Source organism: Alligator mississippiensis, chromosome 2 (genome assembly GCF_030867095.1).
Source record: "Alligator mississippiensis isolate rAllMis1 chromosome 2, rAllMis1, whole genome shotgun sequence".
Lineage (NCBI taxonomy): Eukaryota > Metazoa > Chordata > Crocodylia > Alligatoridae > Alligator > Alligator mississippiensis.
Genome location: NC_081825.1, coordinates 214,437,554 through 214,581,732, shown reverse-complemented (window position 1 = coordinate 214,581,732; position 144,179 = coordinate 214,437,554). Strand labels below are relative to the sequence as shown.

General features: G+C 43.1%; 2 protein-coding genes and 2 non-coding genes across 7 annotated transcripts; all 4 read right to left on the bottom strand.

Moving 5' to 3' along the window:
- Positions 1 to 46,481: 46,481 nt before the first annotated feature.
- TPCN2 (two pore segment channel 2) lies at positions 46,482 to 112,148 on the bottom strand. 2 transcript variants are annotated; one of them, XM_019476747.2, is made up of 25 exons: positions 112,060 to 112,148; positions 86,854 to 86,918; positions 85,143 to 85,219; positions 84,354 to 84,531; positions 83,727 to 83,843; positions 82,867 to 82,973; positions 81,374 to 81,446; positions 78,445 to 78,544; positions 77,974 to 78,039; positions 77,292 to 77,356; positions 75,371 to 75,468; positions 74,881 to 74,962; positions 70,351 to 70,437; positions 67,893 to 68,012; positions 67,614 to 67,673; positions 67,397 to 67,525; positions 66,302 to 66,351; positions 62,595 to 62,694; positions 60,798 to 60,869; positions 56,334 to 56,407; positions 55,685 to 55,775; positions 55,510 to 55,592; positions 54,603 to 54,684; positions 50,038 to 50,123; positions 46,482 to 49,363 (listed from the first exon to the last, which is right to left on the bottom strand). In XM_019476747.2, exons 1-25 carry the CDS (start codon positions 112,073 to 112,075, stop codon positions 49,285 to 49,287), a joined length of 2,157 nt encoding a protein of 718 aa, XP_019332292.1. In that variant the 5' UTR covers positions 112,076 to 112,148; the 3' UTR covers positions 46,482 to 49,284. The 2 variants fall into 2 exon arrangements, with proteins under 2 accessions (XP_019332292.1, XP_059578716.1); XM_059722733.1 differs by lacking the exon at positions 112,060 to 112,148 and adding an exon at positions 93,702 to 93,837.
- On the bottom strand, positions 86,853 to 141,041 carry NADSYN1 (NAD synthetase 1). 3 transcript variants are annotated; one of them, XM_019476748.2, is made up of 21 exons: positions 140,852 to 141,041; positions 137,677 to 137,737; positions 137,086 to 137,202; positions 135,415 to 135,468; positions 134,999 to 135,088; positions 131,178 to 131,229; positions 130,492 to 130,580; positions 128,815 to 128,932; positions 126,911 to 127,042; positions 123,660 to 123,734; positions 123,331 to 123,455; positions 123,096 to 123,144; positions 121,520 to 121,622; positions 120,894 to 121,062; positions 120,373 to 120,508; positions 119,133 to 119,239; positions 116,147 to 116,278; positions 114,844 to 114,913; positions 113,394 to 113,522; positions 112,060 to 112,236; positions 86,853 to 86,918 (listed from the first exon to the last, which is right to left on the bottom strand). In XM_019476748.2, the coding sequence occupies exons 1-21, from the start codon at positions 140,934 to 140,936 to the stop codon at positions 86,889 to 86,891; spliced, it is 2,100 nt and encodes a 699-aa protein (XP_019332293.1). In that variant the 5' UTR covers positions 140,937 to 141,041; the 3' UTR covers positions 86,853 to 86,888. The 3 variants fall into 3 exon arrangements, with proteins under 3 accessions (XP_019332293.1, XP_006263510.2, XP_059578717.1); XM_006263448.4 differs by lacking the exon at positions 86,853 to 86,918 and adding an exon at positions 101,400 to 102,155 and having other exon boundaries at positions 140,852 to 141,039; XM_059722734.1 differs by lacking the exon at positions 86,853 to 86,918 and adding an exon at positions 109,972 to 110,051.
- On the bottom strand, positions 105,323 to 105,509 carry LOC132248974 (U2 spliceosomal RNA). Its single transcript, XR_009460439.1, has one exon. It is a non-coding gene; the product is annotated as a U2 spliceosomal RNA (small nuclear RNA).
- Positions 110,184 to 110,368, bottom strand: LOC132248973 (U2 spliceosomal RNA). The gene has a single exon (XR_009460438.1). It is a non-coding gene; the product is annotated as a U2 spliceosomal RNA (small nuclear RNA).
- Positions 141,042 to 144,179: the final 3,138 nt, after the last annotated feature.

Below are 144,179 nucleotides of genomic sequence, written 5' to 3'. Positions count from 1 at the left end.
GTATGTAACTTTGCTCTGGGTGATCAAACTGCTAATCAGGAATGCTGTCAGGAACAGAATGGAATTCCAAATAAATTAGCCATGTCCGAGAAGCCAATACAACACAGGATTAAGGCTCACAAAGAAAACAAATTTATTCAGCCTACTTTATCAGAATTCTTAATAATGTCTATTAGTTTTTCTCATCTCAGTCTGAGCTCTTCCACTGGAATAGTTTGGAGAGGGAAAAATGAGTCACACTTCATAAATCATCTTATATTTGTACAAGGGCTTTTAAAAATACTATATAGTGCTACACACTCATTACAGTTATATATGTGTGCATACAAACGTGTACTCACATGTGTTAGGCAGCTATTAGTGACCACAGTTGTAATGGAGCTTTGTGTATTTATTTTATTTCTTCAAATTTAAGGCTCAAATTTATGTCAAAAGCACCTGCCGAAGGACAAGGGCCTGGGCGCTTTTACAAAAATGTAAAAAGCTAAAGACAAACACTGAAATGATTTGCCCATCCACACCAACACCAAAACCAAATAGCAGAATGTAAATTACCCAGTTAAACAACCTATTCTAAAATAAATCTCCCCTGTATGTGTAACCCCCCCATATTCGCTAATATGTAGTGAAATAGAAGAGAAATCATCATGTTTCCAGACAGCTCTATATGCAAATTCAGCTATGAGCCTTGTAAGTGAAAAACTTATCTAGGACTCAGATCTGGGTTCTGTTTTCAGCTCTGACACAGTCTTCCAGACAGTCCTTGGGCAAATCACTTATGACAAAAATCACAGAAAAGTCTTGGACATATGCTTCTCTCATGGGATATAATTAATCCCACTGACTGGGACCTAAGCATCTCTCCAACTCTATTTGCATCTGCAAAATGGAGATGATAATACTCTTCTATGTAAATTGCAAACAGAAGATAACATTATTAACGTCTATAAAGGATTCAGAGATTATGTAACCAAGGTTATATTACTACATAGAGGGTCACTTGTAGAGACCTAGAGAATCATTTAAACCAAAACCTATCTGGGAGTATGGACTGATGAACGGTTATATTATTAGGGGTAAAGGGAAGTATAGGTTCAGAGAGTTAAGCTGAACACACTGTAGCCCTTGGTAAGGGAAAGATAAACTGGGGCAGTTTATTCCTGAATGAAATAGGGTTAAGTTGTCATGGTTTAGCTTCACTTCCTGCATTATAGCAATGGACAGAGAAAACAGTTACAACAGATCAGCTATTGTAGCCTCTCCAGCAGTAAGCTCTCTCCCCCTCTCTTTAACACAGTATACTTGTTCGTCTATCCACACCCTGTGTAAAGCAGAACTGTTATGGAAGGGGAAAGCATAAACTGATTTGACCACAGAAGAATTCACCAACATGCTGTAACTGTAGATCATTTGTTTGAATTAGTTGCTTTGGTGTGTTTTAAAAAGGTGACCATGAATAGCCCTAGGATCATGTACAAAATACATTATCTAAAGTACGCCGGAACGTAACAAGCCAGCAGCAATGTATTTCTGTTAAGTAGTGCCTGAAAGTCAAAATGCCAGAGAGGTCTCTGCACTAAAAAGAGGATATGGGTGAGTTTTCTCCCTGTGTGGTTCATCCACTTGATAGAAAGTATCAGGGGTGGTGGTGTCATGGCTGGTGTCATCATTCCTGGTGATTTAATATTACCTTTGGCCTGGCTAGCATATCAGGTGTTTTCAACATCAGCCTCCTCCTCAACAAAATCCCAGTGCTTCTCCCTACCCACTCCATTAGTAAAAAAACCAACAAATTAATTGGCGTGTCCTACTATTAACATACTTGGTAATTTTCTCAAGAAAATGATCAACATATCCACAAACTGCATCTTAATCTAAAACCCTCTGCCAAGTGACTTTTTTGTTTTCTTGGCAATAATTAAAGAAAAAAAAAAAGTTCCCTTCAGTCCAAAATAAAATGTTTCACTTTTTCTCTATAGGGATATTCTTATTATTAAGTGTAAGCCAGTTTTGAAATGAAAACTGAAACATTCCATTTAGCCTGAATTCATTAATAGCTGTAGTAGACCTGAAATTGTTTGTTTTTGTCCAGCAAACTGCAATTTTTTCCTACAAAATTCACCCAGCTCTAGCCTTGATCCTACAAACATACATACATATATGTTTTACTTCAATAGCAGCATTCATATGCTTCAAATGGCACGACTGAAATGTTGGATTTTTGGTTTTTCACAGTAGTTCTAAACCAAGGCAGATGCAATTAGGGGCACCACTCTACTAGGCTCTAAGAGTTGTGGGAAAGACTCCATATAGCCTGATGAGACACAAATCATATTCTAGATTAAAACAGGAAATATCTGGCCTTATGACATTATATAATAAATTACACATTGACCAGCAAGTATATTCTGTTGGGTCCTTGAAAGCCAGTATAGTTGAACTACTTTTAATTTTTTTCTTTTTTAAAGAAAGCACAAATTAAAACAAGTAGGTGAAAGGTAACTGTATCACTTTACAGACACAGTCTACCCTCTGATTACAACTAATTAAGATACTCAGCAGCCTTAAAACAATACCTTTTTTTAATCAATGAACCCAGACGGCATTCACAGCTTTCCACGATGACAAATGCCCTTTGAAAGAGTTAATAGGCAAAGGTTTGTACTGGCAATGAATAGGGCTACCTTTAATTGATCCAAGAGCCTTAGAGAGGCGTCTTATAGCATGATGATGTATTTGGGTTGCAAATAGGCCAAAATAAGCATAAAGAAAATCTGTAAGACCATAGGACCTTTTATTTTTCAGTGGGGGCATGCGGGAGAATTGCTGTGGTGGTGTGGGGAGCCACGATGGAGTTATCTTTGTGCTTAGGCATTTGAAATAGATAAAATGACAGAATTTTTTTTGAGAGGGAAAGGGAGGAAGTGATCAGGCCATAATTCTGAGACTAAATGTCAGGATGCTTGAGAAATATACAAAACAAGGATTCTTCAGCAAAAAAGGGAGAGAAAAAGAGATGACCTAATGGTATAAAGAAACATTGATTAAAGAAATACCCTGGGGGAGAAAGATATTCCATCAGCTTTAATAAGCACAGCATGGACTGCATTCCCTCTCAGCTGCTTAAGTGAGAAAAAAAGATTCCCGTCTGGAGAAGATGGAGAAGTCACATGGATCCATTTATATATTTTTGCATCATTCTTTGTTCATCTTATACATGTTTCTGTTCAAGACGAACAGGAAGTCTGCACAAGATAAATGAAAGAAATGGGTCTTAAAAACAGAAAAAGGGGAACTAGTACTCGGTTTGTCAAAAAAAATAAAATGAGTGGGGGTTTAGCAAAACAAAATCTACTTAAAGATTTTCTTTCTGGGACTGAATAAGTACATAGAAACTAAAGTCTCTCTATATTCAAACTAATCTTCCATTTTTATAAGCCTGATTTTGGCAGAATTCTACCTCATTTAGCTGAAATGATTTCCCTGGACATTCTCAGGTATGAACATACACCAATGAAAGATTTTTCTGGAGAGTCTGAGACAAATCAGACAAGGATATTCTAAAGTAAAGTCTAATAGAGGCTGAAGAACTTTATTTAGATTTAAATTATGGCTGTAAGTATCAGTAACTAGATTAAAGAAAAAAGACTTTAATAGGATATTGGGGGGGGTTTTAAAAGCACAACTGGGTGAAACTTGAAAAAATGTAATGCTGTGGTAACATTGAACATAATCAAACACAGAAGTAGAGGTGTGCTACTTCAATACAATATATCAACCATATTCACCATGCCAGCACTTCTCTTCAACCTTCTAGTCCAGGGGTAGGCAACCCCTGGCATGGGTGCCAGTGTGGCATGCAAAGGCATTTTGCTTGACACGTGCACCTTGGGGCAGACGGCAGGGAAGAGGCCAGGGCTACACTGCCACAGCAAGGATTGGACCCCTTGCAGCTCCCCTGCCATCTGCTCCTGGCACACCAACATCTTACAAGCAGAGTTTGCAGGTGTTTTTGGCACTCTTTCCAAAAATGTTGCCGACCCCTGGTCTATCTGAGTTCCATTCTACAGTCTGCTTTACCTTCTTATACCAGACTCATCACCTCTGAACACCTCCTAACAGCACATCAAGGATTATAGGTAATATGCATTGCATGCAATTCATTCTCTCTCTCAGGAGAAAAGAATGTGTGCAATGTTTTGTTATGATAAGATTTTTTTATTTCAGAAAGTGTACAAGCTGCTGTCTGTTTATGTTAGGGAAGGCAAGTCAAAGGGATTCACCTTGCACTTGGAAGAGAAAATGATAAAGGTTGTGGTAGTACTTCACATCTGAGGAATTCATTCCACCTTCTCCGGACAGTCCCTGTGAAGATAAACTTTTCCTTTGTGGACTGATGCCTCATAATGAGGAGCTGAACTGTTCACAGCCGTTCTCAGGCCGTAGCTTTGGTGACCTTTTGTCTATCCTGAGCCTTGAAGTATAGGATGGACATATTATGACAATGTAGAAATTGCAAGTCAAGTCTGACGTGCCTCCTGTTGTCTCTGTTAAACTATACTTGAGAATTTCCTGGTTTGATTTGCCTCAGACTTTCCAGAAAAAAATATTTCACTGACATAAGTTCCCATCTGTGAATATCCAGGGAAGTTGGTATAGCTAAAGGAGGCTGAAGAGATTCACTGGAACGTGCTGCAACTCCCTAACCCTGTTTTACAATGATTGAACAACTATATGCCCCACACACTTGTTACATGTATCCCACTTGCTCCACAAGCAAAAGTACACTATACAAAGACACTGATTCCTTAAAAGACATCTATTTCCTACTAAGGCCTTTGAAATCCTCAAATTTAGCATACAAAAAGCTGTCCTCCTTTTTTAGCATCATTACTCTAGAAAACAGGTCACACTCGCATTACAAAATATTTCTGTACAATAAACTATACTTTAACTGAAAAAATGAGCCAAAATCTGACCTCACATGCACAGCTGGCAGGGATCAGGGAAAACAGCCAACATGTCCTGCTGAGACCACCTGCCTCACCAGACCTGTGGTAGACCATGGGACCTCACAGACTGCTATGGGAGAATTTTACCAACAAAAGCCAACCTCCTCAAGGCTAGCCAACCTGGGCTGCTTTTTAGCTGCAACAGCCTTGAAGGGAAGGAGGTTGCTGACTAGGGAAAAGTAAATAATGTTAGATCAGATTAAGTGAAAAAGATGCATCTAAAATCTATGCATGGGAATTTGTCAGCATGGTGCTGTATCCAGTTTGCTTCATAATTCCACTGAAAAGATACCAATCATCACTGGCACCTATGCAATGATGTTCTCCATTGTGAACCATGAAGCCAACCAATTTATGGGAAACTTTTTTATTGGCTACACTCATTTATGCTATCGCCCTCCTGTTTCGTCTACACACAGCACTTGTGGTTAGCCTACAGCAAATAGAGGGCCAAATTCAAATCTTCCTTATGGAGGCACAAATCCATTGAAACCCACGCCTTAGATACCGCTACACAAAACATCTAGTTGCTTAAATCAGGCCCAGAGTTCATATTTAGATCAGATTACATAGAAAAAACACATCCCATCTGTGGTAGCCTTAAACAGCTGCTTAACAAAGCATGCCAATGCTACACATGACAATTATGTGCAGGAAGTGAAGACTACTGCATCTAATTGGAATTACACAGGGAATGTATGTAGGTATATTCCTAGATCTGCCAACCTCCTATCATAAGCTCAGTGAGTGAATATTGGCAGCATGGTATGTATGTTATTTCTGTATGGTACCTACTACTAGATCAAGAGCAGTGGACTGGAAGGGATGTCCTGGGTCACCAAGTCCAGTCAGAGCTGGCCTTAGGAAAAAAGGCACCCTGGGCAAACTTGTATTTTGGCACCTCTCTTTCCCCCACGCACACAAGTCAGTGGCACTGCTGCAGATAGAGGCAGGCAGGCAAGGGTATGGGGTGCAGTCCAGCAGGGAGATGGAGCAGCATGGTGTGCTAGGCAGGTGGGCAGGCAGACACCACTGCTGCTGCCTGCACTACCCAGCCCAGCTCCTCCTGAGCAGCAGCTGGAGGTGGGGGGCACGCTGGCCTGGGCACCATTCTTCCTGCCTCTGGCAGGGATCAGTCGGAGTGGGGCAGGGCAGAGGGAGAGCGGGCTGTTCATACGTGTGTGTGTGTGTGTGTGTGTGTGTGTGTGTGTGTGTGTGTGTGTGTGTGTGTGTGTGTGTACGCATGCATGCAGCATCCCCCCTAACCACAGTGCCCTGGACGGTTACCCATGTTGCCCACCCCTAAGGCCAGCTCCGAGTCCAGTTCCCTAGAACCCCTAACATTGTCACGTGAAACCCTCATGCATGACTACAAAGCATGATATACAAAATGCCCAGAACAATACCGTAAGAATCATTATCGTTCTTCTACGTTTCTGATCGACCAATGCCATCATTCAATTTGCTGCGTAGGTTGGTTTCTATCTTCGGGCTCATACGTAACTCTCACCACCATAACGTTTGATCAACTTGCATATGCTAATGAACTTATCTTCATAACAAGCAAGTCTAACCTCCACTTTACAGGAGAAGAACCAAATGGTTTAAGCGACTTGCCCAAAACGTCACAAGAATTAGTCTGAGCCAGCTTTGGAATCCAGACCCGAGTTCCAGACCAATGTCTTATTCCTGTGACCATTCTTCCTCACAGAACCCATGTCTGTGTTTTACAACTGTCTCTGAAAATGAACAGTTAGGACTAATCTTTAATAACAGCTATAATTTAATAATCAAAGCTCTATTAACTGCTTAATATTTGCAACTCCACTCATCTTGGGGATTATTATTCCTAATTTAAAGGTAGGGAAACAAAGACAGAAAAATGGCAGTGACTGAGGAGAGGTGGCAGGAGTAGCAGCCCCAGCCACTGCCTTTGGGAGCAGGCACAAAAATAGCTCCTGCTGCAGCTGGCCATGCCATGGCCACCAGCAGCTCTCACTTCCCTGTGTCACCACTGCTCAGAGTACAGAGCTGCCCTGTTATGCTTCTGCAAGAAATGGTGACTATTCCAGGGCCAGAAAGGGAATGGCCAGAGCCAGGCTGAGAAAGCTGTAGTATTCCTGGCTCCCAGTCCAGTGGTCAGACAATCTCTCTCTCCCTGTTACAAACTGAAGATACTCATCCATATCCCTTAATAGCTTGTTTCCAAAATTAATCCCAAGTGAGTTGTGCCCCCTAACTAGTATACCTATAGTGAGAAATTTGCTGCTTAATATGTTTCCTCTCCTAAGATATTCCATATCCTGAAACTGGACTTAGTTCCATGAACAGGGAAGGCAAAAAGACCACAAGAGGCAGCAAAGGAGTTTTCATTCTGCAGTGTCAAAAGCAACAGGCTTCACCTCAGTTATTTCACTGCAGCACTGCAAATCTGCAACTCTCATACTACTGGCTGCTGAGTATCCAGAGCTCCCATCTGATTCAGCTGGGCCTTTAAGCAAGCAGGATGGGATCCTTTTGCTAAAAACCTGTTTATACTTCAGCATTTTTTATATAAATCTTCTGAAACAGTAAGACAGCAGCAAATCAGGGAGAGAATGGAGGGAAATTTGTTTCCGACCATGGAGGAACTGTTAAGAGGTGTGTTAATCACTTTTGGCATGGAGTCAAATTAAAGTTTGTGCCAGTTTCCCCAGGGTTTCCCTTGCTGTCACAGTCGCCCTGAACTGGGTAGTTCAATCTCTTCTTCCTACCAAAGACAGCTACGAACAGAAATGTGACAGACTGTCTGGGAGAAATGAAAAGATAATCACATCATTAATTTATATGGGTAGAATATGAAAAAGGCCGAAGAAGTCTTTAAGTATCTTTGCCGTGGGAGAGATATCAACTCATTGTACGTGAAGCTCTAGGAGAGGAGGGAGTAGGAATTCGGACCTTCCCAACATGTGGATTGCAGTTCCGAGGCAGCGGCGAGTCTAAACAAGACTGGAGTTAGCATTCAGAGCACACCATGCAGCAGAGTATGGGAAAGGGATAGAGCAGCCCAAAGAGCTGGCGCCACTAACTGACGAGCAGAGCGCAAGTGATAAAGATTTACTGCGAGAGAGGAGGAAACAGTACACTGGCCCGATTAGAGCTGTGAATACCGAGTTGTTCAGGGAGGATTTTGCAGCTGACTGATCACAGGCTGTCGGAGCAGGCCCCGGACAACAGCTGCAAGGCTTGCTGGGCTGCAAAAACAAAGGGCGCCTAGCACGGTGCAAAGAAAGAGTTGACAGGTTGTTGTTAGCAGTGGCAAATGTGTGAGGTATGTCACTGTGTGCGAGACAGGGTGGGTTGGGTTGGTGGGGAGGAAGGAGGGCAAGAAGCACAGGCACTGCTCCGAAAAGGGGGGGCAGGGGGTAGAGGGAACAGAGACTTGGTCAAAGCATTTTCCTAAAATCAGGCCGGTGTTTGTAAGGAGGGCAATCACAAGGTCTGTTTACTGCTGCCAAGATGAATTAGCCTATCGTCTCATTTTTAGGACGAATCCGGTGGCACAGACTCTAAGGTGTTCGGCATTAAAGGGACTAATTAGATGATTCCGGCAAATCTGAATTAAGACTCTTTTCTTCCTTTGAAAGCTGGAAAGCATTTCTCAGGACTCCAGTCAGATGGTTCAGGGTTTGTTTGTTTTTTTATTCCATGCTGAGAAAAAAGAAGCCAGTGAAACTGCTTGCGACTCAGAAAAGTCTGGTCTCAATTCTACGCTAAGCCTGGAGAACAGTTGTTAGGGAGCTGCTGGCATTTGCATCATATTAAAAAATAGGCCCAAACCAAAACCCTGCATTCTGGGTGGGAAGGAAAAGGGAGCAGGGAGTCGGCTCCCAATCTAGATAAAACCTTTGCAACTGGTCCCTCCTGTTGTACTGGACTACGCCAAAAGCCCAGATGTGATCATCCCTGGACATTGAAAATGTTCTGAGCTGAGTTCTGTGTCACACAGGCAAAAGTGTCTACCAGCTAGCTATTCCAAGACAGGCCTTTAACTGCCCACTATAGAAATAAGGTCTGTTCACTAGGCAACCATTTTGCCCATACAATTCCTGCATCTCGAAGCAGTCCTCTGCGTAAGTCCGTAAGTGAAAGTTAGGCACCTATTTATAAAACCTTCCTCCTGTTGTCAGAATAAATTAAAATGCTGGAAATGATGAGCAACAGAAATCATGAGATGACAAAATGTTGTTTCCACCTTGTACTTGCCAAGCTTAGGGTTCAGTTTTATTCTGATCATTGGGAAGACAGCAAACTATGAATGCTTCTAAAGTGATGGTGGATACTTTATACACAACCACTGTTACAGTGATCACTATTAAAATGTTTTGCAAGCAGTTCAAGTTAGCATGGTATTCGCAGTATACCAAAAACAGGAAATATTGTGATTATCACAGCAATGCTGTATACTACAAGCAATAAATGCCAACTTTTCACTATGATTAATACACTTGCAAAATTATAGGATTCTTTACGTTTTGCATACACTACCTATTTATTTCATATACCAACAAATAAGACCCAATAAGAAGTTGGAACACCCTTTATAGTATCCAAATAAACTAAACATACAAGTCATATTTAAAATTTCCTTCTCTAAAATGTCTTAGGGAGCCAGTTATTCTAGCCCCAATAGGCAGTGCTTGGTATACAGAATGGGGAATTCAGAACAAGAGACATTTCAAGGTTTCTAACACACAGCTCCATTCTCCCAAAATGTCAAAAATACCAGTGTGCAGAATACTCCATCTAGGGGCAGAAATTTCATCCAAAGTTTCCTCAGCTTTTGATTTGACATGTGTTAACTTCATTCATACAGGACTGAGTATGTAAGGAAAAATCAGACATTTCAAAAAGGTTCCAAAAAGTTTTTTAAGCACACAATTCACAGCTTCAGCATGGTATTTCCTCTTAACAAGGATGAAGATGAAGGACACCATTTGTGTGCTGACTAGGAACTGGATTATATTTTAAACTACAAGTATTATCTTTAGGGAAGTTATAGCTAATTTTGTTCATATGCTCAGAAATTATAGCTGAATTAAGGTGGCTAGTAAAATAATCTACAAAAACTAAAGATAAATCTGAAAGCCAGTTTAGATAATTAGATTATTGGACTCAATCCTGATCCTAATGACATTGGTTTAATTTGACTGCAAAAAGAGCAGGGATAGATTTGTTGCACAAAGTTTTGAACATGAATGGCTTTATGAACCTGAATAGTTGCATGTAATGCAATGTTCCTCTATCTATAGTGCTGGCATACAGGATTTGTTCAATAAAAGCTAACAATATACAATCCATTAGAGTATAATATATACTGTACTGAGCCTAGAGAACAGAATTTGCAAGTGTGAAATATTAAGTAATATTGTTGATTTGTGACATTTTTCCTTTCTTTTTTTTGGAAAAAGTAAAATCCCTATACAAGTCTCAATCTTTTGACATTAAGGTTTATTTTCCATTCAAAAATTCATTTTCAGAGCACAACTTTGCACAAATTTCCTTTAGTGGGTTATGGTTTGCCCGTGACATTAAAGCTTTCTATTGAACTGTGTCATGGTCTTTGTCTCTCTCATCCTCCAGTGCAGGGAAGCTGCTTCTGAGGCCAGTGTAATATTCTTGAAAGTAATAAAATTACTTCCTAAATTCACTCTTCCAAAGGCTTATACAAACAGCCTACATTCTGCCTGCTTAACTGCACACTTCATACATAAATGCAAAGGTTAGAATTTTCTAGACTCCACTTTAATTTTTCAAATAGCAATCCAATTACTGAGCAAATTGGCACATGTGCCTAGTTACATAGTGACTTGGCACTGCCTCCACTCGCTGCTGGCAGTGATGAATGTGTTCCCCCTTAACCCTCCTCCTCTGTCTGCTCCAGCCTCAGAGCCAACACCAGTGACCACATAAGGAGAGTGCCTGGCAGCTGCAAAACCTAGGTGCCAAGAGGCAGACTGTGTTTTCTAGCAGCAGGATCTGGGTCTGCAACTGGCTTCCTGGCTAGTCTTTTGTAAGATCTTTTTCATAGCCTCTTGGTTGGCTGTAATAGAGCCTGTAGAAATGCCCGTAGGGAGCTGGTATGGAAGTGGATTAGTCAAAGGTTTAATCTGGTTTCCAAAGTGAGGCAAATATATATATCCCTGCATTTATGCTCCTGCTGCAGTTTCAAGGAATTACAATATTCAAACAGCAGTGGCAGGGGATTGTTGGCAATTTGCTGATCCTTCACAAGCTCATTATGTGTTGTAACAGTAGCAAGATTATGGGTAAGGCTGCAATGGACCTGATCTATTCCATTTAGATTCTTTTATTGTACCCCCTCCCTCATCACCATGGTATTTCAGCATCTTCAAGTTGTGTGTTAAACACTGTGACTAGTATGTCTTGCACACTACTTTTCATCTTTCTCCCTTCCTCTCAAGGGAAAAATTTTAGGCGGAAATTTTCAAAATGTCTCTTTAAATTTAAATTCTCTCTCACTTCATTTGAAAGGACTTTTAGCTCTGAACTTCTTGCACTAACAAATACATTTATTTGGATTATTTACTAAGCCATTTTTGAGTAAAATGTGGCAGATCAGAGCTTCTTCCCACTTGGATTGTTTTTCCCAGCAGCACCAGCCCGTTCTAGCTGCCACCGCCAGTGTTGCCACTGCTGCTGGACCCAGCCCTGCTGCATGGGGACCCTGGCCCCTCTGCCTTGTACCCACTGCACTTTTTGTGCTCTGATCAGGCAACAGCACAAGAAAGGATTTTTTTTTAAAGAAATTAAAATACCAAAGCCCAGGGATGCACTCTGATCCCAGGCACACAAACAGGCTTTTACCAAGAAAACAACATCTAGCAAACCCTTTTTTGGAACCCCACCCCAGGCATACCAAGAAACTATTGAAGAGAATCAGTCAGTTGACCAGCAGCTCTCTGATGTGCGTGGCAGTCTCGGAAATATCTGAGTGGACTCTGGACTGAGCACAGGCTAGAATAGTTTGCAGGGCTCATTTGGACTTTACCTGTGAATACAGTTGTTTGTTACTGATGGAATTTTTCCCATCCTTTTCAATTCTCCTTTTCCATATTATGTTGTTGACATAATCAAATTACTTAATATCATTTTTTATCTGCAACAAATAACTATGAGATCATTTTAATATTTTGTATAGATCTTCTATATCCACCATCAAAAGTGCTTGTACAAGTCCACTGGACATCCCTTAGTCATAGTGGTAACCACTTGCATAAGTACAGTTATTGGAGTCAGTAAGGCCGCTCATATGATGTTGTAACCTATTACACAATTGACCCCGAACTATCTAGGACAGGGGTGGGCAATTATTTGGGCTGGAGGGCTACTTATGGAGTTTTGATGAGCTGTCACAGGCCAAGACAGCAACCCTCACCCCAGTCCACCAAAACTACTGGGGCCTGGCCCTGCACTGTCACTGCCTGGTGCCGTCACCCTGCCTATGGAACCAGCACCCATTGGAAGGACATACGAGCAATGGATCATGGTTCTGCCCCAGGCCTGCACTGTCACCGCCCCATGATCCCAACCCTGGCCCCCAGCCCCACCAGCTTGCCCTGCTTCCAGACATTGCTCCCTGCCTACCCACAGACCCATCCTATCCACCTAGCGAAGCATGCCCTGCCCACACGGATCCCAGGTGCCTCCATGAAGCCCCCATTCACCTTCTCTGTCCAGCACCCCTGGCATTGGGTGTGGGATGGAAGGGGCAGAGTGCCCATGCAGCAGGGCCAGGGCCAGCAGGAGTGGTGACACTGACAGTGGCAGCTGGAAAGAGCTGTTGCTGCCATCAGAGCTGCCAGGAAGTAGAGTCCAGCTGCTGTGTTGTCCCAGCCCCACTGTGCACCTAGGGGCAGCAGGACTGGGCACACATGTCACAGCCTGGGCTGCCCCCTACACCTGGGCAGGCAGACCAGCCATGGGCCTGAGGGACCCACAGAAAGATAGATGAAATCACTTGGTGAGCTGGATCCAGCCCATGGGCCATAGTTTCCCACTCCTGATCTAGGAAGTATAGAATCTCTCTCAGTTGCCTTTTATGGTAAGAGGACTGGGTTAGAGTTTTGGGAACTGCACAAAGGCTTCTTTATTCTTCCCCCAAATACAAAACTGACTCTCCCCGATTTTCACGAATAAATCTATTTTCTTATACTTAGAGTTGGGATACAAAGATGTGACATATTTTGCTTCATTGCAACCTGCATTAATAGTGGTTCACAATTAATTATTGTTCATTGCAATTACAGTCCATCTAAATATGAATCAGAAATGTCCTTCAAAATTTAAGATGACCAGTCCTGGCTCTTGAGGAAACTTAAGGCAAAGAGGATCACCTTGATCTTCTCCTTGAACCATAAGCATAGGTGAAATTGGATTTGTAGCTCCCGATTTGAGCACAATCCAGCAAAGCTTGTAAACATGCACTTGACTTGAGGCATGTGAAAATTGCGTGACTGAGAGTTAAACACAGATCTAAATGCTTCAGTCCTTGTTTGGAATACCACTAACAGAGAGACTGTAGGCACAACTTTTCTATAATGAGTTTCTTTCTTGAAGGTTTTGTTGATGTTATTTTGTTTAACATAATTGCAGAAACAGAACAAATAATTTCCTATGATTCCACCTCATACCAACGTATGTATTACTTAACTTGGAGCCCTTTATTTACTACAGTTCTTAGAATTCAGAGCCAGCTGAGGAGGATTCATGATGAATATTCAAGAACTAGCAGCAATGCTCAACTCACCCTATTCCCATTACTCTTCTTGCCTTGTCCTTTCAATTGTTGACTTTGGAGATAATGGTCAATGCATGCTCACATATAACAATCACCATTAACAACATTTGATGAGTATAAGAAAAAGGGGAGAAAGTAGGAAGTCAGACAATGGACAATCACATTGTGCCACTATCCTTTCTACAGAGATGGGTGCAAGGCAGATACTCCCTTCATCAGGTACAGTTCATCACTAAATGCAGGGCAGATATGGACCTGATAGAATGAGTTTCAGTTCACAAAAGTTTATGCTGTATATATAATCTTATTGAGTTAGTATATGAGGTGCATATCTATCCTGACTTCTTTCTGATTTCAGCATAACATAGTTAACTACCTCTTTTGCTAACAGCATATCACTGCCATTGCCAAAGAACTGCAACAGGTGCCAAAAGGGTTTGTCATGAGCTTTCCACAACCTTCCATGGACTGAGAGCAGGCCCCTTATCCACCACCAGGAAGGCAGCACCGTGCTATAAATTACTTTTGGTACTTTAATGCTGTGGCCTTGCCACTGTAATACCATGTGCCAAGCACAGCAGCACACAGTTGTTACATACATAGTATTTTGGCACCTTATTCATAGATTTATAGATGTTAGGGGCTGGAAAGGACCTCACGAGATCATCAGGTCCAACCCGCCTGCACTTGAGCAGGAAAGACTCCTGGGGTCAGATGACCCTAGCAAGATGCATGTCAAGTCATTTTTCAAAGATCTCCAGGGTAGGTGATTGCACCACCCCTGGGGGGAGTCTGTTCCAGCCCCTAGGCACTTGAATTATAAAGAAGTTTCACCTTGTCCAATCTGAAGTGAAGCTTATGGCTCCATTCCCCTGAACATGTCATAAAGATAATTCTTTGCCAGAGAACAGTCACATGACTTAGAGGTGCCCAGCTGGCAAAGATATTGTTTCAGCATTTTCCATCTAGCCTTCTGGCAGCTTCCTTGGCAGTTGTGCTGGCAGCTTTTGGATCTATTGAAGTTAGGCTGCTGAGAGTACGTCAGGGTGCTGCATCCTCTAGGCAACATTTCACTTTAACACCTGCCTGATTCAGAGGAATGTGTGCACTTGGAAAGTAAGATCTCCACACAAATCCTTCCAGAGACTAAGACCACATACTCTATTTATTGCTGAAAGAGGTCATTTCCCTAGACCCACAAATGCTTTTCTTCACAGATCTGTATACAACCCTTAGAGGGTCCCATGCACTCCACATGTGTTGGACGTTTGTTTTGTGGACTAGCAATACAATCCATGGGCTTTTTGTGCATAATGAAATCTCATATTTTACTATACTCCCATAAAGCCATTTCTTTGTGAATCAGGCCTTTTTTATATGTGACATTTTAACTACCTACAAATGTTTGGTACAGATGAAAGGAAATAATTATTTCCAGGTCACCTTACAGTAATGGTTTTTGATGGGCACCATAATTCCAATTAAACTGAAGAACCAGGAGAGAGGGGAAGAGGGGAAGCAAAACATTTTAAGTGACATTAAACCAAAATGTATTTCAAAAGAAAAAATAAAAGCAAACATACACCATGTTTACTAACTGCCACAAAATATCACAGAAGGTAGATAAGGAAATTTAAAAGTCTTTCTCCACCGGAAGCAAATTTAATATCCAGCCATTACAAGGGCACATTATTTTGAGTATATAAGACCACTCCTGTACTCCCTCCAACCTCATTGGCCATATAGTTTCCCAATAGATGCACCAGTTCACATCATAGGTTCAGAGTTTTTCTGAATCACAAATGCAGTGAGGATACTTGTCCAGATCACAAATACTGCCACAAATTTGTCAAACACAAGACTCTGGTGTGGTTCTGAACTGCAGTAGCAGAGGTTTGACAGGTCTACATAAGTAGGGACATGCTGGGAAACTTGCACTGCATCTATCTGAAACTGTGCTGGTCTAACAGTACTATAATCAGTCCCTCATTTGTATAAACAACATGCAGTGATTCATCCGGTAACGACTGTCAAAGTGTCAAAAATTATCTTTGGATCAGATAATCTCTAAAGCCAGTGAAATGAATGCAGTTCTTGCCATTCAGTTAGCAAGCTCCTAATCACAAAACAACTGCTATTGTTTGCTCTAGTAGGAGAACAAAGCATAGCTGCTTGACCCTTAACAGAACCCATAAATGAGAGCCAGAACTCCTGAGTTTTATTCCTGTAAAAAAATTGTGCTGTTTCCTTGCCGTATTATTATTATTGTTACTATTATTGTCTTGGAGTTCCAGTCATGGACCAGGGCCCCTCTGTACAGGTTCTTTGCAAACATGTAGTGCTAACAATGTCTTTGTATGCAATCTTAAACAGATCTGTAATCCTCAGTTTACCCATCAGGGTTGGGGGAATTTATAATTAAGGATTGGTAAGTACTTCGAGATCTTTCTCAGGAAGGTAACAGGAGTAACAAACAAAATGTAGCCATCAGAGTCTAGTTGGGAAATCTGAGGCTATGTCTGCACTGTGTTCCCTGCATTCTTGGTGAAGAGTGACCACTCACTTTCTCTTGAGGAAATGATGAAGTGTTCCCTGTAGCAGCCATGAAGCACATCAGAGATCAAGTCTCAAGAGCAGCCACAGGAGAAGCTTTACTGCTGCATGCCTAGGGTTTGGCACATGTGAGTGGTTGAGCAGCGTATGCATTCTCGGGACTGTCTATCCCCAGAAGCTGTAGGGACACCGTATAGGCATATCCTAAGGGAGCAGAAAGGGATCTGAAGTCAGTTGTCCAGGGACTAAAGTGTACAGCAGGGCTCCCAACTGGGACTCTGCATGCTACATGCATCCCACAAATGGTTAATGTGCAGCTCCCAGACTCCTGACTGGCCACCACTGCTCCCATTGCTCAGGCTGCTGCAGTGGCAGCCACAGCAACTGGGATTTCTGTGGAAGGACAACAAGGCAGGGGGTCTGGTGCCCTTCCTACCCATGTGGCAGAACCAGAAGGGGTCTCGGGCAGCACAACTTACACTGCTTGGATGACAGCAACAGGAGGGGGAAGTTGCCCATATGGTGTCAGCGGGGGAGCTTGCATGACAGTGGGGGAGGTGGGATTGGACTCAGGAAGCAGCTATGGGGAGGGAGGATCACATACATGGTAGTAGCAGTTGGTGGAGGAAGGAAAGAGGGCTCACAATAGTCGCATGACATTGGAGGGAAGGGAAAATCACCCATGGAGTAGTGACAGCATGCAGTCCACGGCTGGGGCATGTGGCCCTCAGCCACTCTGAAGTTGGATATCCCTGTTGTATGGTTTAGGAAGTCCTGCCAGGTGTTCACTCCATCATAACAAAAGATCTTTTTCGTATTTTTAGACAACCACTTCCTACAGAGGGGCTTCTTCCCTCCAAAATGTGGAATTTCCTCCCAAAAAAAAGAGAGTATGAGGGTCAGGTGGACAACTGAACCACAACCATTCAAAGGCTCTCCATCTTACAACCCTTCCCAGCTAAGAACCGGAGCTTTCTGGAATGGGAAGGAACTTCCCAACTTTTCAACATGATACACAGGATCTAAGCAAAGTATTACACAAATTGTTACATACAGAAAAGTTAACTGAAGTCGTTTTACAAAGTCTCTGCAAATACTTTGCTTTTCATTTCTCTTTTCTCTGAAGCCTAGACACTTGAATTCATTGCAACTGAAGCACCTGGCTTTCAGACAGAGAGATGAAAAATAATACAAAGAAAATTTATAAACTCTCCAGCAACATTCCTGAAATAGTTTTTCAGAAGCACAGATGGTGTGTACAGAACATATGATGGCGTGGTGCAAAGATTTTGTTGACCCATAACTCAGTGTGTCTACTAATCAACATGATCATCTCAAATTCTCAGCAAAAATAAATACTATGACCCTGCATTACCATTAATTTTGCGCTCTCTCTCTCTCTCCAAACATACATGCACACACAGATAGTGACAGGCAAGTTCTTAATTATCCAGCAAAATGCATAAGCTGTATCTGTATTATATAATTTTTCATTGAACATGAGAACCCAGGAACTGGGCATTGGGTGGTACTCATGACAAATACATTGAGAACAATCCAGCATTGAATTTTAGACAAGCCAACAAAAATAAGTGATGGCACAAAGACCAGCTTCTGAAAGATTCATGGCATCTTCCCTCCTCATTGCCTAGGTCAGGGGTAGGCAACGTTTTTTGGCCAGAGTGCCGAAAGAACCACAATGTCTAGCTTCTAAGGTGCCGGAGTGCCGGCACGCCACAAAAGCAAAACTTAGGCGGAGGGGGTACATGGCAGGATGCACTGTATATTTAATACAATTAATAATCATTAATATTGCTTTTTTTTTTTAAACAGTACATAGAGAGCTGATGTCAGGCGGGGAGCTGGGGCTGCCCCAGGGCTCTGCTACTCGGGCCACAGTGGAGGGCCCAGCAGCACCGGAGATGGGGCCCAGCCGCCGCCGCCGATGCTTAGGGCTGAGTCAGCCAGGAGCCTGCAGTGCAGCAGCTCCGTGCAGTGCCTGCCCAGCCCTGGCCCCTCGAGGGAGCTGCAGATGGGCAAGGCCAGGACCCGGGCAGGCTGAAGCAGCCACAGTGGCTGTTCCCAGGCTCCAGGGGGGTCCTGCAGCCAGGCCCCTGCACTGGGGACGGCTCTGCCTTGCCTGCACTGTGCCCAGCGTGCAGGGAGACCAATCTCAGAGAGGGAAGCCCTGCGAGTCCCCGTGTCCTGCCCCAGCCAGGCAGCATCCCCATGTGCACAGGGTGGCTGCAGCCCATCCCTGCGGAGCTGCGTGGGCTGAGCCAGGCCCCACCACAGGTGCTGTTGGGCACCCCCGCCTGCCTGCCCACCACAGCTCGAGCCTGCAGAGCCCCGGGGCTGCCCCCACTTCCTGCCCAGTCCCCTCCTTCCTAAGGGCCTGACCGGGCTGGCTTGCCCACGGCACCCAGACCCTGTCCCAACCGCCCGGCCCCAGCAGTCAGCACTTCAGTGCTGCCCCGGGTGGGACAGGGCGTCTGCCTGCCTGGGCAGCTCCCTCCAGGCGCCAGCCGGGCTGGAGGGCACAGCCTGGGAGCACGGGGCGGGGGCAGTAGAGCACAGACAGCTGCCCTGCCTGTTCTCCCCCGGCTCCGCTCCAGGGCCTGCCGCAGCACTGGGACTTGTGGCTGCACAGGAGAGCCAGGAGCAGCAACTTAAAAAAAACAACCTATTTCTTTGCATGCCTCCCAGAATGCTGGGAAAAATGTCTCTGCATGCCGCTAATGGCACGCATGCCGGGGGTTGCCAACCCCTGGCCTAGATGTTCAGCATCTCTCAAGATCAAGGGAGGATCCAGAGGAGATACTACAGTGTACTCAGACCCTGCTTTGGCTGTGTCATACATGAGCTCTCACAACAGACCTCTGGCTGGAGTCCCTGCTTTCATGCTGCTCCAGAGCCCAGAAGGTGAGGGAGGTCACTGCAGCTCATCCCCTCCTTTCCTCTGCTGCTGAAATTGGGGGAAGGGGGTGGGAGCAAATGACAGCTGTTTTCACCCCCTGGGCTCTGTAGCCATGCAAAAGCAGGGACTCCAGCCAGACCCTGCACCAATCAGGTGGTAAACTCAGAGCTCACTGTCCATGAAGAGCCCCAGCAGGGGCTCATGCTGACCATGCAGTGAGCTGAGAGCTCACTATACATTTGCAGTACAGCCAAAGTAGTGGGGGCGGGGGTGGAAGGGGAGGCAGCACCCATCTTGCCCTGTTCCTGATTCTGATACTGGGCACAAGCTTCATAGGAGCCTTAATCAGGTTGGGTCCTTGAGTATAACAAAGAAAGTAACAGACACCTGCTTTATAGGAACTTCATACAAGATCAGAGAAAGAGAAAATTTTAGGTGTCAAAAAAACAGTAAAACTAACTCCTCACCCAACTCCAGTTCCTAAACTTCGCTGGGTTTATGGTGTTCTTTCAACATGCCTTCCCAACATTTACATGGTAAGAGACTGGGAAATTGTGAAAGTTTTTCATGATATTTTAGTTGGTTGGAGGGGGGTGGGTTGGGGTTTTTTTGTTTTGGTTTTTTTGTTTGGGGGGGGGGTTGTTTTTTAATAGAACTGGTTATTGTGCCATGACGCAAGGATAAGAGCCCTGTTTGAAAGGGCTGCTGACTCTGGCCAATTTAAATGCTAATTTCAGAAATGATTCTTCCTACATTAAATAAGAAGTGAAGGAATGTTCCAAAGGTCTAGACAGACCACACCATTAACAGATTGGGTAAATCAACGTTAATACTGCCTACAGGATATTACACCGTGTGAACTTTCTTCTCTGCACACACTTTACTAATTTTAGTTCCACGTGGTTCTTCAGCTGACTGGCCAAAATATAAACTACTCCAGCTTCTAAAACCCCCCTCTGCCCATCTTGACCTTGGACTTGTCTTTAATATTAACCTTGAAGGAAAAAGCTAAATAGTCACACTTTTTATTGAGTACATTTATAAATGGTTTATAAAGGGTTAATAAATGATTACTAGATGATGAAAACATGCTACAAACATGGAGTATGTATTCATTAAGAGCAATATATTGACATGTTGGTCTCTATAATAGATAGTTTAAAGCTTAATATAACCACAGGAAAATAAGGTAATAACATAAAGCAGGAGTAGCCCAGCATCTCCACAACCTGTAGTTAAAAGATTTGATAAGGCTGAGTTCGAAACCGCAAGTCTGAGTTGGTCTGAGACTGGCTAGCACATGATACTTAGTTTTGAAATGTAGAGCAAATAGTCTTTATGCTTAGTTAGAGACACTTGCACGAACAAGTTTTTTGGAACATTTTGGAGGTAAAAACTAGAAAAGTCAAAGACTTACATTTGCCTCAGTCATACCAAAAATTCATTGGTAATCAACGTGAAGCCAGGTCTACACAAGATGCTGACTGCACAGTTGTGTCACATGGCAAAAACCATGACGTAATCCTACTGTGCAGTAGTATTAGGTTACTGCACAGTCAGCATCACAAAAAAGGCCTTCGTCGGCACTACTGCGCAGTAACTCAGGTTATACAAGTACTAACCTAATTTTAGATCACCCTGACTGTGTCGTATAGATCTAAAATTAGAATTAGCCAGTGAAGCTTAACTGTATTTGGAGACTCATTAAAGTTGTCTTTATGGATATCAATATGCAATCTAAAAAACTTGCATACTTGTGGCCAGGACAGGACTAAGGCACCTTGATGCCATATGTTTGGGGGAAGACAAGAAAGAATACAGCTGTTAATGTGAGCTTCTTGTCAACCAACTTTAAGATTTCCTGTTCCTTAGAAGGGTGTGAGCAGCCTGGCATGAAAGCTACTAATACTGCCCATTTGGGAGTGGGGCCGGGATCTTAGCATTTTGTATACGGTGTGTCTGTCTTTACAGTCTCTCTGGGATCCTTCTGATGCTTATTCTACTGTAGCATCCTTGGGGGAATCTGTACAAAGAACAAGAGTGTAAACTGAAGTTTTACCTCTACAATTTGTGGGGCTCCAAATGTTTCAACAGCAATCTATTAAACTCCCTGTTATGTTAGATGCAGAGACTGAGCTTCTTGCAGAACAAAACCATGGGTATGAAGAACAAATATGATTAACAGCCTGCTTGACTGATATCTGACAACTCCTCTCGCCTTTCACTGTCAAACTCAATGTTGTTATTGATTTAAGGCACAGCTCAAATTTGATCCCAAATTTACGTTTTGTATAATGTTCTAAAACCTAACATTTCTATGATATTTTAAAATTCCAATTGCTTTAAAACAAATTCTCCAATAACATTTGTAACTCTAGCATTGCAGAACCAGGGATCAGAAAGTGAAATAGACATCATCTATTAGTTTCATCATCCAACCACAGAAAAATGTTAAAAAAAACAAAGGTCAATGGATTAAAATGGTTCCTATTTTTATTTCCAAGTGCTGCTGGTATCAAAGACAAGACAAAAGAGTTCTTACAAAAAGTGAAATCAAATTTGGGTGCTAAATTACCATGGAGTAGCTTATTGCTAGTGGAAAAATTGTAACATTGATCCAGCTCATGCTCCAGAGTTTTTTAATGCACCTGTTGCAGTAATACTCTGATAACTCCTTGCTCTGTCACTAACCAGCCAAGTGTATGAAATCCTCAATGCTCTGAGATACCATTATGTTACGAAGACTGGTTGTTCCCCAAATCGTATTGATCTTAAGGGATTCTGATTGGTGGTCTGTGCTTTCAAAGGTATCTTCCACTTAAGTATTTGAGAAGTTACAAGAAATTTGTGAAACCAAAATAACTTCACAATTAAAAATAAATGAACCAGAATTTTAAGGTCACATGAAGGCAGAAGTGTGCTCAGGTATGCTCCTGCTCTCATGGAAGCCAATTGCTAAACTTCAACTGAGCTGCAAGAAATGGGTCTTTTGTTTATCGTGTAGGAGCCAGAAACTTACCTCCTACCAATCACTACACTATGCTCTAATTACATTATGGGCAATCACTCTTAGCAAAAATATAATCAATTTATGAAATAAAGCCTTATGGAAATCTTTGTAAGCAAAGGCCCCAGAACTGTGCAATAGCATATACAGCCAAGAACATGCCTTGCTATATATCAGATACTCCAGTCAAATGAATACTGATAATGATCAATGATGGCAAATTGGCAGCTAGTCTACTGGAAAAATTCCAGACTTTACCTTCCAGCTACAGGAATGAGGAGGATATATGTGAATGTGATATTTGGCAAGGAAAGGTACATTGTTTCAGTGCTGTGGGAAAATGCTTAATGCTTGAACATTTCCTTAAAATAAGATTACAATGAAACATTAGAGGTAGCATTATTAACGATAATCAACTTTGCTGGCTAGATGAAAAAAATTATTCCAAGCCCATCTCCCATCCCAAATCTACAGAACAAATCTAGAGTTTCATGTCCTCGTGCTTTATCCGAGTGCCTGAGAAGAGATACTTATTGAGAGGAGAATAGGCCCTTGTCTGTTTTGGTTTTTGAAATTCAAGTAAGTTCCTGAATTACCTGGGTTTTCTTCCCAATGAACGAAGAAGTGATTCAAAAAATTGTGAAAGAGTCAGACTGTAACTGCTGAGATATGATAGCGTTAACCTCTTGCATCCTAAAATTGTTTGCAAATGGAGAAATATGCCTAGGAAACGATAACTACTTACAGGTGAACATAAGGAATGTATTGTGACAAAAATGGTAAAAGGATGTTGGGCCCAGGAAGCCTGAGCTGTTGCTAGAATCTATACCAGAACATCTGGGTGAACTTTAAAGTCTTGGGGTGAATTTTGCCTACCGGAAACACTCCCTGTAAATCTAAGATCTAACCCTAAGAATATGGGATATTCATAGATTCATAGATGTTAGGGTCGGAAGGGACCTCAATAGATCATTGAGTCCGACCCCCTGCATAAGCAGGAAAGAGTGCTGGGTCTAGATGACCCCAGCTAGATGCTCATCTAACCTCCTCTTGAAGACCCCCAGGGTAGGGGAGAGCACCACCTCCCTTGGGAGCCCGTTCCAGACCTTGGCCACTCGAACTGTGAAGAAGTTCTTCCTTGATATTTTGCCATCAATTACACTACAGATTTTCACTGATTTCAGTGATCTCATGTCAGTGCCCTCTCTGGGCCAAGAGGGGCTAGGAACGACAAAGAAAGTTCATGCTTTAGAAAACTCTGATTAAAAGTCTGATACAGCCCATTTTCCACATTTTACTAACAGTTGACTGACCCCCCACTCTGTCCCTGTACCACATAGCACAGAGGGCTGCACCCTCCTCGCTGCAGTTCTGTTTACTGTTATTACTAAATCAGCTGCTCCGAATTCTTGCTAGTCATGGCAGCACATTTTTCAGCAGAGGCTACATTAGGGGAGTGAGAGACCTCCACACAGAGGTGAAACAGCAGCATGGGATCAGTAGCTCGCAGTGCTGGGCAGGTTGCAAGCTGCAGCCCACCAAAGTAAGAGGTTTCCAACCCCTGTGTTGGATTATTCAGAAATTACTCAGCTTTCTGCAGTCTTACAAGGTGAAAAATGTAAACACTTAGTACACGTACCACAATGATAAGCACTTTATTAAATGCCCAGACCAACAAATGCACTCACACAGAAAAAGGAAAATAGTAACAGAAATGCATAGCAATTAGCACATGCACAAAGATATTTCTGTTTCTCAACAGGTGAAGAATGGATAAAATAAAAGCAGGAAACTTTCTAGGGCCTTGATTGTATTTTATATGCCTTATTTTCATTGGCTGTTTGCTCACTGCTCCTTCCCCCACAATCTCTTCACCAGTTTCACTCAACATCTGCCCCTCTGACTATCGTTTCCACTGTCTAGTCCTCTTCAAATCCCCTTTAGAAGAGGACTCAACTCACTCTAAAAAAAGGTCTACTGCCATCATGCAATTCACTTGATTTTTTCCCACGTACTCCTCCTTCCCCCATCCCGAGTCTAAATTGGCTATTTAGACTCTGTAGATTATCAGCTCTTTGAAACAGGGATTGTCTACTATTTTTGTTTATATTGTATCAAAAACAATGGGGTCTCACACCCAGTTGGTCCTCTAGCCACTGCCATTAAAATTTTAAAATAATAAATAACTGACTTTTGCTTTAATTAATCTCTGTAATGGGGATAATCCTGCTAACCCATTTCTGCAACTGGTCTTCAGAAGAAACACATTATCTACATACAGACATTAGATAAACTAGATCACCAATGTCTTAAAAAATTATTTCATTGATATGCATAAATGTTTTTCTATGGTATACTAGCCAATATTATTATATATTCATTGTCTACATAGTTTTACATTAACAAGTCTGTGTTGGGGTAGCACATGTGTTTTATTAAAGCCCTGCTCATTCTTATCAACTCAGAGTACTTATCAGTGCTTTACGCCTTTGTACATTCTTCACACAGAGCTGTCTGGACAAACTTCAAGGTGAAAAAGCACTTTAAATTGGGAAAGTGGTCCACTTCTCAAAACCAATGTGCAAATGTCAAATTTGGCAATAATAGTACTCCTAGAATCCAAAAGATTTAGCCAAAGGTAACCATTTAAAACAATAAAATATGCCATTTTAAAACATTTAAAATTTAAGATTTTAAATGCAAGTTAAAACACAACTTTTAAAATTTAAAATTAAGCATTTAATAAGTTTTTGCTCATGCAATTAATTTTCACTGCTGCAAAACTTTCTGAACACCTAAAAAGCTATTTTGCACGTGCACTGCCAATTTATTTTAGTATTAAAGAAAAAAATAAGGTAACTTATTTTTACGATGCAATAAGTGTCTCATTAAAAGATTACTGAAATCTGAAAGAATCTTTTAAATGACTCTAGATTAGGGACCAAATCTGTCCCTTATTGATATAATTAGCAAAAAAAATTCACAGGAACTGTGCCTTCTTTAAAGTAAAACAAGGTTCCTTGGGTGAATTTGATATCTTTTATTAGACCAACCTAAATGGTTGGAGAATAGTTATTAAGCAAGCTTTCAGGTTCAAAAACCCTTCGTCAGGCTAAGGAAGCTGCAGCAGTTGGTGTGTGCTCTTCCTGGATGGAATGAAAAGTAAAACCATTCTTTAAAGTAATGTGTATATTTTTATCATTATTCAGAAAGAAGATTTAGCAGAAATATAGAATCCCAACTGTCTAGCTGGGGAAGCTTGCTTGCACTGTTGCAAGCACTAACACCATTGAGAAGCCAAAATGATCTGTTTTCTTTCCCATGAAGCTCAAGTTTCTACCTTTGGCTATATACTCTGACTATAAGGACTTGCCTCGAAGCAATATGGCATTCAGCAAAGATAGCAGAAGAACTGGCTTGAGCATGCATAAAGAGACTAATAATAGCCATGGATTGAAGGCAAATTCATATGTTTTAATATCAGAGGCGCCTATTATTCTGATTATTTAATTTGATCATCTCCAGGACAGAGAACTCTACTTAACTGATGCCTGCATCAAATCCAGCAATTTATAATAGATTCCTTTAGAAAGTCATCCAATGACGAATTTATTAGTGATAAAACCTCTGAAGACAACACTCCATTTAGAAGTAGCACAAGAGGTCTCTTTTGAACCAGTCAGATTTAGAAAAAACACACCTCCAAACATAACATGGTAGGCAGTGCATCTCATACTATAGAGGGGTTTAGACATGGTCAAACTTTGGCACAAAAATCTCTTTGGGAGGTATAGCTTGAATGGTTTATTCATAGATACATGCTAGTAAGAAACTACTGGTATTTCTTTTACCCTCTACTTGTGAATTTAAAGACAGGAAAAAGAATGTTATGAATATAATTTTTTTAGTAATACATAAAAATTATGTATCTGGCTCTCCTAAGACAGCTGGATTTCCAAGGAATCCTGCCACACTTGAAAAAGGAATAAAAAATGGATTTGTAAAACATGTTTCTTTAACAGTGCAATTTGTCACTGGATGGGGTAGACAGTCAAGACCTGCACAAATAAAATGATTCAACAAGCTGAAGAATACAGTTAATAAAACTGTTAAGGTTTCTTCTTGCATTCACACCCATTCATTCTTGTATTCACGCTCTGAAGTTTTTCCAGTTTGCATTACAGCAAATTCCAGGAAGTTAAAACAATTGCTAATCAATAGGTATTGACAGCATGTAGCACTAAGTGTACCATTACCTCAAGTCATTAGAGCTCAAGCATAGTGCACATTCAGACAGAGCTACTATTTGTAATTTATGTATATTCCCATTTCCATGAGAAATTATTACCACTGTGAACACAGAACAGATACTAGAACACTCAGAAATCCAGAATAGTTAGATGTCACCAGCTGACATTAATTTTTATGTGCCTAAATACATTAAGTAAAATGAAGCCCAGTCTATGGGGAGATACAAAAATGATTTGAATTCAAAAAAACAAAAATTAAATACAATTTTAAAATATAAAAAATATTAAAGAAGAATATTGGCTAAAGTTTTAAGCGCAGTGGAATTAAGGGAAGGTCAATGCAATTCACGTCAAATGTGTCTCCTTCTCATCAGAGGTTGATTGTTGTGAGAAGGGATGCTTGAATGAAATAATGGTCCCAATATGGTGAGTGATATACATTTGGCTACTACTGCTGAAACACCTAGCATGAATAACCAGGTCTTGTACACCCTGGAAAGGTACCCCTTTATCCTTCCTGTTGAGAATATGTTTGATCTGGAGTGAGGGTCAGGGACAAAATATAGATGTTTTTATCCCATAAGCAGCTCCTAAACAATTTGCTTATGATGGCCACATAGTAACCCAGCCGAGGCAAGCTCTCACCTAGACTCATCTTGAAGTTCTGACATGACTTCCAGTTATCATTGTTCACTGCCCTATCCCACAAATCATTCCTAATTGAAAAACACAGAAGAACACAGTAAAACATCTCTAGATTAAGTGTTCTACAGAAGTACCTCCTCTTCCACCAACACAGCATCAAGATACCTGGGAAACTGCAGAGCGAAATCCATCCATCCACACAATTCCAAATGAATGTGCATCATCCTCTTCCTACAAATGATGGTCAAGAATACAGGCTGATGGCAGTTTGAAAATGGCACTAGCGATATTTAACATTTAGTGTAGTCTCTGAAAGGCATCACACCATGCACCACAAGAAAAATCAGACAGTATGGAGAGCCGAACAATAAAACACTGCACAATGGGACATCTGCCCAGAATACTAAGCAATTAGTTCAAATCAGTGCAGAGCCACGTGGATACAATTGAAGAAACAGGTATCTTAGCCAGCATATTAGTGGTGTGGATGCATTTAGCGTCATAGAAAATTAGAGTTGGAAGGGACCTCAGGAGGTTGTCTAAAGTGACCTCAGGAGGCCACTTCAGTTTGATGTAGTCAAATCACTGTACCTAAGGTAGCCAAAAAAAAATCCTAACATAACATTTCCACACAGATACCACAAAAGGAAGAGGTGGACCAGCCCAGCCCACAGAGCTGGGTCGGTCATCTGGCCAGCAGACTTTGCCCCAATCCCAGCTGCAATGGAGGACCGTGCCACTGTGGCAGCCAAACATCTGGGTGATAACTGCAGTGCTGGAGCCCCAGCACTACAGTGGGAACAAGCCCAGCTCTATGGCTTGTTCCTGCAGTGATAGGAAAACACCTGTGATACCAGGCTGCTTCTTGCAGAGCTGTTGAGGCTCCAGGACCACCACTCTCACCTGGGCACTTGCCTATCACCATAGGAACAAGACATGGTACTGCTAGGGCTCCAGCAGTAATGGCTCTCCCCACTTGGCTGCTAAACACCCGAGCAAAAGCAGAGGTGCTCTGGGAGGAAATCCAGCACCGCAGCTTGTTCTCATGGGAGTAGTCAGGTGCCCAGGATGCTGGGCTTTTTCCTGCCAGGTCCCTAACTGACCAGTGGGTGCCATGTGTGGCACATCCCAGATGGGTCCCACACAACTTCACGCACAGCACAGTCCTCGACCAGCCAGAGTGGATGCTGCACAACTCGATTCAGTATGTGGAGAACAAGAAAGAGGTCTGTAGGCCCAATCTGGCCTACAGAGCCAGGTCCATACCATTTATCCAGCCCACAGAGCCAGACCCATGCAATTCAACCAACCCATGGACTGATGCCACATTTATCTAGCACACAATGCTAAATGATTTTGACACCTCTGATCCAAGGCAAGTGACATGAAAACTTGCTGCTGCTTTAATTTTGTTTTGTGTGTCTTTTCCACTTTGTATTTTGTGTCATTTATCATGCGCCCTCTTCACTGGAACTTCCACCAAGCACCCCTTCAACTCCTACATTCCCTCTATGCAATGCAATAAACCCACAAGTCGCATGACCGCTATTTCTCCATGACCTGCACTGGCTTAGACCTCATGTAGCTTGATACTCTTCAAGGCAGTCATGATGGCATTTGCAATGGAACAAGATATCTAAAGGGTTGTGTAATTTCTGTTCATGGAAGTATTTAAGATCATGTTGGACAACCAATGGTCTGGAATGCTGTAGTCAGGGATGATCATACCCTGATCAGGGGTTGAACTAAATGACCTCCTGAGGTTCCTCCCAGCCCTATTTTCTGATTTTATACCTTAGAGATCGTATCTCCCTATATATTACCATGGCAGGTGAGATCTGAAACATTTAAAATAAGACCCTCCTACTCCTCCACACACACACACACACACACACACACACACACACACACACACACACACAGCTTAAATCACAAAAGAACAGGGGAGGGCATAATTGGTGGGAGCTCTGAAGGTGTCAAATTTGTTCCCTGCCTAGTTTTTCCAGTTACTTGACCTTCCATTACTTGACCTTCAGGTCACTGTGCAAGATCTATTTGTTACAAGTTTGCTCTCCGACTGGAAAGAAAGGTTAGGTTGTTGGGTGGGGTTCTGAGAAACTGTGGGATACAGAGAGCTTGGTATTGTTTGTAGAGTTCGGTTGAATGATTGTCTTAATTACATCATTTATACAGGATGAGTGTATACTTGTATGCACGCATCCCAAACATCTAATAAATAAAATCACCACACCCTCCCTCACTTGAATTTTTCTTCTGCGTCTCATCTTGTCTGACAGTTTGTAAGCTCTTCAGGGCAGAGGACATCAAACTGTTGTGTTTGTGAACTGCTGCTTTAATGTATAGTAGTAGAGAATGATTTCCAAAACTAAAATATAGAGTTGGTGTAATTAAATCGTGTTACAGACATCCTCTGTAAAGGATTCTCAGACAATACTACTTTTCTAATGTGTGAATATTAAGTTAGACCTCCCAACCACAGCAAAAGTTAGAATGCAATAGTCAACTGCATCACTTGAGCTTTTATGGCCCAGCCAGACAGCACAGAAAGAAGTTCAATTAATTCAGTTCAGTCACTGAGTTTCCAACCATTAACAAAACAGCTTCAACACCTGCAGTGGTGGTGCATATAAAGTAATCAGCTGATAACATTTCCACAGAGTGAAAACTGAGGATAGATGGCATCTTGGACAGTAATAAATTGAGATATTTACTTAAAAATGTAGCAGCTCACAAGCAGTTTAGTAAAAGCAGGCTGGTAGGCAGTCACAGTTTTGTGATGGAATGAGAAGGAACCACACTTCCGTTTTTCATGTACTGTAGAGCTATACACATGTTCTCCTTAACATTGTAATACATTTCCTTTGTTTGAGCTAGATGAATGAAGGGTACAGCAACTGTGTGCACTGGTATAAATGGAAAGATTAAACAAGGACACACAAAAACAGGCTCTTACTTGGTTCCCCCTCCTACCCCCCCCCCCCCCAATGTAACAAAAACTGACCCTGAATTTTCTGGTTTTTTTTTAAAAAAATGAACATTCAATTTAAAACATTTCAATTTAGTCTCCTAACTTCCAACTACAAGACGAAGGATTCACATGACAAGATCCCTTAAGCACTGATGTAGGACCCCAATAAGGTAAACCTGAATTTTAAACCACATAATACAATGTAGGGTTGTCTTTGTACTTCTAGCAGGAAACAACACGACAAACTTCCTTGCTTTTCAAAAAGTTCAGCTCTATAAAACAAAAGAAAAACTTTAGGGCCCCTATACACGTGCAGCAAGGCTGCTCCGACACACTATAATTACAGCATGTCAGAGCATGGTAATTATTATGCTCCAGCAGACTCCAGTGTCACATGTACCAGTCTCCTCCCACTGAAAAATGGCAACAGGAGCACTATAACTAAAGCTTGTTTGATGAGTTTTAGTTAAAGTGCCCCGTCGCCATTTTTCAGCATGGGGATGCTGATGCACATGATGCTTTCGGAGCTGCTTTAATTAAAGCCCTACCACCACCCCTGAAAAACATATATAAACACCCTTAGTTTCTTAATTTAGTTCTTTAGTTCCCAATTAAAAATAATAGCAGATGCTAGGAACTGAAACCAGACTATGCCAGTTGCAATCACACTAAAAAAATCCCACAACTTGACTCCCTTCAATGAAGAAACCCTTTAGACCTGCACCACCAACAAGGCCACAAACAGGATTGGATGCACAGGCAAGCTAGCTCAGGAGTTGGGGAAAATTTTGCGTCAATGGTGGGGAGAGCTTCACATAAGTTAATAAATCTTTTTAGTCTCTTACCTACTTTGATCTAAATTTTCCAAAGTGTACTGACCTTGAGCCAGGTTTTTCAGAAAGTGATAAGCATTTTCCTATGAAAACCAGGCCTCTTTAACGAGTTCCAGCAAGTCATCCAAAAATTGAGATATCAAAATTACTAGTCAATTCCAAGAAATTAGGCCCTTACAGGCAATACAGACCTGCAGTTAACTATTCTGTAAAAGCTCCTTAATGCAGACATTCTGGACTAGAAGTGAAATTTATTTTAAAATAATTGCACCACTCTATGAGCAGAGTATGTATTTCAGAATAAAATTGACTTCCAGAATACAGCATCCACATGAAGGGCTATTGCTCAGAAGGGGGATTCTAATGGGCATGCTACCTGGTTACCACTGTGTCCCTGGACAAAAACTCTAAGGAGGCCAGGCAGGGACACTTTGCACGTGTACTTCCCATTATACTTTTTTAAGAAACAGAAAGCGCATCTAGACATGCAGTTAATGTGCCTGAATAAACTCCGCCACAGCACTCACCAGAGTTTACTATTCTCAGATGCGTCATTTAAGTGTGCACCCAGGACCACAGCACATTTAGACAGGGCAGCACAGCCCCAGTTGGCAGGGGGTGCTGGGCATCAGCCTGCCAGTCCAGAGCTGCTCCACCCTGACTCAATGTGCTGCAGAGGAACTGGCTGGGACACGAGGGTGTTTCAGCATAGGACTACCTGGCAGGCAGCCCCACGCTGTAGCACCCTCATGCCCCAGCCAGTTTGCATTTGTGGCAAAGTAAATGACTCCGCCATAGGATAGTACTTGTTTCAGGCAATACTAACCCATAGTAGAGTTAGTTAGTTTACTCTGGCCTAACAGCACCGCACACGTAGAGAGTGACGCTTTCCTATGGAGCTAATTAGGCAACTTTGCAGTAAGGGTCTCATGTAGGTGTCCCTGGAGAGGAGGGTCTTACTCCCAAAGAAGCCTCTCTCAGCAAATAGGCCATGCTGAAATCTCTATTTCTAGAGTTGTCATTGTCCTTGCCTTGTGTCGCTACACCACATTTGACCATTTTCTTACACATGCTTATGCTCATTTACTATACTTTGCGAGGTCTTTCATTGTACATGTGCCTTCAGGCAGCAGGCACTACAGCAGGTGTTGCATAGTCTGAGGCTCTGTGCCTCAGTCACAGGTGGTTGAACCAATGGCATAGCCCCACTTCTTCATTAGTTCCATGGAGCATCTGACTCCAGTACATAGGCAGTTGAGACATTGCCACCTTTGCCATGGTTTGTCAGACCCTGGTGGTAAGGACTTCACTGCTAGAAAGTCTATTTTTCCACTCTCAGGTATTTTCTTCAGCTTCTCATTCCACAACCTAGTCATGTGTCCTTGGGTGTGGCATCAAGAGGTTGGGTGCTGGTGAGGAATCTCCTGCCTAACTTCAGATGTTTGCTATAGGATGGTCATACAGTGGTTGTCTCATATCTTCAGTTTGTCTCAATAGCTCTATCCATCTGGCCACTGCTCTTCTAATGTCAGGCGGAGCAATGCCAACCAGCAGCTAGACACTGTTTATGCTGGTAGGCTTCTGTGCCCAATCTGGCCATAGAAAGCGGCCTATAGCCATGACCAAACACAAGTGCATGACTGCAGACCACTTCAAAAATGGCTGATTGGGTAAAAATCTCATTGTATGAGGGTTCAGATGAAGACATTTCAAAACATAGCATCTTCTGCAACTTGCATCTGCCCGCCCCTGAGCTGTTTGCAGCAGGGACGACACATAGGGAATGCATACGGGTGCACCCACATCCCCTACAAAGAGACACCACCGACAATGTCGGCAACGCCTGCAGGAGGTCACTGCTTGCCACCCCGCCAGCGACACCACCAGCAGCGTCTGCAGGCAGTCCGCAATCCCTTCTAGCTGGTGGGAGCAGTGGGTGATTGCCAACCCTTGGTCTGCGCTCACCACCACCCCCACCCGCTGCTGACAGCGCCAGTGGCGTCTGCAGGAGCTCCCTGCTCACCGCTGCTGGGCTCCTGCTGCTCCCACCACTACCGCTGCACTCCCAATGCTGCCATGCCCCCCCAGCCGCTGGGGACATGAATCGTTCATGGTTTTCAGAATGGGAGGGGGGACAGAAAGTGAAGGGAGTTCAGTCTTGGGTGGGGGAGTTCCAACTCGTCCACCCCACCCCACCCCATCCTTCAGCACTAGCCGGGAACCCCTAGAATAACCTCCATCAGCAGAGGAGCTTTGAACCCCTAGAATAACCTCCATCTCCCCTCCCATTTTGAAAACAGCGACAGGTTGGGAGGGAAGAGGGGCCATTGCTAGGGGAAACAAGCTGCAGGCTTGCAGCCAGTAGCTAGATTCCCCTTCTCCCTGGAACAGTGAACTTCTGTTTGGTCTGGGGGATCATTGTAATTCAGAACACTTCCTGAAAAGTGTTCCAAGTTACAGCGTGGAGCTGCACTTCTGTCTGTGTCTGATAATTATGTACAGCTACACTCCTTCTGGCTGAACCTTATAGGAGTTCATTACCCATGGTGACAACTGATAAATGTTTTGCTGCCATCCAATGACTTTTTCTGGTATTATGATTCTCCTGGCATTGCTTCTCCCAGTTCCATAACTGATCAGGTAGAAGTCTCAAGTTAATTAAAAGATGGTACTCACAGCTGGAGGCACTTTACATACCTGCAGTGACTAGACTTCATAGAACACTGCAGCCTCTCCTCACCTATATGCAAATATTCTCTGTTCTTTTTATCATTCTGCCAACAGAAGCAAACCTTTATCTGAATTCCCGGTCACAAAAACATCATTGTACTCTGGCAGTTAATTTTTACTGGTTTACGATGTACTTTCCTTTACACAAGAGATAATGCCAGCTAACCACAGCAAACCTTTCACACAGCTGTTATGCTTTATACTTGATCAAAGCATTGATTTCGCAGTATTATGTCAATGCCAGACAAGCTGATTCCCTTGCTGTTTTCACTTAGACACTGTTCAGTTTCTGTCTTTGGTTTCTTTACAAAGAACAACTTGTTTGAGTCTTTATTACTACATCTAAATTAAGTTGGCAAATGTTATATAAATACAAGTGGTATCCCATCAGATCTGAGTGACAAAAGGATACCACCCCTGCTTGCATCTCAGGATTAACCTACCTCCAATCATTTTAAGGGCAATCTTCAAAAGAGTTTATGAAATAAACAAAACCAGAGTGCTAAATTATGATAAAAAACATATATAAGATTAGAATGCTGATGAAAAACATATTTTGAAGGAATCCTGGCAAAGAAATGTAAATCTTGCTGCATATATGTGCACATACAAAAAAAGCCCAACAAATTGTTAAGATCTAAATGTTTTTTTACTTGCTGCAGATGTTCTGGTATGTTTGTATAGAACATGTCTACCATTCCACTAATTTAAGGAGATAAAGACTTAAAAGGACAAGATTATACGTTGAATTGTTAGGAAAAACCATCTACAATTTAATGCTTTACAAGAAACACTTAAAAAGGGGTCTGATTTTCAGAATGTGAATGTTCAACAGGATGTCTAAGCATCCAAAAAAAGTCTGAGTTACACAAGACGTTTGATTACTTTCAAGTATTCAAGCCCTTAACTTTAAATATAGTCTAATCGTGTTTAAATAATCATTAGACAGACATATCATTATTATTGTTTTCATAAAGAACTTTGTCTGCTGACCATCACAGTGGGAGAAGTTAGATTATTAAACCCGAAAAGTTGCAAAATCATAAATTACTTGCCCCCCCCACCAAAAAAAAAAAAAAAAAAAAAAAATCAAATAATTGACCTAAAAGTCATGTGGGTTCTTTTTCAATGAGCTTGTGACAATTTCACTGTGAAGCTCACAAAGAAAATGTACACATCAAATCCAGTTCTTTGCCCACCTGTAAATCTGATCCCCACCCCCAGAGTAATGAGAAATCTCCTGGCTCCCTGCCCACAAATCCACACACCACCGTTTACTGCTATACAGGCTCCATTTCCAAGGTAGGAGGATCTCTATGGTTCTTATCTTTGCAAAGACCCATCCTATAAGAGAGCAGAGGAAAGGCTGAGGTCACTACTGTAGAGCTTATGAGGTGTGGGAGCAAAAACCTCCACTATTCTGCACCTGTTCCTGAACCTTACAGCATTCAGACAGCACGTGTGCGTGCTCGAGTCTGCCCACAGCAACTACTAACAACCTCTCTACCTACAACACTGCATCCTCTAGTGACTGAAAGAGGCAACAACAGGCAGCTAATTAAAATACCTGATCCTCCTAGATCTCAAGGGCCTTTCCGCAACTTCCCCCAAAAGATGTTGGCCTGAAATTGAGCATGACTAGAGATAAACCCACACTATCCCAACAGCAGCACTGATAGATCCCAAAGGGTACAACATCCATCTCTCTATGGTCAGGCATTTAGTCATGCTGGAAATGAGAGAATCTGGGAGAGAGGAGGATGAGAAATATCAACAACATATTCAACCAGCATAGAAGTGCCAGAAAATTAAGATATGCTCTAGTGGTGACCTCAAAATTACAAAACTTTTTTTCATTAATCTTTTGGCAAAGACACTGAACTGGAACTGAGACGATACCCAGCACTGTCATATGTGACCTATGATAAACCAATTGATTTCTCTATGCCTTGGCTCCCAAACTATAATCATTTCTCTACTCCCACTTTTGTCTATTTAGACTCTTCTTCCCCAAAGAGTTTCAAGTATGTTAGATATATACCCACCACAATAGCTCCCATTTTAGTTGCTGACTTAACATTTATTTCCAGGATCTTTATATTTGAGGTGTTGTACACAAATAGTAAGCATACTGAATGAATGTAAGGTTAACAAAGCTACTACAGTACTAGCCCTGAATGGCTCCTGTATTAGTTAATATTTTAAAGCCTCTTATGTAAGCAATGATTACATTTCACTTGTTTCCAAACTTCGGTTTCATACAGAAAAATGGAAACAAGAAACCTAAGAATGCATGATGATTGCTCACTGTAAACATTCATATGACTTCAGCTTAGTTGAGGTGAAGTACATGGATGTATGTAGTTTTCTTGTAATTTGGTTTGTTTGCATCTCAGTTTATCAAAAGTTACAACTGCATGCCTCTTACAGTCAGATGACCTCATAAAAGAAAAGGCAATGGAAGATAAATAAGGAAATTAGGAGAGAGATTAGGGACATGCAAGAAGGGTGCTGTTGCTGGAGCAAATTATTTATTTTGTTGCCAACGTGCACTCTTATCCTTATGGGATACCATCATACCTTTTATCACACTTATGTAATGGCACTCACTCTGAAGCCAACCTAAAACTGGTGAGGGAGACACCTGCTGCAGCTATAAAGGCAGGAAATAATTGGTATGGACTAGGTGATAGGGTATATCCATACAAGCATTATATCAACAATTTCTTCCATAAAATGGGCAGGATTTTGATAACTGTATTTGTACATTAACATTATGGCAGCCACGCAAAACAGAGCTGATAATAATGGCACGTAGCTGGGAATAAAGCATGCAAAAATTACTTTAAAAAAATCACAAGAACTCTTGCGGCCATAAGGGATTTTTTCAGAACCACACTGCAGTGGTTCTCTTAAAGACCTTTTCCTTGTCAAGGCAACCCCCTTCTTATGTAGCTGCAATTCAACTGGGACCTGCTTCCCAGTTAGTGGGTTGATTAGGAATTTCCCTAGCCACCTTTTCATGAGTTCCAGGTGAGAATTTGTCACACGATTTAGTACATAGAGCAGATATCACATGAGCAACATGCAGGGATGTAACTGAACAAAACCACAAATCGGATGACCAAAGCTTTGAAGAAGTTTAGAGCCAGAATTTCACAGCAGCCCCCTATCTGTGACATAAGCCAAAGCAAAACATACTCAAAACATTTGAAAACTTGATCCTGGATTCAAACTCTCAACCTACACTTCACTTTCCATTATCTGCACAATTAGGAAGTACAGAAGTCTGCTTTACAGATCCCAGGAGGACTATATAAAGATTGCTCAGGAGACTAGAAGAGAAGTAAGGATTTTGGAAAATGTCAGAGACAAAGGTTTAATAGGCACTGTGGAGGGTCTCAAACATGCAGATGTTTCAAATGTGTGCCTAATTTAACAGTGCTGGGCTTGATAGCAGTAGATATTACAGTGGGCACCAACCCAAGATGAAGTTAAGGAGGACAGGCTAGTGGACAAAAGGAGAGAAAAAACAGAGAAATGGAAAAGCATGGCTTTTTTTTTTTAAATGTTCTCTATTGGCCTATGTAATCTACCCTAGAGAGGCCCCAGCAAACAAGTTAACTTCAAACCTCAATTACAGCATGTGGGCAATTTTATTGCCCAACAAAAAGTACATTAGACATTTATGATCTCATTTTATTAAATTCTCCTGCTCATGACGATCACCATTGGGTGTGGGCGGGTGTTTGTAATAGAAAAAAGCTGTATTACATTTGGATATTAATGAGGTTAAAAAAACACTCACCTGGATGGCAGGTGTTACTGGGGCCACATGCCTGGGTTATGGATTAACCAACTGTTATCAGACAACTGAGGTCTGTCGTTCAAACTTAAAGCAAGCAAGGCAGGTGCTATTCCTGCTGATCGAGCCAGGGCCTCTGATAGAATTACATCAGGAAAGAATAGCTTTGCTTTTCCTGAAATTCAATTAGAGAAAGAGAGAGGTAGCACCTTGCACAACAAGGTGAAGTTTAAAGGACAATCTGCACTTCTTATGGCCCCTTCTGGTGGCTACTTTGATCTACGTTTTATTGTCTGGGTTTAACGCCTTCACCTTTAATTTTACAGAGAAGTTCTTTAGAGCCGTTTTTCTATAGCAAGCAATTGTTCAAGTCTTTTCATAGGAACCATCAATTATCCAGGATGCTGGAAACTAAATACATGTAGTTTTGGTGAAATATAAGATTATTCTCACCGGTATTAAAACAGGTAAGAGAGGCCACATTAAAGACTCAGGTTTTACTTTCTAAGACCATTACTTAATAAAATGAGCACTGGCAACAGCTCAGTACATTAGGTTTGGAACCAAATCAACCCCAAATGAAGAAAAAGATAAAACATAGCAAAATAATACAGGTTAAACTGGCTCTCCTGCTCACCTCAATAGAGTCCTTATTACAGAGAGCCACTGCCATGCTGACATGACCCAAAACTGAGGCAGTTCAATGCTATAGCATTACAGATTTGAATCACAAACAAATACAGCCGCCTCTTCTGCAAGTTAACAGGACCTGCTCTGTTAGCCAGAATCCTGGATTACAATTCTGATTTTAAAACTAGAAAGAACTATTACGATCATCTAACCTGACTGGTGAATTGCTTGCGCTGTTAGCAATATGCACCTTCTTTCCAACTTCTGACTTACGTCATGTCTTATGTCACATGTAGCAGATAACAAAATATCAACTAGATGAAGCCCAGGGGACACCAGGCCACATCATTCAAGTGTGGCTATATCACACAGCAGAGCTGAGTGATATAAAGAGATACTGTCTCAAGCCCCAAAACTAGTATAACCATGTTAGTATGACAACTGCTGGCAAGGCTAACTAGCCTAGGCAGAGCACATCATTGACAAGACTATACTTGCTAGCTAGAGCTCTGCAGGCTGTGAAGCCTACCCTGAATATTCCTAAAGTGCAGATCAACAAAGTGAAGAATGGAGTGAAGATATTTGCACACACTCTTTTGGGGGAAGAGGGTATTTTTAGCCACTTTGCAAACAACTCAAATTCTATGCTTTGTAAAATCAAAGTTAATTAAAGGTCTGATCTTTTGCTGCAGTCCCAGTTCATCTACAAATCAATCTCTTCAAGGTCGGTAAATTCCTCTGCCTGATGGAATGGTGGCAACAAGCACTTCCATATATTGAGGTTCCAAAACTTTTCTACCATCTTAAAACTGATCTTCATCTTGGGAAGGACAAGAAATAAAGAGCAGCTTGAGAGATTTGAAGTTGGAAACTGGCAAGACTATATGCCATTTAAGATGAAAATAACATCCTGTAACTTACAGCAATTGTAACAAAAGGAAGAAATACGGTTTTATTACAGTTAAGGCAATGAACAGACTGGGTTCAATGCCTAAGTCTTCCAATGTTTTCCAGCATGACTGGGGGACAAATGATCATCTAAGGTGGGGTTGTAATTCTTTACCATATAAAGGTTTTGAGAAACAAAATCCAAAGTAGTTGGCAGACTCAAATGCTAAAATGATAAGAGACCATATGCAGCCAAAAGAAAAAAAAAGAGATACCTGCATTGGTAGTTCAAAGGGGGAAAAGTGACCCAGCATTTTAATAATAATAATAATAATAATAATAGTAATATTTTTTTTTTAAGGAAAAGCACAGCCTATGGTTTGTCTTCGTGTACTTTCAGTTTTAAAGCTACATTTTTAAATTAGTGTCTTGAAAAGCAAACTAGTTTTGGATCAGAGCAGTGTGAAAATTTTGAAGTATAAAACTGAATATTAAAAATTAATGCAAATTCAATTCTGTGAACAGCTGAGATTCTGACAAGTCCAAAACCAGCAATAATCTTGACATCTTGCCGGTCATTTGCATTAATGTAATTTTAGAACTTGTATAGAGTCCATCTCACTGAAACCACAGAGCTGAAATGTGAAGGCTTTGGTGTTTCAGACCGTGTGCGTTTCATTTTTTTACATTCAAGTAAATATTTTCGTTGGTTGGACTTACAATTGTGAGCAATAGTGGGCATTTCAGTTCCCGCCATCCCCTTAATAAGAAACATGGGTAATTCAGGATGAAGCATCGCTCCTGCTATCTTTGGCAGCTAAATACATGGCCAATGGAGGCAAATACACATCATGAATTTTCTCAAGGAATGGAAGAGTTTCTTAGCCCACTAAGGCACTTAAAAAAACCCACACATACTTATTATACTTTGCAACTACATTTTATATATATTGTCTTGAAATTCTTCATATACTCAGCAGGGGAGATAATTATAGAAGACCCGTTAAGCAGTTTACTGCACGCATCAGTATATATTAAGAATTTTTTTTTTTAATCATCTCTGAGTCTTGTTTTTTTCTGAACACTTTCCTCAGTTTTATGTTGGGAAAGCAACAGTGCTGAAGACAGAATATTTCTCGCACAGAGAGAAAGACTAGGCTAGTGATTAAGGAGATCTTGGATATATTCCCAGCTCAGCCATAGACTTCCTGCATGATCTTGGACCAGCTTACTTAACCTCTGTGTTCCACATTGTCTGTAAAATGGTGCTAACAGCTTGCAGGGATGTTGTGAGGCTCAGTTAACCATTTCTTAAAATCTAGGCTAACCTACTTCATGACATCTAACAATATTACATGCCTTCATGTGGGATGCTCTACTTGAGACGACTTAAAACAAGATGCTTGGGTGGGGAAGCAGCACTTTCCAAAATCAGGTCCTTTTTATGGCCTCTCGGGCCATGAACTAAATAACTGAGGCACCCTAAATAGTTAGTCACTCTTGAAAAACTTGGCTGTTGATTCTGACAGATGGAAGGTGTTTTATTTAAGCCCTTATTAAAAATAATACAATATTCTACAGGAATGATCCAAAACACACTTTACAATACAGTTAACAATTTATGTACGTCCCGTCACAAGTATTGGGGCACTTAACAGGAAAATACAGAACAGTCACACGTAATAAAATCTGACTGAGGGAAAAAAATAAAAAAAACTTTGAGAAAAAGTGCATAAGGTTTCTAGGCACTTAGTTTTCATTGAAAGCCAGTTGGCCTTCAGTTCTTGACTTAACCTTGGAAAATTTGGTAACTTTGGTTACCACACTTTGGAGGGCAACAGCTGGGGTTTTTCTACATGTAGGAATACCCACAGCAACACCTTTGAGCTACATAAATTGGGGACCCAATGAACAAATGGGCAACTGGGAGAGAGAATGGTGGGGGGAAGGTGACTAGGAAGGGGGTGACAGACAAAGCACCTCATACCAACTCCCCCCAGAAAACAGTGCCCCCTAAAAACTGAGTGTTCAAGATGATCAAGTATATGAAAAAGTAACGTTTACTTTAAGGCATCCACCTTGCTAGTGTTAATTCCTGAAAAATGTTACATACCATAGTGATTTGTGACTTGTAAAACTTTAGACAGAAACAGAGCTAAATGACTTACCAGGAAATACTAAATTTGTAATTTGCTGTTCAGATTATTCAATACAAAGCCAAGAAAAGTATTAAAATGATCAAAATGTAGGGCTGGAAGGAACTTCAAGAGGTTACCTAATCCACTTGCCTGCAAAGAGGCAGAATTAAGTGTATCAAAACCAACCTTTATTTGATATTCATCTAAGATATACTTAAAAGCCTCCAATGAAGGGGATCCCACAGACTCCCTAGACAGTCTGGTCCTTATGCTACTAGGGTGTTTTTGTAAAATCTAAATCTAAACCACCTTTCCTTCAAATTAAACTGATTACTTTTCATCCTACTCTTAGTAGACAGAGAATAATTGATCACTCTTCCCTTAAATTTGTGAAGATTTAGTTTTCCCTCTCAGTCCACTCTTTTCTCTAAATTCCTAGTCATACTGTCCAACCCCCACCTCTTTTGTTATGTTTTGTTGTTTTTGCTTTCCACAGGTTCCTTTTCAGTTTGCCTACAAATTTCTTAAAATGCAATGACAAAAAAGGGACACTGAATTCCAGCTAAGCTTTCACCACCACCAAGTAAAAGGGAACAATCATTTCCTCAATCTGAAAGACAAACAACTCTGTTATTAAATTCCCAATCTTTTTTGTGCCATCACATTGTTAACTTATATTTAGTTTGTACTTCACTGTATAGCCAGTTACTCCCTAATTTGTAACTCCACTTTTGATTTTTCCTTTCTCAATGTAGTTCTTTGCACTTGTATCTATTAAATTTCATCTCAATTTTTACCATTTTTCTAATGCATTTGGAATATGAATCCTCTCCTCTAAAGTACTTAAGATGCTCAAAGATAAAGTATGTCCAAAACCCCTTCACTCCCCCACCTTCAATTCCCAAGACCTCTTCTTCCCACAGTTCACATGTGTACACTGAAAGTTTGCAAGTCAAAGCCCACTAATAATCAATGGGAAACTCCCATCAGCAAAATGGTTTATAAACTGGCTGACAGACAGTAAAATAGAAACTATGGGAAGAAGCAGATGAGTAAGTAGATGCAATATATTTTTATTATGTTTATTAAGAAAATGAAAATATAGATGGGGGAACAATAAAACTATAGCTATAGGGAAGTCAATATTATCATCTTCTAGGAGTGTAACAGTAGTGCACAGCTGCTACTATAGATGAGCTATCAATAGGTGGGAAGATAAACCCTCTAGTATATGTAGGATAAAAGATTGCACTCAGTTGTGTGAGTAAGCAAGCCTGACCTGGAAGTTATCCCCAAACTAGCCAGAAGCATAAGTCATTTTTGTTTAGCCCCTGGTAAAAAAAGGATGCCTGGGAAAAAGAAAAAAAAAGCAGCAATTGCCAGCTATTTGTCAGGCTCAAATGATTTACACTTATAGCATCGTATGGATGTTAAAAAAAAACCCCATGACATCTGCTTTCTCCACTTAAGTCATTTCATATCCTTTTACGCCAGTGGTCACCAACCAGTGGATCTCAATTCACCGGTACATCTCAGAGCCTCTTGCAGTAGATCTCAGAGCCTCTTGGACTTGATCCCAGGCTAGGGTGGGGGGCTGAGTACCTTTTTAGAAAATATTGTTAGAAAATTAATGCGACCTCTGTATGACCTTTGATCAATGCTGGCTGATGCAACCTTGCACTAAGATTGCCACTGGTCTGTCAATCTAAATGGACAAGCAAAGTGATTGGGCCCAACCATGTGGGGTGAGCAAAGTCATGCCATCTTAGTAATTTTCCGCTGAGTTTTGCGCATGCGTTATGGGAAAGACTTATGTAACCAAAGTGTATAAATATGTGTGTTGAGTTGCAGTCGGGGTCTCTCTGCCCTTACGAGGACAGGGGACCTTCAGCCGAATAAACTGAAAAGACCCACCCTTGTCTCCCGCTTATTGGAGTCTCAGCTGGGATACGAGCCCTGTTCGGGTCAGGAGAGTCCACAGGTGTTCCCTTACCAGATTGGGAGCCTGAACGGACAATTTCTCTCACAACCTGCATGCATGCACGTGTGCGCCCCAGCCCAGCAAGTCAGTCTGTGCTAGACTGAGGCCACCGTGGTGAGAGACCGTGCCCAGACACAGGAACAGGGGTAAGTTGAGTGGGGTCCCAGCCAGGTGGGACTTACCTGCTGGGGAGGTGCGTCCCCAAATAATTGTTTCTCCTTCTGCTTTGATCTTCTCTTCCCCCCACAGACTTACCTGATGGGGCGGGGGGCAGTGGCACATGGTAGATCTTGGGTTGCTTTTAAAGATGCTCTCCTACTTAAAAAGGTTGGAGACCATTCTTTTACACCAATAGTTTTGGTTTTTTTCTCTACATGTTGAGCATTGTTGGATTACACCACCACCTCCATTTGCATGTCTGAACATGTTCACCTGCATACATATTTCCATTGGCCAATCTGCTTGTTCATGTGCACATACAGATATATTTCTGCCCTCTGCTGAAAAAAATCAGACCCCTTACTTATAGCCTGAAAGATAGCCAAAGAAAGCACTTTCTACTTTATCTTAGGGAAAAACTGTGCTTTTGTGAAACAAAGATCGAGATTCCAATTCCTTTTGCTCCTAAAAGTCTAGGGGTGGTGATAGTGATCAGTATAGTGACACTAAAATCAGATGGATCATGAATTTATTGCAAAAGATTTAGTGATTTTTTTTTAGTTTTCTTACAGCTAACATCTGTAGTAACTAGAAAGCCAAAAGAAAAAAAAAATCTTCTGGTGTTATAATAAATTATGTTTTTCTTACTACCTAAATGAATTTTACTGCATTGATTAATCAACTTTAAGGTGTGCATATTTCCAAAGCCTCAGTAATTTCTTCCAGAGGGTTATGTACATCACCCACCTCTGAACAACTTAAAATAGCTAATGCAAAGCATCTACTGGTTAATTCCCTAGAGGTTTAATCCAAAGGAAATGTGAGCACTTGAGCTGTGATCCACAGGACTTTGGCACATGGCAAAAAAAGGAAGAAAATTAAGAAAATATTCTAGAAACAAATCAGGGTAAATTAGTTAAGTATGATAAGTAAAGAGCAGGAAACGTTTGGCAAAAATCAAACCGAGTTCAAATCAGCCTGGTCAAATCATTCCAGGGTGCCAAAGAAATTTTCAAGCCACTGGCAATATGCCAGGAGTCTGATGCTGTTACAAAAAGGGAATTCAATTTTTGGGTTGCATTAGGAGAAGCACTGTATTCAAGACATGAAAAGGGATAGCACTGTTCTACTTGACACCACATTAATAAAGAGGATATAGATTAGAGAAAGCTAGAGACAGCTCAGAGACAAGCTACGACGATGATAAAGAAGTGGGGGGGAGTGTTGGAAAGCAAACGGTAGGGGGAAAGCTTGAAGAAACTAGGTTGGAGAAAAGGAAATGAAGCGAAGACATGATAGTTTTTTCCATACTTGAAAAGCTTCCAGAAAAGAAGGCAGAAAACCATTGTTCTCTCTCAGCAAAGGGTGGGACATAGGGCAATGCTTTTAAACTACAGCAAAATCTCAGAAAAACCTTCCCAAATGCAAGAATTGTAAGACAGTAAAAGTGAAACATGTTACCTAAGGACATTGTGGAATCTTCTTTATTGGAAGTGTTCGAGAGGAGACTTGCATAGGGATGTGCCCAAGTTAATTTAAGAACAAATACTACATTTGTGCAAAGGTTGGGAAACACAAAGCTAAAAAAGCCTTCATGGTTTCTTCCCACATTATTTTTTATGTTTAGGCAACTGGCTCAGCAGATCAACGGAGACTGGCCGATAAGAGGAAAGGAAAGTGTCTTAGGTACTTCTCAGCACTACCAGATGCCTCTCTTTGCCGCTAAGAATTCACAGCCCAGAACCCGCTGCAGAAAGTAGGTGCCTAAATTATTTCTTTTAGAACTAGAGCACAAGTCATTTTTTTGCTCTAAATGCAAAAGGAGGCAGGAATGGCACATCCCTACTTTCACACACACTAAGTGGCTAGAGCACTCTGCCAGTGTGGGGAAACCTAGGTTTAATTCTTTTCTCAGGCTTAGGAGGTTCAAACCCCTCTCTCTTACCTCCCAAGACTGAGACTAAAAATATATGTCACTGAATGAAGATCAGCTGTGCTGGGATGCATCTTAGCATGGCTGATCCTCTTCACTGGGTGAAACAAGTCACCCGCTTGTCCCACAGCATCAGTGGGTGCGATAAAGGATGATATGTTCTCCCAGGGTTTGAGGAGCCTGATCCTGTACATCCTGGGAATTCCCATGCAAGACTGGAAGCACCTGTCCAGTTTTCCCTGCTCTCTGGACATCACGTAGGTGCATCTCGGCGAGTGAGGAAACCCAAGCAGGTGTTCTGGGGTACTTGCAGAGCACGGACAACTCCAGGCTAAATAGCAGCACAAATAGATACCACCATCATGGCTACAATTCATCTGTTTGTTTGGCCTTTTTGCCATCATAATTTAAAAAAAATAAACAAATGAAGTGCCATAACCCACAGGCCACTATCTTTTCTGGAGTACAGGGGCTCTCTCCATTGCTCCTCTTCAGCAATCTTTCATTGTGCATGGAATACTTAAAAGGCTGAACTGGGGCCAAAGAAGAGATAGGTGCAGGCATCAGCATAAGCATGAGCCTCTCTCCCCTCATCCCCTGCACTTACGGACAGTGAGCATTTTACATGAAAGCAGTCATACCCTGGTGGTTAGGACACACTCCAGAGAGGTAGATATGCCAGCAGAGGAGAGACTTACACTCTGAGATCCCATTTCCTGAGGGAGTTACCCAGCCACTAAAGTGAAGCTGGCATGATCACCTCCAGCAGTATTTTGAAGGAAAGGAATAGCCACCACTACACTGTATGGGGAATCCAAAAGGGTAGAGGTAGCCTACTCCACTGAGCCCCCGCAGGCAAAACAGCTGGAGTACCTAAGCCTAAACTAGTAACAAGTCTGAAGGAAAACTGCTCAGTACTGTCAATGTTCTGACATGTCTAGAAGCCAAATTTTAGATGCTCAGGGAATTTTAGTGTTGATAGATGCTTACTTACAAGGCAAGTAGTGCCTAAGCAGACATTTTAAGATACCTGAACTAGTTATCTTGTCCAAAATTTACCGCCCAAGTCCTGCTTTAAAGTACCAGAAAGTCTTTTTGCCTTCAAGTCACATGTTCATAAAAGCATGTGTTCAGCACATTACAGAAGTAGCTCAGCACTCAACCAGGAGGCACTTCAACCCATAGAGCGCATAAAAGAGACACCATTTGCATTGAGTAAGCCTCAGTTTTACTTGATTTTCTATACACTCTTATTTCCATGTTTGTGCATTTTATGCATAAAACTTACATCACGTGGCCAGTTACAATTTATATTGGACACCGCATTTTTGCACATAGTTCTAGATTACATTTGCAGTCAATTCTATGAACAATAAATATAGAAAATTAAAAATGGATTGTTCTCTTTAAAAAAAGTTTCTCTACATTTGCCCAGATGGAAGGTTTGTTGTTTACAAAAATGCCACACCAACTCACACTACTTTGGTAAACAGTGGACCACACTGGCCAAATAAAAGTTGTAGAGCCAAAAGAGAAAGACCAGAATTAGCAGCACCACTTGCCATGGTAAATTTATATAATTTACTAAGGATCTAGAATGCAAAAACAATCAAGGGAAAAGAAAGGAACTACTTTAAGCAATTGATGAACTCCAACCAGAAGCATTTCAGCTAATTTCTTACTGGTGTGATCCATTCACTTGTGGAACATGTGCTAAAAGTCTTGCCATGGAAGTGGTAAGAACCATATTGTGCAAGTCGTAAAACTGCACTGAAAGAGGGACTAGAAAACAGATCAGTAACAGTGTGTCGACATCCAACGGATGAGTTTCTCCAACATCCATGACATAAACGTGTAACCAGTACTGGGGAAATACCTGGTACAAAGAGGACATTACACATTAATTTGAAGAATGAAAATGTGGACAGAAGTGAGGTCAAGAGTGTAAAAACAGATGTTTTCTGAAAACATAGAGAATGAGGTAGCTGGCCTAAAAGAACACAAATGAGTGCAGGTAAGAATGGCATGGCATGTGAGAGTGCGCAGTAAAAAGCCATTGTCTGAATGGGTTAAAGTTCAAGTCATATTTGATCTATGTGTTATGTGGCATTTTCAAGACATACACAGCGGGTAAAACAAAAAAACAATACAGACCCCAAAACCTCAAAGCAACTTCTAGACAACATTAAAAAGCTGAAGGTGCAGAAATGTGCTATCAAGCTCTATGCTTTATTGAGCCTAGTATATTTCTACTTTAGCTGCCAGGACGAGAAAGAAAATGGGGAAGAAAGACAGACTACTGGGGAAAAGGGAATAACTGGCAAACAAAAAAAGGATGGCCACTAAGGGGCTATTTAAAATCCTTTGTGGACTAAATAAATCAGAGAAATTAAAAATCAAAACAATTTACAGTATCCAGTCACCTCATCCAAGCCCTTGTCAATGCAGGATTAGTCCCAGTATCTGTTTTAACCATACATTTCTCAACAAGTGGGAGTCCTATCACCACACAGAACTGTTAAATAATATATAGGATCAATCCCACATGCTTTAGCTTGCCTAAGGCAATTTGTTGGTTATATGCCTGGAAGATCCAAGATGAAATACCCCGTTAGGAGCAATAAGTGCAACCACTACTTAAAACTAATTCTGGAATTTATATTTGTTATATCAAATTATTAAGTGCATAGCCAAAGTTAATGGTATACCACAAGTCATCAGCAAACACGTATAAACTTGCACAATGCCAAGCATCCTCAAAAACCCATGGACTTCAGGAAGAATAGAAGGTGACAGGCACCTTTTTGCATTGACCCTAGCCAACTATGGAGGAGGAAGGAGAAAGGGTGGCCAAAGTGATTTTGGTGCTGCGTACTGGCCAAAATTCACTTTCCATCATGAATAATCAATTCCTTGTAAACAGTTCCAGTTCAAGGTAGAGCCTCAAAGCAATACCCATTGACCTCCTATTTCTAATCCACTCAGGACAGATATACATGCTATATGTAGCACAAGGTTTTGACTAATGTTGTTGCACAGGTAAACAAACTCTGGCTCAGTCTCAGCATAGAGGCCAAAGCTTCTACTGGTATCTACAACAGGAGTCCAGAAAAGAAGACCTTTGGAATGCAAAAAGGAGGAGCTCAATTTCCAATTAAGGCAAGGTGATTTACTGTGAAATGGAGTTTAAATTTTACTGGGTTGAAAAACACAAGAAAGCGATCATTCCAAAGATCCTGACCTTACCTATTTTATCAATAGGATACAGTCAACATGGACAAAATGCAAACAGTTGTCCAAGAAAAAGGATAGTGTGAAGTAGACCATTTCCATTGTTTCCAAGCTAAACTTCATGTGATTGTGTTCAAAAGTGGTTAATTCACAAAGGAGATTTAGTAAATAACATAATGCTGGCATATTTCAATAAAAATAGTGTTTCAACTTCCCTTATTACAAAATGGCTAAGAATCGACAGAAAGACCCTGCCCAATTCATTCATAAATTTCAAGGCACTGTCCTTGGCACATGCCAGATGCCAGAATAGGCAATTCCATTACTTATGGTGCAAAAAGCAGCAAGCATAGTGGTTACAAATTTTGCATTTTAAAGTGCACAGTCATTTTAACATTCTCCTTCTTAAAAAAAAAAAAAAAAAAAATTCTGTTCAGTCTCTCCCAATCCTGACAGTTTATAAAAATAACAGTTGCATATTCCAATAAAATGTCAATTTAAAATCAACTCAAATTAGCAAAATGTAAGTATTAAAAAAAAAAAAATAGAAAAGATACAAGCCTCTAATAAGAAGGGGAAAAAAAAGAAGAGAGAAACAGTCTCCCTGCAGAGTGGTATTAAAAGGTAAAAAGCAAATACCAACCAAAACATTAAACACTGTCCCATAAGTCTTTCAGATACTTCACTACAGAAAATTCATTCAGTTTCTCTTCAGTGACAGTCCTCTAGCTGACCACCTCATCAAAAGAACAGTCTGTGCAAGTTAGTCCTCCCACCAATCTGTCATCTACATAACTGCAGATGTGGATGCTGGTACAGTTTTTCCATCAGCTCTTCCTCTGTAGGTTCTTCCAAAACATCCCTACACAAGAAAAAACAAGTTGTTTGGGGCAGCAAAGGGGACTTTTAAACTTTTTTTTGCAATGCGCAGAGATGCAACACGTGCTCATTTGAAGGCCGAAGCAAAGAATTAAAGTTACAATAGGTTGATGCTCCCTAATGATGCATCCAGTTGCAAATGATCCATCCTTCTACAGATGTGTCATGGAAACCAGCAGCTGTTTTCCCATAAGAAACAGGGAAGCAATTTCCTGCACACAGTACAGCATAACTGAGGTCAATAGATTTATTTTCCTTAAAAAGTTTCTAAAATGAGAACATTCTCCCAAAGCTGCTATTGCATATTCAATATGCACCAGAAGTCCTACTTGTGCAAGATGATCTCAACTTGCCACCCACAGTTTCGTACAAAGCAAGAATATGAATTCGTTTTGCCATTCCCAATCAAAGTAATCCATCTCAAGCATCTCTCCTCCCAGCATCACACAAGCAGGAGGTGCCTAAAAGTCAGGTTATGCCAGGTGAAGGGAGGCATACCTACAGTAGTTTTAGAACTGTTTCAAACAAACAGCTGAAAGATCATAATTATGTTTGAAGCACCCCTTTCACCCTGTTTGCATCTGAAGCACTGCCTTTAAAAAATAAGTCACCATCTAGAAAGGCAGGCCCCTTGTTAATGGACCAAATACAACTCACCTGAACATTAACTCCATGGTCACCTGGTATTCAATTTCTGAGAGAGACTGCTGCTGACAGCGACGGTCCCACTTGTGAATAAAGTTCTGGAATTTGACCAAGCCAGACCAAGGGAAGTAAAAAGCAAAATTTAGTCACTTCAGAATTTTGAGGTTTATTATACCACAAACAATTCTGTATGTATAAAACAAAGTCAGTTCGAAACAAGAAATGTACTTGCTGTCAAATCTTCATCACGATTTCTCAGGCAGAAATCAAATGATGGAGGCAAATGCAGAGTTTACAAGTACAGAAAGGGTAGTGTAACACTGTATTTACGCAAATCCAAGAAAAGGTTGTTAACATGAGGAAAAAAGCCTCTTGTCTTGAATTCAAGCAAAAAGTGGCTGTGACTGAAGCACTGTCCTAAGGTAGGGGTCAGAGCCACAACTGCTGCCTGCTGCCCCATCGCCTCTTCCCAGTGTCATTTCCCCCTAGGTCCCCCACCTGCAACCCCTACCCAGTGCCTGGTCCCATCACATCACCCCACCACTTACCCTCCAGCAGGGCTCCCTTTCTGTTCCAGCTGGAGGCATGGAGTATGTGGTTGTTCTAGCCTCAGCCAGACCAGGTAGCAGCAGCAGTGGCAGCAGCTCCAGCCAGATTCTGGCTCTGGGGCCCAGCTGAAGCTGTGGCTGCCACAACAGAGGCTGCATGGCCAGGATGGGGCTGGAACAACCACATGCTCTGTGCCCTGGGCTGGAGAGGGGCAAGAGCTATGCCAGAGTAGGAGCTGGACAGGTAGGTGTTGGTAGAGTTGGGGACAGGGCAAGTAGCAGAGGCACAGACACCATAAAGCAGGGCAGATGCTACAGTGCACAGGCACTGGCAGGGGGAGGAAGGAAGGGGAGCAAGGGGCAAGAGTGAAGCTGCTAGACCTACTGCCTGCCCATCACCACTGCTTTCCCTGCTACAGCAGTCAGGGGAGGGAAGGAAACAACCAATTAGAGATGACCCCTCACCCTCACCCCCCCCTCCCCCCAGTAACTACATTCTATGCATGGATGATAACCAATTTAGTCTTCTACTGGTAGAATCTAATTACTGGGATGGGGGAGGGCAGGTGTCTTAAATTCAGAGTCACTTCTGCACTTTTATGACCATGTTAAATTTACATGGTGAATTTACTGTACCCTAGCTGCAACACCACATATTAAGAAGATCATGCTGCTCAAAGCAGACTTTCTTCTAAATTGGAAACAGCATAGCCAGAGATGTAGCATGGGGAAAACGCACCCTGGGCAGCCACCTCTCACCTTCTCCTCCACCCCTTTTTTTCCTACCACCTTGAGTGCAGGCACACTAACCAGAGGGAGCAGAGCCAGGCAGTCTAATGGAGGTGCAAGGCATTCTGGGAATCTAAATGGGCAATGGAGCTTGTAACTGCCAAAATACATTTTTACCCTACTTTCTCTTTTGTTGCCCTAAAGCCCACATCCAGAGGGCTGGATTAAAAAAACAGTGAATTCAACAGCAAAAAATTAGGGGTCGGCTTCTCCCCTAGCACTAGGAAACTACTGCTGCTCTATAAAACTACAATTCTTAGGGTGTCTCATGCTCTCTGACCATGTTCCCTGTGCCAGCAACAAGCAGAGGCAGCCAGCAGTGAGGCACTTAAGACAAGTAGCCTCAGGATGAAATGCCTTCCACCTCCACTTTCCTTCTGGTGCCCCCTTCCCCGAGGTGGTGCCTGATGCACATGTCCCACTTATCCCCCACCTCCATTATACAGCTAACAGTGCTGTGGGCAAGCTAACTGGCCCCTTGATCAGCCATATCCAGTGTCCTATATGGACATAACTCCAATTTCCACTTCAGCAAGCAATCCAAACAGAACATAGCATAGCTAACAAGCATAGCAAGTATACTGTGCACACCTGGTCTAAAGCAGGGATATTAAACTCATTGGTCCCTATGGACCAGAAGAGGAACCCAGAGACAAAGCCCAGGGCAGACCAGCCCCAGATCAGCCCTGTGCAGCATGTGCCAGACTTCCTTGCACACCACGAGCAAGGGTGTGCAACAGGGCTGGGGGCCAGTGCATGTGGTGGGCAAGTCCAAGACCTGTAGGAAGCACTGAGAGCTAGATGATAGGGCTCCACAGGCCACATGCTTGAAAACCCTCATCCAGAGCACCTTTGTCAGCTGACCTAAAAAGCAATTACCTGATTTAATTAAAACATCAAAAATCACTTCTGAAGGAGGTCATTAACATTTTTGCATGGCAGATGGGGATAAGTAACTTTATTATTACACAGTAAGAAAGTGTGGTGGAGCTGCGGGGGGCATCAAGGGAAGAGGAAATCAAAGCCAGGAACCCTGAAGTCCCTTTCAACTTAACCACTTCACAAACCTCTTCCTCAGGTTATAAATCATAGTCATGGAAACTTAGGCTTGGAAGAAACCTCACGAGGTCATCTAGTCCAACCCCCTTCTCAAAGCAGGACCATCCCCAACTAGATCATTCCAGCCAAGTCTTTGTCTAGCTGGGTCTTAAAACCCTCCAAGGATGGAGATTCCACAATCTCTCTGGGTAACCTGTTCCAGTGCTTTACTACCCTCCTAGTAAAAAAGTTCTTCCTAATATCTAACCTAAAATTCCCTTGCTGCAACTTTAGACTATTGCTACTTGTTCTGTCACCTACCACCACTGAGAACAATCTAGCTCCATCCACTGTGTAGCCACCCTTCAGGTAGTTGAAGGCTGCTATTAAATCTCCCCTCAGTCTTATTTTCTCCAGACTAAGTAGGATCAGTTCCCCCAACCTGCCCTCACAAGTCATGTGCTCCAGCCTCCTAACCATTTTCCCTGAACCTCTGCTGGACCCTCTCCAATCTGTCCACATCCTTTCTGTATGGGAGGGTCTAAAACTGGACACAGTACTCCAGACATGGCCTCACCAGTGCTGAAGAGGGGAATAATCACTTCCCTCGATCAGCTGGCAACACTTCTACTAATGCAGCCTGGTATGCTGTTAACCTTTTCTGCAACAAGAGCCCACTGTTGGCTCATAATCAGCTCACTGAAGAGTTCCCTGCTAAGCCAAACTGGTCTTCTACCATACTTGCTAGTCTTCCTGAGCATCAGGATGGTTCATTCCTTCACCCTCAGTAAGGTTTCTTTAAGGTACAACCCCTTCTCCTGGACTAATTGTTCCCGCCAGACTGGCATCCTAGGGGATCCTGTCCATCATTTCCCTGAGAAAGTCAAAAAGTCTGCTTTCCTGAAGTCCAGGGTCCTTACTCTGCTGCTCTCCTTCCTTCCTTTCTTTCCCCAAGATCCTGAACCCAATCAACCCAGGGTCACTGCTGCCCAAGCTGTTGTCCACTTCTACATTGCCCAACAATTCTTCCTGGTTTGTTAGCAGAAGATCAAAACGAGCACAGCCCCTAGTTGGCCTCTAACATTCATATAACTTCCTCATAACTATCACTCTCACCTAGACTGTTTTTCCTCCTAAAAAGCAATCCCTTTGACATACTTTAAGAAGTGAATATGTTACAATTGCCTTGGTTTGATTTTTGCTTGGATATACACTGACAACACAAGATCTGCAAAGGTAGACAGCTGAAACAAAAACAAAGAGCCCTCTGCCACAAAATCCCATGTCAAAGCCATAATACTAAACTAAAGCTCCAACCTTGAAGGAAAGCACTCAATAGATTTGTCTACAGGACTGGCTTCCAAGGTTAAGCCATCCTCCAGTGTGCCTACACATAAGGTCAGATGTGGTGCCTACCATCCAAAGTCTAATTTTGCAAATATTTAGGCTTCCAGAAAGGACACAGAAGCTAGTTGTTGGCAGAGATGCAGATTTGTCATGGCAATATGTATACGCATTTCTTTCAGCAACACCTTTTAAAGTTATTGGTCATATTCTGAGGGCAACCTATCCAAAAACCAGTCCAGCCAGCCTGGTGTGGACCTGAAAACATTTACAAGAATAATATCACAGTAAGTAGAAGAACTTTGAATTGAATAAACATCTTGCAAAGCTCTCTGCAAATTGAAAATATAAGCCACACTTGATTTGGGCAGGCAATTAAGATTAAACAGATGCAATAGTGCCCTCATCACCATGGTGAGGGCAGAGCAGGGTAAAACTCACCTACTTTCACCAAGAGTATGCTGGGGTCTCTAAGGCTCTAGACAAAACATCCAGAACCATGGCAAAGGAATCCACCCCATACAACAAATGCATACTCCAGCCTACAACAGTTGAATTGTGCCACGGGCCATTCGTGTACATGTATATGAACAGTTTGAACCCATTTGTGTTTCATGATAATAATTACCACTTTTCCTCCTTGGTGTTGTCCCTCAGCCTATAATAAGTTAGTGTAAATTTAATTATCATCTACAGACCCAACTAACTGCTAGATCCTCCTAAATCTGAATACATCTTGGATTTATTTATCAGTAGTGACTCAACTTCCCATAAGGTCTAAACTCCACTTCCAATAGATTTACAAAAGGATCCTCATATCCTTCATGAATGCGCAACTAAATAGAAATCTTTGCTTACCTCCAAAAGTAAGGCTACAAACAGATTGACCCAGATGACAGAAGAAATTAGCCACCAGGCTACAAAATACAGCTTTGACCAACTGGAAAAGAAGAATATTAAAAGAGAGAAAAGTAAAGAGCTGTTGTTAGTTTCATAACGTACTCCATCCGGGGCTGAGACTGAAAAATGAATCTGAGGAATGTAAATCATGTTTTTCACACAAAAAGGTAGGTAGTGTTTTCATAAATCAAAAAAAATAAAGTCTGCAACAAGTCAATTATCAGACTTTCATCTAGTCAGCAGAGTTAAATATACTGTTCCTCATCAGAACCCTTCCTCCCATGTTCAGGACACACATATGCAATTTTAGTGGCTGGCTTCTCAAAAAAGGGGTAAAATCTTGGGTCTTTCAACAATAGCAAGACCCCCCTGGTGCAGCTCATTGCATCTAAATCAAGAGAAAGACCAAAAGGACTTCAGACAAAAAATGCTTATCCACAGACTATGCAGAATTGACACAGTACAGTGATCTACCCCAATTTGTCATATTTGGCCCTGATGGACCCTAGGTAGGAGAGAGAAGCCTTTCCGAATCTATTGTGTAATCATTACCATCTTGGCGCATCAACTACTATTTCCAAATTGTTGTTAAGTGCGATGAAAAGTTTTGTACTATATACTGGGAACTGGACTGCAACTATCATTTTACACTTAGCTTGACAGCTTTTTGGCTTGTAAGTTTCAATTACAGATTTGAGGGGGAATGTCATATCATTAGGCAGGAGATTCACCTATCCCTATGGCCAGAAGGCAGGATGTGTGATACAAATTTCTGCCTGTTTACTTTGAATATACATACATACCAAGAAGGACATATGATAATACTGAATGGAAAAATTCTTTGGATGTTAATATTACTACTTACGGACTTGAGTATCTTGAAAATGCATCCAGAAAAACTTGCCAATTATTCACCACCATCACATCCCAGAGAGTCACCAGTGCAGCCTAAGGAGCAAAAGTTAAAACAAATGAGTGGCTATAGCACTTATTTGCCATTTTTAGAAAAGAAAGCCTGTTTCCCAAACATCTGGACTCACAGCAAAGTCATCAAAGTTGTTTGGCCAATATTCCAACTGCTCATAGGTCCCACACTGCAGAGTGTTGTTACCAGATGTTATATTGACGACACTACAAGGAAATTACAGAGCAATTTTAATGTAGCTTCCTGCACTTCGTTCCATAGTTACTATATTTTAATCAAGTAAAGTACCTTCAAACAGGCAAAAGAAAGCACTAGGAAGAAAGAACATAGGAGCTTGAAGTTTCAAAATTGAAATTTCCTGGAGTCTCAATGGAATGATAGGAAATTAGAAGAAGAACAACTGGCAGGAAAAATGTTTGCAGAATTTAAGAGACTACTTAGAATGGAGAGAAAGAATTTAAAAATAAGGAGGGAAAAATACAAGACGCTCAGAAGCATGTACTCTTCCACTACAAATGAAGTGTATCTGTTATTATCATAAGAAACAAAAAAAAAAAACAACCAAGAAAGGACACCAACGTAAGAGTGGGTGTAGGAGTGACGTTGAAGCTATGACTGTCCTGGAAATATGAGGAAATTATATTTTGGGGCGTATGTGTCTTTTGCTAGACCAACCATAAGGTTGGGAGGGAGATGCACAACGCAGTTTCAAAAAAAGACAAGGGGGCCTTTGCAAATAGAGCATGTTTAAAATAAAGCCTTACCTGATATTACCCATAGGAACAATAGCACCTTTAAACAGCGCTATTCCAATTAGAGCAAATGCATAGTAAACCACCTAGAAACCAATACACATTACAGTTAGTCAAAAACTAAAAAAAAAAGATAATAAAACATAATAAGATAGCATCCTCAGAAATCATTCAACATTAATAAGAGAGATACTGTCAACTTAAAATTTATGTCTGTATCAAAAGGTTAGGAAAAATAGTTTAAACAATGTGATAGGTTATTAAAAGAGTGGGACGAGAAGGGTGACTTTTATAAGCTCACTTACGTTACACTCTGTGCTGTTTAGATTTTTTAAGAGAGAGAGAGAGAGAGAGAGAGAGAGAGAGAGAGAGAGAGAGAGATTTTCAGCTGGGAACTGTTAACATTTTCCTTTATGATCAGTTTTACTTTTCTGTTTCTCAGTATTCTGGTATGTAAACTACAGAACACTGGACAAGAGCTTAAAAACTGGGTAAAAATTCTACTGGAATTCTTAAAAAGTTGTGGGAAGATTTCTATTAGCTTCAGACTTTGTAGAAGCTTTTTCTTCATAAAGCCTAAATTGTGGTCAAATCTGAGCCTATGTTTTGTATTTAAATCAACAACATTTGTAAAAGCCCAAATATAAATGAAGCTAAAGGTAAAATCTGTAAAAGCACGTTAAGGCAATGCCTGCACCACTAGTTAAGGTTAATCTTATAGTCATCCTCAAGCCTATGCCTGACTATAAATTTCATAGTAAACCACTAAGTTTAACTCCAGCAACAGTCTGCACCAAGAGAAGCTCCAAGCATGAGGGCAACTCAACTGTCTCTGACCTTTAAGGCATCCCTTTCCATAGTGTCTGTAACTCACCCACATGTTGCATGCCTTCAGGACAGGAAGTTTACCTGCAGTAATACCACATTTCTAACTTCAGGCTTCCCTGAATTTCCCCAGCCCCATTCTACTGCCCAGAAGAAAGAAAAACAGTCTAGACTGATTCTTAAAAGGACCCTGTTTTGCATATTGCAAAGGAACCTTAGACATTTTGTGAATGCAGCACTCAAGAAACAAGCAAGCATTGCAATGCAAATAGCTTTGACAAGAACTAAAATAAAATACATATGGAGAAATGGCAATTGGAATGGATTGGACTGGTTGTTGATGACCGAGGGCAACACTAAAATGTGAGCATAGCCATGGTCCAAAAAAGTCACCTGGGAGATGAGTCATAATCAAAAGGATTTAGGGATCTAAACCCTTCAAGTGCTTAGGGGCTTTTGCCAGTTTTAGTCCCCCCCAAAAAATCAGAGATTTGTTTTTAAAACAATCTCCACAGATCTGTCAATGCATAAAAAAAATCCTAATTCACACTAAAGAAAGCTTCACTTATTACCAGGAAGCACTGAAACAAAGCAACGGAGGTGTCAGGATTAGTTTCCATTCACATCTTTTTCTATTATTAACAAAGGGTGCCAAGAAAGAATATTATCATCTGTACTACAGGCTTTTATATTGGTTAAATCAAGTGATGCTGCTGTTCCACAGCCTGCCAGCAGATGGGGCATGTATCTTATTATTAACAAGAACCAACATTATTCCTATATGTAAACTAAGTCTAAAATACAAGACAGACACAGGAGAAACTGTCCTATCATTAATTAACATGACTTTAGTAGTGTGTGGCAGATACTGGGGAAAGAAGGCATTTCAAGTCAGCTGTTAAGACAAGGCCTCATCATGCTAAGAGCTCAAACTGAAATAATTTCAAATTAACAAGAGTAGAAGCTAGACCCCACCTCAAAAGGTCACATCCTTAAAACTAAGCTCCTTGGGGCAGACATTAATTTCACAACTGGTGCTACATTGGTATTTTTAATGCCAGGATGTGGATAAAGAATACCAAACCATACACCACAGCTGCAACATTTTAAATACAGACAGAATAAAGGATTCCTCTTCAGATCTCAGGTTGTGGGTCCCAATACTAATGCCGGGAGACAAAAAACATCCATTCCTAGAGCTAAGCTTAGGCTAGGTCTGCACTATGGACTTCTGCCAACTTACCTATGCTGGTCAGGGGTAAACTCCTTGACCAACAAAAACATACAAGCAGAAGTGTCCAGGGTAGATGACAGCACTTTTACCAACCTGGCTTATTTCCCCTCATGCAAGGGCACATTACTGGTGCAAACAAAGATTTGGTGGCACTGCAGAATCTGCACTAGGAATACTTAAGTATGACACGTAACAATACATACTCCTTGTGCTGACAAGGCCTTCGGGCAGGCCATATCACTGGAAACTTGCAAACAGAGGAGCATTTTCAGGGAAACCGCAGAGATAGGGCTTGAAAGTATAACTAGACAGCTTTCGTTATCTACCTTCCCATACGTTGGAGATCAACACATTTTATTGCTGTTGTTAGATATCCTAACAGTACAGTTGCATAACAGTTTGAAATGGTGTTTTATAGCAAATTAGCAATTATTTCACCCTCAGGATTTAATATATTCAGGTCTTTTCAGTCTAAAAGGCCTGCTTAATTAACAAGTGCACCCCTAAAGTACTTATGATTAAATTTCTCAGTTCTAATACAAGAAGATATTAAATTATACTGTACAATAATGGTACATATGTTAACTTCATCAAAAAATTTAAAAGCCTCCTTCAAGTAGGACTGACAATAACAGTATTGCCCAGTAACTAGGGGCATACATTTGAACGAGGATCAAGGTAAATACATTTGTACTTTGTACTACTACTTTTCTGACCAAACTTAATACAGCAGATTCCTGAACAGGATTTGTGGGCAATACCATAGCGTAAGTTACATTTAAGACAAACTAAAAGGTTTAAAAATCAGGAAGTGGTAAAATTAAGACTTCCTGTACAGACTTCAAGCCACCTTCTGCATACACACTATGAGTTTTTTAAATGCATCTCCATCCAGTATTTTTATTTGGGGATGTGCTTCCATCCATCAGGTGTATATCCTCAACAGGCTATCAAACTTCAAATCCTTATTCTGAACCATGGTGGGGAATGGTTGAAAGCAGCTGAACTGTTCAGCTAAAACTTTATGACGGAATAAAAAAAGACAGCATAAGGAAGGGAACGGAAAATCTCAGCTCCAGAAGGTTGAAGTCCTTGAGTCAACATTATGATCAAGTGAAACAGAATTTTGTAAGTGGAAAGCACCAGGCAAAACTAACTATAAGCATTGCTACTAATTCCAGCTCTAATGAACTAGCTCAGGGGCAGGCAAAATATGGCCCGCGGGCTGCATTCGGTCCGATAGGCCATTCTATCCAGCCCACAGGGTGCCTAAGAAGTTTCCAAAATGTATATTTATCTCCTCCCAGCTGCCTGTCAAGGATGACAGGAGGCAGGAGCAGAAGGACCCAGGGGGAGCCTGCAGGAGTCAGGAGAAAGGCCAGCCTGGCTCCGCACCCCCACCCAGAAGCCCGTCTATAGCAGCTTTTCCTGCACATGTCTGCTCCATCACCATGTGGCCTCCAGCTGCATTGCTGGATGGAGGAAGCACAGGGCCGCGCCAGTATCCCAGGGCCAGGAGTGGGAGGCAGAGACAGAGAGAGAGCATGGTGAGCAAAGCACAGTGTGCACGCAATGAGGGAGGGAGAGCATGAGTGTGTTCATAGGGTAAGTCCCACAAACATCCCGCACCATACACGTGCAACCACACCCACCTTGTACTGCCATGCACACAGACCCACCCCCACACCCACACAAACCCCATACCCATGCACACATCCACACACCCACATGCTCCCTCACCCCACACCCACACCTATCCAATCCCAACAACCCCCCCCAACACATCCACACCCTCATCCACATAACATCACACCCCCATCTCCTCCACAGGATACAAGAGTAAGACTTCATTTTAAGCTATTGTGTGATCACCTCTATGTATACTACACAAACAAATGTAAATCAGGACAAAAATACTTTTTGAAATCAAATTAACGAAATGCTGTAGACGTTTGATTTTTAGAATATAATTTGGTATTTTTCTGATTCCAACATGGCAAAACCCCTTGCTGAAAGGAGTACTTCCAGGGGCGAGGGGAGGGACTTCTGGTGGCAAAAGTCAGGCGTTAGGGGGTGGGGATTCCAGTCACAAGATGGTGGCCAGGGGGTGGGGCACCTGTCAAGGGGCAGGGCTACCCATGCGGCCCTTGACAGCTTGCCAAAACTCGGTAAGCAGCCCTCCACCCAAAATAATTGCCTGCCCCTGAACTAGCTGGTCAAGGCTGGGAAAGGCTTGTACTATGAGGGGACAGGGTGAACATTAATCATTTCAAAAGAGAAAAGAAACTGATCATGTTCCTTTTATAGTCGTGATGTGCAGGCTGTGGGTGCATTTTTTTTCCCGCACAATCAAACTTTGAAAATGTACCCCAAATCATGCTATAGAGTGAGACTACCAGTCTTGAACTGCAACATACCAACAGGATCCCTGCAAATGCTCTTAAGTTCTTCACCAGATCCAGCAACGTACTGATAACTAAAGCCATGAACTGAAACAAAACAGAATTCTCATTAACATATATCATATATTTAAGTCCCAGTAACTACTATAACCAACTGATATAAACATGATAGCAAGCTAAAAAAACAAAATAGTTAGATACCTTGAACCTCAATAGCACCTTTTCATGTCATGGATCTCATTGTGCTGTATATAATTAATGAATAAAGCCTTACCCACTCTCTAAAGTGGATGTCAAAATTACAAATGAGGAAACTGAGGAACTGACATGCCTTACTCAAAGTCAGATCACAACAGTAGATGAGCCAGGAATACAACCCAATTATTGACTCTTGATCCTGTGTTTGAACCTGACCACACTCCCTCAATTTCCCATTGGTACTTAACCCTGACCATGTGACCTCTGCATGACATCAAGACATCTATGTTTTATTAAACACAAAGTAGACTCCACAGCTGTTGTCATGCAAAGACCCCAGGGACCTCCAATATAGGCAGCCAGAGAGGCCTCACCTAAATCTGAATGGGGTTAAGTCTCTTAGAATTAACCACGCCTGCTTTCTTTCCAGGTGCAGTCTCCAGTCTGATGCTCACTGAGAACCCTATAGGAGCCAGACATGCAGAAAGCTAGGCTACATTGTTCCTTGGCTGACCTGTTAGTTAAGCAAACCCCTCACCACTATGCAGAGCTCCATACTCTCCAGGTGCAATTGCAGTGCTGGCTAATTTTGCTTGTGTGTTGCTTATCTGTTAGCTAGCCTCTGTTGCCCAGGACAAGACTTTCAACTGATCCACAATCTTAGACAATTAAAAGGACTTCACTTTCAGCAATGTTGTGTTAGTTTTAATGATTAATTCAGGAATCACTCAAGATAGACAAGCAATACTGGTGGATTTAAAGGAAATATTTCCAAGCACACAACCAATTCTTTGCATCTGTGTTAACACGTGGCTCATGGTTTAAATCAAAAGTAAGCCTGGGCATTAGAATTTAGAGTACTCAAGTAATTTGAGTTACAGAGTAATGTACCAGCATTTTCCTTGTGTTCATCCAGGTTCAGCCTGGATCTAGCCCACAAGTGAAAGCTGCTGACTCATTCAAAGTAGATGCACAACAAACTTTTGGCAATATTGGTTGAGGAAACCAGTAAAGCACCTTAAAACTATTAGAATTCCTCATTTGCAATGTAGTCCCATTCATCCATTTCAGTCAGGGGAAAAGTGTAAGGAAAAAATAAGATTTTAAGGGTTTTGAAGACTTTCTATTAACATAAGCATGTTATTGCAACTCTGCCTGTGTAAACCCTGCTACAGCTCATAACACAATTGGTTAGGGCAGCGCTAGATGCAAGAATCTAGAAGGGAGGGGAAAGGGGAAAACTTGGGTGGGATTATTTGCTTGCTGTAACCCAAAAATGTCCTCCCTTCTCTGTAAACTCTGGAAACACTATGAAATTGGCCCCGTGCATCTAGATGTGCATACAACACAATTTGAGAGCTGGGTCAACTGCAGTGACACTATCCAAGCTTCCATGCTGCATGGCCACAGCTGAAGGAAAAGAAAAAACCAAAAAAAGAGGTGTTACCTAAAACAGACAGAGCCAGGAATTTGTGGATTATAAATCCAATTCATATACACCTAGTTTGCAAACAACTACATACCACTTTGAGAAACCTATGATGATTTATAAGTTTGATTAGTTCAGAATTATGGAACTAGGAGGTGAGGAAGGGGAAAGCAAGACATAAGCACCTTCATATTAGGTATAATCCGCAGGAATCTGAACACAATTAACATATTCACCAGCCGCACCATATCCCACAGAGACAGCAAGCCCATCATTTCAGGTCTCCTGAGAAAGATGAATCATGTAAAAAGTTAGAGAGCTAGAAAGTTCTAACAGACACAGCTAATTACAAAGTTAGTCATATTTTTTCAGCCCTTTTGGATTAATCATTTTTAGGACAAGGAAATTTTATAGCCTCATATATACTTGCTATATAAACAATAAGTGCTGTTATGGATGAGACTCTACCTTTCAGGAATCTCAGCCACTGGAGATACTAATGACCAATGTGATAGAATATTTATTTATTAGTTGTAATCAAGAAGTGATGGCAAATCTAAAGTATGCAATCCAGGTGTTTATTTGTGAATCAACTGCCTGGTCAACTATGCTGTTTTCTGCAAAGCCAGCCAAATTCCAAGGAGTCCCTGTTCCTCAGCAGGAGAACAAATATTTTTTGGAATCCTCCAGCCAGAGCTGAAAGAGTTGCTGGTCTTTTGAGTCCTGAACTCAACTGCTGATGTGCAATCACCCATTGCCATAAGGAGCATGCAGCAACTGTGGTGGACCCAGATCCCAAGTCACAAGCAAAGAAACTAGCTTGAGTCATAGCAGTGCATATGATTGCCACTATACTTGCAGGATGCCCTACCCACCTGGACTTTAGAAAGGGATTTCATGAGAGAGCACACAGATTAGACTTTATGGCTGCTTGCAGACATGGGGGGGGGGGAGGTAAAGGGGGAGGGACCCAATGCTTTACTTTCAAGGTGGCACGCTCCCGCACCAAGCCCAGCGCATGCTCAGAAAAGGCAGCACATTAGTTGTACCCGGCTTTCCCAATGTCTGTAGAGATCAGGCACTTTAGTGGGGCTTTTTTGGCTCTTATCTAGTAGCTGATTGAATCAGCTTTAGGTAAAAATGTCAAAAAGCCCCAACTGAAGCATGCAGTCTATACAGATGCTGAGGAGCACTGCTGAAGGTTGACGTAATACACTACCGCTTCCAGTAGAGCACTTTCCCCACCCCCCACATCTGTCAGCACTGTATGATCCTACAAGGTTTTTAAGACTCAGCCCAAACAAAGAACAAATCCAATTATTTTCAAGCTTTCTTCCATTACTGCAGGGATCATCCTTTCTTACCTCATGTTAAAGGATGTCCATATCAGATTAATTACATTTGAAATACAAGCCAAAGTACTACACAGAAATTCCAGAAGCCCATTATATATGGGCCATGCATTGCTAGCTGTTAATACACTAATAATGTTATATTTTGCCACATTTAGTTTGCATAAATCTATGGCCTAGCATGAAGCCTATCATACACCCACCCATGCCTTACAACATGCAGAATTCTGTCTTATTTAAGCAATAAGGTCAGATCTGAACTCAGCACTAGTATAAGTTGGGTTTTAGAGTGGAATAGAGTGGTGTGTGTCTTGCTGAAAAAAGACAACATAAGTAGCAACTGGAAACTCCCTAGTAAATAAGTGAAAATTACTAGGGCTTGATTCATATGGCAAAAATACTCCATCCAAAAGTTTAAAATAAAGTTTTGTAGAAATTACTACCTGGGAAGCACATTGTAGAAAACACACCAAGTGCTCAATCTTGCCTTTGATTATGTCACACCTACAGACACAACAGCTGGCTAACAGAACACACACTGTCAATGCCAAGACATCCAACTGGTTAATTTGAGTATGGACGTACAGTTGACTCACTGTGGAAGCAGTTGGGAATTTCACCATGTATCAGGTGTTCCTGATGCAACAAACTGTTCATGTTCATGCTCTCTTACCCACACAGTAAGTGGAATCTAAACCCATCAGTGAAAGGGGAGTAAGCTACCATGGGTTAGCCTCCACTTATCATAGCATAAGAGAATGCTGCAAAGGATAAGGCCACAGCCTCTACCAGACAGTAACTTATTTGTATGTCTGCTTCTTAAGCTGCAAGCTGTTTTGTCCAATAAATTTTTTTTTTGGTCTCTGAAAAAAACAAACAGCATGCACACACAAGCATTCCTCTACAGTGGATCCCCCAGCTCTAGGCTAGTACCTCTCAATGCTACTCTTATAGAAATAAAAGGCAAAAACAATCACACATTTAAATAAAAGGCAAGAAACAATTGCTTGGCAATATAATTAATTTCAGGGAGGTAATATAAATTACCTTGCTTAAAATTATCTATACCCTGGCAAAAGAGTTTTTTCAACCACCACTTTAAACAGATATACAACCCAAAGGTGTACCAAACTAAACAGGTGTGGGAGGGAGGGTTGCTCATTTGTTTGAATGCACTAAGTTAAAAACCCACAAACAATTAATGTTTTATAAAGCACAAACTATCTTTCCCTTTAACCCAAGGAAGTATTATGGAATAGCTTCAATTCACATAAAGGGGTGAGATGCAAACCCACTCCTTGATTATTCCCCACTCCCCCGCATGCTTTTTTAAAGGAAAGGTAATTACAAAAAAAGGACAGATATTCTCCTCTACTTCAACTTATAGCTACAGCACAAAAGAAAACACATACTTCAAATCTACAGTGAAAAACATAATCAGACACTACAGTAAAGCTAACTGTATAGTCTGTTCTGAAACAGCATAGGATTAGCACCAGTTTACGTTGCGATACAATACATTGAGCTTCAGTTATTTTTTGGAAGTGGACCAAAGAGGAAGCAGCTGCTCTGCTCTGTCACTAGTCTAATTTAGATTTCACGTAACACATAGACACCTGTCTCTCAAACCAACACAATACCTCTTCAGAATTCTGCCATAGGACCTAACTAAACAGTTCTTTCAATTCCCTGCATTGCCTGACCCCTAGTGACTGCAAAAGTGAATTACTGTAGTGTTCTTAGGCAGACAAGGCTCTTTGGGTAAATGTGATACCTTTTATTAGACCAAATAAATAGTTGGAAAAATTGTTCTTTGCAAGCTTTTGGGCACAAATGCCCTTCTTCAGTCATAGGGAGAATCCGTTGGAGACTCTCCCTATGCCTGAAGAAGGGTGTTTGTGCCCAAAAGCTTGCAAAGAACAATTTTTCCAACTATTTAGTTGGTTTAATAAAAGATATCACATTTACCCAAAGAACCTTGTCTGCCTATGTGCTTCAACCAACATGGCTATAACACCCAACCCTGTAGAGTTCTTAGTAGCTTTGGCAAGTTAGGGCAGATAGCTAAGGTGTCAAATGCCCAATGCAGTGGTTCAATATTTTTAGACTTCTGAGGGATGCCTCAAAAATGCCAGGTAAGTTTTCACTTTTTATACCTACAGAAAAATAATACAGCATATTTCTGTTGCCAAGAACTCAGAAAGCCTACATACAGGTCAGCATGTTTTTGACACTATGGATTCCTATGTGAAATCGCTCGATTAATCTTGTGAACTCTGTCTGCACACTTAACAGCATTAACGTTGTGTGGCACCCTTGAAAGTCTCTCAAGCTACATACCCCAGGGTACAACAGCACCCTGGCTGAGAATCACTGGCCTAATGTCTATCCTACCTTAAAAATAAAAACAAATGAAGCTAGTTATACCCAGAGGTTGGGCCATTACCTTATTACCATGGAAATTTTCTATGGAATTCAAGTTCTACTTTGCATATTTACACCAGTTTTGGAGTACTTGTAACTACTCAAAGAACACATACCATCCAGGATGAGGAAATCCATATACAGCAAAAGTCGAGATCTCCAAAACCTTCAGTTGCAAAAGAAAAGAAACATAACTGTACTTTATTTTAATATCAATAATTTGTCTTCAAGCTCCTTGCAAAAGGTCACTATTGAGAGTTCTAAGCCACTAATTTGGCTCGCTACAAAACCATATAATTGTCATTTCTCTGCTATCAGACCTCAGAGTTAATCCTGTCTCACCACTCAAAACCAGCAGTGAAAGTTTCACCTTTTTTATACAGAGTGAAGCTAAGCTAAGCTGCATGCTGAATGTTGTTTGTGTAGGACTTAGTAGCACGCTACATACCAGCTTCAGGACTGTAACACATTTAAAAAAATCCCTAAATTGATGGCATGTGAAGGTCAGAAACAGCAAGTTTTACAAAGTGTAAGGATTTTGCAAATGAACTTTGAGGGTATCATTAAACTACTTTTAGAACATAAACAGAAGGCCCTTACTGTTACTGTAGTAAAAGATCCTTCAGGGCTCTCAGAGCTTTTCAGAGTATTTAAGGGAACTAGGGACCCAAACTATATGGTACTTAAAAATGGTATTTGAGCCCCTTAAAACAAACAAAACAAACCCAGAAAACAAAAACAATCCCACTACCTCATAATTATTTTTGTTCAATAAAGTCTCAGATTCAACACTATCATGTCTGGGCAAAAACTGACATTGCCTTCAATTCCAAAACGGTCTCCCTCCAAAACGAGAGGAAGAAATGCATCCACCTCAGAGCTGGATATTCTGGACTATCACTTGAGTATTAGTATATTAGCAAACTGTTCTAGCTATTGAGGACCGAGAATATTGCTCAAGTTAAGTTTACATGCCAATCAGTAACAACAACAAGCACTTCCACAGAGCTCCTATTTATGGTTCAGCCTTGGTTTAAAATACATATATGAAGAAAAAAAAAGTTTCAGTTTGTAGGTTAGTTTTTCCATACATCCACAGATTATATAAAAATGTCATGCCTTTTGTTTAACTAGATGACATTAACCATAGATCCAGAACACCCTAAAAATTCACATCCAAGAATGGGGTGGAAATTTCCCCATAGACTTACCAGCAGAATGCCAGTCAAAAGGCCATCAAATCTATTGCTTGGATATGATAAATATCTTCTTAATCCCATTGCCATGATTTTTAGTAGCATCTCCAGCAGATAATACAGGATGAAAAAAAAGTTTATAGCCTTGAAAGGGTAAAGAATGAAAAAAGTGTCATTACAATCAAGCTTTGAAGAGCAAAGGCAACCTTATAGAAACACTGATGCAGCTTACCCCCAAGAAGAAGTCATCTCGTTCAGAAGGCTGCTTATCTGCATCTATTACCAAGACCACCTGGAAAAAATAGCAACTTCTAATGAATCAGCAGCTGAACACTGTACCCTTATCAAATCAAGGCTGTTTTTCCCCTCGCACAATACAAAAGAAACAAGAAAGGGTTTTAAGTACCAAAACAGAATGATGTTGTGCAGACTCCCTTCTCAAAAACTGAGTTATTACTTAGCTTTAAATATTGCTTGTGAAATATAAGAGAAAAAGAAAATCCATACTTACACAGATAGAAATAATATTTGCAAGGGCTACAACATTCCCTGTATAGCTGAAGTAGGGATGGCCAAAAGCAAATTGCATTTTCTGCAGGAAGGGAGATTGATACTCTGGTTTAGCAGGATGCTGAGAAGAAGGAAAAAAAGCACAAACGATTTAAATGTAGTCTAAATCTTTTGTTAATGTAGTAAGGAAGAAGGCCCAATTTAAGCATAAGGGATGAACTTAATGTGAACATTAGCAGGCAGTAGAATTCCAATGAACTAAAATTTCAGGTTTCAGTTATATGGCTGACCAAGCCAGTAATTTTCTTCCTACAACCTGGTCTACATCCAAAGTTGTGTTAAAGACGCAATTTTAAACCCATGTAGTTAAATTGGTACAAAAAAGCTGGGTAGGTAATTATTTCAGTGTAGCTAAAATTGCAGAGCAATTGGTTTAACTTCTATGAATCAAAGAAAGAGGGGTCATACAAAGATCTGCACCAGTTTGAATAAATCAGGTTTTATAATCAGTTGAAGTTAAACCAAAATTAACTTTTATGTTTAAGATGGGGCTAATCAGGACATTTTGGATGAAAGGTTTTTTGGTAGAAAAATGCTGACTTGTCAAAATAAAGATGTTGCATGGAAGCATACTGGTTTCAACAAGACAGAGTTTTTGGGGCCTGGATGAATTTCTGGTCATAACCACAGACGTATATTCCTGAAAAAGACCCTCATAACTGGGGCACTCAGCTGGCATGGGACAGGATGACAGACTAGCCAGATTAACCTAGGCCATATAACAATATTACATACTACGTAAGTATCTCTTCCATCTTTCCCCTCTCTAAAATTGTTCAGTAATGTTCCTGTCCCACATCAAAATGAAACAGACTTCAAATTTTGAGAAGTCTCATGGGATGGGAAAAACATTTTAGCTACTCACAGCTGTGGGGGCAGGGGGGAACCAAAAAAAACTCACAATGCTTTATTATTTTAAGCTCGGTGTATTCTGCACCAAGTGCAGCACATGCCCAAAAGAGGAACCACATCAGTGTGACCTGGCTCACCCAGCATCTGTATAGATTGCGTGCTTCAGCAACTCTTTCTGGCACTTTTATCTGATATCTGAAGCTGAATAGGTGACTAGATTGAATCAGCTATTAGATAAAAGTGCTAAAAAGCCCCGCTGAAGCGTGCAATCTATAAAGGAAGCTGAACAAGCCAGGTCAAACTGACACAGTTCCTCTTCCGATAAAGTGTTGGGTTTTTTCCCCCACCATGTCCGTCAGTGCCCTTTATGCCCAACAAATGCAGCCATGCTTCAAGATCTTGTTTCACTGGTGCCAAAAAAGAAGTTCTGTGCTTTCTTTCAAGGGCTGGGAAGCAAGACTTCAAACAAATAGTCATCATCTTTGCCTCCAGAGGCAAACAGATGGAGACAATGAACTGCTCTAGAATGGGAGTGTCTCCTGTAAGAATACTTCTAAGTGCTTCACTTATTCACAAGTTCATTTGCCCTACTTTGCCTTTTCATTAATCTCATCCATGATACTTTGAAAGAAAGAAAAAAAAGGGTTTAAAAAGATTATATTCTACCTGCTCCTCCTCTAGTAATTCTGCATGGAAATCATAACTGCAATTTGCAGTACTGGTCCTCTGTAAAGAGCCAAAGCTGATCTGAGGGACTGGGATGTGACTGCATAAATGTTGTTCAACATAAAGCAAACTTTATCTTACTTTAAAAAAAAATCTAATTCTTATAACAGTCTAATAACTTGAAAAAAATATGTACAGCAGTTTGACTTTCCAGCACTTATAAAGATGAAATAATTAACTTACAGGTGAACTTTTGGGTAAATCCAGAGTGTCTATACAACTCATCTTCAAGTTTCCTTGTTACTAGCCATATCTTCTACTAAAAGAAAAATTACACCCACTCTGCTTAAGCAAATCGTTTAAAAATTCCTCACAATTGATACTCATGAATGTTTGTTTGTGTTTTTGGGATGGTTTTAGTCTTGTGGGCTAAGATCAAGTGTATTACCTTCCGAACTGAAATGCTGTAAAAGCTGCTCTCTCATCCCCTCTGATCTTCCTTGCCACACATTTGCACTTTCGCAGACCTGCATTTTGCATCTTAGCTTAAGTTTCTATTCCACCCAGAAAAGCACAAACACCAGCAGATTCTCCCTAGGCCTGAAGAAGGGTGTTTGTGCCAAAAAGCTTGTAAAGAATGTCCAACTATTTAGTTGGTCTAATAAAAAAATATCACATTTACCCAAAGAACCTTGTCTGGTATCTCAGAAAAGAAACTGTCCCAATGAGAACCATTTATGAATTAGACAATGAACAATCAGTGAAATCAATGACCCTTCCCAGGTCCCATAAATAATTTTTTTTCCCCAATTTCATGTCTGTATAGCTCAAGTAAATCAAGACATTTGTAGTGTTATATAAATAGTTGCTAAGTCACATACCTGTTTAACAGAGTCTTTGTCAAGTTCTTCGAAGAGTTTCTGAAACTGGACAGCTGACAGTAGTCCATGAGGGCACGTCCTGAGTGTCTTTACATGCAAAAGAAATATTCAGATCAGTATCTGGATCTACAGACATGGTAGACACCTCTTACTATATGGTCAGAGAGGCAGTATGAACAGCATACAAAACAAAATCAAGACTGAAGATGACACTCTGCTTTGATGTCCACTCTATCTTTGAGTAATGCATCTCAACGTCCTTCCATTAGACTCCATACTGTTCGGACAGCAACTCTCTTAGTATATGTTGGTTCTTGCTTAAACCTAATAGGGTCCCAATTAGAGCTAGTGACAGCTTGCATAATCTACACAGAAAAGGAACTAGTGGACACGTAGGAGCTCTGGGGTGCACCAATAAAGATATTCTTGGCCAATACCAATAGCCGATTATTAAAATCAGCCGTATCAGCTGATACTGATACAATAGCCGATTTACAGGAATGCAGTTGGGCAGCATGGAGAGCAGCGTCCTGGCAGTAACTTTGGGGGGGCAGCCACAAATCCAGGCCCCCACAGTGAGGGGAGGAGGGTGTGAGGTAGGGGCAGCAGCAAGCACTGCCCAGCCACGGTGGTGAATGGGACCCAGGGGTCAGGAGTAAGATGAAGCCCCAGGCAGCTCATCCAGGGGGCGCAAGAGGGCTGGGGGAGGGTGACTCCCCATTGCTGTGCACACCTCTGGGGGAGGCATGGGGGGCATGTGCCCCCCGGACTTGTGCGTTGGGTGGAGGCAGGCAGCTCACTGCAGGCTTGGGGCCAGGGGCCACACCACCCCCTTCCTGGTGGTGGGGTTGGGCCAGGGCTGGGCTCAGATCAGGAGGGCTCAGCTGCGTGGGGTGGGAAGCAGTGGCATTGGAAGGGGTGGCTACGGGAGGTTTAAGGTGAATTTTGGGGTGGCTATAGGCCCCCCAAGACCCTGGTGCGGGATGGACAGGGGACATGCAGCCAGCCAGCACAAGGCTTCCCAGGGAAAGGCAGCAGAGCAGAGTACCCCAAGCATAAGTGGCGCTGAGGGGGGCTATGGCTATCCCAAAATTCACCTTTATTCCCCCACAGACACCCCTCACAGCACCAACACTGTCACCACTGCCTGCCCCACTCCTTGCCCCGACCCAGCCCCACCACCAGGAAGAGGCTGGCGCAGCCCCTGGGCCCAAGCCCGCAGTGGACAGCCCACCTCTGCCTGCGCACAAATCCGGAGGGCACATGCGGCCCATACGTCCCCCAGGGGTGAGCACAGCAGCAGGGATCCGCCCTCACTTCCCCCACCACCTGGACGAGCCGCCTGCAGCTCTACCCTGCTCCCAGCCCCGCGGTCCCATTCACTGTCCTGGCTAGACAGCACCTGCCCCTGGCCCCTACTCCTGCCTCACTCCCTCCCCGCACCATGGGGGCCTCGATCTGTGCCTCCATGCCTCTTCCTCTTCACAGACTTACCAGCAGGATGCTGCTCTCTATGCTGCTCAGCTGCATTCCAGGCCATGTGTATGCACATGGCTTGCAGCATTTTATCCAGGGACGGGCAATTATTTCAGGCAGTGGGCCACTAACTGAGTTTTAGCAAGCCATTGAGGGCTGCATGGGTACCCCGCCCCTTGACAGGTGCCCCACCCCCTGATCCACTGTGGAACTGGAAGTCCTACCCCATCACCCCTGACCTTTGCCACTGTAAGTCCCTCCCCTCGCCCCCCAGAATTACTCCTTTCAGCAAGGGGTTTTGCCATCTCTGAACCAGAAAAATACCAAATTATATTATAAAAATCAAACTTGTGCTACAACTTTAATTAATTTCATTTAAAAAAATATTTTTGTCCTGATTTACGTATGTGTGTGTGTCATGTACACAGAGGCGATAGTATAAAAGCTTAAAATGAAGCTTACTCTTGTATATTGTCGATGGGTGCATAGGTGTATGTTTGTGGGTAAATGAGCTGTGGCGGGGGGGTGGATAGTTATGGGGTGTGGGTGGGTATCAGTTTTGTGGGAGGCTGTGTGGGTGGGGGAGGGTGGCTGGGGAAGGTTGTGACTTGAATGGAGGGGGAAGGTTTGCCCACAGCCTGCACCCCACCCCCTAGCCTGTGGCAGGCAGAACCCCTGCCAGCTGGGCTCCATGCTCCTGCTGCTCCTGGCCCCGGGGTACTGGCGTGGACCCCATGCTCCCACTCACTGCCACTTGCCCTTCTGCCTACCCTTCTCCTACCATTCCCCACCCAACTAGCTCCCACTCACTGCCACTTGCCCCCTGTCTGCTACCCTTCTCCTGTCACTCCCCACCCCACACTGCTCCAGCACCACATACCAGCTGCTCCTGTGGTCCCAGCGCTGCAACTGGAAACCACATGATGCCGGAGTGCAGCAGGCAGGGGTGGGGAAGACAGCTGGGAAATGGCTGTGACAGGCAGGGGAAAGAGGCAGCAAGCAAGCGTGCAGTGCGCGGCAACAGCCAGGCAGGAGTGCAGGGCCCACACTGGTGCACCAGGGCCAGCACCGGCAGAGCAGGATGGCAGAAGCATGGGGCCCAGGCTGCGCTGCTCAAATAAGGAGGAGGGAGAGAGTATGGCTCCATAGAGCCCCTGGCAGCCTGGCCCTGCGCTCCTGCTGGCCCGCTGGCGCTAGCCCTGTGGGCCCCGCACACTCACCTGACTCTATGCTCCATGCACCCACTCGCTGCCCCTTCCCTCCACCTGCTGCAGCCATTTCCCTATTCGCCCTCTCTCCCCTCCCCCTGCTGCGCTCCAGCATCACATGGTTCCCAGCTGCAGCGCTGGTACTGTAGGAGCCGGCCCAGCCGGGCCTGAGGACTAGGGCAATCGCCTGCAGTCCTTCCCTGCCTCCCCTAGCCCTTATCTGAATTTCCCCTCGGCATGGGGAGGCAGGAACAGTCCCAGGCCAGAAACCTCTAAAAGCCTCTGCTAGGCAGAGGCTTCCGGCTGGGCTCAGGGTATGGGAGGCTGAAGGGAGGGCAGGGCAGGGCAAGGTCGACCTGGACTTGCTGCTGTGCTGTTTAGTTTTATTGCCAGCTCCCCATAAGTCCTACTGACCCTGGCTCCTGTCATCTCTGACAGGCAGCCAGAGGCAGATAAATATTAGTTTTCTAAATTTTTTAGGAGCCCCACAGGCCAGATAAAATTGCCTGGTGGGCTGGATTTTGCCCACGGTGTTTGTGGGCCGTATTTTGCCTGCCCCTAATTTAATTGGCAATATTACACAGCCACATCAGGCAAGAAAAGCCGATAGTCAATAATGTTAATTCTCCTTCTATCAGTGTTGATCCGATATGCAACCAATATACTGGTACACCTCTATCATTTTCATCTATGGTTTTGGTTTGTGTTATGTGTCAGTACCACTAGGAGCACCAGCACACCCAAACCAATGTCCAAGGCTTCAGAGAAGAAAACAACTCTTGAAGGCAAATAATGCATTTGAGCAGGTAAAGGGGAAGGGGTAGGTATAGGGAGGAAATTTATCTTTGGTCCCAGTAAGAAAGAAAAAAAGAAGTCCTAAAGCCTGGGATTACCAGACACGTCCTACAAGTGCAAGCAACCTGAACAAAAATCAAGATCGCTAAACTAAAGCCTCCCGTAGGTGTTTGTTATGCAAATTAGTGGCACAGATAAATATAACCATGTTCCATGAGCACCTGATCTCTGGGTTTTCCTTCACTGGCATTTCCAAATACTAAAGGAAATACTGTAGAAAGCAGCATTCTAGTACATCTAGGTCTTAACCAATCCTAGAGCTAAAAGAGGTCAAATGAGATATCTGATCCTGGAAGAATCCCTTCATTTCCCTTCAGTGATCTTTGCTCTCTCCTGCCTCTGAACCCAATATAGTCAAAGAGATAACAACCCTAACATAAAACAAGAGGTTCACAATGAGAACCATTTACTTAGGTGGCAGAGCACCAGGTGCTGCAGATCGCTGCATTTTGAGAATGCTACTCTTTTTCCCCTCACTCATTTTAAAAACCTAAATATTTCAAATGAAGAGCTGCAGTTTTAAAAAGATTAAAGTGAATTTTTTCATTGCTCAATGACAGCAAGCTAGAATAAAACTGAGCATTGACTGAATGCTTAATGGCTTTGGTATTGAGAAAGAAAGCCTTTCATCCTCAGGTCTCTAGTGCAAAAGTCTTTGCTAGTAATGAACAAAAAAACTTTTCAATCTAGTAGCTGTTCATTAACCCTTAAGTAAAATAAGCCTGGTGTTCATGACAATTTTGATAGCAGATTGGGCAGTTTCCATGAGCATCCTGCATCTCAGCAACAAGCCCAAGAACTAAAATGGACACAGATCCTGACCTCGGCTCTTGCTCTCAGCAGGGATATTTGCACGATAGCGTAAGACTGTGCTGAAGCTACCACTCTCAGACTAGACGCATGTCTAAATAGAAGATGTCAGTTTCCAGGGACACCAAGCAAGAACTTCTGTTTATGTTCTTATCTATGCTTGTCAAGAACCAATTCCTACCCTCAAGATGACATGTTTACAGCCAAAATCCATGTCCACTTTCTTCAGCACCCGGAGCAAGGTCTCAGCATTGACGCACAATCTATTTTAAAGAAAAGAAAAAGGAAACTTGATATCTTTTATATCTTAAAGCTATGTCAGTCTCTTCTACTCTCACAAAGGCAGGCAACTAACTGCTGAGCCTAACTGCAGTCTCACTCTTATTTTAAAGCAGTACCAATTACAAATAGAAATTAGAAGTGAAAACAAAATCTAGGTCTCCCACCCTACTCCACCCCTAACCCTGTCACAAGTATAAGTGAGACCCTGAGAACGGTGTTCAAGTGACACAAATCTGAATATTATTAGGAGAGGCAAGGAAAAGCCCATAGAATATGAAGAGGTGGACAGTAATCTGCTTCTCCCCAAAAAGGGGGTTGAAGACACAGCTGAAAGACAAATGTTGCTCTGTGTTCCCAGAGTGGTACCTACTGTACCATCCTTTACTCACTCATGTGTATGGGCAGGAGTCTCTTTCAGGGAACAAAGCACTTCAAATGCAGCCCGGATTCCCAACCGCCTCCTGAGGAGTGAGGACTGGACAGATTTCTATAGTGAAGATACCACAGAGAGCAACAGTTATTCATATGCAACATTCAGAGGTATTGTGGTGGTCGTGAAGAGTCGAGAGAATTAAAAAGAAATTACTCACTGGTAATGATTAAGTCCAGTTCCCAGTATCTCTGGCTGCATTTTTTCTGCCTTTTTTATTTCCCCCAGCCTCCTCTACTGTTTCTCTCTGGAACTAAAGTGGAAGTCCCTACAAAGTATCTATATTGGGAAAGTGCCTCTTTATTAGATGTGGCTAAGACAGCCTTTCATTTAATTTAAATTTTCATTCCTAGGTATTGCTGCCTCCAATCATGACTGCTCTCATACGGTTCAATTCTGCCCCTTAAGCAGGAAATGAAATGTGATGCAGTTTTAGTTTCTATTAACTTTCTGTAGCTACCAGGTCATGATTCTTCATCTCCAATGCATTTCTCACAGCCCTTCTATGATAAACAGATCCCACCTTCTTCTCCAATTGAAGGCAAAACAAGCAACACACATAAGGCACTTTGGAATAAGATAAAGCTTACTCTAAGTTTAGTTGCTATGGATGTTGCTTTCATGTCTGGGACTAAGGGTTACCAATAATCTTTTCATTTACTGCTTCACATACAAGGTACACTTTAAATCAAGCTTCCCCAGTATGAACATTGAGGAACATATTCATTTTAAGGAACAAGTGTATATAAACTCTTCCTTAGACAAAGCCAGAGGGGAAACAACACACACATTGTTTAAAGCAGTGAACAGCACTATACAGTGATAAGAATAATAAAACATTGCACTGGACAGATTCTTCACATAGCATTTTATTTCAATCTAGATATCCATGGCTGTGCCTGCTTCTCATGAAGTAGCATGACTTAACCCCAAATGCACCAACGCTGAAGAAAATAATTCAGATTAAGCAATAAACCAAATTAATATCTCCTTGTAATTCACTAGCTAGTCATTTCCACAGGACTCAAGTTCTACAGTAAGTCAGCAGTTTGCACTTCAAGTTACATCAGCCCCACAGTAGGGTCAAGATCATCATCAAGACTAGCCTAGTTAAGGTACACTAATTTCTATAGCCAATGCCACAAAATGGAATGATATGGCTATCGTATTCAGTTACTTCACAGCTGGGTTGAAGTGACAGCCTTTGTTGAAAACCTGGATGGAGGCTCAGACTCAGGACCTAGTCTTGGAGCTAGACTTGGGCTCTGCAGTAAGAAACCTCAAATTTTCTTCCAAAGCTCCCCATGCCATAAGGTCAATGCAGAAAATATCAAGTGAGGAGAAAAAGGCTCTCTGTAAGCAGAGGATGTGGCAACATACATAGCAAGCAGTCACCATTTCTGCTTTATTGAAATTTTCATAGGCTCTACCATGTAGACAAAATCTGTAAACAATGTTTGTTAAATATCACAGTAATAACAACATGTGTGTGGCATCTAAATTCTAAAGGGCCACAGTTGAGATAAGGGTTCTTTGTTCTAGACAATATATATATATATATATATATAAAAACGCATTCCTGGTTCACACATGGCTTTTGTACAAATTTAACTATTTTGGGTCAAGGGTCAGAAATTCACTGCAGCAATTATAGTGAACACAAGTATAACAATATAGGGATTCTTTATACTAATATCTACCTTATTCCTCTTCTATTGTAGGAATAAGCTATAGCAATCTAAAGCAACTTTATATAGTATAACTGTATCTACAATAAAGAGAATCTTGCTGCTTCTCCTGTGTATGGGAAACTCAGATGTTGAGAAGCTGTAAATTTATGAGTGAGTGCATATCAGAAAACAAATGAAAGTTTTACTCACAAGAAGATATCCTCGAAACTGATTATATATTATTGCTGTCAGCAAGTTCATCAGAAACAAGTTTCCTTTAAAGAGAGAGAGATATTCAGGAATACCTACCGACTTATAGCTCAAGTTTCTTTGAACTATATCATGTTTCCAAGTCACATATTTAATTATTTGGACATACAGCACTGCTAATTATTTAACTTCTTTTTGATATTCTAGTAAAGCCTTAAAGCTTCCAAAAAAACCCATCAGTTTAAAAGATTTTTCCCCTGCACAAAAACTAATGAACATTTTCAATTTAATAGAACATTCCATCTTAAGATCTTAATAGATGGATTTTAAAGTAAACCAAGAGGTGCATATTGCTTCCACTGCATCTAAAAATTTAACATACAATTAATTTTTTTAACCACCAAAATCTAAACCCCCTATATTCAGGTTTAAAACCAAAAAAAAGGACAGACCTGAAGAATGCATTGCACCTGACAGCTTGACTACGCTTATCCCAACCATGCAGTTGGTCCTATAAAAGATAATATCCACAAAAATCCTTGCCTCTCGCAAAACAGAAAACAGGATATTTGTGGTTATAAATTCCCAGAGAAAGAAAAGCAAGCAGCTCCCCACTATACCACCTTGTTAGAGGAGACTTATAGCAAATTAGCCCTACAACTGAAGAAAAGAGGTAACTTACCTAACACGGTAAAGAGTACGAAGAAGATAGAGTAGGCTCGGTTCTTAGAATATGCGGGAATCATCACTGCACAAAAATTTGCAAGATAAAAGTAAGGTTAAGAGTGCTGTGCTTAAAAACAAAAATATATTTAAAATGCAGATCTGATTTTAATGAAGACAATGGGGGAGATCCTCAACTGGTGCACACTGATATGGCTCTGTAGAAATCAATGAATCTATTAGTTTGTCAGTCAAGGATCTGCTCCAAAAAATTGTTTCATTGTGGGAGAACACAGGGAGAAGCTTTTAATCGTATAAAAGTAATGTAATTTATGACCAGGTCCATGCAGAACTTGCCTCTAACTACTGGGGGTATTATTTTTTTCAGATAACAGTATTCAGGATAATCAAAAAAAGAGGCAGACCAAATTAAGGAGAGAAATCAAATCCATTTCATCAAAGTTTTATTCTGCTATTAAGAGATGCTCACCATCAGGGTTATTTGCAGTAGTCAGCAGCACCAGTAACGAAGTCAATGCATCTGGCAAATTCCGGAAATATCCAAGCCATTCCTTATCCTGCTGACCATCCTAGTCACAGAGATTACCACCAAATTATTGCCAAAGCAGTACTTTGGAAATACAAACAAACAAATCTGCATTGCCAAGGAAAAAAAATAAGTTTAAAATAATTTGTTATATCTAACTATCACATATCCTTGCCTGATTTATACACAAGACAAGGTGGAAGAGATCTGAGAGGCTAATTCAGGAGGTCTACGCAATCTATAAAACAAGGTTGCACAACAATCACTTACGCTGCTTTAGTGCCTTCAGAAATCCGACTGCTTAGCAATCAACAGAACATAAGAAAGAATACACCGTTAAAAAGGCAGCAAGGCAGAGAAGTCTCAATACAGGATTTAAGTCTGGCTACCATCTATAAGGTTTAAGAGGGAAGATAACACCTTGAAACAGGTAACGTAGCAATTTAAAGCAATTCTAAAAGGGACACTGGGAGGGGAAGAACATTCTATTCCAAGCACAGGTTGGTGCATCAGAACAGAACTTTATAAGTATGATAAAAGCAGAAGAGATCTGAAATGTACATAATAGCATTTTAGGCCTCCTCATATGCTGCCAAAAAAAAAATCATTCAATCAATCAAATCAAGCATGTGCAAGATACTAGTTATACTACTTTCCATGCAAGGGAAAATATAATTTAAAAAAATGCAAATATTTGACAAATATTTTAATTACTTAGAACTTTCTGGATACATTCACCCAAATTGGTTTTTGGCCTAGTTAAAAATATCAAGATGCCCAGCTTAAGCTTTAACTTGTTATTACAGACCTAATTACAGATCTTGGTAACTGGCACAATAGCATGACCTACACAAATAGGTCAGAACAACCAACAAAGCATGTACAGCACCACTGGAAAGGAAACAGACATGCTCTCCGGCAATAAGACTTGACATCTATAGACTACCTGAACTTGGTTGGAAGATGGGTTCTGTTCACAGTATTTCACTCAAACCACACTTTCAGTTCCCTCAATTGACAGAAAGGTTCCATCAAACAGGATATCTGCAAGCAGGGCTTGAGTATTCTCATGAATATTTTTTTCCCTCCACCTTACGATGTGGTGAATTGAGATGAGGTTGCAGGCTTTAACAGTATAAACCATGTCACTTCCTTCTCTGCCCCCCCCCATAAAAGACATACTACACTGGGAAAACATAGCTTATGCATAGGAAGCAACGGAATTAATTTTTATTTTTTTTAAACACACTATTAGTTAATCTTTTAAGCAACTTTAAAATCTATGGCTAATGAGTTATCCATTATTAACCTAGCTTACACATTTTAAGGTAGATAAATGCACTTAACTGCTTGCAGAGAATGCATAATCTCTATTTGACAAGGCAAACAAAGAAACAGCACAAGAGGAAATGGAAGGGAAGATGTGAGAAGATTACTAGTAGTAGAGGAAGGTAAAGAGTTCCTGGGAAAAGAAGCAGGGGATTTAGAGAAGGGAAGTTGTTTATCCATAGGGAAAGCTCAGGACTGTTCAGCAGATGCTGCAGTGTCACTGAAATCGGTCCTTCAATCCCTTAGACTGAGGTCAATGAGAAGAACATGCATCTAAGCATTTTCTTGATTCAGGATCATAGTTTTCTATTATTTAATACTATACCACCACAAGGACCCTTAAGACTATGACTATATCACCACAAGGACCCTTAAGGAATCTTTTGGACAGAAGATGGGTGTGTTTGCATAAGTCCTTGATTTTTAATTTAACTTACCAGTGCAAGTCAAAAAGGCCTCAGGTGAACCTAGCAAATTCACCTGAGGCTGTCCCATGTGTAGACTGGAGCAGGAATGAAGGTACAAGTCTCAAAAGCAGAGGAGAGGAACAGTGCTATTAGGAAAAACACGGAATAAATGAGGGTGAGCATGAGACGGCCTGCAAGATGAGGACAAAGAGTTGAGCGTAACACAGGAAGAAACAGAAAATGAATAAAGTGACGCAAGAGAAGGGTCTACAGTCACAGCAATAAGGAAAAAAACATGATTTTAACTGCAGCACTTCAAATAAGTTTGAGTAAACAGAGAAAGAATCAAGCTAGAATAAAGGAGAGAAAAACAAGGCCAGAAGCAAGAAGGTAAGAATGACTGCAGCTGAGAAATGGCTGAGGATATGAGCAAGAGTTAGTGAGGAATAGTGGATTTGAAGATACAAGCTGTAAAAGAAAGAATTGAGGAGGAGGAAATTAAAAATACAACAATAGTACATGCCTGAGAGAGAAAAATATTAGTTTTCAACAGCAATGCTGGAGAGAGAGGGATGTGATTAGGATCTTGTCTTAGCTAGTTTCTTCCTCACACATACACAGCAATGGTGACATCAGAAGCTGCAGCATAAATTAGGAAGGAGCCAATTTTTACCACCAAGTCAACCAAGTTTCAGAACTAGACAAAAAAAGGGTAAACAAATGCAGTAGGGACTAGTAACAGTGGAATACTCTAGACATAGTGTGGAGACATAAGTGCAGCCATAGCTCAGAAAGAACAATGAAATTTGATATTAGAAATATGAAGTTTCAAGATGGAGAAAGAAGAAATTATAAAACTGGTTTAGGAGTGGCCTCCCAATGTCCTCTTACACAAAGAATGTAACATACGTTCATGTTGTTGTTGGGTTTTTTTAAGTTTTCTAAAAACATCCTCCCCCATACAACACTTAAAAGTCATCCTGACATTTCTGACAAAGATGATAAAATGATCTTTTCTTGGAGAAATTGAGTTTTTCTGACTTAAACAACTATCACAAACAAACAGCCAACAGGGGGACACAGACAAGAAAAAACACACAGCAGTAGGATCAATCATAGCACAAATGTTTAGTTACCTTTGTTCGAGCAAACAGCAACATGCCAAACATGGTAAAGAGAGACAGGTGAACAGCTAGTAGCAGAACAACACTATCAAAAAGAAAATATATATGTTGACATAAATCCTTTGGCTTAAAATACAGCAGGATGCAGTCCTTTAAAAAAAGCAATAGGATTTTTTAAATGGTGTTATATCCACATAACAAAAACAAATCAGACAGGCCTCAATTCAGAAATGTGCACCACATCACAACTGTTCAGCACGTTTCAGTGTCACTGAAATCAGTCCTTGAATCCCTCTGACTGAGGACAATGAGAAAAATATGAATCCAAGCATTTTTCTGAATCAGGATCATAGTTTTCAATCAATTAATATTGAAGACTGTGACTATACCACCACAAGGAACTTTAAGGAATCTTTTGGACAGAAGATGAGTGTGGTTGTGTAAATCTTTGATTCTTAATGAAACTTACCAGTGCCAGTCAAAAAGGCCTCAGGTGAACCTATCAAATTCACCTGTATACACACAAGCAGTTTCTATTTCAAAAGGTATTGGGTTCCATGGTTGGGCTCGCTTCCCTTATTTTGAACTCAAGTTAAAGAAAATGTGATTTGATAACTGTACTGCTACTGTTCTCCAAGGATGAAAGTGATTACGATACCCTTCAAAAATGTCTATGGAGGCAAAAACAATCTATTAATTTGAGCTCAGGACTGGGAAGCATCACCATCTGTGTTCCACTTATGACTATGACATACTCCCTCCGGGTCTCTGGCAAATCTTTTAACGAGTTCCATCTCAGGCAGGATAATTCTGAGCGTTCGAGAACAGGGTGCTTTCCATATAAGAAAGCCTCGTGTGGGTGTATCCAGACGTATGTGGACATTTGGCTCCCTGGGGACAAAAAGCAGCAGTGCACCTTGTGCTGCAGCTATCCAGGGGTTAAAAAACCCCCAGAAAAATAAAAGGTGCAGCACACACTCGGGCAGCGCACCCTTGCGCGGAGAACACCAGACTGTGTGGTATGCTGCAAACGTGTTTGCAGCGCCACATAGCACACAACCGCGCTTTTCTAGACACACCCTATGAGTGCTAAGTACTGCACATGAGACAAAATACTGTCACGTCCACAAAATCAGTCACGTATCTCATTAAAATGACAGCACAGAACAATTTACAATACAGGTAGGCACTTCTTCATATCAGACCTCTTAAGTCTGAGTAAAAGATCCACGCCACTCTCGCAACACCTCAACTTCATGGAAGGGAAGTATTGGAAGCTGCATGGCTAATACAGCCAAAGCAGCTCAAATGATCATCAGATTAATGTTCAAAATACTACATGGCTAATTTTTCCAGCACCAAGTTCCACAAGGAATTTAATTTTCATCAGGTCAATAGCTAATCAGTTACACAGCCAAACTCTTTCAAAGCAGATGTCCTGGTTCATCATTTGCAGAATAATAAGACTCTCTAAAGACATTTCCAACTATTCAGCTGTTACCTACCTTGCCATTTCTGGCAGTGTGCTGTTGATGCTTTTTAGCGTTTTTTTCATCATGGAGGAATTCTGAAGGAGGAAGAAAGGTCGGAGAATTCGTCTTATTCTCACAGTCTGCAAAAGCAAAACAATGGACATTAACCCTCACAAAGTCACAGGGAGCAGGCCCTGAGCAGTCTAGTTTTTCCGCAGTTTCACACTAGTTTTTCCATATTTTTGCCAGGAAAAAAAAAATTAAGAAAAAACACAGATCAACGCAATCAAAGATGCATCATAAAAGGAATCTTTATAACCAGTGGCCAAAACCCCTGACCTAAAACATATTTCATGGTGTTTAAGGCCAGAAGGGATTATCTAGTCTGATCTTCTGCCTAACATAAGCAATGGCATTTCACCCAGTTACTCCCTCGTTAGATCCTGGAGCTGGTGTTTGGAGGAAAATGGAAAGATATTCTCCAGGCTTGATCTGTAGACACTGAGGGATGAAGAAACCACCATTTCAAGTGGTTAAATCAATGTTAAAATGTAGGAATTTGCCTGGCTTCAGCTACCATTCACTAATTTTTATTATGCCTTCCTCTGCGTTATTAAATAGCCTTTTGCACAAGTATTTTCTTTCTTTGAAGAGCGCATACTCTAATCAAGTTGTCTCAGTCTTCTTTCTGATAATCTAAAAAAAACATTGAGTTACTGAAGTCTCTCCAGTAGTCTCTAATACATTTTCTCTAGCCCTCAAGCCAGTGGACAGGCTCTTTTCTGTACCCTCTCCCAAATCATAACATCTTGTTCAAAACATGGAAGCGAGAACTTGATATAGTGTTCTAACTTAAGGCAATAAGGGGTGAAGGGAGGGGTGATAAATCTTACTTCTCTACAGGAAAAGCTCATTGATACAGTCCAGTCAGTCAGCGAGACTACCAGTGCCAGGATATAAGCCATCAGCCATTTAGTTTTCCGAAATTCTTCCCAACCAATTAAATAACTCTGCAAGAGACAAAATTGAATATCTGTTGAAACATCACAAGCTGAATGGTGGAAGGGGGGAGGTGGGGAGGAACAGACTGAAAAGGAAAACAACACCAATGCTCTTTTAAAGGGTATTGGATTTTACTACTTTGTTTGCAAGTATGGCCCATGATATAAAGGAGGGTGGGAGGGACAGAAGGCCAAAATTGTAAGAGTCCATAGATACTGCCTCACACCTTGGGAACAGCCCTTTATACAAAGGAAATATCTGGTACTACTGTGCAGTAGCATCGTGTGACAAAAAACGTGAGTGACACAACACTAGTGCACAGTAGCATTAGGCTACTGTGCAGTTGTGTCACAAAAAAAACATTCACTGGGACTATTGCACAGAAACTTGGGTACTCGCATAAACAAGTACTAAACAAATGCACACTACCACCTCATGTAGATGCAACCAGTGACTATGCCAAGCAGACTATACAAGTATGCATGCTTCTATATGACAGAGAACAAGACTTAGCTCACCTTCACAGATACATCAGCTATAAAGATAAGGAAACAAAGCAGCTCAATACTTTCTGTCAGGCCACATGGAGGCTCCCAAGCTGGGCTCCGGTATCGTATATCAGAGGTGACAGTAAGTGAAGAAGGGGTTTCAATGAAAGCCAGACCCAGGATTATAGTAATGGTTAAGCCCAAAATCCTGTAAGGAAACAAGAACAACATAGGAATAAGAGAAAGCAGACATTTATCATAAAGTCAAGCAGATTTATTAGAAAGATTAGAAAGTTTGCACTAATATGAAGTTTATCAAGTAAAGTGAGCAATATCTAAAAAGCACTATAATGTACAGCACCACTTGATTATAGCATCCTATTGTCTGCACTTCGAATAAAAAAAATGCTTGCATCAAATACCATATCTTGGGATATATGAGTGTGGAAGGCAGGAGGTATATTTTTCCTTCTTTAAATGCTGCCACTGGGATTAGACTAATAAGCTTTGGCACATAATGCACTGCTAATGAATTAAACAGTATTAAAGTAAGTTTAGAAATCTCCAGTGCATAATCCTATAAACCTTAAACTAACACAAATAGGCCTTAGTCATGCTAACAGATCCATGAAAACCAATGCAGCTTCCTCATAATTAGAGCTTGCAGTAGTTGTCACCTTCCATTCCTCTCATATTTCTTCATATATTTGCTTTCCAACAGAGAGTACATTTTAGGACGCAGCAGCACTTGTTAGCCATGCATACAAGAAAAATAAGAGTAACTGTAAAGACAAAAAGAACAAAATACCAAATTCTCACCACTGGCAAATTCTTGAATAATACCACCGATAAAGCCACAGGGATTTGGAATCCACACGATGATTTATGGAACGATACTGAAAGAAGCAAAAGACAAAGGAAATTCAAGCACTGCATGTGGTTCCTTAGAGATGATGATCCAGCCATTAAAAAAAAAAAAAAAAATTGACAACAAGTCCACTGATTAGATACTTTCAGCTTTACAGCTGGACACAGACGCCACTATAAAAAGACAAATTACTGTTGTGTAAAGCAAGTCTATCAAGGACTACACCTTAGCCAACTCATTCATGTGTGAAACCTCAAAATGCCCTGGGAAACAAAAAACAAAAGGAAAAAAAAATTTAGTAAAAATGAGCACTTCACCCAAGGATTCCAAAGGACAATATTCACAAAAAAATGTTTCATACCCATAGGAAAAGGGCATCATTGTTGCCATTTTGTAACGGGAGAAACAGGCACAAGAGTGGCAAAATAACTTAAGCCCATCTGAGCAAGAAAACTCAGAAGTCCCAACCTGCAGACCACTGTTTTACCCACCAACTGATTTTGTACCAATTTGGAAAGCACCCATGTATTTACTTCTCATATTTAGGGTTCATTCAATTACAGCGGCCAGCACAGCAGAGGCTGAGAGAGGTGCTTTTCAGAATCGGTGCTGTAAAAAAAATAAAATAAATGGTTCGTGGGATATATCGATTCTGAAAAGAAAAATTCAGCCCAAGTTTAAACAAGTACCAGCCCCTCTTCACAACAGGTCTCCTACTCTCCGATACTTCCCTTAGCGTGTCAGTACCTCTCACAGCCTCTCCTGTGCTGGCCGCTGATCTCATCATACGACAGCTAGTATGTTGTGGGATGAGTGCACTCTGAAGTACTTTTATTTTTGAAAGTGCCCCAGAATAAATAGTATTTGAATACTGCAAAAGTTCCAAATCTGAGATCCCTTACCCAGCTAATATCAGGGAGTAAACTAGGATTCAGAAATTTTATATGATAGCTGAAAAAAGGAACGAGAAAGAAAGGTAAAAGAAGGCTTCCAGAGGAAGTAGGATCAGATAAACCTCATGAGGCATAATGTTTTGTAATAAGTTTTAATATTTTACATTAAAATTTACTCATTTATAAGTTACAGACAGAAGGTAGGAGAGGGTGTCACCTAAGAGACTAATTCAGATCTGACGCCACAAGTTGTTGCCTATGAAAGCTCATGCCTCCCTGAACAAATCAGTCTCTAAGGTGCCACCCTGCCCTAGCTTCTGCCTGACTTAACACTAACATGGCTAACTACCTCTGTGATAGGAGCAGTTGCGTTAAGTTACAAGGTTTGCTCAGATAATCTCTTTGTAAAAGCTTCAGTTATTCAAAGCATTAGATTGCTGTGTCCTCAGACAAATGTGTCAACCATACCATCTGTTTTGCAAAAACAGACACGCCTTTCCTGTGGGGAATTAGCCAAAAAAGCCACTCTTTTTCTTAAGCATACGCACCCAAGAACTAAAACTACAACTTGTACACTGCAATGATTTGAAATTTCTACTTCACAAACAGGCTTTCGAAGTCAGAGCTAAAAAAGTGACACGATATATACAAGCGCTATAATTTATCATCTCATCACTCCATGTTAAAATGTAAAAAAAATAGGAATGTAACAAATAAAGCAGAGCAGACAAAATAAACAGGGGGTGGAGGGGAAGGGAAGCATATTTACCTGTATTGCATCTTCAATAAATACTACAGCCTGGTTTATGTACAGATCACAGTCAGCTCCAGCAGCTATAAAAAGTAAAAGAAATGAGTCATTTAGGTTACTTTGACAAAGTCTGAAGCTGCATTTATTTTTTGCAGTAGTACATAGGCATGGCACTCACAGACCAGCTCTTGTACAACCCATACTGAAGAGACAACCCCTGCCCGAAGGAGATAAATAATTTGTTACACACAGACAGGGAAGCACAATGGGAACAAATGAGAAAACAAGTATTCAGCATGACAGAAGTCTCATTACACTCACAACTTTACCACTGAAAACATTTAAGATTTTTCTTAATTAAAAACAACACTGCATCATTACTTACCAACCTCTGACACTACTGGCATTCACCGAGTGTGAATTTGAAAGAAAAAAATTGGATCTTCTTCTCACAATTTAAACCAAGTTTACTTTGCATAACTTCTACAATGAGGGTAGACGCTGAGAGGACCTGAAAGTGAGTTCAACTATAAAAAGCCTAGCCTGTTTCTAAATTTAAGTGTTTGAAAACTATAGGACAAAAATCATCTGATTAAACAAGACAAAAGAGAGAGAGGAAGAGATCTTTCTATCAGAAGGTGAAAATAAATACATCAATAAAAAAAAATCAGCTAAATTAAGTGCACCTAAAAATGCCTCAGAACCTCAACTGTTAACATAAGAAGGGTTAAACAAGGGATGCAATGCAAGACAAAAGACCAAAACAAGAGAGGAAGAGGGAAATCCCACAAACTCTCACTCGTCCAGAAAACATTAGATCCTTTGCCAGGATAACAGTTCTTTAGGGTAAAAATCTCTCTCAATAAGCGTAGCTTATTATCAACAAGAATGCATCCATCATCTTTGTACATAACACATTCAAGTAGTGCCAAAGTGAGCAACTCCATCAACATGAGGCCCAGCAAAGAGGCGATTTACAAAGAAGGTCATTGTTGCTTTGAAAGCAATTTGAGTTCTGTATACAAAACTACTCACCTACCCTTATTTGCAAACTCTGTGCAGAAATAATTTCAATTTCCCTCTTAATATTAAACACTTCCCTGCATCTAAGTAAAAGAATGAGGTTCTTAAATTCATGTAGCATCTATTCTATCAATGGATGACAGTCTAGCACAGCAGCTATATACACTGCTTTACTGAACTTTAGCCAACTCTCAGAATTGAAAGTCAGCAAATACTGGAAGCATCTGTCTCATCAGAGGAACAAAAGAGGTAATTTGGAAGAATAACACATGGAGAAGATCCTGCTCTTCCAAAAATAACTTTAATTAGATCTTTACAGGAAAGACAAAACTTCTATTTGCAAGGTTCATGTCAAAGACAAACAATGTGGCTGTACAGAGACTTTTCTACACATGGAAGTTTACCAGCGCTGCTATTGTTTGTATTATTGTAGCACACTGAAGCCCCAATCAAAAGCCAGGAGAGGCACATACTGGTATGTTGAACTGATATAGTTATAGTAGTATAACTCCCCATCTAGATTATTTTTCAGGGTAGCTGTGGCTTAAAAAAAAAAAAAAAATAGGACTAGAAAGGGCCTTTTGGGTCATCAAAATGATAATGCCATGTACTCCCTTTCATAAACTGATAATGACCTAGAAGTTAGCGCCAACTACTCCTCTTGAAAGGCTGTTCTAGAACCTTATTCCCCTGGAGGTTCAAAAACCTTCCTTGGATTTTCACACCAAAATGAATTCCTGGCCACTTATGTATGTGTCTTTTATAAACAAGCACTGTCCTGTCCCTGTCGTCTATCCCCAACCACCACATATTTATAGAATGCAAGCATATGATTTCTCAGCTTTCATTTTGCTAGGTGAAACAAGCCAAGCTTTTCATGTCTCCTGATCGTCCCCATAGTCCTTTTCTAGATCTATTCGAGTCTGAATTCATGTGTTTTGAAGATGGAAGGTATTTGTACGTTGTCTCCTCATGAGGAATCAGCAGGGCCTTGTACAACAGATGACATCAATACTCCCCCACTTCTACATGTCTCAGTAGATATTTCTCCTGATTCATACTAACCATCTGCCTTTTTCATGACATCACATTTGTGGCCCACAGTCATCCCATGATTTCCTAATATACCCAGGTCCTTTACTGACTCAGTTATTTCTACCAGGTAAGTTGACAGCAGAAATTCTTGTTCCAAATGCATGACATTGCACTTTGTACCATTGATTTTCTTAGTGTTTCTATTATTCTAGTCCTCCAGGATCTCTCTTTCTTCCCATATGACATTCTGATCCTCTTACAAATTGATGCTGCCTCCCAAATAGTCCATATCATGTTTCCAATTTAAGTTATATTGACTAAATTATGTTGACAGGCATCATAGTATAGTGAAGTGATACCCTTTCCAACATAGAGAAGCCCTAAGTAGCTACTACAGCACACCGCTTCCCTACTTTTGTGCCAGGATACATGTCTTTGGTTTCCAGAAGCCCACATTGCTCAGATGACAGAAACAGTTCTTATATAATGAAGTCTCAGAATAGTACTTTGGGATGGAGTTTATACTCAAATGCAATATTAGTCTACTGTTTTCTATAATTTTTTTTGAAAGAAGGTACTAAATGCTAGGTTTGATCTTCTTCCCACTTGAGTCAATGGGAGTGAGAGGCAGATTTAGACCCTTTGTATTCCACTAATATGCATATAGATTTCATAGCTATTAGGACTGGAAGGGACCTCATGAGATCATCAGGCCCAGCCCCCTGTCCAAGAGGCAGGAATTCAGCTGGGGTCAGATCACCCCAGTAAGATAAGCATCCAAGCATTTCTAAATCAGATAGGTGCATTATTTGCTTCACTATATAAACACAATACTGGTTCAAATTAGCTTTTGCTTACTTTTTAACAAACACTGTTTATCAGCACACGACTTACATGCATGAACTGCTTAAGTTTATAGGAAGTGTCACAACCTCACTGGACTTGGCAACTAAATTATTTAATTCCAGTTAACTGCATAACACAATTAGTCACAAAGCAGATACTTTAACAACCCAAGAAAGAAAGAAAGAAAGACTGACTTCTAAGAGGCATTTATTCCAGGGAGGGTGACAAATCGGGGCCAGTAAAGAGTATGTACAGGTTGGCCTGAACACCTGGGCCTCACGCACATGGTCCTGGGCTCACGGCCTGCAAGGCCTGCCCGTACACTCTAGACTAAAAGCCATAGCGAGCCAAAGGTCTATTTACATATTTACATTTCCGCAAGTGGGGACACCCATGGGGAGCCTCAGGGCTCGACCCACGTGAGGCAAAGTCCAAGGCCTCGGCCCGCTGGACGTGTGTCCGCAGCTTGAGCAGCGGGGGTGTTACAGGGCAAGGAGCAGGCGCCCCGCCTCGACTCGGCAGAGCGCCCCCTCGAGGGCCCAGCGTTCCTCGAAGGTGGGCACCATCCGCCGCAGGACCGCGTGCTCAAACTCGAGCAAGAGGCGGGCCCGCACCAGCAGGCGGAAGAGCTGCAGGGGAAAGCACCTGTCAAAAGGCTGCTATTAGAAAGTGAACTAATAAGGTTTGGGGATGTTAATACCATGACACTAGTGACAGGGCTCGAAGAACTCAGTGCCAGGTAATAAGACTTTCCTTACAGATCTTGAAGCTGAGGAGGAAGGTAGCAATTTCCTGGAAAATACTATGGGTAAAAAGTTCAGTACCAGTTCCTTCAAACTAAGCCTGAAATTCATGCTGGTCAAGGAGGATGAGAGAGAAAATTCATCTCTGAGCTGGTATAGTACTACCTTCAGCACTGGCTCAAAAGGCAGGAAAAGCACCGCTAAGTAATATGTAGCAGTGACTTCAATTCCAAGATGAGAACGCTCCGTGTGATTTAAACAGCATTCAGTTTCCTAAGAGGTCAACAAACTGCTTTACAATTTCACCAGACCTCTGCACCTTAACCACCACACATTTTTAAATAGGTTCTGACATCAACCATGAAGGGTAATGTAACAGGGATTCCACTGACTTAAAAATGTACAGAGGCTACTTGCAAACAAGAGATTGAACAAGTCCTTGCTTTTTAAGCATGAAATCTTAAAATTCCCCACTTGGGATCTTAAGGTTGCTTACAGGACTATTTTTGGCAATTAGGAGAACAAAACATTTTCGATGGGATTTTGTCGAGCACTATTACTGGCACGGAAATTAAAATAGTGAATTCAGCAAGAGCAAGATTAAATGTGTACATTATATCTGTACTGCCAAAAGCATACTACTGACCTTGGGCCAAATTCTGCCTGAAATTAGTAAGACTTTACCCATAAAAGTAGTCCCACAATAAAATGTACTCCCACTTCAAGAGATTAAGGCAGTGGTTCTCAAGCAGTTTAGACTCAGGGGATCCCCCTCAATAGACTGAAATAGGGTGCTCCTCAGTTCACCCAAGACTAATTTATTTATTATAATCCTTAACTCTTTGCAGAGGGGCCAACAGTGGGGGTGTGTGAACAGCTAGGCAGGGAAAGCTGTTCCTGCCCCTATTTGCTTATCTCCTCACACTTCATGCAGCATCCTTCAAAGGATCTGGTGGCACCCCAGGGTGCTCCAGAACACTGGTTGCGAATTTATTACAATTCTGAAATTAATTTTATTAAAATTAAGGGCTGCAGATTTAAGCCTAAAACAAGTAACAAGAAGAGCTGGTCCCTTTACAATGAAAGCTACTTGCTAGCTCCCTTGGCTTGCAGTCTATGTTGCACCTAAAAGTAGCTAAAGAAGCCCAAGGGTGTTAAAAGTGCCCATCCCTTTTGAAACTCAGTAAGAATCAAGATATCAAGATATCCAATTCTTGAGGAAGTTCATTGATAATATGGCCCCTAGCTCCTTTGAAAATCCCATCATAAGTAGAAAATACCATTTTTGCAATCTAGGGACAGCACTGGTAGAAAAATGCAGTGGTTTTCAATCTTTTTGGACTCACAGCATCCCTCCACAACTTTTGTGAATTGAGCAGCACTCAATTTCAAAAACGAATATGCATATTCCAGCACTTACCTCTTTGCAGAGGGGCCGGGTAGTGGGGGTAAGGGAATCAGCCAGGCAAGCCTGAGCCTCAGCAAGCTCCTTACACCTCATCACCCTTCAAAGGATGTGGCAGCACCCCAGATGGCAGATGGCCCAGTTGAGAATCACTGCTTAAAGGTATCACAACCAGGAAGTACAACTCTACAGAATGGCCTTGATGCTACAGTGAGCTCCAGTCACTTGGAATTAGTTGCAGAATTGAAGCTTTTAAAAAGCTACTGGAAACTATGAAAAGTAATCAGTCTCTCTTCATCCATTACACTGAGCAAAAAAGCCTAAGAGTAGATCAAGAGCATATGCAGTTAATAGTAAATCAGATTTTCTATCTACTTTTACCAGAAGCTTGCATTTATTATACAGCTTTCCAAATGACCCGTCCCTTTCATATACAAGGGTATTTAAGTGAGAGAGAAAGAAAGGCCCCTACCGCATGTTCTCTCTATTACACAGCTGACTGGGCAACCATGCAATAAGTTTAGACCAGCCACACATGCAAACTAATTGCAAAAAAAAAAAAATTATCACACCATAAGACTGACCATGCAGCTATAAAAAGAGCCAGCCAGCTACAAAGTTAGCACTTGAAGCTGAGTAAACAACTCCCTAGCTGGTTGCTATCCAGCTTTCATCTGAATGTGGAGCAGGACCCTCAGGAACAAATAGTAAGGGAGGAAACAAGAGCAGGACATGGAAATGAAAGATTGTCAATACGTTCACTCAAACTTTTCCCAAGCCAGCTGGCCCCATCCCAAACACCAGGTCATAAGAAGGCAGGGCAGGCTGACACCATATGAGACTTTGACACGAAAGCTGGATAGAAAGCCACTATAGAGTTGTTCCACGTTTTCAAGCACTAACTTCCTAGCGAGTTGGCTCTTTTTATAGTTGGATGGTCATTTTTAATCGTGTGATAAATCCTTCACAGGTGTGACTGGGCTAAATTTATTACACAGTTGACCAGTGAATTGTGTGATAATTCCTTTGCCTGTATAGCCAGGCTACACTTATGTCACACTTCAGTGACTCACAAGATAAATCCTAGACCCATATGCCCCCCATATTGGGGGTCGGACTCGATGATCTATTGAGGTCCCTTCTGACCCTAACATCTATGAATCTATGAATGCCCAGGCTGCATTTATGGCACACTTCATCAGTGAATCGCAAGATAAATCCTAGACCCGTATGTACGGCTGCGCTATGTTTATACTGCACTTCATCAGTGAATCATGAGACAAATCTTAGACTCATATGGCCAGGCTACATTTATGGCACATGGGGTCTAGGATTTATCCTGTGAGTCACAGAAGGGTGCCATAAATGTAGCCCGGCCATATGGATCTAGGATTTCTCTCATGATTCACTGATGAAGTGCAGTATAAATGTAGCGCAGCCACACATACGGGTCCAGGATTTATCTCGCGATTCACTGATGAAGTGTGCCATAAATGACGTCTGGCCATACTTCAGTGGCTCATGGGATAAATCGTAACCCATATGCCCAGGCTACATTAACGAATCCCAGGATAAACCCTAGACCTGTCTGGGCAGGATACATTTATGGAGCACTTCATCAGTGAATCGCAGGATCCTAGACCCTTATGTATGGCTGGGCTACATTTATGGCACACTTCAGTCTTGACTCACGGGCTCCTCGCCCCATACGGATGGCGCCCGTCACCCACACCCCCCCCCCGAACTGCGCGATACACGTAACGTGCGCCAGGACCCTGGGCACCGCAGCCCCCTGCCCCCCCGGCCGCACTCACCCCGCTCCGCGCTGCACGAGGCCCCCGAGCGCCTCCGGCCCCGCGGCGCCAGCAGAGGCTCCGTCTCGGCCCGCTCCATGGGCGCTCGCTGCCGCCGGGCGCGGGCCGCGCCGACACGGCAGCGCCAACCCCGGCCCCGGCCCCGGCCCCGCCTACCGCACGTCAGCCGGGCCCGCGGGGGAGGAGCCGGCCGCGGCCTGCGGCGCCCCCTGGGCGGGAGGAGCGGGAGGGGGCGGCAGCCGGCGCCGCAGTCTCGTCTGTTCGACCCTGTGCCTTGACTTCGGCGGCCGGGTCTCGAGCGGAGCGCACCGCCGCTGGAGATGTCAGACCACGGCCTTGTACCGCGCACAGCATTGATACGCCCCTGCCTCTACTGAAAATGCTGCTCCTGCTGCATCCTCATCCTCGGATGACAGGTGCCTTTCTCACCCCCGTGTCATATCGGTGGCTCATTGTTAGCCCGATTGCCTAACTCGTCCGCCAAGTATTTCCCCCCAGGTGAGGTGCCCCCAGCTCATAATGCAAAGTGATGCCCTTTGCACCATTCAGGCTCATCCCATTTACAGTCTCCGAGGTCATCCGATCCTTCCTCCGCACTGCTGATGCTTTCCAGGGTGCCTTGCATCACCTCGCTGAAAATTATTCATCTCCTGATGGCCTGGTTGGCATTCTTAGCAAATCGCCCCTGTTCGGCTACTGTTGGTTAATTCCAGGAACAGAGTCAGCCTCGCTCAGTCATGAGACAAAACACTGACCTCACCCTCAAAGCTCTCCTGTTGGCCTTGAATGTGATTTCTGTATTAAAAGTCAGAATCCAGCTTCTTTAAACAAGTCCACAAAGCTGGGGAATGTAAATAGGTTTCTGGTGACCCATAACTAGTTCTGGTGCAAAATGCTCTCTCCAAAACATCCACTCAGTCCTTTACTTACAGAAAGAGCATCCAGTGGATAGCCTTTGTTTCATGCTTGTTATAATAGCTGCTTCTTTAGAGCAGAATCCAGTTGTACACGTTTAAGGAGGTAAGCGAGCTTGCTAGGCTGTGAGTGATTATGGGTCAAATAAACTCATGTTGTAGCTGTCTTGTCATGCATTTTTTTCCAAAGGATTGTGGATGGAGTTAGCAAATCCCACCTCTGACACTGACAAAATGTGCAGCCTTGATCAAGTTACTTCATCTACTAAAGACGCAAACAGAAGAGTAACTTCCCATTGGAACTCATGGCACTTCACAGGAGCAGAGGCAGCTTGTTCTGGGGGTTGCCTAGCCGGTGCTAGATGGTGGGGTGGGTGAATGGGAGCCCTTCCACCCTGACGGGGCAGGGGGAGGCTCCATTCCACACAACCCACCCTCCAACACTGGCTGAAAAAATCCAAGACTGAACTCCTTCCCCCTTCCCAAATTGAGGATAGTGCCAGGAGCAGGGCTGAGCTGCATCAGCCCAGCCCAGCCCTGCTTCTGGTGCACGCAGACACAAGTTACTGAAGGCGTTCCATTTTGGAGCATCTTCATCACAAAGGTTCAGATTGTAATGGGATCAGGCCTTTTTAAAGCGCTCTGCAGCTATGCACTTATGTTTGGTCATGGCTGTAGAGCGTTTTCAGGGGCCAGATCGGGTGAAAATTGTCACTTCTGTCTGTACCCTCAGTCTTTTCTCTGTAAAATGAAGATAAATACTTAGGCACCCACTTTACAGCAGTGTTTCAAGGATTAGTTGCAGTTGATGTCTCTACTTCACTTAATCTTATAAAATGCGATATAAATTATTGATTGTATTACAGTACCATCCAATCAGGACTAGAGGATGCTATGCAAACAGATAACTTGATCAGATTCTGGTCATAATCCCTAAAGAATCATCCCTAAAGAATTTTTGCTCATTATGGTAAAAGACATGGAAGTGTGTGCTGTATATACATACCTCCAAAACTTGTTCTTTTGGGACTAGATCCTTTGTGGAAGCCAAGAATCTATACAACAATGCCCTTTCATCAGATTCAAACTTTTCTTTCAAGGAAGCAAGAATTTTTCTGTCAGATTGTGATTCAGAATGATTAGGCCTTCCATTCACAAATGTAATCTCACTACCTCAGCTACAGATCAAACCAGATACCCTTTTTGTTTGAATCCAGAGTTCTAGATGAGTTCTGTTGGTGACAGGATTTTTGTCTGATTGTTTACTACATAGTTGCAACTACAGGAGCAATTTTGAAAGCAAACAACATAAACATACTGAAATGACCTAGAGAGAGAATAATTCCTGCATAGGCCACTAATTTATCTTAACCTTGCCTATTGTTTTTAAAATGCATATGGCATTCTCTCTATGCTGATGGTCAAAACAATGTGATATATTTTGTCTGGTCACTTTATATTCAAGTATCTTCCAGAGTGAACAAAGTTGGCAGCAATAAAACAGCAAGGAATGCTTTAATGACAAATCTAGGGACAGATGTTGTACATTTTTCATAGATCAATACCCCCCAAACTCTGGAGATGATGTACATACATCATCCAAACTTGGTTGGATGATGTATTAAATACCTCGTTTAACTCAAGGTGAAGAACATTACACATATACCCAAAATATGCATTTATCCAAACATAATGTAAACAGTCAATGTCCATTAAGCGCACAGACATTAGTGTTGTGGTATTAGCAGCCCCCAAACTGACTAGCTCCCATAGTGTTCAAAGTTTCGACTAGCAACTACAACAGCTATTATAAGCCTTGAAAAACGAGGGGAGCTAGTCAGCTTCAGGTCTGCTAATATCACAGTACCAACAGCACTGTATGCAGTGCTCATTAAATAAACAGCTGGATTTTTGGAGATCACTTTGCAGATCACCAGATAGCTTGTGCAACATTATGGCTAATCACAAGCACGAGCATTTGCAGCATCAGAGCCTTCTTATGTTGAGTTTAGAAAAAGGTAATGTTAAAACATTCTTCAATTAAAATGAACTGGTGATCTTTATATCTAGGGAAGAGTACAACTATTATAGTTAGCATTCGGTTTGGCTCGCTTAGTTGTCTCTGTGGCCATGTAGTCCTTGCCGTTTCTCTACTCTTAGAATCAGTTCCATCAACACAACAGGCATATTTACTAAGTTGTAGGGCAGTGGTTCTCAGCCTTTTTAGACTGAAGGCTCCCTTGGGAAGTGCCAGCTCTTATAATATGGGAAAATAATATAGCAATTTTTCTGTTACAAAAAACTCAGGAAAACTGCAACAGGTCAGATTTTTTTTGACTCTGAGTTCCTATTGTATTTCCTAAAACTCTAGGTTTATCTTGTGAATCACGGGTAAGTGCGTAAACACCTAACAGTCCTAATATTGCATGACACCCCACAACACCCTTCAGAGAATCACATAGCACCTTGGTTGATAATCACTGTTGAAGGCAAAATTGTTGCAGTTTCATTTTTTGGACAGCCAGTGGAACACTTAGATTTCAGTATCTGCCACTGTTTTGCTCAGTCTCTTTCCCATTCTGAGACATTCACTGAACAAAATTCACAGTATGAATTAGTTTTCATCTATAAACCTGGTTTAACATGGAGTTGGTTTACTTCATAATTTCACTTTATGTGAATAAGTGTTTCTATTTCAGCTGCTATCAATATAGCTATTAATTTATAAACTAGGTGAATTATCAGTATTTTTTAGGAGTATTCGCTTGGTTGATCTCTTTAAAAAATGGTAAATTTCTACCTCATAGGAAAAAAAAGTAATTTTTCTAGAAACACAACTGAAATTGATGTAAAATCAGAGGCAATTTTTCTTTTTCCATTGAAGCAGATTATAACGAGATGTAATTCTAAGTAACAGTTCAACTATGAGACATGTTGGGCAATAAATAACTTCCTTTTTTGTGTAATGAGGCATCTAACAGTCAAACACATTTCAAAACACTGATTTTTCTGAGGAATGGGGTCAGATCTAAGACAAACCTTAGTATGCATCTAGGATCTGACCTCAGATACCATTTTTCTTCTATCTTTATAATGGGACACACCAAAATTATGGATTTATAAGACTTGTATTTTCCCACTCCAGGTTCTGTTGTAACACATCCTGTGGGTTTGACGTGGCAGTAATTACCCTGGACTATAGTCGTATTATCTTCAATAGATAATTACACCTCTGCTACACCTACATTTTACCCAAGTTTGTTCCATATATGCAGCATTGGGAATGATCACTTGACTTCAATAGGGAATGATACAGGTTTCCATATGACCCTGAAGGAAGGACTCAGCAAAGGAATAGATTTGGAAGACCAAATGAGCAAGACAGAAAAGACTGCAGACAAAATTAATTAATGTGGATGCTTAATTACTAAATCCCAGATAAGCATGATTACTTACTTACTCTATCACTGCCTTATGACCAGGTGATGGGATGGTGGCATCTGAGACCCATTACTACTATCTCCTTACTTTCCTACTCCCTTCTGTCTGCTATACTTGCTCAGAATAAATCTAAGCTATCCATTACTCAAACTCAGCTCTTAGAAATAACACTATGCTGACATTTACACTTTTTGAAATAATTCTCAACACAAAACCAAAGTGTTTAGTAGGGCTGTGCAAAACTTCGTTCCCCAATTTGATTTGGCAGAGATTTGGCCTGATTCGGTGGCTGAATCTCCAAATCCAAATCTAATCAGAGGACCCTTTAATCTCTCCAAATTGGATCAGAACCCTCCAAATCGATTCGGAGAGATTTGGCGATTCGGACATAGACACAGCTTAAAACGTTTTTTCTACATACCTCAAGGTAGCAGGTGGCTCACGAATGCTGCAATTCTGGGGCACATGTGGTGTCCCACAGGAGCATGGGGGGCTCCCCAGCACACTCAGCAGCACTCCCAGAAGTGGACTGGAAGCACTTCCAGTCCACTTTCAGGTCCGCAGGAAAGTGCGCCGGGGGGCCTCCCCACACCTCCTTGGCTCAGTGACTGGAGCCTCCTGGGTCTGGGGGGGCATCCGGGGTCCCCCTGCAGCCAATCACTGAGCCAGGGGGCATAGGGGGCCCCCCCAGTGGACCCCCAGTACTTTCGGTCCACTTCTGGGTTCACTGCCGAGCACGTGAGGGCAGCCCTCACGCTCCTGTGGGATGCTCCACGTGCCCCAGCATCACATCATTCATAAGTCACGCTGGTACCTAAGGTATGTAGAAAATACGTTTAACACTGTGTCTATGCCCGAATCTCTAATTCTCTGAATCAGCATCGAATCATCAGATTCAGATTGGCAGAATTTAATCAGGGACAGTGATCCAAATCAACAAACCGAATCAACAAATCGAATCACTGTCCCCGATTTGGGCCGAATCCAAATTGAATACGGCCCATTTCGCACACCCCTAGTGTTTAGCTCTACATTTTGGTTGAGAACAATGGCAATGGCACCTACATAACTATGTGGATCTGCCCCTACAAGGCTCCACCTACTCACTGAAACTATGAAAGACGTTTGTCACCGTTACTGTCTTTTTTGGTGTTGGATGGATCAAACTGGTATTTCCAAAAGGAAAATGGGTTGCCATGTTTTGCCATAACGTTTGGATTGCTGCCACTGATTATGGGCTACAACTAGCTCTCGTTACATTTTCCAATGACTTCAAACTGGAGCAGAAGTTTTAGGAAGAAGCTAGGAAAAATTATGTGCCTTTCTCTTTGGTAAAGTGACTGTGGTTAGAAAGTTAATGTGTCAACAGTTACTACAGTTATGTCCCATTCTCAGCAGAGGAGAAAATAGTGGCATAATTGATAATACTATGGGATAACTGTTGACAAATGATGAACTGATAGTACCCACTAAGAGCTACAATAAAAATAGAATTTCAGTAAGATGATAAAATGATACACCTGGGTTGATTTAAAATTGCTGTTGACAATGGTTCCAGGGAGATAATGTCCATTTGCATTACTGTATTCTTCCTATAATCAGGAAACAAGAATACCACAAGTGCCGTCTTAAAAATTGTTTAACATGCTTAGACAAGTAGAAGTAGCATCAACAATCTGTCTGCCAACATTAAATTGTCATTCTCTTTGCTGCTCTCTCTCCTCGAGTTGGAAATATACTAAAGACACCAAGAGATGCTGGTCCTTCCTTTTTGCTTCTCTCTCATGAATGTCAAGAGAGGTCAGAAGCAGTAGCTGTGACATTAGTGTGAAGATGAGCTCTTTCTTGAGATATTCCAGAGGATGCAAAGTTTAAATCAGAACCTTTGTCCATTTCACCTGCTACTTATGACTCAAAGGGCCGAGGAGAAAATAAAATGATACAACATAGAATATGTGGTAGTACCACAACTGGCACCTGTTAGGAGAAATCAACTTTTCACTCTAACCTGGACTACGTGAGATCCTGCTAAGAGGCTGCTAACACCCCCAATTACAACTCTCTCCTTGAACAGCTCTAATCTCTTTCTGAGCTGAAAGCGGAGTATGTAGAAATCTAGCCCCCTACCTCTTTTCACTGTGTTATGAAGCAGGTATTCCACGCTGGAATGCTACAACTCCATCATTTGACAAAAAGGTATAGATCATTGCCTTGAAAGGCCATTATTCGACAGAGTAAATAAAAGCAAGGCACTTTGTTTACTTTCATGTCAACAGTTGGAAAAAGCGACACACACACTAACAAATCTACCCTCATTTTCTTTCTTTCTGCAGTTCAGAGCACAAGTTGTGAAGCTTAAAATGAGATAGATGTAAATAGCAAGTGAAAAATCTGTCTCTAAGGTGCTGACATGGGGGCAAAAAAAATGTGCCCTACCAGAAGCCGTAACATGTTACTTCAACCCAGCTCCACAATGTCTGTATAGATCAGGCACTTCAGCAGGGCTTTTTGGCACTTTTAGCTAAAGCTGATTCAATCAGCTATTAGGTTAGAGCACCAAAAAAGCCCCACTTAAGCATCTGGTCTGTACAGACTTTGGAAAAGCTGGGTGCAACTAACACACTGCTTCTTCTGGGCACGTGCTGAGCTCAGTGTGGGAGCGCACCAAATTTAAAGTAAAGCGCCTTTTGGGGGTTTTTTTTCCCTATGTCTGCAAGCAGCCAAAATGTTCTGGAGTAATAAGCTCAGTTCCAAAAACCTGGTGAGCATGTAAGCAAATAAAGGAGCCATTGTAAGATCAGTGAAAACTGATCCAACTCAGACTTGGATGGTAGCACCCGGTAATGTGTGAAAGTCAGCCAGGATATTAGGCTTATCCTCTCCTGTGTGATTTTGCCATGCACTGAAGAGCCAAACACTTCCAGAAGGAAATGCCAATTTCTTTTAAAAATCCTTTGTAGCTAATTATTAAGTAATCCCTTATATTTATAATGCCTTTTACCTGAGGATCTAAGACAGCAGTGAGCATTAATTAATCCTTAAAACATCCCTTATGCAGTAGGTATCATTCCTATTTTATATGTGGAGAAACGAAGTCAGAGATTAAAGTGATTTGCCAAGGGTTACATAGCAGCCTTGATTCTGAACTCCAAAGCCCTGATACAGGCCATTCAAAGGGAATACTCATGTTGAAAAGTGAAGCAAACACCCATATATCTTGCTTAATGGTTTCTGATGCAAATCTAAAGCTAACAAGAAATGCTGACTTTTCTCTGCTGTTCCACCACTAGGGTAGGCAAGAGTAGATTGGTTAATTCTGGCATATCAAAAAATGTAAAAGAAGTCAAGTGGCATAATAAAACTGCAACTTTAATACATGGTTACATGTAAAAATTGTATTTCAGAGCAGCATATGCCAGAAACTGCGACATCCTATGCTTTCAAGTTCAGCATGTTAAAAAAATATACAGGCGAACTATTCATGATGTCCAGTCATATTTAATATGCACTTGTGCATACCTTTTCACAATTAAAAGCAGTGAGAGAACTTTTTTGAGCTTGATGGGAACACTTTAATTGTAATTTGCAAATTCTCAAACAGTATTCAAGTGTCCATGGAAGTATTAATGAATCATTAATGACTGCTCATCTAAAGACAAATCTAGGTCAAAATGCCTATCCTTATATATTTTCACATTTGAAAAGATTCAGCCAGCCAATTCAATAGCATGCATGTGAATTATACAACCAAACCCATGCCACGAAACAGTCAATGGCTGAAGCCAGGAACACCACACTGCCAGGAAGTTGCTTGTCCAGACTATCTTGTGAATATATTAGGTGTGAATCCAGATCCATTTATGAACAATTCACCAATCAAAGGAGGGGGGTGGTGGGTAGAGTCTTAAATTCTTTGCATATGTAATATGCTATAAACTGCTCAAGCACTGGAACTCTGCTGATATAAAGAACATACTGTAGCTTTGGCTATAACCTTTTCAAGGTTAGCCCACACTGTTCAGTCAGTAGCATGAGTAAAAAGCAGTCAGTCCACATCTTCACAAAGAGGCTTTGCTTCCTTACTTTCTAGCTTAGACACCTATAAAGAAACAAAGAATTTAGATAGAAATGAAAACAAGTTTGCATTTAATTTCTTGTTAACTTTAGATTCACATGAAGTGCCAGTGTTATGCCCAGTTTCAAAAGAATGAACCAATAAGCAACGAAGACAATGGGCCAGTCCCTTGCTCTGCCACCATGGTTAAGACACACCAGTTTCTGCAGCCAGTGGCACACAAGGAAGTGGTGGGATCATGTCTGGCCACCTTTGACTTCTCCAGTCTGAAGGACTAGGTGCTTGTTTTGCATCGAGTCAACTGACAACAGCCTCTGAGGCCAGATCTGTATTAGCTCCTTGGGCTTCCCAGGATTACTCTAAATCATGCCAGCTATTAAGACACCAGGCCATTTTGGTAGCTAGGAGGAGGCAGAAAGCAGAAGAGCTCTGGCTGAGTACCCTTCCTTCCAAATGTGAGCAAGAATCATAGAATATAGCACTGGAGCTGCTATGATGTTTCTCCAGCACCTGGGAATTCCCTCCCTCAGGTAACACTCAGGTAGCAAGATCTGCCAGGTTTGACAAAGACAAAATTAGAGTCACAATGGCAGGTCTGGAAACACTCACAAATATAACTATCCCAACCTCTCTCTAAAACCATCTAAAAACACAGAGCTTGCTTGTACTTCAAAGGCTTTGCTGGCCGCCACGCAGCCAGCAAGCTGGCCGCCACGCAGCCAGCAAGCTGGCCGCCACGCAGCCAGCAAGCTGGCCGCCACGCAGCCAGCAAGCTGGCCGCCACGCAGCCAGCAAGCTGGCCGCCACGCAGCCAGCAAGCTGGCCGCCACGCAGCCAGCAAGCTGGCCGCCACGCAGCCAGCAAGCTGGCCGCCACGCAGCCAGCAAGCTGGCCGCCACGCAGCCAGCAAGCTGGCCGCCACGCAGCCAGCAAGCTGGCCGCCACGCAGCCAGCAAGCTGGCCGCCACGCAGCCAGCAAGCTGGCCGCCACGCAGCCAGCAAGCTGGCCGCCACGCAGCCAGCAAGCTGGCCGCCACGCAGCCAGCAAGCTGGCCGCCACGCAGCCAGCAAGCTGGCCGCCACGCAGCCAGCAAGCTGGCCGCCACGCAGCCAGCAAGCTGGCCGCCACGCAGCCAGCAAGCTGGCCGCCACGCAGCCAGCAAGCTGGCCGCCACGCAGCCAGCAAGCTGGCCAAGTGCCCAAGTGGAGACAACTCATACGGGCAAAAGAGTTCTTTTGTGAATCATACCTTGAACCAGGGGTGGGTAAAATACGGACAGCAGAACAGGTCCAGCCCACCAATGGATTTTTTGTGGCCTGCAGTGGGTCCTTCAGCCGCACCTGGCTCAGGCATGGGGGGCAGCCCAGGCTGTGGCATGCGCAGCCAGTCCCACAGCCCCCAGGTGCACAGCAGGCGGAGGCAACACTGCCATTGGACTCTGTTTCTCAGCAGTTCTGGTGGCAGTACCTCCTTTCGGCTGCTGCCGCCGAACCCAGCCCCACTGCCCAGGCACCCCGGCTCATCCACACCACACCCGCTGCCAGGGACAGGACCCATGCGGACAGTGCATGTGGCTGGGTGGATGGGAAGGGGCTGCAGGCAGGTAAGGAACAGCAGCCTGGAGTGGGTCAGATGGGCAGGGCCAGATCACAGAGCAAGTGACAGCGTGGGGCTGGGGCACAGGGCAGAGCTACAATCTGCTGCCTGCACATCCCTGTGATGTGTGCCAATTCTGTGGACAGAGGCATACAAGGAGCAACATGGCTCGGCCCCAGGCCTGCACTTTCACTGCACCGTGATCCTGGCCCCAGCCCTACCCACTTGCTCTGCTCCCAAACACGGCTCCTTGCCCACCCGAAGCCCCATCCCATCTGCCCAGCCACATGCCCTACATGCACAGGTCCTGGTTAGTCTTCATGGAGACCCTGGGATTACAGTGTGGTGACAGCACAGGGCAGGGGCCCAGAGCATAGCTGCAATCTGCTCCCTGCATGCCCTTGCCCATAGAACCGGTGCCCATCACAGGGTCATGTGGATGGCGGATCATAGCTGTGCCCCAGGCCCCAGCCCCACACTATCACAGTCCTGTGCTCCCAGCCCAAGCCCTGCCCTTCCATCCTACTCCCAGATGCTGCTTCCCACCCACCCACAGCCCCATCTCAGCTGCCCAGCTCAGCGCAGAGCAGAGCCACTTAGGGAGTTTTGGTGAGCTGTTGCAAGGGGGGGGAGAGAGTGCTGACCCAGCATAGCAAGGGGTGCAGCATTGACCCAACCCACAACAGCTTACCAAAATTCCCTAAGTGGCCCTTGGGCCCAAATAATTGCCCACCCCGCCTTAAATCCATTCCCTAAATGGAAGAAATTATAGAGACACAAGGACTCTCTTCCCAGTATAACTACATCCACATCATGGTCTTTGCTGACTGCTTAGGAATTTTTTCCTCAAATTCCTGACCCACAAAGTTATGTCAGCAGATCATAAGTGTGTGTTCTGACGCCTGCACTACAAAAATCAATACATGTGACACTGTCCTGAATCTCATAGGAATTACAGCAGTGTGCGTGCAAACAAGAAGTTTCCAGGACAAGTGGAAACTCTTAAGAGTACTCACTTCCTAGAACAGAACAGCTTTGCTTTGCATTATTGCAAGAAGCTGTTATTTTTCTATCCTACTTAAAACTCTGTGAAACTATTAGCTACCTGCTTAGAACACTATTATAACATGCTGAATATTGCTAGAGAAGCAAAATGTGAGAAATATGTATTTTTCAAGACTAAGCATCTTCTTTGCACAAAAAATGTAGAGCTATTTACATGTAAATCATGTAATATCACATGGACGTCTAGTTCATTATGGTATGAATATGCTGGCCATTAAGTGATATTCACTATGCATAGAAAATAATTATAGGCACAAAATGAGAGCCCAGGTTTTAAGTCTAACACTACAAAAAATATCTAAATCAACCTCCCAGTGACATTCAAATAACCTTTGCCATACACTTCAGTGGGAGAAAGCCCCAAAATTATGGAACAAAATTAGAGGGGAAAGAAAGAAAGAAAGAAAGAAAGAAAGAAAGAAAGAAAGAAAGAAAGAAAGAAAGAAAGAAAGAAAGAAAGAAAGAAAGAAAGAAAGAATTTGGAACGCTTCACGAATTTGCGTGTCAAGAAAGAAAGAAAGAAAGAAAGAAAGAAAGAAAGAAAGAAAGAGGCACTGCAATACCGGGCCGATGCGTGGAGGGGCTGGAGCAAGCTCCGAGGCCCGCTCCCGGCACCAAAAATGCGTTTAATGCGTCGGTCCTCACATTGAGGACGTATCAGCGATTAAACTGATAAGAACAGATTGACTTTTATCAGTAAATGGTAAGGATGGTAAATCCAAAAAAAGATGACAAAGCCGATAGGGAAATACAGAACGCCCGGGCGAGGGACTAACAATAGAAGGATGGGGGTGAGGTTGGGAACGCACCTAGGTTACATGCGATACAAAGTTAGCCAACTAAGCCCGGGGGTAAGGGGAGAGGGGAGTGGGGAGGGGGAGGGAGGGGGGGGTTTCGCGACGCTGAGAGAGAAAGAGGATAGAAACACACATACCCGTGACAATGGTCCGCAACGGTGGAAGAAGTGGTCCGAAGATGAAGCGTCTCAGTCTAGATACAGTCTATCGCGGGGGTCCTCTTCGGGTGGCGCTGGGTCGTCGTCCGTCGTTGATGAGTCCTCTTGAAGCGAAGGTCCGTCTGTTGCGGAGGGGGGCGGTTCAGGCGGTCCCCTCCGGGTCCGGTCCGGCGGCTGTTCTCCTGCTGGGGTCCGTGTACTGGCGGTGGCCCGTGATGTGTTCCACGTAAATGTCGCGGGACCACCGGATGGTGTCGGACACCATGAGGCAGCGCATCAGCTTGGCGTAGCGGCGGGAGACGCGGCAGGCGCGCAGGACGCTCTCGTTACTGGGGTCCCAGGCTCCGAGCGTCCCCACGATGAGCGCGTCGACCGTCACGTCGTAGCCGCGGCCCCTCAAGGTGTCGGCCAGCGGGGCGTACTTCTCCCGCTTGCGAGCCCGGGCGTCGGCGAAGGCTTGGCGCCGGTTCTCGAACGGGATGGTGACGTCCACGATGGTGATCTTCTTGGCCTCCTCGTCGGTGATCACGATGTCGGGGCGCATCTGGCTCTCGCAGCCCGGGACGGTGCGGTTGACGGAGACCTGCCCCGCGGCGGCCGGGATGGCCCTCACCAGCCGGTCCTGGACGGCGTTGTGGCGGAGCTGCCAGGCCCTGGCGTGCGGCTTGCAGCTGCACAGCACGTGGGGGAGGGTCTCGGCCGCGTAGCCGCACCGTCGGCACCTCTTGTCCCGGTGGCCGAAGCGGACGGCCCCGTTGAGAGGCAGGCAGTTGAGGCGGGCGCGGTGGAGGAAGCGCCAGTCCGCGAAGCGCGTGAAGCTCCCGCTAGGCATGAAGTGGTTGCTGGCGTCCCACTTCGAGGTGACGTCGAAGACCTTGCCCTGGTCGGGTTTGGCCCTCAGGTCGCCGGCGTATTTGTTGCGGACGGCGTCCTTCAGGAACCTCTCCAGGAAGGTCCTCGTGCGGGGCGTCACGGTCACGGAGTCGGCGTGCGGGGCTGGCTGCAGGGAGACTGCCAGCTCCCGGCGCTCCTCGGTCCAAGTCCAGGCGCAGCCGATGCGCTTCCCGAGGCGGCGCGTGGCGTTGCGGGCTCGGCTCCACAGCGAGGCAAAGTCCCCGCCGTCTCGGCTGAACTCGCCCTCCAGCGAGCCGCTCAGGAAGGTGGCCAAGTCACGTCCGGTGGGTTGCCTGCCGATCCTCTTGCGGGCGGTCTCCTCCAGGGCGCTGGCGGCGATGATACTTACCGTCGCGTCCGGGCAGGTCAGGAGGCGGAAGGCGTGGGTGACCACGGCGATGTCGCCGAGGTCTCCCATGCGGGGCACGTTGGCACCCCCCTGCCGGTAGGGGATGTGCAGGACCTCGTTGCTGGCCCGCAGCGGCAGGTGCAGCCACTTCTTGAGCAGCCGTCGGATCTCGGCGTCCGCCTTCTTGAGGGGGGTCTTGGGGACCGCCGAGCCTCTCAGGACGAACGCGACGCGGGGGATGAGGAAAGTGTTCACCGCGTCGATCTTCTGCCACGGGGCCAGCAGGGACGAGTCCAGTTTGTGCGCGTCCTGCACGATGCCGTTGATGGTTTCCTCCGGCGTCTGCCTGGCCCGGTGGCCGGTGGGCGTCCCCAGGTGGCAGTAGGCCTCCCCGTCGCGCAGGTGCCGCATCGCCTGGCCCTGGATCGTGAGGGTGGAGTCCAGGACGCGGCTCTTCTGCTTCCCGTCGACGTGCAGGGAAGCGCACTTGGCGACGTTGAAACGCAGGCCCATCCACCTGGCCGCCTCCGACGTCACGTCCAGCATCTGCTGCAGCTGGGTGGCGTCGGGGGCGAGGAGCACGAGGTCGTCGGCGTAGGCCAGGACGCTCAGCTTCTCGCCGTAGAGGTCGAGCCCGCCGGGGCCGCCCGCCACGGCTCGAAGGAGCGGTTCCATGGCCAGGTTGAAGATGATGGGGCTGAGGGGGCAGCCCTGCCTCACTCCCGACCGGATGGGGATCTCCGCGGTCTCCCCGTCGGTGGCGCGGACGGTTGTGGTGCAGCCGTGGTAGAGCTCGCGCACCAGGTTGGTGACGCCGTCCGGCAGGCCCAGCTCGCGGAGGGTGTCGAAGATGTGGCGGTGGGGCACGGACCCGAAGGCGTTGGAAATGTCCAGCCACGCCACCGCGCACTGCTTCTTGGTCCTCCGGGCGTTGTCCAGGGCCATCTGGAGGGTGAAATTGTGCTCGTAGCAGCCCTCCGTGGACATGAAGCCCTTCTGGCTTCGGCTGACGGCTCCGCCGGTCACCGCCCAGTCGGCGATGCGGCCCGCCAGGCAGCCGGCGTAGAGTTTCGCGACGGTGGAGCACAGGGTGATGGGTCGCCAGTTGCCCGGGTCATTCGGGTCTCCCTTCTTGTGGATGAGGACCGTCATGGCCCTCTTCCAGGCGGCGGGCGTGCGCCAGAACTCTCTGCACCTGTTGAAGAGAACAGAAAGAACAAGGCAGCCCGGGTCACGTTTTTTAAGGAGACCGTACCTGATCCCGTCCTTGCCGGGGGCGGTGTCCCTGGTCCTCTTCAGGCGGGCTTCCACCTCCTGCGGCGTGAAGGCGTCCTCGAACCCCTCCGCCGGGGGCACGGGGGTCAGCGCTTCGACGGTCGCGGGGCGTGGGGTGGCGGCATCCGTTGGAGGGTTGAAGACCCTGCTGAAATATCTGAAGAGAGCCTCCCGGGGGACCTGGCAGAAGGCCGAGGGTCCCTCCAGGATTTCTCTCACCGCCTTGGGACGGTTGGCCCGGTACAGCTTCTGGATCCGGGAGGCTGCCGCCGGGTCGTAGCGCTGGCGCCTGGGTCGCCTCTGCGGTTGGGGCCTGTGGTCTCGTCGCGTCGCCGGTCTGTTGTTGTTTCCTCGGGGTTGGCCGGGCCGGGCGGCCGCCGAGAGCTCCTCTGTGAGCCGGGCCACCGAGGCCTCGAAAGCCTCGAAGGTGGTGGCCTGGGAGAGCTCCTCCAGCCAGAGGGTCTGCCATGGAGAGGGCATCCTCTGCTGCGGGGAGGGCTCCGCACCGGGAGATTCCGGCACGCTCGGGGGCCGGAGGGCGCCCGGCGGCTCGGTTCCTCCCGGCGGCTCTGGAATCCTCGGCGGGGCGGGGGCCTCGGGTGGCCCCGGGGGTCCCGGTGGAGGGCTGTCCGGTCGGGGCGTCGCGTTCGGTCGGGGGGCCCTGGGCGGAGGCCTGCACGGTGGCGTCGTCGGGGCAGGTCTCTCCGTAGGGCGGTCCTCGGAGGTCTGGTCCGGTGGGGTTGTCGGCGGGGTGGCCGGTCTGGCGGGTCTCCGCGCCGCGGCCTGGGTGCGCCGGGCCGGGGCGGCGGACCTCACCAGCGTGCCGGGTCTCCTCTCTGCTCCGTGGCCTTGGCATACCTTCTGGTGGTTCTTGAGGAGCTTCAAGGCCTCGTATTCGGTGCCGCAGAGGGAGCAGTAAAAAGCTAGGCGCAGCTGGTAGAAGCGCCGCAGGTGCTTGTTCATGTCGCCGTGCGACCTGTACTGTCTCGGCGGGTGGCAGGTCGGGCAGAACAGCTTGTCCGGAAGAGGGAAGGGGAGGAACGTGAGCGCCGTCACGTCTGCTCCTTCCCCTGGGTCGTCCGTGGGGGGGTCCGGCATCGGGGGGGTTCGGGGCTCCTCCACCAGCGTGGGGAGACCCTTGGGGGGGGCGTCCTCGGGGCCGCCGGGGTCCGGGGGCCGTCGCTGTTCGGGGCCCGTCGTCGTCACCGGGGCGCCGTGGGGGTCCGGAGGGCTCCGCTGTCGCACGGGACGCTCCGTCGTTGTCCGGGGGGCGTCCTCGGGCTCCGGGGTCCTCCGCCGGGAGGCGGCTCTCGTCAGCCGGGGTTCCGGGCTTTGAGAGTCTCTCTGCCTCCGGGGGTCGATCGATGGTCCGGGGTCCGCCGCCGCCTGTCGGGGTCCCGACATCGTGGGGGGGTGCGTCGGGGTTCTTCGCCGGCTCGGGTTCGCTGGTCTACCCTCCTGGGAGGGTCCTCCGGGATCCGCAGTCGACGTTCCGCCCTAGCTGGGGTCTCCGTGCCTCGAGCGTTCTCGACAGTGGATCAGGGCGTCCTTGAGACCTGGGGGTGTTGCTCCACGTTCCGTCCTCCGAACCCTGGCGTTCGCCTACCGACCGAGGTCTTCGGCTACTAGCCCGAGCTGGGGTTTTCGCTTTATCGGGGTCCGGCGAGCCAGAGCACCCTTTGGCTACTAACCTGGGAAGCACGGTCGCTTGCGCAACCGGATACCCTTTCGGACGTACTGGCGGCACCGCCTTCTCTAGCCCGTCATGACTGACGAGAACCCTCGCTGCAGCAGGAGAAAGAAAAGCAAGCTGCTAGTCAGCTCACTTTTTGTCTCTATAGTTCCGGCAGTCTGCCGGACTGGGTTGGCGCCGGTCCTGGAAGAAGTGCAATACCAGGCCGGGCGCGGGGCGAAAGTAAGTGTTTCTCTGTCTTTTTCAGCAATTAAACTGCAAAACCGGGCCGATGTGTGGAGTGGATGGAGCAAGCTCCGAGTTCCGCTCCCGGCACCAGAAAATGCGTTCAATGCGTCAGTCCTCGCATCGAGAACGTAAGAACAGATACTACACTTGATCTGAGCCTTCAAGAGGCCAAAGAAAGAAAGAAAGAAAGAAAGAAAGAAAGAAAGAAAGCTTCACGAATTTGTGCAGCATCTGGCACCTTTCATTCTAGGCTTCAAGGGAGTCAGATACTATTACAACATGTCTGGCATTTCACAGAAGAGGGAATTAATATTTCATTGCCTATGTAAACATATTCTTAGAATCAACTGAGGTGTAAAATCTCTGGCAATGAAAACTCCAGGGTGTTAAAAACTTCTCAGACAGGCATTTTTACAGTAAAAGAAAATGTATTAAAATAATGTCAAGGCTGCGACCGAAGCTCTGAGAAGGCTATGCCAGTCACAGTTAAACCTGCTATTTAATCCTTTATATACCTCAGTGCCCAATGTAAGCACACTACCATTACAGATTGCTATATTCAGGCATAAAAAGCCAAACACATTACTGATCCAACTCAACTAACTTCAAGGTTCAAAGACACGTTTGCTGTAAAGACAGATGGGCAGACACCTTCACCATGAATTTCCTGGCTCTTGTTGATTTTTTCCACATATTCTGGGCCCCAGTGCTGCAATCAAGTCCATAAGCCTCCATTCATATTAGTGGCACTCTGGACCACAGTTTAGGTCCAACTGCAATTTCTAGGCCCTAATGTTATTTTAATAAGGTTTTTTCCCCTCATTCTTTTTCTTTGTTTTAAAAACAGTAAAACAAACAGTTTAAAATGAAAAAAAACCTCTACCAACATTTAATCAATGTGTTCTTTGGAAACAATATGATGTGGAAGTAAAAGTGAGGGCATGAACATTCCTTCAATTGAATGGTTAAAAAGGGCCATAGGGAGGTGGGTGGGGGAAAGCTGCTGCCTTCAGTTTCTATTGCTACAGGCTTGTGTGCACATCGCAGTTAGATTACAACAGCTGATGCATACTCCCGAGCACCAGCTGTCCCTCCCTTTTGAAACAGCTCCAAGTGAAAGTTTGTTTGTGCCCTTAAATTAGGATTAGGGTACAAACAAACAAATTATGCCGAGCTAAAGAAGTGGGTGAAACTTAACGTACATTAGCTGCTCTGCAGTAACTATTTGATGCATCTGCTCCTATCCCACCATAAGTGGAAGCTAAACTGGAGCAGCTTTTCTGTAAATGAAACCTTAAGTTAACACATCTTAGCTTCCACCTGTGTCAAAGGATAAAAGCAGACACCAAAATAGATCCTACAGAACGGAGGATGAACAGTAAAAGTCCTTTTTCCCCCTCTAAGATGGATATATTTTCACCTATTCATGTTCTAGTACCCCCCAAAGGGATTAAATCAATGATTCTCAATCAGAGTGCTGCAGCAGCCTGGAAGTGCCTTGAGATCCTTTCAGGGTGCTGTGGGATACCATGCAATGTTAGCACTGTTAGATGTGCACAATTAATTCACAAGATAAATGCAATGATTTCAAATAAGAATCCAACCTTAAAAAAAATCTGACCTGTTCTGGTCTTTTTGAGTTCTTTGCAATAGAAAAATTGCCATATTATTTTTCCTTAATCAAAAAATAAATGAAAACTAAGAGCTGATATTTTCTGAGTGATGCCTTGACTCAAAGGAGGGGCTACCTTGAGCCTAAAAAGGTTGTTCAGATCATCAATAATCTCTCCCTATCTAGATGCATTCAACTTGGGTTTGTTCCATCACAAAAGCCTTAAAAATAAACCAAAGGAAGAAATGAACCATGCTTACCTGTTTGTCTATACATCTGAACTGCCAAGACCACGCAGAATTATAAAGAAAAGGTCTCAGATCAAACCGGTTGTCATCTGGACTGTAGTTTTCAGCATGATAGGCAGGGGTGAGGGTGGTCATTTTATGTCTATTAACTGAATACATCCTGAAAAAATGCTTAACCTTTGATGCCACCTGGTGTACAAAAGATACAGTTTCAAGTCAGTTGGAATTTCTCAGAAATAAAATCCAAATGAGCACTCTGTTCTGGAGACAGATGTGTTTTGGTGTCATAGACCCAAATTTTTATATATATACTAACACATATTACTGACAACAGATGCAGCTATGGTATATTTAACATAGCAGAATAGCAAAATAATGTCACAATGAAACAAAGATTTGTACTATTCTGATACTAATATAGTCAAGAGTATAGACATGTGACAGCTGCATCAAATGATACCAATAAACTGTTATTTCTGCATGATTCTGTAGTTAAAGGATGCTCAACACCAAGCTGCAGGCCAGACGTGGCCTGCAAAACAGTCATCCAGCTTGCAGGGCTCCCCAAAGGTCTAGAAATTTGGTGTCGTGGCACTGGTGGCAGTGTTAACTGCCACTCCCCTGCTGCTGCCAAATTTCTGGACCTGTGGGGATCCCCATGGGCCAAAAAACATGAGCCAGTGTGACAGGTCAGGTTAGCACATGGCTGAATCCAGGCATCAACCCTGCGGGATCCAGCCTGTGAACCAATCCCACACCACTAGTCTGGTCCACGAGGCCAGAAGATTAGATGCCACTATTGTAGTGATACAAGTGTAGCAAAAGCATTGCAATTTCAACCCAATTTCATTCTGGTTTAAAGTTACGGTAACTTTGCTTACTTGCATCACTATAGGATCATGCAGATATAAAAACTACATCTCAACGACTGAAATGCAGTCCTGAGCAGCAACTTCCCCCTCCACTTTTAAAGCAGTTAAAAAGGTAAATTTGCACAGCAAGAGTCCCTTTTACTGCTAAAATATAGAGCTGCCATGCCCACTGGCTTCAATGGGAACTGATACAAATATCCAAGTGATGAGTATGACCCTGAATGTGCAGATTTAAAAATAGGTCCTTTCAGAGCCCCTCGCTGTTGGTCTAACAAATTGCAACACAGCCAGATTCAATCTAAAGAAAGTCCACTATAGGGATACCAGCTTTTTTTTGGCAGTCTCTCTTGGTCTGACAGACAAAAGTTATTGAGGCAAAGAAATTCTAAACAATGATTAAGCTGCTCTTTGCAGGTCTATTGATGAAAGAATTTATTTTAAAAAAGGAGATACATATATATATATTAGTTTTACCTCTCTTGGACTACAGATCTCCTTCCACATATTAATCAGCTTGCAAAACATACTGTATGGTCCAGCCTTTGCTACCTTTCTTAATTTGCCATAGATTGAGAGTTCAGCATACGTCATCCCCATATCCATCTAAAAATCACACACATACAAGGTCACTGAAAATGCAGAAGATACAATTCAGAATGAATGATTTTATAGGAGACTACACTAATCCAGTTAATCAAAGAACTCTAAGTGGAATATCAGTCTCCATTTAACAGAAGGTCCCTGTAACAGAAATTCAGAAATTCTGAGAAAAAATGTGTTGTTAGCTTGGACAGTACATTTACATTTCACTGTGTAATAAAGAGAATGAAGAAATGAACCAATACTTCAAAAGCGACTGTTAACTTTAAAGCAACACCATTTTGGATGGTCCATCTTGCATGACTTTCCAGATATCATCTACCCCCCTAAAATATAGTACAGGCTCCTTTCAAGTGACTTGAGAGGAGTATCAAAAAAAAATAGTTATGTTGGAGATACCTCATGTTTACAGACCTGTTTTGTGAAGTGTCTTATGAACCTACAAAAATATTATTGACATGGTTTAGAGAGAGTGAAGACAACAGTGATACTATTGAACAAAAATTAAGGGTGCACGGATAAAGATTTTTTGGGCCGAAAGTGATGGCCGACAATTAACAAGCCATAATTGGCCAATATTGATCTGATTGTCAATTTGCAGCCTGGCAGCTTGGAGAGCAGCGTCCGGCTGTAAGTTTGTTGGGGGCAAAGAGGTGGGGGGCTGGACCAGAGCTGCGCTCAAGGCAAACAGAGGCAGCACTGGTGGTGGGTCTACAAGGGGGCTACAGCCTCCCCGAAATATACGCCATAACCCCCTCCCATAGCTCCCCCTCCCACCGCTGCCACCCGCTCCAACCACAGCCCCTCCCACCAGGAAGAAGGCAGCGTGGCCTCCAGCCCCGGGCCTATAACGGGCAGCCTGCCTTTGCCCTGCACACAGCCTGCCCCCCATGCCTCCCCCAGGGTGCACACAGCTGCAGGAGCCTCCCACCTCTCTCTGCTCCCCTGAACCTCCCAAACAAGCTGCCTGCAGCTCCATCCTGTGCCCCGCCCAAGCTGGGCAGCACCTGCCCCTGCCCCACTCCCTCCCTCACTGTGGGGGCCTCAATCTGCACCCCTACACCTCTTCCCTCCCCCACGCCCCTTCCACCCCCAACACAGACTTACCAGCCATACGCTGCTCTACACACTGCCGGGCTGCATTCCTGGCTGCATGCGGCAATTATCAGTGACATTATCAGCCACATCAGTCAAAAAAAGCTGATTGCCAATTTTTCTTTTATCAATGCCAATACAATATGGACCGATATATCAGTGTACCTCTAACAAAAATCAGGTTTAGGGATAAGGCTTACCAGAGCACATTAAAGTCACTGTCCATTACCTCATCAATTTGTGACACTTGTCCATCTGCCAGGGGTTCTAACTCTGCAGTAGGTAGAGCTGACAGAATGCTTTGAAGGAAAAAAAAATACATTACTTGACCGGCCTGCTAAAAATCAAGCATTTCATACTCTTTTCCAGCACAAAACTGCAAAATTATTTTGACAGGAAATTCAAGGATACCTACTATGGTAGGATGGATACCCAAGTCAACATATTCCTGGTACAGAGTACCATACTTTTATCAAAATAATGCATTCAGGTTGCAGTCACAGCAACAATCTGGTCTGCCACTGAAGCTTTTGACCATTTGCTGCTCCTGTGAAAGTAGCCCAAACCTCCGGCCTACGTCCCATCCAAAGGCCTGTCCAGGCAAATACTGAAATAGATCAGAGCCTTTCCTACAGTAAGTTTTTGTCAAGAGTTTCCCGCTACTGCAGCTTCCCCAATTGGTAACATCATATAGAAACGTTCTGTCCACTAGCTTCTGAGGCTAATGGTGTTATGTAAAAATACAGACAGTCATAGGAGCCTTGTCTCTAACAGTGCTCCCAACATTGCTACCACCAGTGGAACAAAATTAGAGTAGATAATATAGTGTTGCTAGAAGAGTTATAGCACACCTATTTTGACATATATTAACACGCATATGTCTTTAAAAATATATATTATACCCATGGAATAAAACTTTGTTAATGACTCAATGTTAATTAGATTTGACATGTACAGATTGCCAATGTCAACATCACTGGCCCGTCACTGGTTGCTTAAAAAAAATCTATTCACAGTGATCCAGGAAAACGTGTTGGCTAGCATCTGACAAGGAAGTTATGATTATTAATTTACTGTATTACAGTGACAAAGTTTTCAATCAATCAGAACCTGGACTCCAATGTTTTAGATCATGCATGGCCAACCTGGGAGGTACAAGTGGCATAGGCAGTCTCCATGTGTGGCATGCAGCAGATCAGAGAGGGAGCAGGGAGCACAGCAACAGATAGGACAGCAAGCGGAAAGCAAAGTAACAGATTGGGCCAGGATCATGGGAAGGAAGCAAGAAGCAGAGCAGCAGATCAGGCAGGGAGAGGAGAGAGATGGGAGCAGAATACAGAGAAGCAGATTGGGCAGGGAAAGGAACTAAAATGGCACTCAGGGAAGGTGCAGGGCTGATTTGTGGCATATCTGCCAAAAAGGTTGACCCCCACCAAGTTAGATGGTGTAAAGCTGCTATGAGAGGAAGAAGCAGCACAGATTCTAGCACTTTGTCATCTACTGTGAACAGGGCCTAAATACTCACCACTTACCTTCTGAGTGATGTAAGCTGGAAATTTTCAATGCAATACTGTAGGAAACTTTTCAAGTCAGTCTTGCTGATTCCACCAATAGGGTTGAGATCAGCACTGGAGCAATCATACTTAGTCAAGTATCCTCGAAGACTGAGAGAGAACAAGGAGTTTTATAAGCAACTACAGTAGCAGGAAGGGGAACAATAGGTTTATCATGTCTTTGTAAGTATTTATACAGCTAAGGTATACAAATATTAAGCAGTAAACAGATTAATGACCACTTGTGGTAGAGTTATGCCAAGACCATTAATTTGCTGGCCAGGAGATGGTGAAACTTGAATTCCTGTTGAGGCTGCGCTGAGTACAATGGTAATAAAAGTGAAATGGGAAAAAAGAAAAAAAAACTAAGCAAACAAGCCCCTCAAAGGCTGCATTTACTGCAATGACAGCAGATGATTGCTGACTGTGCTGCAGGGCTGGCACAAGGAACTCCCCTGAGCCCCTGCTTTTCTGAAGTGTTCCTTTTCCTGTGCGATTCAGATGCTCACAAGCCTGCCGACCCCAGGTGGAGACAACAAGAGAGATTCATGCACTATATTTATTAAATATTACAAGTGACTAAAATTACCCATTTAATCTTGTTCTGCTCCTTACCTGATCTTGAGGAGTTAATTTCTTGCCAGAAATACTGGACACAGCAAACAGGTGATCAATGGACTACTATGCATATCATATACAACTGAGCATGCAAAGGATATGATAATGATAGCTGCTAAACTGAGAACCTAGCTCTACCCAGCTGGACTGGTAACTAAGCAACAGATTATCCAGTGAGCGACTTTGATCTCTCAATGAGGCTGATCAGAGGTCATTTGGTAAAGGGGACAAAACGTTTGCTGAAAGCAGCAGGAAGCTACCCCCAGCAGAAAGACTGACTCACTCTATGATTCAGAGAAGAAATAGGACCCTGAACACTCAAAGAGGACTCTTAACAAAAGGTCAAAGACTACTCAAGAATAATAAGGAGACTTAGGCAGAGAATGGCCTATCATTAAAATAATAATAATAATAATGGTATTGGTAATTCCCCTAACTCTGCTTATGTCCAGTGCTACCTAAAGCAGAGTAATTATGTCTGAACCTTTGTAAAGTTTGTGTGTCATGCACTTGAACTATTAGATGTTCCTAGTGAAGTAAAAACTGTAAACCAAAATGCTCACAAGGTTAGATCTGTAAGAAAAAGGGTATGCTTAATTTACTAGGGCAGTGGTGCTCAACCTTTTTGTCCAGCAGGCCAGATGAGCAGTGTCCGGTCCCTTCACAGACTGGATCTAGCTGGTTGACCCAATCCAGCACCTGAGGCAGACAACGACAGGGCCCCATCCTGGCGCACAGAGTGGGGCAAGGGAGCAGCCCAGCTTCAATCCAGCCATGTGAGGGAAGGGGGCTTGGCCCAGCCCCAACCTGGCTCCGTGGAAGGGGAGGCATGTCTTAGCCTCCATCCAGCTCCACGGTGGGAGGGGGCATGGCCCGACCCTGGCCAGGTGAGAGGAAATAGGGTGTAGACCTGCCCTACAGGGGGATGGGACATGGTCGTGCCCTGAACCAGCCATGCAGGGGGTGGAGGCATGACCTGGCCCTACAGGAAGAAGTGTGGAAAAAGGGGCATGGCTCAGCCCTGAACCAGCTGCAAGGGGGAAGGGGGCATGGCCTAACCCCAATCTAGCTGGGGGGGGAGGTCAGGGCCCAGCTTCAACCCTTGGTACAGGGCTCGGGATTTGGGCAGTATGGAGGAGTAGCAATATTAACTGCTACTGCTCCCTAGCCACCAAATTTCCTGACCTTTGGGGAGCTCCACGAGCTAGATTCCAAGGCTCAGTAGGCCACCTTTGGCCCGTGAGCCGGAGGTTGAGCATGCCTATAAACAGGGTGCTCTGGAGTCTGCTCTGCTCCTGAAAGCCTAGAGCTGTGGGGCCCCATTCCACAAAGGGGAAGCAGGTGAAAAGCCTGTGCCCAGAAGAACCAAACTAAGAGACAGTGCAGGACCCTTAAGGGCATATAGGAATTGCAAAATGGGACCCAAACACAGGAGCCTTGTAAGTGTCCAGAATAGGAAGCTCAGTTAGAGCTGTAACACTTCTGGCTATGGAATAAGAAGCATTATAGGCAACTGTGGAAATATAGATAGTCCTAGACACTGAAACAAGGCTCTGGAGTCCTGGAAGTATGCAAAAAGCAAGGGATTTTTTTTGTTTTGGTGATATCTTTTGTTGAACCAACCATATAGTTGGGATAGATGTTAAACAGTCTTTCAGGTACAACATATTCCTCTGCAGTGCTCAGCATCTTTCTGCCAAGATTAGCCTCAGAGGACCCTAATTCTACTTGGGACCTTCAGGTACCACAAAAAACAACTGCCATTCCCTACCACCTCTCTCATTTGCAGTTTGAACATATACACTGTAAAGCTAATCATAGTGCCACCACTAGCCAATCTAAGGTGGGGTTTTTGATGCAAAAATTACTTAAATACTAACTCAGTCACCCAAGAAAGAAATAAAATCTTACCTTCCCAGGCCCCAACAACCATAGATTCCCCTTTTCTTTGGGATGATCCAACATGTGGGAGTGCAAAGCTACTAAGCTTAGTTCTGATTTTTCAAACATGTTGCACAGTTTCTGGTTTGATACCTAACACATTAATTGCAAATGCACAAAATACTCGTTTACTTTTCACTTCCAATTTACTGTATAGATCACCTTTATTGAGGAAAGAACAGCTGCTCTTCTATTTAGTTACAACCCCAATTTCCTAATAAGCACCTGGAAAATGCATAAGAATTATCCTGTTCCTTTTGAGTCATATGTTTTCATTGATTCCAGTTCTCCCATTTTATTTTTAGATCATTATCTTTCCTGGATCATTGAATTATACTGACATTTGGCAGACTTATATAATGCCACTCCCTATTCACTCATTAAGGGATTTCTAGTCTACGCTTACCTTTCATCCACATTGGCTGATCCAAGCACGAGAAGTCCCCCAGGCATTCCACGGGCCCAAAGACTCAGCTGAGCAAATAGGTAGGCAAGCACCATTCTTAGTCTCGCCTACAAAGCAAATTGAGAAACAAGGCAGGCTTACAAGACAAACTACTTTGTCCTTCATCAAACAGAAATAAAAGTTAAATTAATCAATGATTTCTTGTATTGCCTGGGAAAAGATAAGCTTAGCAACATTAACAAGATCTTTTGGAAACCAAGAACACTAATGTAGATGAGTGCTATACAAGCTTCCTCTTTCACACTGCATTTCAGTTGTGACTTGTGAGAAGCCCAAGTGTGGGCATAATAAGCATCCTACTGTGCACTTTATTGGTGACAAGTGGGCACATCTACATGTGCATTAATGCGCTTTAGTTAATGCACATTAAATATGGTACCTCCACTGTGAGATACTAGGAAAATGCATACTAGCCTGGCTTAATCTGCATTAACTAAAGAGCATGCTTTTTAAGTGATGCTTAATATGCATTTGCCTATTTTAATGTGCAATAAGTAAAAGCATGGGGCTCCTAGACATGCAGGGAGCCTGCTCCAATGCCCTGGAAATCCAGCGCCTCAGAGCAGACTTGATTAATCGATTAAATGCGTCTGCTGGAGCACGGAAATTGACACCCTCTGGCAGCCTTTGGCGTCACGTGCATTAGCGTCCCTGTGCTGAAAAACTGGAAGTGGGGTGCTCTGAAATAAAACGCCTTTGATGAGCTTTAACTCAAAGCAACCTGCTTCTATTTTTTCAGAGTGGGAATGCATGGGGATGCTGATACACGTAACACACAGGTGCTTTTAATGTATTAAAGCACCTGGTGCCACATCCCAGAGTGCATGTAAAAATGTCTAAGGTTTTTTAAGTGATGCTTTAATGCTCATTAAAGCACACATGTAGAAGCGGAGGAGTCTTTGGTGGCAGAGCAGCCTCTGCACTAGGACACTTGCTAAATGGCATCAGAACATGCACCAGCAATTTACTTTTACAGCTCTTCTCCGATCCACTCCAGCTAGGTTCTGAAAACACAGCAGAAATCCATTGTAACACTGGGTTTCTTCTGAGTCAGCATGCTTCAGAGTTAGGATGTACTTACACTCAAGTTGCTCAAGGAAATTAGCAAATGTTGCAACCCACTATCACTAAATCACCATGTGTTATTTCAAGAAGGGTTTGTAGCCTACCCGGAACACACCTGCACATTTTGTAATGCCAAATTTTCTCTGCTGCTTCCTCCATAAACACGAAACTGAGGAGACTTGCCCATCACAATGCTGAAAATCCCTACAATGGCTTTCACTGCCACATCTATGTTTAGATTTATGTGATAGCTGAGGAAAAACAGAAGCAGAAGCAATTCACTTGCATGTGTTATGACTAAGCAGTATGGTATAAACATAATTTTAGCTTTTTCTTGCAAGAGAAACCAAACACTCAGTTCTTTAGCATTTACATCAAGGACACAGGAATAAGGCATTAAATCTGCCACTTATCTGATCTCAGACTTGGGGAGCCTGGGGAAGCCCTTTGCTTTCTATTTCCTAATTTCCCTATTCTTCCCCCAATGTTTCTGATGTGCCACCTGCCACTATTCATATGTACATAGGCCTTAGGGTTACTTACTTCCCACATTCTGCACATCTCTCTTACATATTTATCTTTTGGAAAACCTAAAACTGTACACAAAACCTTAACCAAGCATTTCTTATTCTATACCTGCCTATTTGTTCAGCCAGAAATTTGGCCCTGTTGCGTGTATCCTGGGAGGAGTTCTCACTAGCCATATAGCATGTAGTAAAGATACGTCTGCAGAATTCTTGGGGAACCTCAGGAGTGTAGGTATCTTCATTCACTATCCTACGCACATCAGTCAGCACACCTTGATCTGAAGACAAATGACACAGAAGCTAAAACTTTTATGGATTTCTTGCCTTACTACTAAGTAATTATCCATTACTATCTCGGGGTTGAATTTCACTTTGGGCAAACAAACTCTTTCATAATAATCTAAACATCAGATCCAAACATCCCAATTTTTGGATACTCTGAAGCAGAATCTACAGCCATGAATTTCACAGCCAACCTTTATTTCTATCATGGCCCGAACCACTACCATGAATTTAAATCTGCCAGGTTAAATTTGGATTTGCATTTTAGCTGGGATTTTTAAGGGTCCTACAGGAATTAGGTGCAATAAGTCTTTTGATACGTGTATGTTAGACCTTCATTCAATATATAAGCATCTAACCTCTATGTTGCATCATATGTTCTGAACATGCAGCTAGCATTAATCTAGCTCTAACTATTACAGCAAGAGTAGTTATTCACAGAAGCCTACTTACTTCCATTCTTTACTGCAAGGCAAACCTGATGACACATGGAGTACACAATGCAGGCTGTAGCAGAGCTGTCAGTTCCACCGCTAAGTGGCAGGAGAAATCCTGCCTTAAGCAGCAAGCAATGGGAAAAGTAGTAAAAAAGCACCACAGTAAAAATATATTTTACCTACAGCAACAACATTTTATATCCAATTCCAAGACCATTCCTTAAACGAATTATGTACACTCCGGTGCATTCTGGTAATGCTCCAGAATGCTCCATTCTGGAACTCTGGTAATACTTATATGGAAAAACAGTCCTAGCTAAACAGTTGTAACCATCAACAGTGTGGACAGACTAGCCATGTAAAGTACCAGTTCAAAACATTTAGCTTACTGGCTAGCAATGCTGGGGAGGCCAACAGCAGCTAATGATGAAGAACACGATTCTGCAACCTAGATACCATGCAATATTTAACTGGATCACTGGCTGTAGTTATCCTCTACTTATTTCAAATACCACCTCAGGGAACAAACTACTTCTATGTGCCTCTTTGTCTTTTGTCCACCTATTTTAAAAGGCTTTCAAAAAGGTAAAAGGTGTCGTAATTTCTCAGCAAAGGGTAATAAGAGCAAAAACCTCTTACTTCAGTTCTAATATTTTCTCTGTTTGGTGGCGTGTTTTTTGACCCCTACTTTTTAATTATAGTCTCTATAGGTTGCCTCAGTAGTAAAGGAACAATTTTCTTGCACTATCAATGGTTAAATATTGCAGATGCAATTAATTACCTGGGGGTAGAGAGCTTAGTTTGAAAAAGGAGCCTGTAGAAAACTGAAATGTCAGTTCGTGTCAAAAAGAAAGAGATACCCTCTGACAATAGGAGTTCCGCTCCCAATTTCAAAGGAAGCAGGTTGAGCACTTGTAAAGTGATCTGAATATAATATTAAGGCCCCTGGCAGATGTTACACTTAAAATGCAATTAACCAATTAATCACATCTTTGGTAGTAACTCAGCCACACATTCATGCAATTAATGGCAGGATAAGACAGGCAAAGAAGCACAAAGTTATTACACAAAATATGTGTTATAACTTTTGGCTGGTTTCCATTGCATGTGTGACCAGGCCTGATAAGCTGATCAGGGCTCCCAGCCTCAGGGGCACACTGGAGGCAAGGGCCCTGAGGCACCCATGAGGCTGGGAGTGGCAGCTGATCCCAGGGTTCCTACATGCTTCTGAATTGTGCTAATCAGCTTACTGGCTTGCTACTTGCCAGTGCAGAAGCAGCCCAGGATCATGATCCCAGGCTCCCCCTGCACCAGCAGTATGGCATGATTAGGATCTGATCCTCAATCCCACAATTGTGCCTCCTGCCATAAACCTGTAGCATGGTAGAAGTCCTGGATCACAGATTAGATCCCATCATAGCTTTAACTGAACATCTGCCAGCAGCCTGTCACAGCTTAGATATGTGCTTTAAGCTTGAACTAAAGATGCCAGTAAAAAGCCTCCTGGAAGTACTGAACTCCCAGACTTAGAAAGACTGATGTTTACAGTCCTATTTAAGGCACAGCAAGACAAAGATGGAAAGAGCTCCTACCTGTTTACTGCGTCTTAAATAGTCCCAAAGCCAACATGCAGGGCCAAGGCTGAAAGAAACAGAATATATATTCCAAGACAATTACAGGATAAGTAAAGATTGCTTATTAAATATGAATTTGACTTTATCTCCTTTGACTGGATATTGCCCCATTTGGGCTATACATGCAATAAGAAACTATTTTACCCTCCATTTTTTTTTTAATTTAAGTATATCTGATTCTTTTTGTACTTACCAAATTTCCTCCTCAGGACTATGATATCTCCACTGGATTGGCTCGCTTATAGATACACATATCTCATCAGAACATGACAGTGCAAAATTCACCTTTACTCTGGGATATGAATTCACTCTACTTGCCTTATTAATAGGAAAAAAAATGGGAAGACATCAGTTTTAATATTTCATTCTTCCCTTAATCCATTACAGGTTCGCATATAATTCTTGGTAGAAATAAGGCATTTGTTAGTCTTTCTTTGTATCAAATGATTTTTTTTGGCTGAATGATTACTGAAATTTATCAGAGAACTGAAGTAGTAAATAATTATGTAAAAAAATGCTTACCAGGAGATTACGAGATGAAATTTCTGCCCTATAAGTTCGAACGTCTTCCAAGTCCAACGTGGCAACCAAGACTTCCTAAGGAAAGCCATTAAAAATTAAATGAATATTCCTCAAACAGACATGCAAAGGCTTTCCAAGCCCACCCAAGATATAATATGTTTAGAAAATAGATAGGCAGTCTTTTCCAGCGTAGGGACTAAACTCACATGGGTAATCCCAGTGATTTCAACAGAATTACTTCTGTGACTCAAGTAAGAGGAACTGACTTAGTCCACTAAATGGGCTAAACTAAGGCTGTCCAACTTGTAAGCAACCAGGAGCCACACACAAAGCAGGCTGCACTACTAGGGTCCACCTGCTCTGTGCAGTGCACTAGTGAGGGTCACAGGCCCCCAGGCTGCATGGCTTTCCCCCCAGTTGTACCATGCACCCATATCACCCTGCTGCAGCTCACATATATGCTGCACCTGCAATGACCCTGGGGGGTAAGTGCAGAACACAGAAGCCAGGGGGTGGAGGGGAGCCCAAGAGTTGCAACTTACCCCACCACAAGCCACATGCAGCTCCTGGAATGCCAGCTGGACAGCCCTGTGCTAACTACAAACTATCTTGCTATCTCTCGGTGGGTAAAGTTCACAATGCTGCAAAACACTGTACTTCATACCTTTTTACATCCAACTGCTTACAATAAGCACATAAGTTAACAGAGCCTCCCCCTAATCATACTGGGTGCGTCTACATGTGTTTTACTGCAGAGTAGACAAATTAGCTCCACAGTAGTGTCACAGTCTACACATGCGCCGGTATTAGGGTGCCGTAAACCAATTGACTCCACCATAAAATAGTACTAGATTCATTCATAGATGTTAGGGTCGGAAGGGACCTCAATAGATCATCAAGTCCGACCCCCTGCATAAGCAGGAAAGAGTGCTGGGTCTAGATGACCCCAGCTAGATACTCATCTAACCTCCTCTTGAAGACCTCCAGGATAGGGGAGAGCACCACCTCCCTTGGGAGCCCGTTCCAGACCTTGGCCACTCGAACTGTGAAGAAGTTCTTCCTTATGTCCAGTCTAAATCTGCTCTCTACTAGCTTGTGGCCATTGTTTCTTGTAACCCCCGGGGGCGCCTTGGTGAATAAATCCTCACCAATTCCCTTCTGTGCCCCCGTGATGAACTTATAGGCAGCTACAAGGTCGCCTCTCAACCTTCTCTTGCGGAGGCTGAAAAGGTCCAGTTTCTCTAGTCTCTCCTCGTAGGGCTTGGTCTGCAGGCCCTTGACCATACGAGTGGCCCTTCGCTGTACCCTCTCCAGGTTATCCGCATCCTTCTTGAAGTGTGGCGCCCAGAATTGCATGCAGTACTCCAACTGCGGTCTGACCAACGCCCTATAGAGGGGAAGTATCACCTCCTTGGACCTATTTGTCATGCATCTGCTGATGCACGATAAAGTGCCATTGGCTTTTCTGATGGCTTCGTCACACTGCCGGCTCACGTTCATCTTGGAGTCCACTAGGACTCCAAGATCCCTTTCCACCTATGAGCCACCCAGCAGGTCATTCCCCAGGCTGTAGGTGTGCTGGACATTTTTCCTCCCTAGGTGCAGCACTTTGCATTTCTCCTTGTTGAACTGCATCCTGTTGTTTTCTGCCCACTTGTCCAACCTATCCAGGTCTGCCTGCAGCTGTTCCCTGCCCTCCGGCGTGTCCACTTCTCCCCATAGCTTTGTGTCATCTGCAAACTTGGACAGAGTACATTTCACTCCCTCGTCCAAGTCACTGATGAAGACATTAAAGAGTATCGGTCCAAAGACCGAACCCTGCGGGACCCCACTGCCCACACCCTTCCAGGTCGAGACCGACCCATCTACCACGACTCTTTGGGTGCGACCCTCTAGCCAATTCGCCACCCACCGGACTGTGCAGTCATCCACATCACAGCCTCTTAACTTGTTCACCAGTATGGGGTGGGATACCGTATCGAAGGCCTTCCTGAAGTCTAAGTATACGACATTCACCCCTCCTCCTGTGTCCAGGCGTTTCGTAACCTGGTCATAGAAAGAGACTAGGTTGGTCAGGCACGATCTGCCCGCCACAAACCCATGCTGGTTTCCCCTCAGCATAATTTGTCCTGCCGGGCTCTCACAAATGTGAGCCTTGATAATTTTTTCAAATACTTTACCAAGGATGGAGGTGAGACTGACCGGCCTATAGTTGCCCGGGTCCTCCTTCCTCCCCTTTTTGAAAATGGGGACCACGTTAGCCCTTTTCCAGTTCTCCGGGACTTGGCCCGTGCGCCACGAGCATTCGAATATTCCCGCCAGTGGCTCTGCAATGACGTCGGCCAGTGCCTTCAGCACCCTCGGATGGAGCCCATCCAGGCCTGCCGACTTAAAGGCATCCAGTTCTTCCAAGTGACTCTGCACCACCTCAGGATCTACGTATGGAAGTCTGGCGCCTTGCTGCTGCCTCTCTACAACCCCAGTGAGAGACTTGTCGTGCCCCTCGCTTAGGAACACTGAGGCAAAGAACTCGTTGAGGAGTTCAGCCTTGTCCCCCCCTATCTGTCACCAATTGTTTCTGCTGTCTGAGATAGTACTATCTTATGGCAAAGTCATTACAAGTGATCAAACGCACTGGGCATACATTGTGCCTGGTCACCCTAGCCAGCCAGGGACCAGACTCTTGCCTGACCCTCATGCCCCAGCCAGCCCCTCCAATGCATGATGCTGACCCCCAGAGCCTCCTGCCAGCCCGGGGCTGCTCCACCCCAGCTCAAAGTGCTGCTGTCCCAGGCACACACGTAGTCGTTGCAGATGACCCTGGCTGAAACTGCTCCAGAGTTTATTGCTTTGCCTTGATTTCACATGTAGATGCACCCACTAATTTCTAAACAGGCAGGCCTAGTCTGCATGGAGATTCTTAAAAATTCTCCTCATGTTGTACCTCTACCAGGGATGGCAATAGTGCCAGTGTAGACTGGGCAAGAACAATTTTACTATGGTACCATCCAGGTTTCTAAAAAGATTTGCACAACCTGGTGAAAGCATGCATGCCTGGTGTACACTAGGGCTTCTTGCCTGTCTAACACCAATGGAATTAAGCCCGGACTACAGTGGGAAAATTTCTGAAAAGCCTCCATTCAAACAGAACCCTGCTAACTGCAGCAAGATAAGAAAATGAAGGTGATGCACAGATGAGAGACCAATGAGTGAAAGGAAACTTACAGCATAATTAATTCAAAATGAATTACCACATCGTCCAGAGAAAACTGGGATCCTTGAGCAACAGTATCTCCATTCACAGAAATCATGGCACAACCATCATAGTACAAACGATCACCATCACAGCCTTTCTGATTGGCTAAAATATAAATACCACCATTCTAAGAAGAAAAATGTATGAAGTTGGTTTCCTAAATATAACCATTTGAAAACAAACAAATGCTAAAATGGAAAAATGCTATTTTCTACCCTTTATTCCTGCAACCACTCTCTCCATTTTTGGACTTTGAGCCAGAATAAATGGTCATTTGAAAAGCACTCAGCTCCCTGTGGATACTTCAGAAACAAAAACGGACAATAACCTCCCTAGCAGCTGATACATATAGAAAGCAAGAGCCTTCTATTGCTACCAGCTAATATAGAGTAGTTTTTTGGCTTCAAGTGGTAGAGATCTACACTTTGGATTTGTTGACAAAAAAAAGTAAGCATTTGTGACTAACCACAATCAAAGCATGGTAAATCATTAGGAGACAGTCACACACACACACACATAACTTCTCATGGTTCAGTTTACCATACAATGGCTTGCTTTAACTTTAATTATTATGAACTAATATATATTGTTTCTTTTTAAACTAAGCAGAATTTTAATGAAAAAATGCTAATGCTTTTTTCTTTTAAAAAAATAAAATCTCCTTGCTGATCTCCACTGCCAAATTATAAACTTCCATTGCCAAGTTATAAAACTCTGAGAAAGAAAAGGATTAAGTAATCTTTTAGGAAAAAAACTGAAAGGTTTGAGTGCATATCAGGGTGTAAATTCTCTTACTGATATAATTATAATTATTGTTAGAATGTTAAAATGATTATGTGAACTGAGAGACAGGCAAAGAAGCCACAGAAGCTTGACTATGTTTCTGTGCGTGTGTCTACATGTGCAATTAATGAGCATTAAAGTTACTGTGCAGTAACTTAAGGCACATTAATATGTGGCTGGGAATGCTTCTACACCTGCTCCTGTCAGGAGTACATTTGCTCCCAACCGGAAGAATTCAGTGCAGAGCTACTCCAACTACTCCTGCTCCACCCCACTGCAGCAGCCAGAGGGGATGCAGGCTCCCTTGGGTGCCCTGGGCTGGCAGAGAGCATGGGGGTCAGGCCTGGGCTTGGGGGGAGTGAGGGAGCTCTTCCACTTCTGGGGCAGCTCCCTGCCAGCCCCATGCCAAGCATGGTTCCTATCCACCCCATGCTGTCTGGCTGACTGGAAGCAATTTGCTGTCTACACATGCACTACTGAGCATTTACTCTAGTATCTGTATTTCTTGGTAGTAGGAAACCATGCATTAACCTAATTTACTAATTTAAATTAGTCTAACTGTGCAGTAAAGCCTCTCATGTAGACATACCCTGTATATGCTAGAAAACCTATACCTTCTGCTCAGTGGATTACAGCTGGGCAGTGAACTGCCACTGTATTATGGGGAGCACATTGAGAAGGACTGGTCTTATATAAGAACTTATGGGGAATTATACATAGAGCAACTACAGCTACCAGCAGTCTATGCTATGTACAGAATACATATACCGTCTTCATACCTGCACTTGCTTACAGTTTATTGTTATTTCCCTCTGGGTACAACTTTTTATGATTTCAATGGATTGGTTTTGTCCATTTACCATTACAGTGTGTTTTCTTTTTTAATAAAATGGTCCTAAATATAGAGGATTGAGAGGCACCAATTTTTTAGAACTCTTAACATTAACAATGATCAAATAAAATCAGGTTTTTAACTCTCCCTTATTAATAACAGGTTTAACATAAAAGTGCCACTGCCACAAGGAGATAATATGTCCTGTCGGAGCAAAGAAGTCTCCTCTGAAAAATGAGATACATATAACGAGGAAATAAAAGTTAGTCTTTTAGAAGAAATACCTTTGCTGTTGCAGAGTTTACCAAATCAACCCGAATGTAGGCTTTCTGCAGAACATGATGACTCCCAGACGAGTTAGTGAAAATCTCCACTCCATCGAGTCCCATTTCAATATGGGGGCTGCCCAAATGAAAGGCAGAACAGTACTTAGTAGGCAATGTCACAAATGAAATGTATATTTCATGTATAGGCATCTCCATGATTCACACCAGGAGTGGCCCCCACAATGGGTCCTTTAATGTTTTTCATTTTGCTGCTTGTCCCATCCCCACCCCAAACCCCTGCTTAGCAGAGGAGCCTTGCTGACCAGCCTGATTGCTACTGATTGCTGAAAACGGTAGTTTTAACTACGCCAAGATTTTTGCTTCCCTAGCAATCAGCAGGGCCCTTCTACCAATCGGGAGCAGTGGGGGAGCCAGGGCCAAGCAGCAAAATGAAAAACGTTAAAGGAGCTGCTGTGGGGGGCACTTCCAGCGTGATTTACAGAGATTCCTATTCATGTACCACTTAAAAATTAGCGAACACTAGCAACTTTTCCTTGCCTACAAAAAAAATCTGCCAGTTTAAATATACATCATGGTTAGGTCAACCAATGCAAGCATTTGCTAACACATCCTCTGTATTCCTGCATTGCTTCTTTTCTGTTGTCAGGATGGATACCATTTCCTAGAGGAAAGAAGGGGTTTTTCTCACCTTCTTCCCACAAGCAATGGAAAGCTATCCTCTTAAAAGGGAATCATCTGTTCATAGGTCTGAATATCTTACCATGGGCACGTCTACACATTTATTGCTCCCAGATGCACCATTTGAATGTACGCCCAGGACCACAGCATGTTGAGCTGGGTCGGAGCAGCCCCAGCTGGCAGGGGGCTCAGGAGGTCAGCCCGTCAGGCCAGGGCTGCGCCAACCTGGCTCAACATGCTACAGAGGGGCTGGCTGGGGCATGAGGGTGCTCCAGTGAGGGGCTAGGCGGCAGACAGCCCCCCGCACTGAATCATCCTTGTACCTCAAATCAGCCAGATCAGCATCCACATGTGCACTTCTCTGAACGAAAAACTCTGCAGAATTTAAACTGCTGCAGGGTTTAGTTTCCTGCAGCCTAATAGGGCTGCATGTGTTGACACAAGATGTTTACTGAGGAACTAATCAGTCTACTCAACAGTACAAGTCTCATGTAGAGAGACCCACAGAGAAGCAAAAAGTAAGATGATTTTGGTTGGAGAAGGGAAGCTGTCCAACACTTATCTTTATCTAAAACATCTTTTTAAAGTAATTAAAAAACTTCAGACAAAAAAACAAGTATAATTCTAGAGTACATAACCAGCAACAAAATTTATTTTCCCCACATGATATTCAGCTGATATTCATGATACTCCTTTAAAAAATATCAGGCTGATGATTAAAAACAAAGAGCACCTAAGGTAAAGAGTTAGTGATACACTTATAAAGAAGTCTGTGCTCTAGGTTATTCAAGGTAACGAGTCCAATTCAATCTGTTACATTAGACTGTTTACAAATATCAGCCAGATAGAAAGGGTGAATTAGTCTGAACTATTTCATCTGAGCTAATGTAACTGCATTTGAAAAGAAAGTCATTGGGAAGATAAAATTCTGCAGCTCTCCTTTTGGCAGATTTAGGGTATGCTTTATCCTACTTTCCATCTTTCCCTTTGTCTTACCTATTTGGTGCCCACAATTCTTCACAGATTTCAGTCCCTAGGCAGGTATCTTTGGTAGCCAGCACTGCATCACCAAAAGGAACAGTTTCCTGAGATAGAGAACAAGATGTGTGTGTGTCATGATTTTACTTAGTTAGACCTAAAACACAAAATCTAGTTCAGATTATGAACTACTCAGAATTTCAGCTATATTTAGATCCACGATTTTATTCCAGACCCACCTCTCTTTACTCAACATCCTACAAAACAAAAGTTGCTATGGCTAATGGCCACCCTCCGACTTAATATGGAGTTATGACAACAGTTAACAACTCTCTATTTAGACCAAGACAGAGAGATTTCATGTTACCGCTTGAAATGCTACATGCCAGATTTCTGCATCAACCATCAAAACAGAGAAAAATCTTTATATAATGTGCAATTCAAATATGACTTGTAAGCTCCTGGCAGGCAAATCTTTGTTCGGTAAATGCTGGCTCCTACCTTGCTGAATAACATTAACATTTTAGTCAACATTTGAGGCTAAAGTATGTTCTTCCAACAGTAACTGGGAAATTCCACTGAAACTACTGAATATATTCTGTTGTGATAAACTGCAGAGTTTGGCCTTGTAACTTTCTGTTGTTTAAATTCTGAACTAGTTGATACTAAAATATAGTTGGAAAACATTTATTCATTCCACTCACCTGTCCTGTAACCTCCTGTATCATGCGGGGAAGAAAATATTCTTCCACATGCCTAAAACAATCATACAGATTATCAGTGTCTAGAAACAAATTCTGAGCTTTGCTTCATAGCTACTGTTCACCTGTGCTTGTTTCTAATGCATGCCAATGTAGGCTAAAGCATCTTGGTGTGCTTTCATGGGATGAATTTGGCCCTGAAGGTAAAGAATTAGACCTTCACATTTGCTACAAGATCAATGATAAATGCTTTCAAAACCATAAAATAAGAACAATCCCATTTTCTTCAGAATAAGTGCCTTAACCACAATGGAGAACTTCAGGCTAAACGATTTAGAAAATGTTGGAAATGTGGGGGGTATCAGTTGAGTTTTCTCTGTTCTAAATTCAGTTTACAGCTTTGCAACTCTGCAAACACAGCCAGTTTCCCTTTCTAAGGGCTGTTTCTTTTATCCACAAATCACTGGGTGTGGGGAAAACTGACAACTCTTGTGCCAAATCTAACCGTCTTATATTAACTGCAACAACCAAAAACTCTCTTAAGGCAGAATGTTTTATTGTATTTCTGGGTATATACGCATGAGCATTCATAGAGATGATTATACAAGTTAGCAGTGGACAAGCGGATGGTAACGTGCCTCCTTTCTAGTGGCAGAAAGGTTAATGCTTGGAAAAATGATTTCCTAACAGGCTGTGCGCCAAGTTTACAGGTGTCCTTCCTCCTGGCTGCATACATTAGCCAAAATGCTATAAACTGGATTTTTCCCTGTCTAGGAATCAAGGACTGATAGTCACCTCTGCTCACTCTTTTAGCAAAAACACAACAATACTCAGTAAGTACTAAGTTTAATGTATGTCATACTTTAAGAACAGAATGTCAATTTGGTTTGATCAAAATGATCTACTGCGAGATTGTGAGGAATATAAGGGAAGAAAATACAGTTAACTGAAACAACATTGCTAGAGCAGAGGCCTATCCATGTGGTGCAGGACTGAAAGGGTTCCAGCTCTTGTACAGGCCCCAAATACCACCTTTTTTTTTTTTGTTTTGTTTTGTTTTTTTTTTTTTTATAGATTTCATAGACATTAGGGCTGGAAGGGACCTCGAAGATCATCAAGTCCAGCCTCCCGCCCAAAGGGCAGGAAGTCAGCTGGGGTCATAGGATCCCAGCAAGATAAACATCCAATTTACTCTTGAAGGTGTTCAATGTAGGTGCTTGAACCACCTCCGATGGCAAGCTGTTCCAGACCTTGGGGGCTCAGAGAGTAAAGAAATTCTTCCTTATGTCCAGCCTGAAACGGTCTTGCAGTAGTTTATAACCGTTTGACCTCGTCAACCCTTGGGGCGCTCTGGTGAACAAATGTTCCCCCAGATACTGGTGGTCACCCCTGATAAACTTACAGGTGGCCATCAGATCACCCCTGAGCCTGCGCTTTTCCAGGCTAAAGAGCCCCAGGGCTCTCAGCCTGTCATCGTAAGGTCTGTTTTCCTGACCTCTGATCATGCGCGTGGCTCTTCTCTGGACTCTCTCAAGCTTCTCCGCATCCTTTTTGAATTGTGGAGCCCAAAACTGGACGCAGTACTCCAGCTGCGGCCTCACCAAGGCTGAGTACAAGGGGAGAATGATGTCCCAGGATTTGCTTGAGAAGCATCTATGGATGCAAGCCAGCGTTTTGGTCACTTTACTAGGCGCATCACATTGCAAGCTTATGTTCATCTTGTGGTCAATGATGACCCCCAAGTCTTTTTCTTCTGTAGTGCTAGCCAGTGTAGCACTGCTGAGCCTATAAGGATGCTGCAGGTTTTTCCTGCCAAGGTGGAGAACCTGGCATTTTTTCACTGTTAAACACCATCAGGTTCTCACCCGCTCATTTGCTGAGCCTGTCCAGGTCTGCCTGGATCGCCCCCCTGTCATCCTGGTGTGGATGCTTTGCCCCAAAGTTTGGTGTCATCGGCGAACTTGGCCAGTCCGCTTCTGACTCCAATGTCCACATCATTAATGAAGATTTTGAACAGTATGGGTCCACGGACAGTGCCTTGGGGGATCCCACTGGTCGCAGGACACCATGATGAGTGACTTCCATCAATTACTACCCTCTGGGTCCGACCATGGAGCCAATTTCCCAGCCAGCAGATCGTGGTGGACCCAAGGCCACAACTGGCCAGTTTCACCAAGAGGTGATCATGGGATACCAGATCAAAGGCTTTTTTGAAGTCAAGATATATGACATCAATCTCTTCTCCCTTGTCCAGGTGATAGGTCACCTGGTCAAAGAAGGAAATGAGATTGGTCAAGCAAGACCTACCCGCAACAAACCTGTGCTGGCTATCCCTCAGGATGTTGGCATCGGCCAGTCCATTAAGGATGGCCTCTTTAATAAACTTTTCTAAGATCTCCCCGGGATAGAAGTCAGGCTGATGGGCCTATAGTTTGCCGGATCCACTTTCCTCCCTTTCTTGAAGATAGGCACCACATTGACCTTCTTCCAGTCTTTGGGCACTTCACCAGAGTGCCAGGAGTTTTCAAAGATCCGTGCCAGAGGCTGGACTATGATGCTCGCCAGCTCCTTGAGTACCCTGGGGTGTAGATTGTCAGGGCCGGTTGATTTGAAGGTATCCAGCCTCTCAAGGTGTTCCTTCACAAGGTCAGCATTGATGGAGGGCAGGGGATCTCCCTCACCCAGACCTCCCTGTCCCATAGTGGGCACGGGCGTCCCATGGAACTAATGAAAGACCGACACAAAGTACCCATTTAATAGGTTGGCTTTTTCCTGGGTGTCAGTTGTCCCATCTGGTTCAGCAGGGGTCCAATGTTGCCCTTGCTTTTCCTCTGGCTCCCCACATATCTGAAAAAGGACTTTTTATTGTCCTTAATGCTCAAAGCTAGCTTGGTATCGTCATTTTAAGTTTATGGAAGAGCCTTCCTCAAGAAGGGAGCAAGGATTTCTGGCTGACTTGTGGTTTAGCTCATTTGTAGTGGCATCAGTGACAGTACTAAGTAAAAGCTTCTGCTGTGAGTGATATAAACTAAAATAAGAGAGCCTGCATGGGGATTTTCCTGTGGTTCCTTTGATGTGCTTCGTATTTGGAGGAAATGCTATTTGCAGCTCACAATGATATAATTGTAAACTAAAAGTCACTACAGAGAAGGATGATTTTCCTAATTGCTCTGGTGGATGGAATGCCATGACTCCAGAAGGTAGATTTTACATGTCTTGTTAAGTAGAATGACTAAGCAAAATAAATATATTTGGTGCTGAAAGCAAATATGAGATGGTACTCAATCATCCCATAAACAAGAATGACTCTGGCTGTGGCTTTCTAGCGAGATGTGTCTATAAGGTAGTCTCTTTGTATTAAGCTTCTTAACCCAGGTGACTTCAAAACAGCCACCCAGAATTTCATAGATCGCACACTGCATTTTCCCATTCATACAAACAAAACTACCACCAAGAGAATTTTTCTTTTGAATTCAGTGTCTGAATTGCCTGGTGAAAACTTCCTAGGTGCTGCTTATTGCTGACTAGCTTGCAGTCTTCATTTCTACTCTGTGGGAACTGAGAAGGGAGAAGAAGGGAGGAGGACAGGACCTCAATGTCATCAGCATCTTTCTTCTAAGAATTCACTTCATGATCAGATATACATGGTTCAATGCCCAGCCTAGTTGAAGAACTTTCTAACTGAACTTCATTTAAGGTGGCTTAAATAAACTTCTCATGCTATTGAACTGACATCAGAACTAACTGGTAATGAAATGTCCATGGCTGTAATGGCAAATCAACCCTTTTAAGCAAATCTCATCAGTAACTTATCCACAGCTTACCGGGTTCTACTCCATGGGGTAAACCACCGAAGTTCCCTGTAGTTTCCTGAATTAGCCAAGATCATCTTTGGTCTGATCAAAAGAATCTTCCTTAAAAGAACCAAAGCAAACAGAGCATGGGGCAACGATCTTACACTTACATAGCAATTTGTAGATCAGTTTTCCTTTGCATAGTCCAACTGTTTCAGTTTTTCTGTTTGCTTTTACCAACCTTGCACACACCAGTGGTAATTTTTTATTTTGTAATGCCGTTGTAAAAATCATAATACATTGCCACTAACTTAGCTTGCTATTTGAACTAACCATATTTAAACAAACATGTTGCAGAATCATTCATTTTTTCTACTGAAAATTATACATCAAGAAATCATCTTCTCTGTGGGTAAAATAGTATTACGTTGCTAAGAAATACATACTTGTTTAAGAAGATCACTCTACAACTGTAGCGAATATTTCTGTGCATAACTGGCCTGTAAAAATAAAAATCAGAGTTATCAACAGCTAAATTCAGAAAAGAAAACAAACAAGCTAATTAATGAAATAGGCTCATCAAAAGGTCTACCTTGTTACATTGGATCAGCATTAGATCTCAGCCGTCTGGCTAAGATCAGCTCTCATACTTTTGTGCAGATTTCCTAGACAGATTATCTAAAACAATTTAACAGGTTTTAGGGTCAAGATTCTCTCCCACAGTTGTAATAAAAAAAAGTAGCTTACAAAAAAAAAATAAAAATAAAAATAAAAAAAAAAATCAGTGACTGAATCAGTTTTGTCTGCATTTACTACTGAATCATTTTATCTTTATAAAATGTAAATAGGTATATGCTGTTTTATAGCCTCCTCAGTCAAACTTGATTGTGCCTGACACCATCAGCTAAATCAGCAATGTAGGCAGACAAGTTGTACATATTTCTTTTCACTGAAGTGATTTAGACCCGCTTAGTCTAGTACAGTAAATCTGAGTAGCAGTATATAGATAATTTGCAGCATATTCACCATTATCAAAGTAAGGCTGCCTGCTCAGCAATAGCTAGTAGGATTATTTAAGTACTCAATATCTTTTAGAAATTGATCTGGAATATATTCCTAAAGGATAAGTGTTAAGCTCTTTCAAACAGCTGGGTAAACTGAAATAAAGAAGCATGCATAAGATCAAGTAGTATACCCATGGGTTCCCAGTACAGGCAGTCCTTGGACTTACAACACAATTGGTTCCTGAAAACCACATCTTAAGTCAAAACATTGCAACTCGGAACCAATTTTCTCATAAGAAACAATGTTATAAATGGGGGATTGGTTCCTGAACCAAGGTCCAAAACCCTAGTTTCACCAAAAATAACCCAGAATTTTGTACTCAATCAATTATAGACAAGTAGTATAGAGACATTAATGTATTTATATTATACATAGCTATCATATTGATTTGGAAGGACTTCTTCCAGGTGACTTTGCTGGACTTTTTGAAGGGCTCTTGGCTGGAGTCTTCTCAGGAGTCTTGGGTGCAGGTTTTTCTGGAGTCTTGTCTGCTTTCTTAAAGAAAGTGTCCAAGGAAGTTTGGACAGATGTTCTCCAGGGAGATGAGAGTGATGCAGCAAGCTTGTTCACTGGTGTGGCATCACATCAGATCAAGCATTGTAAAGTCGAAACTGATGTCAAAGTTGAAACGGTGTCAATTTATAAACGTTGTAAGTGCGAAATGCTGTAACTCAAGGACTGCCTGTACTATGTTCTAGTTACAAAGCAATCCTCTCACACTGTTCTCTTTAAAAAAAAATTAAAAAAAAAAAATCACTCATTAAAAATATGCCTCCTTTTTATTCTGGGTATAAACCAGGTAATTTCAGTATTTTAAATTAGAATTCCCAACTCTTCCAATTTTACTTTCCTTCTGCAGCTCACCTTATGAAAAATAGTGTTGTAACAGCACAAGGAAATAGTCTTTTGAAAATGAGACTTAGGCTCCTAAATCATTAAAAATTTCAACATTTTATGTAGAGTCTTCTCTAACCAAAACCTATTCAGACAGGACAGCACCATCATGTTTTTCTTAAACAGCTACCCCTTCCTCATAATTATATAGCACTTACATTCCCACATCACATATAATGTCTTGAGCAGCAGGAGATTCCAAAAGCTTTGCCAGAACTTGAAATGAATGCAAGAGTGTGTCAGACTCATAATAGTGATCTGAACAGCCATAACCACTGCACACAAAAAGATACAAAGCAACAAATTCAGATGAGAGCAGTATTAGACACAAACCAAAGCTACTTAAGACAAGAACCACCTTTCCCATATCTGAAATTACCCATATCACAAACTGTAAAGTCATAAACTGAAATGATGTAACAGCAATGTTGGGAATGTTCTCTCCCAAAAAATAAATGGAGGTCAAGAACAAACAATCTGGAATTTTTGCTGTAATAACTTATTGAATAATTGGTGCCAGTCACATTTGCAAACCAAAAATCCAATCATTTAACCCACCCCAATCTATCAATATCATATTTTTGCTCCTATACACAACCTTATGTAATTTACACAATATTATACAGAGTAATATGCATTTGGATTTAATTTTGGTCAGTCATTATGGCTTGGTTACCCTGAAAATGAACAGTATACACCCTTTCTCCCTTGGAGAGAAACCAGATATACAGTGATTAAGATGGTCTCACCATATTTCAAGCTCTGGGCCAAGTCTGTATCTTGCTCCTTTGTGCTTAGCAATTTCAATACCTATAAAATGGGGTTTTAGAAATCAGTGTCCATTCTACATGGAAATATATTAAACAACAAGTTAAAATCTCAATATGCAGAGAATCCCTCTATTTAAATGTGTAACCCCAAAGTCTGTTTTAACAGTTTCCACCAGTGTCATACTAATACCCAGTAAAAGCAAAGTTCCTTGTAGTCTAAGTATTCTTTTTGGCATAGTTTATGTCCACAGAAGGCAGGGTAGATATGCACCTTGTATACTAACCAGGAAAGATAATAGATGAGCACAATCTTTCATGAACTCCAGGTCACTTCATGAAGTGCTGTGACAGGACAGCATAGAAAATGAAGCGAGTGATTTGAAGGTCTAGGGACAGAAGTTGCACATAAATTTGTTTAAGTGATCAGAAACTGGTTTAAACCTGTAGCAGAACAGAAGCTCAGTGTGAATAAACCAGTTTCAAAATGGCTGAAACTAGTTTAAGATAAACCTGGTTGAATGTAGTATCAGACTTAACTGACTTAGGTCTAACTGCTTTATGGAACTTCCATCCCAGATCCCCTTCCTGGTTCAAGTTAAATCACAGTCCCCCAGAATCCCAGCATGCTTTGCAGGCCTGGGCTGTCTGCTGGAGCAGAGGAGGGTTGGCCCCACCCCTCTGCTTTCTAGCTGGAGCAGTGATGGCTGGCTGACAAGGGGCACGGATGTGGCGGGGGATATAGCCCGGTCTGAATTTTCACTACTGGAGTGGAGGGGGCAAGGGCTTGGCACAGCAGGCTCAGGCAGAGGGGAATTAAACCCCACTGCCTCCCCACTCCCACCAGCATGGACCCCAGCATCTGCCCAGCTTTTCCCCCCTGCTTGTGGCTCAGCATGGCCTGGTCCCCCCAGAGCCCCTCTCACAGCCAGAGTGGGATCCTGATGTGTTTTCCCAGCTGGAAGGGACAGGGTTTTGCTTGTGGCAGCTCAGGAGCAAAGGCCAAATCAGTTGGGAAACAAAATGGCCCCAAGCCCAGGTGGAGACATGAAGAGGGATCGCAGTGGCAGCTCTATCATGGAAGTGAGCCCTGCTGACCAGAGAAACCCAGGCTGGGCTGGGGCAGGGGTGGGGAGGGGGCTCAAATGTGTTTGCACTAGCCCGGAGCAGAGTCAAGCCGGCCCAAAAATGCAGCTGGGGGAGCAACTCCTGCCCAGTAGCCCTGTCTACCTGCTGAAGAGTAGCTCCCAGGCCAGCCCTGGGCCCTGCAGTGGCGTACACAGTGCAGACTTGCCCCCTGCACACTATTACCTGCGTCCACCTCGCCACCACGTGCCAAGCTAGGCATGTCCTACTCAGTCTTCCCCTACCCAGCAGCACTGCAGCATGGCCCCATGTACCAGGCATCAGGCGCTACCCCTATGGCTTCCCCGCTGCTGCTGCCATCTGCCCACCTGGCAGCCAACCACAGTTTGGCAGCGTGGGCAGCATCTACCAGTATGGCCGGGGTGGGCACCCCCTTCCACAGTCATAGCAGTCTGAGCGGGCCTGGCCATACACCCCCGACAGCTCACCTTTTCCCCAGCCTGAAGGGAAGACAGGGCTCACTCCAATCCCCCCTCCCCACCCCCGACTTCTAGCCTGAGCCACTACAGGGATGTTGCTGCATTTCCAAAATCAAAAGTGAATGTATATTCACTTGCTTGCCGGTTAAATCTATGCAGGTTAGACTGACCTGCAAAGACTGAATCAATTCAGGCTCTGGCTTTCTGAATGTCTGTACTTAGCAGAAAGGTAGGGAGAGGAAGGGGTAGGAGGGAGGCAGTGCTGGGAGAAGCAAGCAAGTGAAGAACCCATAGGAACAAAAGGGGTGCAGAAAGTCGCAATTCTCTAGAGGAGCCATTTGGAGAAAATAGATACATTTTCAAGAACAGCTTCATGATCAACATACCTACAGAGAAGCAGAGAGCTCCTAATCTCCAGGAAAGAAGTGATGCATTAAGAAATCAGGAAGAAAGGAGATGGAGATGCCTGCAACAAGGCTACTCCCCTAACGAGGCAGTGGTGTTTCCACACACATCTCACGTGGCATAGGAGGTTCAGGGGACCTGCCTAAGAGAGGGCAGAGGCAGGAAGGCAGATCAAGCCAAGAGAGCACCAAGGCTGCAAGGGAGCTCTGGAGTTTTATTGATTTGTAAACCCTGATGCAGTGGTATCCCCGCGGGGAGCCTCCCCCTGCACTCTGCCGGGGCTGCAGAGACAACTGATGGTGGAGGGGGAATAGGAGCGATGGAGGGGGTGTGGGGCAGAGATGTGGGGTGGAAAATTTTGCTTTATTTTTCCATGGGAAATTTTCCATTTCTAAAAATGCATTGTTTCATAAAAATCATTAGTAACAATGAATAGATGCCAATACACTATTAGGCAAGCTTGGCAGTTTCTAAGTTGTAATTCATATTTTTCAGTTAATTAAGCCTAAGATGTGTGTGACAGACTACATATATGTTTTATTGATTTGTAAACAGGGGGGTAAATATACTCACATAATAAGCCAAACCAAAAATCAAGTTATCAGTTCACCTAATTGGCTGTGCAGGTCAAGTCAAAACCAAAGCATGGCATATCATGCACAGTTCTTTGGATGTGCTAAAATTAGTGTGTCAACAGTTTTCAGTGCCTTTGGCTTTTTTTCTTAAGTTTAAACAAACAACGTAAGGGAAATCCATGCTATTGCGTACTGTCTTGACATTTTTTACACGTACTCCAATAAAAATCATTTCTTCCCATGTAAAGCCTTGAATTGGTTTGACTATAACATTCCAGCCACATTAAGTGTGCTGTATTCCATTTTTTTTCCTAATCAAATATTTCAGTTCAAATACTCGTGGCTGCTGGGACATAAAATTAACAGGGGGGTATATTTAGCAAACAAAACTAAAAGAAGTAAGTCAAATAAACATGCTACATCAGATCAAGCTCTATTTTTCCGGGAAACCCACATCTCTAGTGTGGGGACATCGCGGGCACAAGCCTCTCTGCCGCTTCCAGCGCTGGCCGCAAGGGCCTGAGCACGTCCCACAGAGGCTGCGGCTTGGCCCGTCCCTCCCTTCCAACCAAGCGGTGTCCCCGGCGCCGCTGCGAGCGCCTCTCCACTTACTTCTTAAAATCCTTTCCAAATTGCCATCGAAATCTAAAGCCCACTGGTTCAGGGCGCAGGTGGCCACTGTCACGGCCCTCGCCATGGCTCCTGCGGACCGGCTCTCCCCAAGCCACGCAAGACCTTCCGGGCCCGTACCCAAGCCTGGGCTTTTCTTTCCTCCTCCCCCCGGAGCCGGCAGGAAGCGGCGGGTCTACAGTAAAAGGAACGCCGAGTCCTCGCCTCTGTGACGTCATAGAGCCGAGACACGTGGGTTCTAGCGGCTGTTTTCACTTTGGCGGATCGCGGGGCAGGGGCCGGAGTCAGGCTGCGCTGTGTGCAGCAGAGAGGCTCGTGCTCGTGGTGTCCCCACACCTTCTTCATCGCTCATATTCCCCCTCTGCCAGCCGCTGTCTCTGCAGGCCGGGCAGAGCGCAGGGGGAGGCTCCCTGCGGGGAAACCGCTGCATTAGGGGTCATACTTGGGCTTGGAGCTCTTTTGGTATGAGATCTGCCTTCCTGCCTCTGCTCTCTCTTGGGCCGGTGCCGTGGGCCTCCTACATACACTGCGTGAGATGTGTGTGGAAACACTTATGCCTCCTTGCAGGCATCTCCTTTCTGACTCATTTTCTATTGTTTCCCTTCCTATTACAGGCATCTCCTCTCTGCCTGATTTCCAACTGTTTCCCTTCCTATTATACGTGGCAAGGAGCTGCAGTTGGGGTGATGTTCAGATCCCAGCATATGTGTCTCTTTCCAGTGTTACTCCACCACGTGGCACACTTACAGCCTGTTTTACCACCGGCTCATTAAAGGATTTTGCCCCATAATCCCAGCCTAATCTCAGTTCTTTAGTCAAGAGCAGAGATTGATACATGATATTATTTTACATGTGTGTTAGTAAATAGACATTTTGGATGACATTCTAACTCTTCAACATGTCTAATTTATTACTTACAACCTTTAATTATGTAAAGTTTAGCCGTGGAAAAGGAACCAGGAACCTGGAATAAGGAACTGGGAATACGGGAAAAAAACTTCAGCTGCATTCTCAAGAAGGGATTGCAACAGGGCCAGAAACCCTGTGTCAACTTCACAGCGCTATAGACAGGACTTTCTCCTGGGTTGTGCCCGTAAAATGTATTTGCCTCTCCTCCTCCACATGCCCTCCTACCCATGCCCTCTTTTGCTTGTTGTTGGCAAAGGGCCCATTTTAGGAGAACTGGGAGAACTCACTTGTGAAACTGAATTTAAATGTAATTCCCCGTAGCTGTAATACCAGTGTTCAGTAACGTCTTGAGGGCTCGTTGCCATGATCTCAGTGCAGATAGCTACATTGAAAAGGAGAATATATTTCCAACCACAAGCAGACCTCAGTCAACTCCACAATCATATCAGATGGGAGGGGGTTAGGGGGCATCCATATTCTTGGTCCAGATGTTTCATCCTGAAGATGAGCTATGAACCTAATAGGGAGAAAATGGTGTCTGTAGTAGCAACATTTGTTTGAGAAGGCCAATTTACCCTGTGCAAGGACTGCGTCTAACTGACAAGAGTCTAACAGAGGCATGTAGCTCTTCAGGTAAAGGTTTTTTTCTAGCTCTGTATTTGCATAATGCCTCATTTACATAATGCAACATTGATTTCTGTTTGGCGCCTTCCACTCACTTTATACTACAGCAGGGCTGGACACAGGCATGGGCAAACTGGGTGGCCATGGAAAGCCCAGACAGAAAGGGGGCCTGAAAATAGGGTTTTTTAAATAATTATTATTGTCATTATCTCTGGCAAAGTGGGGCCTGATACTAAAAGTTCACCCAGGGCTGTCAGGAGTCTAGGAATGGTACTGTACTAAAGAAAGGTTCCACTGTATTCAGTGAGTGCTTTGCACAGTAGAAGGGCTGACTAGAGCCTTATGAACTCAAACAATGTAGTAAAAGCAAATAAAAATAACCCAGAACTATACACTCTAGATTTAGAAAAGTATTTTGATTCAAAAGGCCAAAAAACATCCAGGTGCTCGAGTCCCTGGTTTTGGTTGGATTCTTAAATCTGGCAAAATGATTATCCATCTAATGATATTATATTATATTATATTATATTATATTATATTATATTATATTATATTATACAAAATGTGATTGACTTAAGAGCAAAAGCTATAAATAATTTATAAGCCATGTAGAAAGAGAAGGGCATTCTGAGCAGTCAGCCTGCTGTCCCTTAGAGAGACCATCCCTTTTCTATAGACCTCCAGAAATTTCTCTGACCTAGTGCCTTGGGATATTCACACCAAACACATGGGCTGCAAAGGTTAACACACTGCAGTCAGTGCAATCAGTCCTGCTTAAACTGCTCTTCCCCTCCTGTGTGACCTTGAGCAAATAACTTACCCTTTATTTCCACTCCGACCTGTTGTCTGTGTGGGGCACTGCTACATGGCATCAAGTATGGCATAAAAATCCACAGTGATAAAATAATGAAATGTGGCAAAACTGAGGCAGCAACACTTGAAATGCAGCCACTTCTCGGGCAGAAGGAAACAGGCAGGTGTCATACCCCATGCTGGACGTGGAAAACTGGGAACAGTGGTACACATGAGCTTAGGTCAGGAAGATCTTTATTCCATGCAGAGTAGATGGATCTTTAGTTTATGAGGACCTGTTTAAACAAGCCTGAATCAAATGTTACCCAGCAGAGTCATTCAATTGCACAGAGGTCGTGGGAATGAACCGGCAAGACATTACTGAGTACTACTCACTGCTTGCAATTGGATCAGCGAAGCTGGAGGCTTTGAGAATGAACACTCAGTGGCTGCAGCCTTAACACTGGTGCCCAAAGGTAATGAGCAGTTTATGAATCACTCTGGCACTCCCCAAAAGAAGGCATGATCGAGGTCTGCAGCGTGGTCCTTCCACATCTAGACTGATCTCATGGCCCTTCAGGGGCAAAGATCACAAAACAGAGACTTGTAAGTAAGTGCCTCTGACTGAGCCTTCCTACTGCCTCCTGCCAGCGCTCCAGCCAGCACAGAATCAGCTTGTTCTTATCTATGTAGAGATATAGAGATTATCTATCTATCTATCTATCTATCTATCTATCTATCTATCTATATTAATTAGCAGGGGTAACATAGATAGGTAGAGCGATCTATATCTATATAGACAGATGGACATATATAGCTATATCTATATATCTGTATATCTAGGACCACACTATAGAGAAAGAGAAAGAGAGAGAGACCACTCTCTCTTTCTCTCTCTAGCTATCTATATATCTAGACAGATAGCTAGATATATATAGTGTGGTATGTATATATGTCTATATATCTATCTATATATATCTATATA

What these genes read in the sequence shown, in the direction of transcription:
- TPCN2 (XM_059722733.1), bottom strand. Translation starts at nt 93,780, where the DNA reads ATGGAGCGGGCCGAGACGGAGCCTCTGCTGGCGCCGCGGGGCCGGAGG. An exon ending in TGAGCTTTTCCTGTAGAGAA is followed by an intron (nt 82,974 to 83,726) that starts GTAAGATTTATC and finishes TTGCTTTTGCAG; the next exon opens with ACTGTGAGAATAAGACGAAT. An exon ending in CGTACTCTTTACCGTGTTAG is followed by an intron (nt 77,357 to 77,973) that starts GTAAGTTACCTC and finishes CTCTCTTTAAAG; the next exon opens with GAAACTTGTTTCTGATGAAC.
- NADSYN1 (XM_006263448.4), bottom strand. Translation starts at nt 140,936, where the DNA reads ATGGCGAGGGCCGTGACAGTGGCCACCTGCGCCCTGAACCAGTGGGCT. An exon ending in GGCCCAGAGCTTGAAATATG is followed by an intron (nt 137,203 to 137,676) that starts GTGAGACCATCT and finishes TTTTGTGTGCAG; the next exon opens with TGGTTATGGCTGTTCAGATC. An exon ending in AGTTTTCTCTGGACGATGTG is followed by an intron (nt 123,735 to 126,910) that starts GTAATTCATTTT and finishes GGCTTTCCTTAG; the next exon opens with GAAGTCTTGGTTGCCACGTT.